Source organism: Chlorocebus sabaeus, chromosome 7, assembly GCF_047675955.1.
Source record: "Chlorocebus sabaeus isolate Y175 chromosome 7, mChlSab1.0.hap1, whole genome shotgun sequence".
NCBI classification, from domain to species: Eukaryota; Metazoa; Chordata; class Mammalia; order Primates; family Cercopithecidae; genus Chlorocebus; species Chlorocebus sabaeus.
The window spans coordinates 106,446,100-106,581,034 of NC_132910.1; the positions used below are offsets into that span (position 1 = coordinate 106,446,100).

General features: G+C 37.2%; 1 protein-coding gene across 8 annotated transcripts; it reads left to right on the top strand.

Annotated features, from left to right (window-relative positions):
* Positions 1–52,432: 52,432 nt before the first annotated feature.
* On the top strand, positions 52,433–121,133 carry GUCY1A1 (guanylate cyclase 1 soluble subunit alpha 1). 8 transcript variants are annotated; one of them, XM_008000075.3, is made up of 10 exons: positions 52,433–52,893; positions 53,019–53,092; positions 83,857–84,223; positions 91,023–91,084; positions 95,353–95,411; positions 97,648–98,357; positions 100,393–100,878; positions 104,455–104,598; positions 109,380–109,534; positions 117,654–121,133. In XM_008000075.3, the coding sequence occupies exons 3-10, from the start codon at positions 83,969–83,971 to the stop codon at positions 117,853–117,855; spliced, it is 2,073 nt and encodes a 690-aa protein (XP_007998266.3). In that variant the 5' UTR covers positions 52,433–52,893; positions 53,019–53,092; positions 83,857–83,968; the 3' UTR covers positions 117,856–121,133. The 8 variants fall into 8 exon arrangements, with proteins under 8 accessions (XP_007998266.3, XP_037849091.2, XP_007998265.3 ...); XM_037993163.2 differs by having other exon boundaries at positions 83,907–84,223; XM_008000074.3 differs by having other exon boundaries at positions 52,433–52,872.
* The last annotated feature ends 13,802 nt before the right edge of the window (positions 121,134–134,935 follow it).

Below are 134,935 nucleotides of genomic sequence, written 5' to 3' on the forward strand. Positions count from 1 at the left end.
CATTTTAATTTGAATATAAATTTCATATTTAGAAACTTAGTAACTACAAGAATGTACAAGCACAAGTTTTTGGTTAACAGTCTATCTGAATTTTTAATAAATTCATGCACAATTTAAAGACCTAATCCAAAATCATGGAGCAATTGTGGCTCTTAGAAGTTTAAGTTACTATGGCCGAGCGCGGTGGTTCACGCCTGTAATCCCAGCACTTTGGGAGGCCGAGGTGGGTGGATCACAAGGTCAGGAGATCCAGACCATCCTGGTGAACACGGTGAAACCCCGTTTCTACTAAAAATACAAAAAATTAGCCAGGCGTGGTGGCGGACTACAGGGTCGCAGCTATTAGAGAGGCTGAGGCAGGAGAATGGTGTGAACCCGGGAGGCGGAGGTTGCAGTGAGCTGAGATCGCGCCACTGCGCTCCAGCCTGGGCAACAGAGCCAGACTTTGTCTCAAAAAAAAAAAAAAAAAAAAGAAGTTTAAGTATTGTATCTTTTTAATTATCAGTTTTCTCATCTATAAAATGAGGAATGAGAACCCATATTATTTAAGATGAGTCTATGATCAGTCTGAACTTAAGAAAAGTTTATCAGAATCTGTATTTTGTACCTGGACTTGGATAACACTACAAGAGAAATGTGAGGTGGTCATTTATTTATTTGTCATATGCTCAAAATTAATAGTAAAGGTTGAAGGTTGAAAGTGCTGACATCATCAGTAGCAAAGCATAGGGATGTTTTCTCTCCTTTATCTATGCCTGAAAATTTATGCAGGGAAGGGTATTAATGCTAAAAGTAGATTTTATACAAGTGGGATTTGCTTGGAAGGACAGGGATACAAATCAAAACTTGTCAGTAAAATGATTTGAAGGGACATGACTTGTGAGATTTATAGAGCTGGATAAGTATTATTTAGTTTTGGAGACACAAGCAAAATTCATTCTAATATGAGTTGTCCGTGGAATCTACACAGCTATGCTTAGGGTGGTTAGTCTTCACTACCTCTCTGAAGTTTGAACACTAGCACAAACCTGTTTCAACAGCCATTATACTATATCAGCAGCTGGTTTTTATTCTTTTTAAATACATATGTTATTTAATTTTTTAAAAAATTGTTAGCTTAAGATTTATTAATTTAAAAATCCTGTGCAATTGAAATTTAATGTCATTATTTCTTTTTCCCTAATAAGAACTAATTAGTGTGAGAAAGCTTTGTTAATGCTTCTCCGTAAATTAGACTGGAAGAAGATGTCCTTTTTTGCCAATACTGAAGTTGTTGGTCATAGATAAAAGACAACTGGTATGTTCTTATGCCAAAGTTAAAAAAATTCTGTTTATTTTTTGGCCTGATCAAGATCAAATCTTTCATACAAGTGTAAATCAAAAAGTGTCTGAGACAGGTCTCAATTAATTTAGGATTTATTTTGCCAATGTAGAGGACATACCCAGGAAAAAGAGACACATGTCACAGTAGGATCTTTGGCCTGTGCTTTCTCCAAAGATGGTTTTGAGGATTTCACTGTTGAAAGAGGAAAGAGAGGGCAGGAAGGAAAGAGGAACAGTCAATTACACACTCAGTCGATCTGCATTTAACATAAGATAAAATAAACGTAGATTAGGGAAACAAATCAAATATACATTTGTTTCAGGGTGGGCAGAGGGATGATCTAGTCTTATCTTTGTCCTGTACCTGTGAAGATAAGCTGTTTACATTGTCAGTCTCACCTGTAGTGGGAAAGGAGTGCAGTTTCAATCTTCAGCACTAGCCTCAGCAACAAAACATCTGCTAACAACAAACTACCCTCTCTTCTAATTTCTACCTCTTTTCTTTATCCTTTTTTCTATTTTTATTTTCCTTTTTTCTCTCTTCTCTTTTCCCTCCTTATCATTTCCTTCCTTCCACCAGATGTTCACTTTCTCCTGTTCTCGTCTCTCTCCCTCTCGCACCGCATCTTCTTAGGTCTACTTTTCTTTTTTTTTTTTTAAACTTATTCTGCACCCCATAACTTCTTTCTTTTTCACTTCTACCTTCCCTTTTACTTTCCTTCTTTTTTTCACTTTGAGCACTCCTGTAAAACATTTATCATTCAAAAGACAATCTTTCACCGTGCATATACAGAAACACTAAACAAATCGTATTTAGGGAGGAGCATATATTGTCTAAATCCAGTTTTTCAAAGGCAGTTTCTAAAAATAAAATTCACCTCAGAGAATGTAAAGGTTTGGGTGGGAAATGCTGTTTTCAAATTGTCAGTTGTCTTTATAACCTGACATGAAGTGTGTGTTAATGAATAATAAAAAATCAACACAAAAGAAATTGCCTTTCATCTTCTCTTATGGGTTTCAGAGCTATCGGAAGATTCAGCAATCTATAATTAGAATGAAAATTCCAGCTTCTCCAATTTTCTTTTCTATTTCTAACAGAAGAATTGATTCTAGACAGTTAACTATAAAATTCAGTTCTTATTAATTTTTCTACCCAAATAAAATTTTATGTATCTTCCATTTCTTCTAACTTGTTATTAATTTTATCTAAGAAACATCTTTATACCAGAGTCAATGAGTCAATCCTGAAACTGCATTATTTCAACGAGGCTAATACATATTGTAGAAGACAGATAATTTTGCACCTTTTCAGGAGCAATAGCTAAATAAAACATACTGAAAAAAGACATTTTTAGTAAAAAGTATGTATGGTCTGTTTATTCTCATCAAATTGTAGACTTAGTATCTGATCTTAGCTGCACACTCACTGGCATTCCTGTTTGCTTAGCGTCAGAGGACAAGTAACAGCAGTCCTTGGTTAGCAAGGAAAAAAGAAAAACCCCAATCCTCTCTAGAAACATTTTGAACTTTCTAAAGTAGGATTAGTGGGCTATGAGGAAAAATGATTAGCTCTTGGTCAAAATACAATTAATTCAAAACAGACTTAAATCAGGGCAGCCATAGGCACTGGGTTAAGAAGAAGAAAAGGAAAAGAAAGAAATTGTTTTGGATTTCAAGTTTAGGGAATTTATTTCAAGTCTAAAAAGAATAACCAAAGCAACACAAAGCTTAAAATGAAAATAACAGCACTGTGATTCTTGGAAAAGAAACAATATTTTTTCAATACAGTAATCAGTACATATGAGGCATCTACTATACCAACAATGCTATAATATTTATATCGATAAATTAGAGTGACATAGAGCAATGTGTATATTGGACCAGAGTTGTGCTAAAATAAGGCAATGCAGTGCATGGTTGACCTCAGAGAAGTTATTTCACACTGTATGTATCCATTAAAAACATTAAAAATGGCCGGGCGCGGTGGCTCACGCCTGTAATCCCAGCACTTTGGGAGGCCTCGACGGGTGGATCACGAGGTCAGGAGATCGAGACCATCCTGGCTAACACGGAGAAACCCCGTCTCTACTAAAAAAATACAAAAAACTAGCCAGGCGAGGTGGTGGGCGCCTGTAGTCCCAGCTACTCGGGAGGCTGAGGCAGGAGAATGGCGTAAACCTGGGAAGCGGAGCTTGCAGTGAGCTGAGATCCGGCCACTGCACTCCAGCCCGGGGGACAGAGCCAGACTCCATCTCAAAAAAAAAAAAAAAAAAAAAAAAAAAAAACTAAAAAACAAACAAACAAACAAAAAACATGAACAATAATGTCATAAAATTGGCCCTTGATTTGAGCTGGAGCAATTATTCCTACAGTTTAGTTTCAATAATTTACATTATTTAGTAATACTATTTTAAGTCGACTTCCAAATAATGCATAGGAATGCCAAATTAATGTAGCTTTATATTTCAACTAAAGACAATACTATATAAATTTTTATGAAATGTTCTATTCCATTAAGAATCTTCTCTAAAGAGTCAGTGAAGACATGAGATCATACATGTATAAAAATATATTAAGGGCTAATTGTATAATTGATGTGTTATATTCCAACTGAAAAATATGGTGTCTCTAAAGCCATATAAATATCTTTGCAGAAATATATTACAATATTAACTTTTTATTTACTTAGTAAATATCCCAACCATTTATAAGAAAGAATAAACTACTTCCTTTGGGTTTTGATAATAATCTATATCAGAATTCCCAAATTAATGGAACAAAATAGGAAAAAGTACTTGAAACCATAATTTATATTTAGGTATTTGTCAGGAAGCCAGATTCCATGGGTTTTGCATATCTGACCCTTTGGCATCTTCCCACATAATCAACCCTTTAACCCAGGCTTGGAGTAAAGGGAATAACTGTATTTTTTTCCCTTCTCTGTTTAACTTGGCTTAACTTTCTGTAGAAACTCCTCTTTCCCACAGCCTAATTCCAAACAAATTGTGATGCTAACAATGCTCTTACTGTGGTAATTTAGTCATGTTGCCAGTTAACCCGATGAAAGGCCAACAATTAGATGTCATTTTCTATTTAGGTGAGAAAGTAATTAGAAATTTCACCTAAGATTGACTTGTATTCTTATTTGTGAATTTCCTTTTTACCCACTGAACTTCAGCAGAAATTCCAGTCAAGGGAAGAGCCTAACAAAAGACCATGAGGGAGGTAGTAACGAATGATCTAGAAAAACATACCTTTTTCCCTCCTAGGTAACCGATAAGTAATAGGATGCTAAGAAATAGACCACAGATAAGTACTTAAAACTGTAATTTTTTGAGGAGAAATTTGAAAGGGTCAAATAACTTTTTGTAGATCTCTACTATACCGACAACGCTGTATTGATAAATTAGAGCAACATAGAGCAGTGTGTATATGTATATTGGACCAAAGTTGTGCTAAAATAAGGCAATACAGTACATGGTTGATAAGAGAGAAAATACAAAATAATTTTAAGAAATCATTACTTTTCCTAAATTAGGAGAGAATAAAGTAAGAAATTTATCTGTGATGCTTTCAATAGAAAGTGGAAAGTAAGGCCTGACACAGTGGCTCACGCCTATAATCCCAGCACTTTGGAAGGTCAAGTCCCAGGAGTTTGAAATCAGCTTCGGCAACATAGTGAGACCCAATCTCTACAAAAAATAATAAAATAAATTAGTTGGGCATGGTGGCAGACACCTGTAGTTCCAGCTACTTGGGATGCTGGGGTGGGAGGATCACTTGAGCCTGGCAAGTCAAGTCTACAGTGAGTCATGATCACACCACAGCACTCTAGCCTGGGTAATAGAGCAGGCTAAATAAATAAATAAATAAATAAATAAATAAAGCAGGCGATTTTAAAAAACATGTGGAGAATAGCTAGGAAGCAAGACAATCTGATCTGCATGAGGGAAGGAACATGACACTATTGGGGATGAATGATTTCAGTCATGCACCAGGTCTTCTAAGGTCATTTGATGGAATAGCAGCCACCAGGAAATATTTCAAAAGTCTATAATAGGAAACAGGGAGTGCTGGGGCTGCAGATCTGTTGGACACAACACGGGCAAGCAGCAGCCTTTGTGTCAGCATTTGCACATCGAGATTGGGAAACATTAAAGTTTCATAAAATATTTAGATGGTGTCCACAGTGGTGAAGGTGGGAGTGGTGGGTAATAGGGCTATATGATTACACATGCTTTAGAAATGCTATTAATTTATCAAGGATTTAAAAATTCATTGTGCTAAACAAATGCTTTGGCTTTATTCAATACAGCATTTCTCAAATATACTTCAGCTAAAACATGTCCTCCCTACCACATCCCGTACATGCCTACCCCAAATTCTTAACAACTCACAAGACAATGTATTTTGTCCTGCCAAAATTCATTTTGATAAATGATGATCTTTATCACTGCTGATTGTTTGAACCAAGGATCAAGCGGATTGGAGACAAAGATAAGAAATAGTGAGGACTTTGGAAGTCTCAGTATATATTCAGTGGTCTAACACTGCTGATGAATCCTAAGGAAATTATCAAAGGCTAATTCCCTAGGTACTTAAGAATGAATCAAGGCCGGGCGCGGTGGCTCAAGCCTGTAATCCCAGCACTTTGGGAGGCCGAGACGGGCGGATCACGAGGTCAGGAGATCGAGACCATCCTGGCTAACACGGTGAAACCCCGTCTCTACTAAAAATACAAAAAACTAGCCGGGCGAGGTGGCGGGCGCCTGTAGTCCCAGCTACTCGGGAGGCTGAGGCAGGAGAATGGCGTAAGCCCGGGAGGCGGAGCTTGCAGTGAGCTGAGATCCGGCCACTGCAGTCCAGCCCGGGCTACAGAGCAAGACTCCGTCTCAAAAAAAAAAAAAAAAAAAAAAAAAAAAAAAAAGGATGAATCATAAGGACACTTAACATTCAACCATTTTTAGTGTCCTATGCTGACTGGCAGAAAAATTGAATCTTTTCTGTCTTTCTTTGTATCCAAAGCAGATATCTGACGTTCTTACTCAGGGTCGACTGGTATTTAAAGACTTTTCTTTCTCTCTTTGTTTATCTAGTTAATTGACTTTAAGATCTCCTCTAAGGCACTGGAGATTTTCTATTACAGTAGTTCTTCCTGATTTCCCCAATTTTAGATAGGATCCTCGGGGAGGTGGGGGAAGAGAGGGAAAAAGAAAGAGAGGAGAGAGAGAGAGAGAGAGAAGAGACCTTAGACTTATTTGATAAGCTTTGCCTCTTTACACTGTAGGATGGAAAAAATATCTGGAGAGGGCAAAAGCACATCGAAGATATTATAATATAGGAAAAAGTGTAACCCATGAAATCTTTTGAAAGACTCCTCTGACTTTCAGTGGAAGTATTTTATTGCTGAATACTGTAGGTTCCAAAAGAGTTATAAAATAGTCCAATTGTCAGCCACTCTTTTGGGTCATTTTCATTTCTATGCTATCTCTATACTTCGAGGAACCACACTGTGACTGGGACATAAATGGCCAATCCTAACACATGAAACAAAAGTATCTTCTCTTTATTGCTGTTGGAGAAAAACTATATGGAAATAATGTCATTTTACTCTTAATATCATGACCCAAAAATAGCAGTCATTTAATGCTGCTGTTAAAAATCTCATTCATGTAAAAGTTAGGGGAGTCATCACTCCCATTACTGGAAGATACTGAAAGGCCTCATAGTATACATACATATATATAGAAAATGTGATGCATATATTCAGCATATATTTAGTAGACAGGAATCTCTAGTATTAGTCCTTGTTTATTAGTTCTATGACTGCACTATCAAGTTCACTACTCCTTATGATATTCTGATATTTTATTTCTAAACTGAAGACAATAATACTTTCCATCTTAAAATGTAGTTTTGTGGAAATGTTGTTATGATATGATGCATTTTGAAAAAATGCAAGTTGATATATTTCTTTAAGATAGTATTAAATCATAGCTTTTCTACAAGTTTAGAACAATGCCAAATGACATTTTTTCCCTTTTCCGCCTCACTGTACCTTTCTGACTCAGTTTGGTCAAATCATAGCACAATTTTTAAACTATTCAGTTCTTAGAAAAAGCTTTTAAAGGAAGTAAAGAAGGAATTTGTTCACTCTCAAAGGTCTTCAAACTTGTTCCTATATGTGTAGTGTCCTGGATCATTAAATAATTATTGCCATGTACAAAAGTTATTTATTATTATGAAAGTAGTGATTCTTAAGTCACAAAAAGAAAAAAAATCCTGCAAGATTACTTTTAGTTGTATTAACTTATTATACAGAGCAACTTTAAGATCATTAAACAAAGACCGTTAAACAAGTTTCTCTAGCATTAAACATATGTAAAATTGTGTGTGCATCTATATACACACACAAGTATACATGTGTGTGTGTGTATATATACGATATATATATGAGATAATGAAAGAACGAGATATATATATATATAAAATCAAAAACATCAGCCGAGCATGGTGGCTCATGCCTATAATCCCAGCACTTTGGGAGGCCCAGGAGAGCAGATCGTGAGGTCAGGAGATCGAGACCATCCTGGCTAACAAGGGAAACCCCGTCTCTAATAAAAATACAAAAAGAAATTAGCGGGGCGTGGTGGCGGGTGTCTGTAGTCCCAGCTACTGGGGAGACTGAGGCAGGAGAATGTCATGAACCCAGGAAGCGGAGCTTGCAGTGAGCCGATATCGCACCACTGCACTCCAGCCTGGGCGACAGAGCGAGACTCCGTCCCCCCAAAAAAAAGAAAAAAAAAAATCCTACTGAAAGATTAGTATTCCCTGCTAAATGCAGAGATTCTTAATGGTAGTCTATTTGGTAAACTTCAGATTTCACAATTTTGCAAAGATAAAAGAGATTACTACTTATTGCACCCCTGGAATTTATATGTAGTGAGTTGAAATTACAGAAACTAGTTACATAGAAGTCATAGTCATATAATGAAAATAAATTTAGGCACCAATTTATCGATTTATTTATTCATTTTCCTATCAGTATTTATTGATTACTTAGCATGTGTCCAGCACAGTGTCAGGTGCTAACAATAAAATGGTAACCTAAAATAAAGACTAAAGGCATCGTAAAGCCTTGGGCTGTATTCTGCGTGTTGTATGTAGCCTCATGTTGAAGCTGCATGTCAAGTAATTAACTGAAAACATGACGTTTCCTTTTGGTGTTTGTTTTATTTTAGATTTTATAATGTTAAAACATCGTTTTTTCCATCTTCTTTGGACTTCAGCGTTTCTTTACTTCAAAGCAATTCAAAATACATTTAACATAGAAAAGCAAACAAGACTTTTTACAGAACTGCTAAGAGTAATGTTTTATGAATTTATTGACAACTGCGAAATAGCAACATGCTAACCATCCCCCACAAAATATGGCCAATCTATCTGTAGTAATGGCAAAAGAAATTAAAGTTATTCGATGTTTATTCATGTTGCTACTAAAGACTTATGTAACAAAAACGTGATTTCTGATGGAAAAAAAATTAATGAAATCTGCTAAAATATGTCAAGAAAACTAACTAGTACATCAACACTGATTTTCATATTCTTAGAGGAACATATTTCCTTAATCCCAAGTAAGGAGTTTTCAAAGATTAAAAGTATCAATATTTCACAATTTGGGTATCTGTAAAAACTGGGTGGAGGGGAATGTTCTCTCAATAATCCTGGGCTTACTTTCATTGATTTTTTTTTTTTTTTTTAATGTCAACAATACTGACGATCAGCCTGGGCAGTGGTACGCACCTGTATTCCCAGCTACTTGGGAGGCTGATGCAGAAGTATTGCATGCATCCAGGAGTTCGAGACCAGCCTGGGTGACAAAGTGAGACCCCCTCATCTCAATTTTTAAAAACTGATTAGTAATATAATCCCTTCAAATTTGTTAATGGTAGCAATTTCTTTATTTTTTCTGCTGTAATATGATTTATTTCAATTGTAATAGTGTTATGAGTGAATAGATCACAGTAAAAACCCAACACATTGTCATATGTGATATGTTGGAATCAATTCTACCCATTCAGTGGCTATAATGGATTCCTTCTCCACTCGGCCACCCCATCCCCACCAACACACTTTGTTACATTTTTGCTTGACTTGCTCTAAGTGCCATGTTTCATTTTATCACATTTCTCCCCATGACATTTGTACCCTACCTCTCATACATGCACATCCTGTTCCCTGTAACCAAATTTGAAGATCTTTAGTATTTTAGAATTGCTTAAACTTGTCTTTATTTATAGCCTCCTTCAATTCACCAGTTACTCATTTCCTGATCTGCTACAATGGAACATCTTACCATCCTCAGGCTATTGAACTTGACCTCTCTAAGATCACTGAAGACATTTTTATCTTGAAATACAGTTCCTTTTCCATCTCTGCCATCCCCAGTACTGAGTCTACTTACAGAAATCAGTATCTCTCTAAGCTTTCATAAATAAGATGAAGTCACCCTGTGAGTTAAATAAAGTACTTGGAGGCAAGCAACAGAAACTAGTGCTGGCCATCTTAAAAATGAAAGACAAATTTTAGCAGAATGGAGGAACTCATGGTTAATGGGAAGCTGAAGACTGGCCAGGAAAACTGGCAGGAATCAAGGGATCTTGGCAACAGGATCCACAGGCAGCCAAGTGCTGGTGGCTGAAGCAGGCTAATGTTCTCATATCCTAAACACTACACTTACTTCAACCTCTAGGTTTCTTTATGAAGGAGTCAAATCTTACTTCTTCAACTAAGAGTCAAAGTCCTAGAAAGAGCATCTGATTGGATAAGCCATATAGCATTTCCACACTTCCTGCCACTCCCAATCCTGGCTGTTCCTGCAGAATCTCTCTACTTTGGGATTCCAGGAAACCATATCACTGTTATTCAGAGAAGAACATGTCTGGCTGCTCCTCTGCTTCCTTTGCTAGAAGTGCTAATTTTGACCACAGGATCCTCTCTCTTGCCTATCTCCGTATTTTCTCTTTACAGTCACACTCACTGCTTAAAGAGCCTCTCCTTATCTACATCTTTCATCAGTCCTGATTTTTCTTCTTTTTTTGTATCATCACTGTCTATTAGATATTTCCATTTGGGTAAATTACTATCATCTTAAACTCTGTATGTTTATCATCTTTCCTCTCCCCTCTCCCAAAAAAGCCTTAGCACTGTGTTACCTCAGGCGCAAGCACATACACGCTATCTGCTGCCTTCCACCAGGCTGAAAGCCTTGAGCCATTTTTAATCCCCAATTAACCACTGCTCTAGTTCCTATGTTCTCTTCCAATCCATTCATCTAGAAAATCAGCTTATGAAATTTACTATTCATTGGTGACCTCATGTGCAACATGCCTGGTACTGTACAAGAGGTCCACTGATGGGCTTCATTTAAAGTGTGAACTGCAGTAAGACCAATGAAGTTCAGAAACTATATGAGAAATAGGTACTGTGATAATGGAATGGAACGGAATGGAAAGTAAGAAAGAGAGAAAGAAAGAGAGAGAGAGAGAAAGAAAGAAATGAAAGAAAGAAAGAAAGAAAGAAAGAAAGAAAGAAAGAAAGAAAGAAAGAAAGAAAGAAAGAGAAAGAAAGAGAAAAGAAGAGAAAGAAAAATAAAACTACCAGTTGGGTACTATCCTAACTACCTGGGTGCAATGTATCTATGTAACAAACATTCACATGTAACCCCCTGTATCTAAAATAAAAGTTGATTTAAAAAAAAGAGAGAGAGACAGAGAACAAAAGATAGAAAAGTCTAAATAAAAGAACACTCAAAAGTTTAGAAGACTTAGCTTCTACTTCCGCACTTTCTACTCATTAGCTCTAGGTCAAGTAAACCATTAAACAGTCTCTGGCTTTAAATGTCTTCATCTAAGAGATGAGACAATAGTCTAGGTGTCATAAGATCTTTTCAGGCCTAACACTTTATGACTTTGGTTTAGTTCTGTTTTCCAGGTTGTGACATGAAAACTAAATGCTCAGAGTCCCTCAGATCAAGTAGAATTCTCAACAAGGCCCAAGAGGTGCTCCAGGGTGCGAGGGGAACAAAAGAACATATAACCTCAATTTTTTCCTTCCTAAGTAATCAGGAATAGAAATACTGGGCCAGAGTTGGGGTGCAGTATCTAGGGGCCTGAGTCAATTATAGTTTAAGGCATCTCTTGCTGATGGACTAAAATGTATGGCACAGAGGGGTAGTCCAACATGTCATTTGAGAAAGAATCAGAGTCAAAAGCCTAGATGACCACCCAAACGAACAATCTAAAGGGGTTTGGCAAAAAGAAGGAAAATATATGAGGCTGCTCTGAGCTCTTTTTTGTGATGTTCAGTAAAGTGCAGCCACGAGACAAGACACAGGAGAGGTACAAGAAATTAATGTTTGGCTGGGCCAGGCATGATGGCTCAAGCCTGTAATCCCAGCACTTTAGGAGGCTGAGGCAGGTGGGTCACTTGAGTCCAGGAGTTTGAGACCACCCTGAGCAACATGGTGAAACCCTGTCCCTACAAAAAGCACAAAAAATAGCCGGGTGTGGTGGTACCTTCTTGTAGTCCCAGCTACTGGGGAGGCTGAGACAGGAGGATTGCTTGATCAGAAGATTAAGGCTGCAATGAGCTGTTATCACACCACTGCACTCCAATCTGAGCAAGAAAGTAAGACCTTGTCTTAAAAAAAAAAAGGAAAAGAAAAGAAAGTTTATTTTACTTGCATATTCTAGAGAGGGGGTCATTGCATACCATACAGTATCACTGGGGAAGCACCAGATTTAGGTCAGATGGCAGAGGGCAGCAGTCAGGGAAAACTGTAAGCATTAGGCCAGAGCCTTTACTAGAGTTTCCACAGGGAGGGGGGCGGCGTGGGGGAAGGCAAGAAAGAGAAAATAGTTTAGACCTGGCTAATAATAATTTCAGTGGGCTCTGAACTATAGGGGTGGTCCCTAGTTGCCTGGTACCTGGCCCTGGAATGATCAAGGCAGAGAAATATCGCCCCCGTGGGATGCACAAGCCAGATAGAGGAGGCGTGGCTCTGGATTTCTGAGTTTGGATGTGAAAGGCACACTCCTGCTTCAGATCTCTGAGAACTGACTAGCTCCAGGAGGAGCAGTCTTTTCTCCAACCAGAAATGTTTTTAAGATTTTCTGTGTATCATAATATACAGAAAATTTAAAATGTACGCAATATAGAAACAGATTTTAGAAAGTTTAGTAGACCTTTGTCACTGGATTTCATGGCCTCAAGCTAAAATATTTGACCTGGCCTCTGTGTGTGTGTGTATGTGTAAGGGGGTGTGTGTGTGTGAGAGAGAGAGAGAGAGAGAGAGTTTGGGCAGAGCATTAAAAGTGAAAAGTAAGAGATGTTAGAAAATGCAGGTGAAAATATATAAATTATTATTTTAATGTTTCAAAGAGACTTGATAGTGAAAGAAAAAATATAAGCAGCAGTAAGAGGAAGGTGTAGATTGGAAACAAAATTTTATTGCAAACCTATTGCATACATAACATAATTCTAGGAAGTCAGTTACATGTAACATAAAAACGGAACTAAAACTGTCCTGTGATTTCATGTAAAATGAAAATTGTCACAATTCTATATTAAAATCACACTGCCTGACATCTTTGATAAAAACACACATAATAAAGAAGAGAGAATGTAAATAATCCAGATTAAGGAATATTGTTACCCAGCAAGCCTCCTTGAAAAAAAATTCTATAGGTTTGCCTGAAATTGAATGGCCCCATTACTGTCTCACATTTGTGATCCTGAGATAAATTGTTCTTTATGGCTAGTGGAGCTGTTAGTGGACATGACTACCACAATGAAATTGAACACATTCAAGGGACTCAGAACAAAAATGTAATCTAGACTACAATTTATAATTAAAACTTTTCACAGAGCTCTGTAGTTTGCAAATGTGTGATAACAGAAAGTGGCACTGGTATGTGTTAAATGTCAGTGATAAGTTTTCCTTTCAGTGTTCCATCTGTCACCACAGTAAAGAAAATTTCCAATTATGGCTCTTGCTTATGCAATTTTGAAGCTGAAAATCTTTCACAGTATTCGGGGATGTGAGAATTGATTTACTTTTAACTACTTTTCCTACATTTATTTATTTATCATTTTTCCAAACAACTAAGTGATTGCATAACTTTCATTTGCTAGGTACTAAGAGATAGGACTAAAATGATAAACAAGGAAGAGATGCACCATGCCCTTGCGGAGTTGACCATCTTGTAGGGACACAAACAATAACCAAGAAATTACAGTGCAGTGTAATCAACAATATTAGGAGATGTACAGAGTGGCACAGAAACACAAGAGTGCCATTCAGCCAAGGAGTTAGAGATGGATTCCTAAGAGAATGGAATCTCAGCTGAGACAATGGATGGGAGTTAGCTGGTCAAAGAGGGCGAAGACGACTTTCCAAGGCAGAGGTAACAGTAAAAGCAGGCTAAGTAATGCTGAGAAAACAAAAAAGATATCCAAGTTTAGATAGTTTAGAACTAGAAAGGTTTATTTTGTATTCATTCTATGTCTGTATGATTTAATGTAAAACTAAAATTTTCACAATTCTAGAATTATATTGCTCAACATCTTTGACAAAAACACACAAAATAAGAGATCATGCAAATAAGCCAAATTAAGGAAGACTGTTATTCCTCAGTCCTCCTTGTAAAAGCTTCTGTAGGTCTGCCTGACATTGGATGACCCTTACAGTCTCACATTTGTAGCCATCACATGCTGACCACATCTCTGCTCCATATCTTCTCTCCAGGACATAGGCTGATGAATCATCCTCCATGTGGGACATTGCCTGTCTGGTGGCAGAGTGAAATGGCTCTTAAAGCCATCGTCTTTAACATGGCTCTTAAAGCTATCCTCCAAAAATGATAGATGCCACTTTTGTTTACATTTCCTTAGGCAAAACAAATCACCTGGCTATGTCTGCAGGACAAAGAGGTATAATATTCCAATGGCAGAAGGGACACCAGACTGAGAAAAACTGGACATTATGGCAGAAGAGTGATACCGTCTACAAATGGCATAAATAAAGGAAGAATCCCAATATGAAACTCAGTATAGCTTAAGACTTGATTTCTATATAGCTTGAGCTTAGACAGTGAGGCAGAAAGAGATATAGCATGAAGCTGGGTCAATAACCATGAGCCAGATGAGGCAAGCTCTACATGTCACTTTATTTATTTACTTACTTAAGACAGGGTCTTGCTCTGTGACTCAGGCTGGAGGGCAGTGGTACAATCATGTTCATCACAGCGTCTATCTCCTGGGATAGAGAAATCCTCCTGCCTCAGCCTCTCACATAGCTGAGACTATAGGCCACGTTGAAGAGTTAAAACATAATAATAAATCCTTTGGGTAGCCATTGATGGCTGACTGTAGTGTGGAAACTGAATGAGAAACAGGCCAGATTGCAAGAAGAGGGGCCAGTCAGAAAGTATAGGCCTTAATCTAGGTGAAAAGTCATGGGGGCCTGACCTAGATCCATGCAGTAAGAATGGAAAAGGCCCACAGGATTTAAGAAGTGCTAGAAAAACTGAATCGTCAGCAGCTGGAGAGTGCATGGCTCTGAGGGATCACAGGGAGGAAGAAAGGATGCAGTTCAAGTTTTGGTTTGTTTAGTAAAGGATTACACAAATCCCCATACAGAAAACACAGAGGGGAAGCAGGTGTGGAGGGAAGACAGTAAATTCGTTTTGGAACAGTTTGAGTCTGGCTCCTCTGGAAGGCATTCGAGTAGAGGTATCCAGTAGGTGGATACACATTTAGGTTGGAAGCTACAGAAGAAGGGAAATCTGAGCTGCAGATACAATACCATCAAAGTACAGATGGTGAGCAAAGCTGTGGAGTGACTGAAGTCATTCAGGGAGATGGTATGAAAGGAGAAAAGGAGAAAGAATAAAAAGATTATGCCGCACAACACTAAAACTTTTTCTGTGGAGAGATTTTCTGGGGCCTTTTTTAAAAGCATGTATTATGGCTGGGAGCGGTGGCTCACGCCTGTAATCCCAGCACTTTGGGAGGCCGAGGAAGGCAGATCATGTGGTCAAGAGATTGAGACCATCCTGACCAATATGGTGAAACCCCATCTCTACTAAAAACACAGAAAAAAAAAAAAAAAAAAAAATTAGCCGGGTATGGTGGTGTGTGCCTGTCATCCCAGCTACTATAGAGGCTGAGGCAGGAGAATTACTTGAACCCAGGAGGTAGAGGTTGCAGTGGGCTGAGATCTCGCCACTGCACTCCAGCCTGGCAACAGAACGAGACTCCGTCTCAAAACAAAACAAAACAAAACAGCATGTATTCCTATACTTTTATTAATCCGTCGGTAGAGGAAGGGCATTTGTTCTTAAAGAAGAGTCAGAGGTCATATTCCTCAAGACCTCCCATAGTATTCCACATAAAGTGGTCTGGAAAACAATTCAGCAGTGAGTCAGACAGTTTGGGTTTGAGCTCCCTACTTTGCCTCATAGCAACCATGTGTCCTTGGAAAACTCCTTAATCAGCCACGTCTTAATGCTGTCATGTGTACACCTAGGATGCTGGCACCTCCACTCCATCTGAATCAGGATGACAGGATTAACAAAGCTACATCATATAGGTGAAAAGCCCTTTGAGCTGAAAGGTCTTTTAAAATAATTGTCGTTAATATGATGTTCACTCTAGAGCAGGGGTGGGTGGGGGGGGAATTCCTAAATCTATTTTGAGATCTCATAAAATATGGAGAAAATAGAAAGTCCTTTGCCAAACCTCATAAAACCAAAATTGACAACATTTCTGACATGACTCATTCTTCCTTTGAAAACTAACTGTGAAATCAGATAAGGGTCAACTCATTTTAAATAGAAGCTTAAGGAACATAGACTTTTTTTTAAAGTATTTTCAAAATGAGACTGCTATTCTTTTTCACATTGCTCATTTGGGAAGTGTCTATTAGTTATGTCTAAGTTATCCTATACATAAAGCTCGAGTCTCACCCTAGTCCTAATTTTTAAATTTTCCCTTCAGGCAGATACATTCGTATGGTGGCAAAAGTAGTCAAATTTTCCAATTATGTTTCTCAAATCTCCAGTGATCTTTCTTGTGGTGCTCTCAGTAGTAACCAAAAGCTTTGAAAATCCTTGCATTTATTTTTTAAATTCCAGAAGATTTATCTAGAGATGAGAGGCATTTGGAGTTAGAATGTTTATACTGCCAATGACTCAAGGAATGTATTTTCTATAACTTACATTTTCAAGCTGTAATTATAATTTTTTCAACCATTTTTAGCTCTTTGGATTACAGCCAGTCTTCACTGTCACTGTTTATGTGTTTGAGTTCTTGTAAACTCTGATTTAGAAACACTCTAGAATTCACTATCCAAGCAGTTTATAAGAAATTTGACTCTTGGTTCGTATGTATGTTAAGTGGTTTTTTACATACTCTGCCAAAAGTAGGACTTACGCTTTCTGCTATCATCTCTCCACTTTATTTTTCCCACCGAAAAGTGTCCCAAACATGAAAACATTATGCAAGGCTCCATGTACCACAGAAAGTATTAGCTATGTTTTTTGTTTTGTGAGACAGGATTTTGCTCTGTTGTGCAATCATAGCTCACTGCAGCTTCGACTTCCTGGGCTCAAGTGATCCTCCCCGCTTTAGACGCATGAGTAGCTGGAACTACAGGTGAGTGTCACCACATCCAGCTAATTTTTGTAATTTTTGTGGAAAGAGGGTCTCGCTATGTTGCCCAGGCTGGACTTGAATTCCTGGTCTCAAATGATCTTCCCACCTGGGCCTCCCAAAGTGCTGGGATTACAGATATGAGCCACTGGGTCTGGTCATTAGCTATGATTTAAAGGGAAAAGAAGAAATAAAACCTTCACTGAACATTTAATTAAATTTATTTAGGTTTTGTGTGATAGAAGGTTAAATATATATTCAGGGATATATATATATATATATATAAAATATAATTTATAATAAAATATATATATTTAAATATATATATAAAATATATGTAAATAAAATATAATTTGTTTTGACTTTTCAGTTAATTTCTAAGCTATGTTAGTCCTAGGGATAGTAAATGTTAGGTACCTACATGGGCCATCTCTCACCACCCACATCCCAAACATCAGAAACCCATCATTACACATTTTCTCAGTGAGGACTCAGAAGTTTTCTGATCACAGTGACCCAGGCAGCACCTTTTGATCAATTAGAATTTTCACATAATAAGTTGACACCTATTTGCCACCCAGGGGCCAATAGTCAGGATAATAAATACCAATAATCATATACGTATTTCATCTTACTTATCTATAGCAGATACATCTTATATGGAAATTTTATCTTTGAATATTTTAAAAAATCGTACTTGTGACTTAATTTATGCTACGAGTACTTAGACAACTATTTTTCTATAGGTATTAACACTATAGCATAATAAATTATTACCATTATACCAGTACTCTCTATAATCCTTCATTACCATCAAAAAACAGTGGTGTGTCTTCTTTTGAAAGATATTCATGTGTACTATTTGAAAGATGGTTACACTAAAAGCCCAGACTTCACCACTATGTAATAGATCCATGTAACAAAACTGCACTCATACCCCTTAAACCTATAAAAATTTTACAAAGACAATGAAGTGTTTTTGTTTTTGTTTTTTTTCTTGACAGAGTCTCACTCTGTGGGCCAGGCTAGAGTACAGTGGCACAATCTTGGCTCGCTGCAACCTCTGTCTCCCAGGCTCAAGCAATTCTCCTACCTCAGCCTCCCAAGTAGCTGGGATTGCAGGTGTGTGCCATCATACCAGGCTAATTTTTAGTAGATATGGAGTTTCACCATGTTGGCCGGGCTTGTCTCGAACTCCTGGTCTCAGGTAATCTGACCGCCTCAGCCTCCCAAAGTGCTGGGATTACAGGTGTGAGCCACCGTGCCTGGCCCTGAAGTGTCTTTTTAAAATTGCTAAATGAACCACTAAAATAAAATGAATTGCTAAATACTCGTATAGCAACTATCACTATACTTATTTCAAATAAACTGGTAATTTAGCAAGGTAAGAGTATGTTGATTTTAAGTGTCATGTGAAGTTTGTTTTATCACTTCCATGACTACAGTCTATTTTTTCATATTTCTGCTAATCTTTTCATTTCTATCTGTAAAGCAATAACAAAATGGACATTTATGATGCACTGATGTAGAAAGTTATCATTATTCTTCTAGGACACATCCATTTGCCTCTTATTGAAGGCATTTTCTTTTTTAAAAAATACTCTTTGGACCCCTCCAAATGAAATGCTACTAATTGCATTAAGTCACATGATGTAGCCTTTGAGATTATGCAGATGTGTGTTGACAAAATAGCTATTTCAAACATTGTACATGGCCTAGAAAAAAGTATTTTAATGACTAGGGAAAAAGATTCACTAAGGAAAGCGAGTTGACGGTAAGCAGCTGTTTCTTTTTTAAACAATCCTTCTGTTGGACTAAAATCTTATATCTGTCCTCCTTTTCAAGTCAGTTCTTCAACAGGTTAATCTTAGTCATTATTCATTTAATAGTAAATGTCTGGAAGGATACAGTTTTGATATGCTTCATCATCTGGTTGGTAGGTAAAGTATATGCTATAGTACTTCTGGCTGGGAGCCTTGGACAACTTTACTGGAATACACAGTTCTTAGTTGACAGCATGAAATCGAGTTTCAGCCACCATGGAAAAATGTGGTATCTCATTATCTATAGAACTATAATGTGAGATCTTAGAAATTCAGTTCTTGTAAACATACTTATAAAAAATAGTAGCACTAGAGGTGTGTTTTGTACCAGCAAATAATATATCTCTCTGTAGAGAATCTACATTTGAAACTTACCTTAATTAACTTAGGCCTTGTTACAAAAATCTGGAGCTCTTATGTAAATAATAGTTATAATAATAGTCAGCTTATTAGAAACTTATTTTTAACAGGATTCATTCATTTTTTAATTCTTTCTGTTGATAAAATTAATTGAACAAATAAGCTTATCATAGAGAAATTGAGTAGAATCTTATAGATTCTACTACAGAAGATATGCTGCCACACCAAAAAGGTTCACAATTCCTGTCCTGGATCATAGCACTTTTAATCTCTCTTGAATTGCCACATATCTCATTTGAGAATTAAAATGACCTATGCTGTAATTATACGGTATTGATGAACACTAGAGAGTTTAAGAAGTCTAATTCCCATGATTCAAGCATATTGGTTGGGGAAAATGTATGTTTCCTTCTCAGAGCAGAAATCAATGACTCTAATTTCAAAATGAATTACATGACATGTAATTAGGATTTTATTAGATAGTAATAAAACTGGTGAAATGTCAGCACATAGCAATCATTTAAACAAAGAACCAATTAAGTGAAAGGTTTTAATGTGTTCACTGATAGATATAACTGAACCATAGTCAATCATTTGATTTTCTAAGTAACAGTCTCATCAATAGAACAAGCTCTCTTGTGTCTGATATTGGTAAATCAATGACCAGCAACTTGGTATTGATGCATCACAAAGTATCTCAGTCTTCAGAGCATACAACTGTAAGGTTAAACAGCACAACAAGTAAACAGCACATGTGACTAATACTCCTGGAGCTGTGTAGTTTGCAACCTTCACAACGCTTGGCAGCTCTGAGAGCCCATAAATAACATCATATTAATGTTTTAATCAACAGTTTTGATGAAAGAAATGAAATAGTCTGACCATGATATGATTCTCACTTTTATGTCAAGATTAGCTCTAAAATAAATTTTTTTTTGTTTTCATTTTTTATTTATTTATTTATTTTGAGATGGAGTTTCATTCTTGTTGCCCAGGCTGGAGTGCAATGGCATGAGCTCAGCTCACCACAACCTCTGCCTCCTGGGTTCAAGCAATCCTCCTGCCCCAGCCTCCTGAGTATCTGGGATTACAGGGGCCTGCCACCACACCCAGCTAATTTTTTTGTTTTGTTTTGTTTTGTTTGTAGCAATGGGGTTTTGCTGTGTTGGCCAGCTCCCGATCTCTGGTGATCGGCCCACCTTGGCCCCCCAAAGTGCTGGGATTACAGGCATGAGCCACCACGCCCAGCCAAAACAATGTCTTTTACAGTTTGGTAAGAGAAGATTTCCTCAGCCCATGTCTTCCCCATTCAAAGTGACTATATTAAATGAGATAGAAGTTAAACATTTTTGTTTGTCAAGATCATTTGTGAGTTGTGTTCAAAATGTTACTAATTTTAGTAAAACACTCCATTGTGTGTGAGATTTGCTTGAAAAATAAATCAGTGTATTCAAGGTCATCCCTCAACAGTGTCACTCTCATGTGCATTTCGAAGTGTTTTCTTCAGTGGAAGCAGAAGAATGACATCATAGTGATTACCTATGGACTCCATCCAAGCTGGAGTATCATAGGACTCCATCCAAGCTGGGCTCTCTGGTCCGTACCACAGCCCATAACAGAGGTGGACCCATGGGAATATGAGGCGTGGTGCACATCATTTTCTATGTGCTAGGGCTGATAAAGGAAGAGCAGCTTTACTCTGAAGAATAGATTGAACTCTCAAATATAGACTAGCCCAAAGAAGTTCATACATTTTTGTGAAAATGAGAAAGTGAAACGCACACGCGCACACACACACACACACACACAACACCCTTGAGGCCTGGAGTCACAGGCAGCAGATGTGGCATACCACATTTCTGATCTGATGACGTTCCCCCCTAACCACCTGTCAATGATTATTGCAAGGTGAGACCACCTGCTCTCTGGGCCACTCATCTCAGATAAAACTTAAAACGAATGAATTCAGCATTAAAGTTCTAATTCGTGAGTAATGACATGAGCTTTATTTTAATTATCTGTTCAATAAGTATTTATTAATTCCTAATAAATAAGAGATGGTCCTTCCCTAAAGAGCTCATAGTGATGTAGTACAAACAGATGCAAAGAAAATACTGCAATATCACATCCTAAGTCCTACAATACATTTATGAGCAAGCAGATGAGAAGCGTGATCTGCTTTTGTTCAGGGTTTGGGCATAGGAGGAAAGGCCTCATACCCGAGAGTACTCTAAAGGAGGCAGCAGAAGTGGGGCTGGGACCCAGGAGAAGGTCAGTACCAGTTTGGCCTCTCTGATCTTTGTAATATGAAAATAGTAAGTCTCCATGGAAGAGTGTACAAAGAGCTGGGGCTGGAGTTTCCTTAGGATAGAGCCAGCTTCATTTACAACGAAGTGGCACTATGCCTTCTAGAAAGAGGTACAGACGTGTAAGGTTGTAGAACACAACAGGGGTCCAGGGAGGATAGGGAAATAGTGGAACATGACCTCCTTTTCCTCCCTAGACCAATGTATTTCTAAATGCAGCCTAGAGTAAGAAAAAGGTGTTTTGATCCACTGTCAAAAGCATGGTTTCTTTCTCCCTGTGCTCTCCACTCCAACTATGCTCATCTCTTTTCAGTTCTTGCAACATACTACGTTCCCAGTCCTCAGCACTCTCGCACATGCTGTTCCTCCTGTCAAGACCATCTTCCCTGCCCCGAAACTCCCCTCAATTCTCATACACACTTCACATCTCAGCCTCAACTTCACTCCCTCTGGGACATGCCCTGACCACATTTCTACCTCCCATCTGCAGAGATCAGATTCACCTTTGAGAAGGTCTATACTTCTCTGTACTTTCGTTTCATAGCACTTACGGCTGTTCTGAATCCCATATTTAGCTATTGTTTCCCCTCTCATGGGCTATGGAGCAGTGGCCAAAATATTAAACTATTTTGCTCACGACTGTATATCTATTGACCTGGCAAAGAACCTAGTCCACAACTTGTGTTCAAAATACACCTGTTGAGTAAACAAATGAATGGATGCTCATTCTCAGCGCAGCAGAAATAAAGCAAAAGTAAGGGACTGTTTAAGTTAATTGACATTTTGTCTTAGTCCTCCTCCAGCTAATTCTGTACACTGCTGGAAAATTTATGTTGATTAATTTTTAATGAGCTTTTTAAAATTTTAGAGTAGTCTTAAGTTTACAGAAAAACTCCCACTCCCAGTTTGTCCTGTTATTTACATCTTACTTTAGTATGGTCTAATCGTCACAACTAACAAACCAGTACTGCTGTATTCCTAATAACCAAAGTCCATTCTTTATTGGAATTTCCTTAGTTTTTACATCATGTCCTTTTTAGGTTACAGGACCCCATCCAGAATGCCACAATCTATTTAGCTGCCTTGTCTTCTCTGGTTCTTCTTTTCCTTCTTTTTTTTTTTTTCTTTTTGAGACAGGGTCTCACCTTGCCACCTAGGCTGGATTGCAATGGTAGGACCATAGCTCACTGCAGCCTCGAATTCCTGAGCTCAAGTGATCCTCCCACCTTTGCCCCTGAGTAGCTAGGACTATAGGCATGAACCACTATGCAGGCTAATTTTTAAATTATTTGTAGAAATGGGGACTCACCATGTTGCCCAGGCTGGTCACAAATCCCTGGCTTCAACTGATCCTCCCATCTCGACTTCCTAAAGTGCTGAGATTACACATGTGAGCCACTGTGCCCAGCTCAGGTTCTCCTTAACTGTGACAGACTACCCTTGTTTTTGCTAACCTTAACAGCCTTGCAGAGTATTGGTGTTTTTGTTTGTTTGGTTGGTTTTGTTGTTGTTGTTGTTTTGAGATGGAACTTCACTCTGTTGCCAGGCTGGAGTGCAGTGGCATGATCTTGGCTCGCTACAGTCTCTGCCTCCTGGGTTCCAACGATTCCCCTGCCTCAGCCCCCTGAGTAACTGGGACTACAGGTGCACACCACCATGCCAGGCTAATTTTCTGTATTTTAATAGAGATGGGGTTTCACCATGTTGGCCAGGATGGTCTTGATCTCCTGGCCTCGTGATCTACTGGCCTCAGCCTCCCAAAGTACTGGGATTACAGGTGTGAGCCATCATGCTCAGTCATTGGTCACATATTTTAAGGACTGTCTCTCTACTTGCCTTTTATCATGGTTAGACAGACGCTGCCAGTTTTGGGGAGGAAGGTCACAGAGGGCAGTGCCATCCTCATGGTACCGAGGATATATATTGCCAACACGACTTATCATGGCTGATGTTGTCCTTGACCATCTGGCTGAAGTACTGTTTGTCAGGTCTCTCCACTGTATAGTTACTAACTTCCCCCTCTCTCCAGATGGAATTCTTTGAAAGGGAGTATTATGCAGTCCACACTTAAGGAGTAGAGAGTTACATTCCAGCTCCTTCAGGGTATGGTATCTACGTCAATTATTTGGAATTCTTCAATATTGGACATTCATCTATTCTCACCCACTTATTTATTTTTCCATAAATTATTTATATTAGTATAGACTCATGAATATTTATTTTATGCTTTGGGTTATAATACAATACTACATTTTTAATCTTATTGCTCAAATAAAGCCCATTCAGATGACTCCTTTGTCCCATGAACATAGGTCGGTCAAGTGTTTGTTTGCTTGTCTTTAAAGCATCTTCTTACTTTCTGGTAGAACAAGATGCTCCAGTCTCATCTTGTATGTTCCTTGCCCCGGCCCTGGAATAGCCATTTTTGCATGGAGCTCTGCTTAATTTTATTAGAGAGTAGAATTAGAAACTCAGATTTGGGAACTAGATGATGATTGCTTTTTAAAACTAGTTCAAATTTCAGATTTGTTAAATTTATTTTTATGGTAGAGTCAACAACATTGTGTAGCTGTTTCCCTAACATTGATACAATATTATGCTTTCTTAATGAGCATTTAGTCTTGATTTTTATGTAATAAATAATAATATGTAGTACAGTAATTTGATTTTTGTGCATGTTTTGTTTGTAGAGACAGGATCTAGCTCTGTAGCCCAGGTTGAAGCACAGTGGCACAATCATAGCTTGCTGCAGCCATGAGCTCCTAGAATCAAGCGATTCCCCCACCTCAGCCTTCTGAGTAACTGGTATTACAGGTGCAAGACCGTGCCTGGCTGGTAAATTTATCTGTGAAGTTATTGTTGACACTCTCCTTTATTTTGCCTACTTCATTGATATCCTTCATTTCTGAATCTCAAATAAAGGACTCACAATAGATGTGTTAGTTCTTTTCCAATGCACCCTCTAGTCTATAGTTTCAAATACCCAAAGGAAAAATTTCTGAAGCAAAATTTCTTGCTTTTTAAGAATGACTTAAGTGTTAAACACTTTTTTTCAAGTGTTTAACATCTACTTTTTCATTCTTGCTCTTCTTTTGATATATCTAACTTGGCAGATATAGAAAATTTCATCTGAGAAAGAAAAGACCTCTGAACCATTGGCCCCTCTGATGTAGAGCAAAGGAAATTTCTGTTATAAACAGAGGAAGTCAGATGTTTCCTTTTCTCTAACTTCTAAGAAAATTATTATTGCTAACATCTACTCCCACCTAGGAATAAAAGTAATTTAATTCAAATTAAAAAAAATTCCTCATCACAGAAATGTATTTAGTTTATCTAGACACAGATGTTAAACAATGTTCTCATCAACTTGATGGGGATAACTGCTGTTTGTACATAACGTAGGTAAGTATACTTTAATCATTGCACAATCTATATTATTTACTTCTAATACAAGGACACGGCTGAATTTTGGAACATATTTGAATCTTGTAATAACTAGAGAGTCAGTCTTTATAAATGGACCATTAGGTACTAAAGGAAAACACTTGCATGTGGCTTTATAACTATAGGTGCGCTTCAGTTTTTTCAGTTTATTGTCCATATCCAACACTTTTGAGAAATATTTTCAAATGATACCTATTTTCAAAAACATTTTTAAAAATTAAAAGTAGTCTGGGTGTGGTGGCTCACACCTGTAATCCCAACACTTTGGGAGGCCAAGGTGGGCAGATCGCATGAGGTCAGGAGTTTGAGATCAGCCTGGCTAACACATTGAAAGCCCATCTCTACTAAAAACAATACAAAAATTAGCTGGGTGTAGTGGCAGGCACCTGTAATCTCAGCTACTCAGGAGGCTGAGGCAGGAGAATCACTTGAACCCGGGAGGCAGAGGTTGCAGTGTGCCGAGATCGCACCACTGCACTCCAGCCTGGGTGACAAAGCGAGACTGCATCTCAAAAAAAAAAAAAAAAAAATTAAAAGTAGCAAAGCTATATACATTAAAGGCAAACTCTATTTTAATCTTTTGTTATTAACTGTTTTGAATATAACAAATAGGACTTCCACTTTCAGATTTGGTGTGTAAAAAGCTTGGAAGCTGTCACTTCTGCCTTTACAAGAAGAAAAAGCTGACAAAGTGAAAAACAACTACTTTTTTTAGACCCAACAGAAAGCTGAAGTGGTGTGGCAAACCACAACAACAAAATCTGAGTATCTAGAGGACCACAGATAAGCAGCAGCCACTGGAAACACAAACTTGTAGAAATATTTAAGTGGCAATTTTGATGAACTTCTAGACACTATGTGTGGCCTAGGGTGACAGTGAGGAACTTTTGGGAGCCACAACCTTGGAAGAGTTTTCACACTTTTATGTGAAACTAACCAGGAAACTAACTAGGCTCTCACTGTGAATATTTAAGAAAAATCCCCTCCTGGCTCTGGTAGGAAAAGGGACAGAGAAGTTACTGTGAAATAGTCACAGTGCTTTCTCCATAAAAATGGTCTAGTGTATAGAGAAAAGGAGTCACCTTTTTAAGTGAAGGCTTTCTCCAACTCTAGCCTTCCTGGTTCACATTGGGCAGGGGAAAAAAAAAAAAAAAAAAAACTATGCCACTGAAGAAACATTTGTGAAAGTCATAGCCCTGAGTCACAGACCCACTCAAAGACTGAGATTTAATTGCAAGAGTATAGAACTCATTCCATCTCCCACACCCCACCTCCACACCAATAGGGTTTCTGTATAATATCAATGGATTATTGCTGAAATTCCTGCAAGAAACAGGCACTCTCTGAGGAGGAGTGGTTAGGAAGCCCAGAGTCAAGAGGGGAGATAAATACAAGAACACTAAAGGATTTGAAGCCTCTGACACCTAAAGTCAAAGCACTTATCAAACACAGTTCAATACCAACCCTAACACAAATTCACAAACTAAATGACCATTTTCCTCAGTTCCTACTACCAAATACAACATGTCTAGCTTTCACCAAAAATTACAAGGCATACCCAAAAAAAGGAAATAACCAAGCAAACAATGAAAAACACAATCTGAAGAAACAAAGCAAGCATCAGAAGCAGACTCAGATGTCAAACAAATGCTGGACTCATCAGGTCAGGAATTTAAAATAACCACAGTTAATATGTAAAGATCTCTAATGAAAGAAAATTGACAACATGCAATAATAGATGAGTAATGTAAGCAGAGAAATAGAAGATCTAAGAATCAAAAGAAAATGGTAAAAGTCTAAAAAGATGTTAACAGAATAAAGAATGCCTTTGATTGACTCATCAGTAGAATGGGGCATGGCCAAGGAAAGACTTACGCAGATTGAAGACAGAACAGTAGAATCTGTCCAAACTGATATTTAAAGAGAAAAAAGAATGAAAAAAAGAAAACAGTTTAGAACATTCAAAAACCATGAGTCAATTTCAAACTATCTAAAACACATGTAAGAATAAAAGAAGGAGAAGAAATAGAATGGAGCGGAAGAAATATCTGAAGTAATAATGATCAAGAACTTTCCAAGATTAATGACATACTTCAAACCACAGATCCAGAAAGGTTAGAGAACACCAAGAAAATAAGTATCAAGGCTGGGTGTGGTGGCTTACGCCTGTAATTCCAGCACTGTGGGAGATGGAGGCAGGCGGATCACGAGGTCAGGAGATGGAGACCATCCTGGCTAACACGGTGAAACCCTGTCTCTACTGAAAATACAAAAAACTAGCAGGGCGTGGTGGCGGGAGCCTGTAGTCCTAGCTACTTGTGAGGCTGAGGCAAGAGAATGGCATGAACCCGGGAGACAGAGCTTGCAGTGAGCTGACATCGCGCCACTGCACTCCAGCCTGGGCGACAGAGCGAGACTCCATCTCAAAAAAAATAAAAAATGAAATAAAATTAAATTTACACCTAAGTATATATTTAAGCTGCAAAAATATAAAGACAGAAAAATCTTGAAAGAATCTAAGGGGAGTGAACAGTATCTATAGAAGAATAAAGATAAAAATTACAGTGGACTTCAGATCAGAAACTATGCAAGAAGGCTAGGCAATGGTGTCTCATGCTCATAATCCCAGCATTTTTGGAGGCCGAGGCAGGCGGATCACTTGAGGTCAGGAGTTCAAGACCAGCCTGGCCAACATGGTGAAACCCTGTCTCTACTAAAAATACAAAAAAAATTAGCTGAGCGTGGTGGCAAGTGCATGCAATCCTAGCTACTCAGAAGGCTGAGGCAGGTGACTTACCTGAACCTGGGAGTGGGAGGCTGCAGTGGGCCGAGATCTTGCCAGTGTACTACAGCCTGGGCAACAGAGTGAGACTTCAACTCAAAAAAAGAAAAGAAAAAAAAAAGAAAGAAAGAAACTATGCAAGAAGAGAGTGTCATGAAATATTTAAAGTGTTGAAAGAAAAAAATCTTCCAGCCTGGAATTTTATATTTAAAAAATTTAACCTTCACAAATGAAGGAGAAATGAAGACTTTCTTAGACAAACAAAAACTGAAAGGATTCATTGCCATCAGAGCTGTCCTGTAAAACATGTAAGAAGTTCTTCAGGGAGAGAGAAAATGATGCAAGTCAGAAGTTGAATCTGCATAAATAAAGGACATGTTGGAGAAAAAATTAAAAAGGTTTTTTTCTCTTTTTCTTATAGCAATTGAGCTAAAAGATACCTATTTAAAGTAACATTACTATCAATGCAATGATTAATTGTAGAATATGCATCAATGACAAGAATGACATTGATGTCATAGGGATAGGAGGAAGGAATTGGGAATATTCTGTTATATGGCACTTACACTAACATGAAGGGGTAAAGTGTTACTTAAACGTAAACCCAAATTAATTAAAAATGTATGTTAGAAATTCAAGAGCAACTACTAAGAAATTTTAAAAATATATATGATATACCAAGATAGGAGAAAAAATGGAATCATATAAAATGCTCATTAAAACCAGAAAAGGCAGTAAAAAGTAGGAAAAGACACAATAAAAAAATGTAATGAACAGAAAACAATGAAAACATGATGGATATTAATTCCAACTACAGTCATACCTTGTTTTATTGTGCTTCACTTTATTGCTCTTCACAGATAATAATTTTTTAAGAATTGAAGGTTGGTGGCAATTCTGTGTCTAGCAAGTCTGTTGGCAGCATTTTTCCAACAGCACATGCTCACTTTGAATCTGTGTGTCACATTTTGGGAATTACCACAATTTTTTAAATCTTTTCATTTTTGTTGTATCTGTTACCATGATCTATGATCAGTCATCTTTGATGTTACTGTTGTAACTGTTCTGGAGCATTACGAACTGTGCCCATGTGAAACAATGAACTTAACTGCATAACTGTTGCGTGTGTTCTGATTGCTCCATTGACTGACTGTCCCCCCAACCCCACATCTCTCTCCTTCTCCTCAGGCCTCTCTATTTCCTGAAACTCAACAATATTGCAATTAGGCCAATTCATAACCCTACAAGTTTTGAAGTTAAAGGAAGAGTCACACGTCTCTCACAAATAATTAGAAATTATGCTTAGTCAGGAAAGGACATCAAAAGCTGAGAGAAGCCATAGCTAGGTCTCTTGATTCAAACAGCCAAGCTGTGTACACAAGAAAGTGTTCTTGAAGGAAATTAAAAGTGCTACTCCAATGAACACCTGAATGACAAGAAAGTGAGACAGTCCTACTGCTGATATGAAGAAAGTGTGAATGGTCTAGATAGAAGATAAAAGCAGTGAAAACATTCCCTTAAGCCAAAGGCTACTCCAGAGCAAGACCCTAACAATTCTTCAATTCCCTGAAGGCTGAGAGAGGTGAGGAAGCTGCAGAAGGAAAGTAGTAAGCTAGAATAGGTTGGTTCATAAGGTTTAAGGAAAGAAGCTGTCTCCATAACATAAAAATGCAAGTTGAAGCAGAAAGTGCTGCAACGAATGTGCAGATGTAGCAAAAATAATTGATGAAGATGGCTACACTAAACAGATTTTCAGTGGGGACAAAATAGCCCTATTTTGGGAGAACATGCCATCTAGGACTTTCAGATCTGGAGAGGATAAGTCATTGCCTGGCTTCAAAGCTTCAAAGAACAGGCTGACTCTCTTGTTAGGGGTTAATGCAGCTGCTGACTTTAGATTGAATCCAAAGCTCATTTACTAATCTGAAAATCCAGGTTCCTTTAATAATTATGCTAAGTCTACTCTGGCTGTGCTCTATAAATAGAACAACAAAGTCTGAATGACAAGACATCTGTGTATAGCATGGTTTGTTGAATATTTTAAGCCCACCGTTGAGAACTGCTCAGAAACAAAGATTCTTTCCAAAATATTACTGCTCATTGACAATGCACCTGATGACCCAAGAGCTGTGATAAAGATGTACAAGGAGATTAATATTGTTTTCATGGCTGCTAATATAACATCCATTCTGCAGCCCATGGATCAAAGAGTAATTTTGACTTTCAGTTCTTATTATTTAACAAATACATTTTATAATGCTATAGCTGCCATAGTGATTTCTCTAATGAACCTGGGCATAGTAAATCGAAAACCTTCTGGAAAGGATTTACCATTCTAGATGCCATGAAGAACATCTGTGATTCATGGGAGGCAGTGAAACATACTAACTTTAACAAAGAGTTTGGCACAAGTTGATTTCAGCCCTTATGCATGATGTTGAGGGGTTCAAGACTTCAGTGAAGGAAGTAACTGCAGCTGTGGTGAAAATAACAAGAGATCTAGAAGTGGAGCTTGAAGATGTGATTGAATTGCTGCAATCTCATGATAAAACTTGAACAGATGAAGAATTGCTTCTTAGGAGGGAGCAAAGGAAGTGGTTTGTTAAGATAGAATCATCTTCTAGTGATACTGCTGTGAACATTGTTGAAATGACAACAAAGGATTTAGAGTATTACATAAATGTAGTTGATTGATAAAGTGATGGCAGGGTTTGAGTGGATTGAGTTCAGTTTTGGAAGAAATTTTACTATGGATAAAATGCTATCAAATAGCATTGCATGCTATAGAGAAATCTTTCTTAAAAGGAAGGTCGACCAATGAGGAAAACTTCATTGTTATCTTATTTTAAGAAATTGCTGGTTGGGCAAGGTGGCTCATGCCTATAATCCCAGCACTTTGGGAGGCCTAGTCAGGCAGATCACAAGGTCAAGTGATCGAGAACATCCTGGTCAACATGGTGAAACCACGTCTCTACTAAAAATACAAAAATCAGCCAGACGTGGTGGCACGCGACTGTAATCCCAGCTACTCAGGAGGCTGAGGCAGGAGAATCACTTAAACCCGGGACGCAGAGATTGCAGTGTGCTGAGATCGCACCACTGCACTCCAGCCTGGTGAGAGCATGACTCTGTCTCAAAGAAAAAAAAAAAAAAGGAGAAATTGCCATTGGCCACCCAAACTTTCAGCAATCACCACCCTTATCAGTCAGCAGCCGTCAACCTTGAGGCAAGTCCCTCCACTAGCAAAAAGATGACTCCAGAAGGCTCAGATGATTGTTAGTATTTTGTAACAAATTATTTTTAATTAAGGTATATAAATTTTTTAGACATAATGCTATTGCAAACTTAATGGACTACTGTATAATATAAACATTTATATGCACTAGGAAATAAAAAATTTGTGTGACTCCCTTTATTGCAATGTTTAGATTTTATGATGGTCTGGAACTAAACCTGCAATATCACCAGGGTATCTGTATATCAAGAAACACCTTAAATGTGAATTATATAAATATACTAATTAAATACAGTGATTGTCAGAGTAAATGTTTTTAAAAACCCAACTATGTTGTCTATAAGAAACCCACTTTAAATATAAACACAAATACAGGTTAAACATTAAGTGATAGAGGAAGATATACCATGTTAACACTAATCAAAGAACGCTGTGACTGCTATATTAATTTCATATAAAGCAGACATCAGTATGGGGTAATTATCAGAGATAGAGAGTGGCTTTAGATAATGTTAGAAGGGTCAATTCTTCATGAAGGTGGAACAATCCTAAAGTTGAATGTATAGAAGACAGCATCAAAATATACAAGGCAAAATATGACAGAACTGAAAGGAAAAATAGACAACAGATTGTTGAAGCCTTCAACATCTTTATTTTGGTAATTAAAAGATTAAGGAAGCATAACATCAATAAGGATATGGTTAACCTAAATAGATTAACCCCATTAATTAGATTAATTTAATCGTATTGACATTTATAAAAGAATCTATTCAAAAATAACAAGTACACATTCTTTGTAAGGCTCTGTAGACCATACATCAAAATAAAACACATTGTTGGCCACGAAACACACACTAACAGGTTTAAAAGAATATAAATAATAGAGCAGATGCTCTTAGACAAAAATAAAATTAAACTGGAAACTAATAACAGAAAGGTTGCTGGAAATTTCCCCAAATATTTGGAAATTAAACAATATACTTCCAAATATGATGAGTCAAATAAGCCTCAAATGAAATTTTAAAATAGTTTTAATTAAATGAAAATTAAAGTTAACTCACCAAAATTTATTTAGTCTGTGGAATACTATTCAGTCATAAAATGAAATTAAATAATGGCTGTTGCGGCAACCTGGATGGAGTTGGAGGCCATTATTCTAAGTGAAATAACTCAGGAATGGAAAACCAAATATTGTATGTTCTCACTTGTAAGTGGGAGCTAAGCTATGAGGACGCAAAGGCATAAGAATATTATAAGGGATTTGGGAGAGAAGTAGGGGATAAAAAAACTACATACTGGATAGAGTGTGTACTCCTTGGGTAATGAGTGCACCAAAATCACAGAAATCACCATGAAATAACTTGTCCATATAACCAAAAACCACATGTTCTCCAAAAACTATTGAAAAATTTTAAAAAATGTGTAGTAAGGTAAAAGCATGCTTAGACAGAAATTTATACCACTAGATTCATATGTTTAGATAAGAAAAATGATTTAAAATAATTAATCTAAGTTTCTATATTAGGAAGCTGAGGAAAGAAGGGAAACTTAAGCCCAGATCAAGCAGAAGAAATGAAATAATAAGAATTAGTGGTGATATCAATAAACTTTGACGAAACATTGGAGATAGTCAATAAAAACAAAAGCTGATCTTTTAAAAAGATAAAGTTGAAAATCTCCCTAACCAGTCTAATGAAGACAAAAACATTGGAGACACAAACTACTAATATGAGAAATAAAAGGAGGTTTATAATTACTGATCTTGTGGACATTAGAAGTAATAACGAAATATTATGAACAACTCTATGCCCAGACTAGGGATATACTTAAATGAAACGGGCCAGTTTCATCTAACATGTAACTTGGATGAGGTGAATAGATCCCTGGAAGGACAAATTAAGAAAATTTCACACAAGGAAGGATAAATAGATAATATGATGGGCCTTTATCTGTTAAATAAGTTGAATAAATAATTGATAATCTTCACAAAAGAAATTACCATGCCTAAATGGCTAATTCCATCAAACATTTAAGAAATAAATGATAACAATTCTCTACAATGTCTTTCAGATAATAGAAGCAGAAGAGGTACCTCCTAACTCATTCTATGAGGCCAGTACCACCCTAATACCAAAACCAGATAAAGACATTTTGAGGCAGGCGTGGTGGCTCACACCCGTAACCCGGGCATTTTGGGAGGCCAAAGTGAGTGGATCACCTGAGGTCAGTAGTTCGAGACCAGCCTCGCCAACATGATGAAACTCCATCTGTACTAAAAATACAAAAAATTAGCTGGGCATGGTGGCACCTGTTATTCCAGCTAGTCGGGAGGCTGAGGCAGGAGAATCGTTTGAACCCAAGAGGTGGAGGTTGCAGTGAGCCAAGGTCATGCCATTGCACTCCAGCCAGGGCAACAAGAGTAAAACTCTATCTCAAAATAAGACACTTCAAGAAGGGAAAACTATAGACCAAAATGTATAGGATACAATCAGGATATTCTGTATAGGATTTTAGAAAAGAAACAAACATTACATTAAAACAAAGAATATGAATAAACTACAGAATTTTGTTAACATAATTTATCAATAGCAATTCACTGATTTGTACCAAATATACTACATGTAAAATGTTAATAGGGAAAACTGAGTGTGTGGTATATAAGAACTCTTTATACTAATTTCTGAATTTTTCTGTAATGATATAACTGTTTTTTAAAATAAAATATTTTAAAAAATAATCTGGACACTGGAAAAAATGAATGAAAAAAGAAAATGAAAAGATGAGTCTCAGACTGGGAGAAAATACTTACAAATGATATATCTGACAGTACTACTTGCTGGTGAGGATGCAGAGCAACAGAAACTCTTACTTATTGCTGATTGCAATTCAAAATGTTACATCCACTTTGGAAAACAGTTGGCAGTTTCTTACAAAAATAAACATAATCTTTCTATGCCATCCTGTAATTGCATTCCTACGTACTCAACCAATTGAACTGAAAATTTAGGTTCACATAAAAACTGCATGTGAACATTTATAGCTACTTTACTCATAATCACCAAAAACTGGAAGCAAGCAAAATGTTCTTTTAGAAGTTAATGGATAAACAAACTGTGGTCCATCCTGAACACTATGGAACATTATTCAGCAATAACGAGACATGAGCTATCAAACAAACAAAGAAATATAAAACACATAGCTGAATCTTAAATACAAATTTCTAAATGAAACAAATCAGTCTGTATCAAGCTACATACTGCATGGGTTCAATTAGACGGCATTGTGGGAAAGGCAAAACTATAGAAACAGTAAAAACATCAATTGCTTCCCGGAAAAGGTTGCATAGGTGAAACACGGGACTTTTAGGGCTGGTCTACATGGTAGTGTAATAGCGTAACATGGCAACATGCATTTTCACTAAGAATTTTACAGCACAGAGAGGGAAACTTAATGTATGCAAATTAACATAAAATTATTTATGAGGGTGAGGGATCCCAGGATGGAATGCACAGAATCACACAATAATCTAACTGTATTACAAATGTATGAAAAGGCTTCACTGAATGAGGTGGGGAAAATAGGTGTTGACATAAGTAACTCTGGAAATGAGTCGACCGTAAGACTAGGCAAAAGAAACTCCATAAACACTGTACTTTAGCTGATAAAGCTTTTTCTTATGGGGATACAGATTACTAATACTTCAATTGCGCAATAAAGCAAATGATTAGCGGTTTTTTCCTGCCATTTCTCCATGTTAGTGGTTAAAATAAGCAAAGGAAAGGGGCTAGAATAATCCATGTGGTAACGGATTAGAGTCAGAGACATTAAGAACTCAGGTTTAACTAAATATAGATACAGACAGCTAAATATGGAAATATTAATAGATACAAGTATATCCAGTGGTAGGAGGCACACATATATTTCCTTGTGTCAGCTGAGGGGCCTAAAAGCAACAAACCAACCTAGTAGCAACAAACAAAACAAGTGCCCAGATTTTGGATCCTAATATCATTCCTCAATAAAGAGCAACCAAAGGTCCTTGGAGATGCTTGAATCTAGGACTGCAGCAGGAAATATACAACATTATAACATTAGTTTGTAGCAGCTTTTACTGTCAATAAGTAAGGAAGTACTCACAAAACATTACAATGAATGTATGGCCAAGGGACAAAGCTGGAAAATTTTGAGCAACAGAATAAATATAGTATCAGATAATATTCAAAGTATAAAATACACATGGCTGAGCCCATGCTGATATAAAGAATAGATTGAATAAGTGAATAAATGGAGGAGGAAGAAACAAATTTTCCTACAGTATTTCAAATAATTGATATAAATACTCCAGCCTCAAAGAAGTGCAGCTTAGTCCCTCAGTCTTTAAGTGTGGCTGCACATAGTGACAGCCTCGCAAACTAGAAAGTATGGAAAGGGCGAGAAGAGTAAATTTTCAGTGGAGAAACCGGACAAACACTACCTCAATCAGGTGATCAAGGTTAAGATCAAAAGGATGTACCCTTGATATGATGTCACGACAATGGCACTTTACCTCTGAGATTCTTTCCAAAAACACATAACCCTCAATCTAATCATGAGTAATGTATCAGACAAATAAAAATGATGACCATTCTACAAAATACCTACCCAGTAATTTTTGAAGCTGTCAAAGTCATTAAAAAAGGGCAAGTCTGAAAAACTGTCATACCCAAAACAAACTTAAGGAGACATGACTAAATGTAATGTAGTATCTTGGAACGGGGGGGGAAAAAAAAAAAAAGCAGTTAAAAGCTAAGGAAATGGCCCGGTGTGGTCGCTCATGCCTATTAATCCCAGCACTTTGGGAGGCCCAGGCAGGCAGATCACGAGGTCAGGAGATCAAGATCATCCTGGCCAACATGGTGAAATGCTGTCTCTACTGAAAATACAGAAATTAGCTGGGTGTGGTGGTGCGTGCCTGTAATCCCAGCTACTCGGGAGGCTGAGGCAGGAGAATCCCTTGAACCTGGGAGGTGGAGGTTGCAGCGAGCCGAGATGGCGCCACTGTGCTCCAGCCTGGTGACAGAACGAGATTGTAATTTAAAAAAATAAAATAAAATAAGACCTAAGAAAATCCTAATATATAAACTTTAATGTATCTACATTGGTACATTCATTATATCAAATGTACAATATTGATGTCAGATGTAAATAATAGGGGACATTTGGTGTGGAGTACATCAGAACTCTGTACTATGTTTGCTAGTTTTCTATGAAACCTAAACCTGTTCTAAAATAAAAAGTTGATTTAAAAATGGCATAAGCAACATGTAATATAAATGCAAATGGTATAGTTTCACCAGCTTCAGTCAACTTCTTATCTATTTTGGCTTCTATTATGTAACCGGATACTTTTTAAAGAATTTGCCTTTACTATACATTATTCTTACATTTAATTCTTTATAAAATTACCTACAAACTACTTCAAAATATCAATTTATAGTCTGGGTACGTGTCTTTACCAGCTAGGGCTTCATGGTTTCCTTGAAAGAAAGATATCAGTTGTTTTGCATCTGAAAAGAGATAAATAATTGTGTTTCAGATTTATCTATATGTTAAAATAAAAAGTCTTTTTTTTTTTTTTTTTTTTTTTTTTTTTGGCAATAGGACACATGTATTAGTCTGTTCTCACACTGCTAATAAAGACATACCCAAGGCTGGTTAATTTATAAAGGAAAGAGGTTTAATTGACTCACAGTTCCACATGGCTGAGGAGGCCTCACAATCATTGTGGAAGAGCAAGGGATGTCTTATATGTTGGCAGGCAAGACAGAACTTGTGCAGGGGAACTCCCCTTTATAAAACCATCAGATCTCGTGAGACTTATTCATTATCACAAGAGCAGCATGGGAAAGACCTGCCTACATGATTCAATTACCATTCACCAGGTCCCTCCCATGACACATGGGAATTGTGGGAGCTACAATTCAAGATGAGGTTTGGGTGGGGACACGGGCAACTCATATCAATACACATCACTGTCATGAAGAATGCCAGAAGCTGTAAACACAAAGTGGAGGTCTGACACATTATAATGATCTGTGATCATTACGATGCAACTACTACTAAAAACACTGTATTTCAAAATATTAAAAAATCTCAACAAAGGCTAATTGGTGACAACTGAACAACAGGCATAAATAAAAATGATCACATGTAAAATGTGACATTCCTAGGTAAACTAGAACAGTTATGCATCATTTAACAATAGGGATATGTTCTGAGAAATGCATTCTTAGTCAATTTTATGATCATGCAAACATCATAGAATGTACTTAGACAAATCTAGATGGTATAGCTTACCATCTAGGCTAGATGGGATAACCTATTTTTCCCAGGCTATAAACCTGTACAGCCTGTTACTCTACTGAATACTATGGGCAATTGTAACACAACAGTAAGGATTTGTATACTTAAACATACAGAAACACATCTAAACATAGAAAAAGTACAGTAAAAATATGATATAAAAGATAAAAACTGGTACCATGAATGGAGGTACCTTGCAGGCCAGGAAGGTGCTCTGGGAGAGTCGAAGAGTGAGTGGTGAGTGAATGTGAAGGCCTAGGACATGACTATGCTACTGTAGACTTTACAAACACTGTATGCTTAGGCTACACTAAATTTACTTAATTTTTTTATTTCTTCAATAACACATTAATCTTAGCTTACTGTAACTTTTTAGTTTATAAACTTCTTTTTAAACCTTTTTGACTTCAAGTTTGAAGGTCTGAGAATGAGGGGTTGGATTGGGGTGGTGGGTAGGTTATGGCATAAGTCCCAGTCTAAGTGTAAAAGCCCCAAAACCTGGAATTCTGCTATCTCAGGGCAGAAGATGGATGTCCCAGCCCAAGGAGAGAGAGAGGATTCGCCCCTCCATTAGAGTGTGCCACTCTCACACTGACAAGAGCAACCTTCTTTACTCAGTCTGCTAATCTCTTCCAGAAACACCCTCACAGCCACACCTAGAAATAATATTTTACCAGCGATATGGGCATCCTTTTGCCAAGTCAAGTTGACACAAAAAATTAACCATCACTTCTTTGTTTATTTGCAGATGATGAATGTCTTTAAAATCATGATTTTCTAACCATTCGATTAGATTTCCGGAGAAGAGATTGACCTTTTTAATAAAATGGCAAACTCAGAGAAAAGGAAAAGATAAAGAATAGGTTTAATTTCCATGTTCTGTATATAGCACAAAATGAAAGGATAATATTATGAGACCATAAATGTTGCAAATGACATAATGGTTAACGTGTCTGCGACAAAACAGCCTGGGGAACATTCACCAAAACCTCATGCAACATGGAGTTTACATAAAAACTGTTCAATTGTTGACAAATATAGTGTAGTGTGTTGAATTGTGGCTCCCCAAAAATATTTCCACCAGGAACATCAGAATGTGACTTTATTTGGAATAAGGGTCTTTGCACATATCATTAAGGTAAGGATCTGGAGATGAAATCATCCTGGATTAAGGTGGCCCCTAAATTTAACAATGAGAGTTTATAAGAAACTTAAACTGAGAAGCTACGGAGACACAGAGGGAAGGTCGTGTGAAGATGGAGGCAGAGACTAGAGTGGGGCACCTATAAACCAGTGAACACCAAGCATTGCCAGCAGCAGCAGCATTGGAAGCTTGGAGGGAGGCTAAGAAAGGATTCTCCCTCAGAGTCTCCAGCAGGAATCAAACCTGGAGATACCTTGATTTCAGAATACTGGGCTCCTGAACTGTGAGAGAAAAAATTTCTATTTTTTTAAGCCACTGAGTGCACCTTAATTTGTTACAGTGGCGCTAGAAACTAATACATGTAACGATTTTCGTGGAATGGTTTATAGATTTAAGATTCTCTAGCAGCTATCCTAAGGTGGAATGGAATACGAGTGAAGTCGCATAGTCATTACGAAAAGACCTACAGACATTTATCTTGCTCTCTTTAAATATCCAAACCAAGAGGCTGTTCTAATGGAGATTTTCAATTATCTTAAGGCTAATGCTCATTTGATTAAATTAAGTTGACTAAGATGAATGCTGGGGATCTGAATAACTTAGTTTTGCTATCTGTACAGCCTAAGCATTTGTATAATTGTGATATCTCCCTTTTCGTGTTGTGATGAGTAAACTTGGCCTCCTCCAATGGTGAGATTCATGCCCTATGACTTAAACAAGTTACAGCTTTCTGATAATTGCCTTATTACCACTAAAATAAGCATTTATGCAAACTTTCCATAATAGTGATAGGCATTTATATAGGTACTTTTGTATTTTCACTCTCAGTTTCTGACTACAGAAGTGGGAAATGTGCAGAAAACCTGAAATTAGATAGAGTACACTTGAAAATGAGTTAGAGCTTTTCCTAAAATTAAGAGAAAGCATTCTTTCTTTCCCTACAGCAATTAAAAAGTAAGTAGATGAGTTCCAGACGTTTATATGACTAGTCAATCTACTAGGAAATTTAAATCATCCTTAAGAGACTTCAACTGTAAGAAGGTACAATGATTTAGAATAATTTCTTTCACTTAGTTATGAAATAAAATCAAGGTTAAAGTTAGCAGGATCTAAAAATAAAGTTTATACTGAAAGATTCAAAATTTAGATAAAGTTTGAATCCTATTTTAATTAATATTTTCAACTCAAGTTATAGTTGTCCTTGTTCTTTTACCAAAGTGTAATATTTTTAAAGAAATGCAAAAGTAAATTTAAAATATGCTTCTTCTTGAATTAATGTTTGTAATAGTCACTGTTGCTTGAACTGTCGTTCCCGTCTGAAAAAGATGTGTTAAAAAATGTATGAAGTCTGTGTATTTATTCTGTATAGTTGAAAGAATGTCTGTTGGAAGAATTGCCTACCTGTGAAAAGACTGAATTATAAGACAAGTTTTACGCCATAAATCCTTTCTTCCTTTTTTATTTACTCATCTTAACTCCAAAAATAAAACAAACATTATTTGCAGAAGGAAAACAGATAGCCAATGAGATAAAACTGTTCTCTCTGCTTCAGTACGGTTAAAATAGGTAATATCATCAGATAGGTCATTAAAAGTGCCTGGACATTGGCCATTTACTTTCCATGGCCTGTAGGCTAAAATTATTGTTCTGTAAAGGGAATACAAGTAAGATTGGAAGTCTCAGTCTGTTCTTACATGTTTAATCTCTGAGTTAGATGACAAACTTCGAGAAAAGCAGATATGACATATTTGGGGCTTCTTAATAGTATTTGTTGAATTATCAAAGATGCACAAAACCACAATTAAACTTTATGCATATAGTCATGTTTTCTTATAAGTTTTTTTCCTTGTCTTCTTGGTTCCCTTTATTCTAATCACCCAACTTAATTATGTGTGGATTTTAAGAAGTTCTTAATTTTTATTTGTTCATGTTCATTGTTGGTATTGTTTGACAGGTTACTATTACAGTAAGAATTTTACTCTTTTCCTCCTAAAATACATCATGAGACTTTAAAAAGAATCTGAATCAAGCAAAAAACATCTGATTTTCTGAAATTTGAAGATATCAATCTTAGAAAACTTTAGTAAATACAATCATACCCTCATACTCTATTCTCTGGTCACCAAATCACCCCTCACCCTTCCCTTCCACACATTCAACAAATCTTAACATTAGGAACTCCTACTCTGTGTCAGTCACTATGCTGGCACACTGTATGACTTCACACATTTAGCCTCTCTGAGCTTCAATTTCCTAATCTGTAAAATTGGACTATTTATACTTCTATTTGGAAAATTACTAGACAGCACTGAATTCTCAGTTGAAACATCAACTCTTCAAAATTATTCACGGCCCTTTATGAGTTCCCAAAACACCCTCTGAGCATTTCTATGATATCATTTGTATCATTGTGCTGCAATTATTTTTCAAATTTCCTGTCCACCTCTAGACTGTGAACTCCTGGGGAACCATGATTAGATCACAGTTTTAAAAAATCCCCAGTGGGCCAGGCTCGGTGGCTCACACCTATAATCCCAGCACTTTGGGAGGCTGAGGTGGGTGGATCATGAGGTTAGGAGATCAAGACCATCCTGGCTAATGTGGTGAAACCCCATCTCTACTAAAAATACAAAAAATTAGGTGGGCATAGTAGCGGGCCCCTGTAGTCCCAGGTACTCAGGAGGCTGAGGCAGGAGAATTGCTTGAACCTGGGAGGCGGCGGTTGCAGTGAGAGGAGATCACACCACTGAACTCCAGCCTGGGTGACAGAGCAAGACTCTGTCTCAAAAAAAATAAATAAATAAAATAAATTAAAAATAAATAAATCCCCAGCGGTTAAGTTAACAAAGAATAAAATATAATTGAATCAAGTAAAGACTGAATAGATAAATTAATATCCATTCATGATATCCATATCATTAATGACATTAATTCATCTCACGGAAAGATAGAATAAATATCTAAGTGTGTGAAGTTAATGAATAATTATGCAATATATCTGATTGAATTAATATTCATAGCACTCAAATTAAACTTACCTAATCGAATCATAAAGAAATTGCAATAGAACTGTCTTTCCTCTCAGTGCCAACTCTACCTCTCTACATTATTAATTATTTAGCCTGCTTTTTTTCTAATATCTCTCTATGCCTCAAACTTCTGGTTAATTATCTCAAAGCTGGGGAATTCATTTACAACATAGATGGGAAAATTTAATACTCTGTAATAAATATATTGTGTGGACTAATCGGACAAAAACAAACTTTTGCATTATTTGTGATAATAAATGTATTTTCAAGTTTTGCTGTTGTATCAGATTGCTGTTAGCAACTCTGCATCATTATTGCCCCTTTCTATACTTGCTTTTTTTCTATATTTTCTTTCGCAATGCAAGTAGGGAGCATAGAATGGACAGTTCCCAGAATCCTCCACCAGCAGGGTTTAATTTGGATTCAGAATTTGTGTCAGATTTAGATGAAAGAGAACAGGAGAAGCACTGTTCTCCTCTGGCAGCAGAAGACACCTGCAGGGGCAGAGGACTTTGTTGAGATCTGTATCAACCTCATGACTGCTGCAGGCAGCTGGCATCCTCAAGGGTATGTTCCTCCTGGGATCCCTACATTCCTTCCCGAGGTCTTTCAGTAGTTCTATGAGCATCCCTTTCTGTTTGAAATGTGTGAAGTGATTTCTGTTTTCCTAATGAAAATGAAATCGGATACCGTGGTTGTAACAAAACTGAAATAGTTCATACTTTAGATATTTAAGAAATAACAATCTATTGGCTGCACAACTGACATTCTCTTTGTACCTTAACTGTCTCCTACCAACCATCCTTCTCTGCTCTATTTTTCTCCATAGCACATATTGCCACCTGACATCCTGATATTTTATTTGTTAATCTTTTTAATGGTCTGTTATGTCATTGTGGAATGCCACAACAATAGGCATCCTTGCTTGTTCCCCAGTTTACAGAATAGTGCCTGGTATATGATTGCTATTCAGTAAAAGTATCTGAATGAATGAATGAATGAATGAATCTGACAAGAGTGTATTTTCCCTCTTTTTGAATGTCAGTATACAGTTGTTGCATGGAAAATCAGAGTGTGCGTACTTTAATTTTAAATAAGTCCTTACCTTATCTGCCTAGCCCTCCAACTGCATTCTTTCATTGTCCTATTATGATCACCATAATGCAAATAGTCTTTAGCTAGTTTGAAAAGGATAATAATCAGCCCAGCACTGAGTACTTTTTGTCTATGGTTTCTCATTAAATTCTATTGTAATCTGTAGTTTCTTGGAATTTAATCAAGATGAATTCAAAGTTGAGGTTCATAATTTTGATATTTCAGGTGCATAAAATCACTATATGAGGAATTTCTTGAAATGAATTAGAAAAACACTAATACCTCAACCAAGGGCAAAGGACATCAACTGACAGTCCAAAAAATATGAGGTTGTGGTAATAATAATGACTAGATAAACATGTAAGATATTTGAAATGACTTATGAAAGAAATACACTTTGAGATTCACTTTTAATGAAAAATATCAAACATAAATCTTTAGTAAAAATAATAGCAAGCATGTAGTTCGTTCTTTACACAAAACAGATAAGATTATAAATTGATTAAAATATTAAATGATCTGGCAAGTGGTATTAGTCACAATTAAATAACTCATTCTCTGAAACCCAAACTCTTGGGAACATATCAAAGAAAAATGTAGGACATGTGGACTATTTACAAAGTTGTTCATCTGTTTTTAATTATGTGTTGCAAATAACTTCAGTTTGTAACTTTTTGCTTTATTCTTTTTGAGGAAAGGAAGTACTTAAAATTTATCACTCTTATTTCTTTGTATTTGACCTAAACATATTACATATTTGTTGTTTTTTTCCTCACTATTGTTTCTTGGCAGTTAGATCTTCTGATTGGAAATTGTTCTTTCTGTACTACATCTTTAGAAATTATTTTATAGGAGGTATATTGGTTTTAAAATTTCAAAGATTAACTTCTTTTCATCCCCACCTACCATTTCTTCAAAGTCAATTTTGCTGAATATCAAATCCTAAAGACAGTAATTTTTCTCTCAGCATTTCTCACACTATGAAGATTGTCTGTTTTCTTCCATCTTTAATTATTTCTGTTACGCAATTTGCAAAGCTGATAGTCAATCTAATTGTCATTACACTGTTCACAGATCCAGGTGATCTGATTTTCTCTCTGGTTGCTTTTAAGATTTATTTATCTTTGTTTGGTCCTTTTACCAAATGTATTTGTAAGTGGATTTTTAGATATTTTAAAATGTATTTATCTTTCTTGGAAATTGTCGGACTAAGCAGAGATGGGTGACTGAACTAAATTCTGGAAACTCTTAACCACTATCACTTTGAATACTGCCTTGCCACTAAATTGCTATGCTCTTCTTATAGCATCTTACAAACATCTTAACCTATCCTTCATATTTTCATCCATCTTTTTGTCTAAATTCAGTATTATTTCTTTATATATATTTTCCAGTTCATTAATTTTATCTTCAGTTTTATCTCATCTATTTAATACATTCATGAAACTTTATTCCTAATTATTGTGTTTTTAATTTCTAGGAGTTATTTCTGGTTTTAGTTTCAAACTGGTCAAGTTATTTGGTTTCTTTGTTATACTATAAATACATTTTATTTAAATATATATATACACACACACATATTTAAAAAAACATATATTCTGTTTTGAATAATTTCTGCTTTTATAGTCCTTGTTGGTCTGACTTAATTTCTTTAGTTCTCCTTTCTATGATTTATGGCAGCTTTTTCCCTCATGTATTTGATAACTTCCTTATTACAGACTCGTTTTCCCTGATACTTTATTTGTAGTGATTATTTGAAGCTTATCTTTAAAGTGTATTTTCCTAGTGAGGATTACTGTTTGCTTCTGCCTGGCCCCTGGGGCATTCTCAACACATGACCATTTCAAATATAGTTTCTGCCTGGGGATTTTCAACCTACAGAGTTACTATACATTTCTAATCAAAAACTGTGTAAGTAGAGGCTTGTGATCAGAAATTTACTGTAGAGATGTGTTTCTTCCCCTGCTCCATTATGAGCCAATACTTAAAGAGACAAGGTACTTCGTGTGAAAACACTCTCCTTCCTCACCCAAGGTTACTATTAGTGTGCTGTCATTTTTGATTTGCACAGCTAGTTTTGTCTTCTGTCTCCCCTGCACATGTCACCTGATAACCTAGGCTCTAAGCCCACCAGTTATAAGTAGATGACCTCAGGGCAATTGCCAGATATCATGCTTGCTTACCAATGGCACCGTATCTCCTCGTTTCTGGTCTCAGCACATTACCTTTTCTGAACAGGCAGCCTGGTTAAGCCTTAAAAGCATATTTAAATTTTTATTCAGCCTGTCAGCTTTTCAGCACTAGGAAGGGTTTCTCTGCACATCTTCCATAGTGTTGGAAAGGGAAAGCTCCTTGCATTAATTTTACAATGAGACCAAAATAGAATACTCTAAAAAGTAATAAGAAAGAGATTTGCTAAGACGTTATTTCTCTTAGGTAATATTGTCAACTGTTTAAACAAAGTATTTTATAAATATGAGAGCGGCAGCCATAGCTGTCATTTTCATAAAATGAGATTTCAACAAGCCTGCCTCTGCATAATTTGCCTTTTCCCTATGTCAAAACAGTTCTCTTTACTTTCAGACTTGAATCAGTTTCTTTTTTTCTTTTTTTAAACCATGGCTCAGGATATGCCTTTTGGCCCTGTCTGCTGAGACTGTCATTTAAGAGTATCTCAGTGTTTTTGGCTGCCTTTTACAGTTTTGAGATCTATGTGCTTCCCTTTTTCCAGGAGAAGCAGCAGCCATGAAACTCACTTAGGAGCTAGGTTCAAAGAAAACAGTTTGACTTCTAAGGCAGGGTGAGAATCAAAAGCAAAACTCATACCCATTCATTAAATGTTTCTGATACAGTTACGTTAGCTCATTAATACAAAACATCCCCAGTTAGTGAGCGTCCTGTGTAAGAATAATGAAAATTTCCTGGGCTTATTTTTACAGGACAGCTTAATTTGGCATATTATTTTTCTCATACCACATTTTGCAACTTTAAGTTATGAAAGTATAATCTAAGAAGTAGAAAATGTTTTATCTCTTATAATATTTTTAAAGAGATGGCACTTTAGCAAATAAAGGCTACTTGGAAAAAATTATTTGAAAGTTTACAAACTGTCTTTTTATACAGATGACTCTCTCTTTCCTATAGATCAGAAGCTCATATTACTTTGGAATATTTCTTAAAATATAAGGGCTCATGCTCATAATCTCCACAATAAAAAAAAAAACCCTCTTCTATAATAATTTTGAGTAAATGTGATGTTCTTTTAAGGCTGTTATGTTTTTAACTCTATTTCAACTCAGCTATGCAAGACCTCCTGAACTAGCAGACAGTCATTTGGTTGAGGAAGATGTTTGGAGCTTCAACTTCAGGAGCTTTCGGGTGTTTATGTGTCCAGTGTTTAAAAATAGAAGATGTTAAAAATTTTCAACTCTCTGTAAAAGGCTTTCATTTAATCAAGGATTACTGTTGAACAGGTTGTGCCATGAAAGGAAGCACGAATAAGACAACTTTTGTGACATTTGAAGAATCGGGGCAAAATTACCTGAGTATATTTTCCTTAATACTTTCTTTTGTAAGTAACTTTATTGGATATATTTCCAGTGCTTTGCTGACCTGCTTCAGTAAAGTTTCTCTCTCCTTCCCTTCCTCTCTCCATCCCTCCCTTTTTTCCCTCCTTTTCTACAAATGCAAAATTAAATGAAAACACAAGACACCTATGTAGTTAGCCATTCTATTAGGAAATCAAGCTATTGAAACTCATTCTCCACTAGTCACTTGGTAGCTGAAATTAATGTTAAGCAAAGACATCAAGAGATCAGTTTGATGTGCTAATGTTGAAAACTCAAGCCTATTATATAATGGCATCACCAGAGTGCAAACACCCAAAGGCTTCTTCAATAAGATTACAATCTTGACATTTTTAGTGATTGTGTGATTCTCAACTCTCAGAATGATCTACAGACGCTTGTTAAAATACAGGTTTCTGGAGCCTACTCAAAGAATATGACTTAATACATCTGAACTGGTGATCGTTATTTTGATAATTCGCAAGCTCCTTTCAGAGTAACCAGAATTATTAATACCCCAGGCTTATGAGCCAGATTGCCTGAGTTTGAGTCCTAATTTTGCCACTTCCTAGCTGTGTGATTTTGGGAAAGATGCTTAATCTCCCTATACCCCAATTTTCTCATCTGTAAAGCTGACATGATAATGATGCTCACCTTCAAAGGGATTTTAGGGGAAACAGATAATGTAATGCATACAAAGTGCTTAGAATAATGCCTGGTGGATAATTATCATCCTATTATGTTAACTATTATGATTAACGATGATTATCTCTTGACAATTAAAATGTTAGAACAACAGCAAAGAGATCATTCGTCCTTGTTTTGATAATTTTTTTCTTTGATTGGCACCTGGCATTAGTTTTCTATGTAAAAAAAAAAAATAGTAAAGTCAAAGACTTATAAAACATAGACTCTGTCTTCAAATGGCCAACTATTTTGCAAAGTCTAGAAATTTCATAAGAAGCAAGATAGGGAATGGGTAGTAAGCTAGAGGAAAACAAAAACAATATTGAAAACAGAGTGTTGTTGAACCAACTTAGAATGAGAGCTTAACTACAGCTATCTTTCCATGGAATTTTTTTTTTAACAGATATAATTTATTCGTTTGGCTGAAGCTTTCTTTTGAAACTGATCAACTTGTTTGAGATATTTTGTGCTGAAATATCTTGAGTTACACTCAAAAACACCTTTGAACAAGTTTCGAAAACATTTACTTTGCAGTAGCCATTAAACTCATTCATCTCACTTTTTTATATGACACTGTAACCACTCTACTACATTTTTTCAATATTCCAAAATCATTGAAATTGTAAGTTACCTCTATGATGGAGTATTTTTGAAACAGCATTAAATATGTCAGGGCCTACAGGATGCCATTTTGTTTTAATTCAAAGTACATACAATTTATGGAACACTAGTGCCTATGAAATGATATCAGGGCTAACTATTGGCAACTAAAAGAGTCGGTATAACTATTATTCTAACATAAGTTAAACATATAGAGGTCTTTTGTATCTAGACATACAGTAGGCTTTTCAAATATGAGAAATGATAAAATATCTCAGACTTGCAAAGTAAAAAGACATGTTTACCATGACAAAAGATGGCATAGCATAATTTGCAGTGTGGATAGGTTGAGGATTTCCCACATAAATTTCCCAGTTCCGTTCTTTTTTGGCTTAACAGTTCTTCCTTCAATCTTTCTCTTTTTTCTCACATTTTACAATAAATAGCAAGAAGAAAGTAGGCTGTGCCTTCACCATTTTGCTTAAAAATCTTCTCAGTTAAATATCCAAGATCAATATTTCCACATATCTGTGAGACATAATTTGGCTAAGTTTTCTGCCACCATATACTGACATATTAGTCTGTTCTCACCCTGCTAATAAAGACATACTTGAGGCTGGGTCATTTTTAAAGAAAAAGAGGTTTTATGGACTCACAGTTCTACATGGCTGGGGAGGCCTCACAATCATGGTGGAAGGTAAAGGAGGAGCAAAACCACGTCTTACATGGCAACAAGCAAGACAACTTGTGCAGGGGAACTCCCATTTATAAAACCATTACATCTCGTGAGACTTATTCACTACCAGGAGAACAGTATGGAGGAAATTGCCCCTGTGATTCAATTATCTCCACCTGGCCCTGCCCTTGACATGTGGGGATTGTTAAAATTCAAAGTGAGATTTGAATGGGGACACAGCCAAACCATATCAACTGAGGATCTCCTTTCCTACAATTTCCAGTACCACTTTCCTCATTTCCACCTGTATCCTGTTCAATGCACTTTTAATGTCCATATTTGTACCAGCAGTCTGTTCATGATGATTTATGATGATTTATTTATTCCCTAAGATGATACAGATTTTCTCTACCATGCCTCTTACTTTCTTCTGAGGCCTCACTAGCAGAGTTAACATCCACATTTCTACTAACAATGTGTTCAGGGCAATTTAGGTTTTTAAAATGCTGGCTCCACACAATTCTTCCGGCCTTTGTCATTGCCCAACACCAAAGACACTTTGACATTTAGTTTCCTATTACTATTGTAACGAATTACCCCCAAACTTAGGGCTTAAAATAACACACATTTATTATCATACATTTGTGGAAGTCTGAAGTTTGAAATGAGTCTCAAAAGACTAAAACCTACATGATGGCAGGGCTATTTTCTGTTCCAGAGACTCTAAGAGAGGATACTTTTCTAGCCTTATTCATCTTCTAGAGGCCGCACACATTCCCTGGCTAAGCCCTTTTCTGTTTTCTTTCTTTTTGCTTCCTTTTTTTTTTTTTTTGAGACAGCCTCACTCTTGTCACCCAGGCTGTAGTACAATGGTGTGATCTCAGCTCACTGCAACCTCCGCCTCCCAGGTTCAAGTGATTCTCCTGCTCCAGCCTCCCGACTAGCTAGGATTATAGGCACCTGCCTCCATGCCCAGCTAATTTTTTGTATTTTTAGTAGAGATGGGGTTTCACCATGTTGGTCAGGCTGGTCTTGAACTCCTGATCTCAGGTGATCCACCTGCATCGGCCTCCCAAAGTGCTGGGATTATAGGCATGAGCCACTGCACCTGGCCCCCTTTCCATTTTCAAAGCCAGAAATTGCTGATCAAGTCTTTCTAACATAGCATCACGCTGACTCTGACTCTATTGTTTTAATCTTTCTTTTACAAGGACCCCTTTGATTGCAATGGGTTCACCCACCTAATCTGGAATAATATTCCCATCCCAAGACTAGCTGATTAGTAATCCTAATTCTATCTACATCCTTACTTCTCTCTTGCCATGTAAAACTGCATATTCACAGGTTCTAAGAATTAGCAGGTAGACATCTTTGGAGTGCCATTATTCTACCTACCACTGTATTTACTGCGCACAAACACCAATTCCTTGGCAAAAATATAGTGGACAACATTTCTGTTACCATCAGAATCTCTTCTAGTCCAGGCTGCTTCGTGAATGTCTGTACCAGGACTAGAAATGTGTGAACGCCAACCTAATAAGATCTAGTTTTTCTAACTGAAGCTTTACGTTCATACAAAAGAGACATTTTGGAGTCTTTGTGTCATCTTACTGCAAGTTACCAGTGTAAACTTTATCTCACCAGGTACGTTAAAACAAATTTAAAATGAATAATACTAAGGAAAGGAGGAAATAAGGAGCCAGAAGTTTATCTTATATTTCTTATACTTGAGAGGTTATACTAATTTGGCAAACAATACAATCCATAGTTTGTTTGCTAAAAATAAAACAAAGCTCTGCCCCTGATATACACGTAGCACTTCTCTCATTTCTACCCTTTTTCTGTTCTCTATCTCTTTCTTAATTCCCCTTGGTTTATGAATTTATTATGGTCCACAAAGTCAGTAGAGATGAAACCATTAGTCCCAATACTTTATTTGAACTGACATGGCAATAGTAACCCAGAAAAATAAAGATGCGGGTTCTAAAAAATCCCTGAATTTAGAAAGATTCATACAATGTGTTTTGAGGCTTATCATACTTAATGCCTCGATAGTAGATCAGTGCTTTTCAAACTTTAATGTGCATAGGAATCACTTGAGGATTCTTTAAATGGATATTCTGATTCAGTTGGTTTGGAGAGAGGCCTGAACTTCTGTACTTCCAACAAGATTGTAGGTTATGGGATACTGCTAACATAAAAACCATAATCTGAGTAGCAAGGATTTAGATACTATCTCTAGTTGCTATTGTCATTTCATTTGCAAGTGTGAAAGTAACCTACATTTAAATGCTCTCGTACTGTTGTCAATTGTGGGTTGTAGGTACAAGAAAAACAAAGCATCTTGAGAGGAAATAAAAATATCTGAGCTTTTCTGCCAGCACCAACATGGCTAGGGAGATTGCTTTACACTGAATAATTTTCCTTGTTAACATTTTTATTAAGTTGTCATGACAACTTTCTTATTCTCAATAAAGTGGAGGAAAGTTTTAACCCATAAGTCAACTATAAGAAAGAAGACTAGACCTGGAAGATGATGACATATTCAGGTATTCATTTATCCACTCAGGAGGCACTTTAGTGAATCTCGTTATGAACCAAGTTCATTGCTAGGAAATTAGGCTGTGAAGATTAGTACTTCCCTAACATCAAGGAACTCTTGTTACTTTTTTAGAGCATATCAAACATACAGATTACAGAATGTCTTTTGCCGTCACCTTTTGGTGGTTCTAGCTACCCTTATGCTTAGATTGGTTGCTTCCTCTTCTTACCCACTGTCTGACTGTCAGAAAGGACAGAGGAGGAAGAAGACAAGATATTCTCCAGTTGAGGGTTTACCCTTGGTAAAACTCAGTAGCTCCTGGCAGATGTACTGGGGTTAAATGCAATACTAACCAAGGACTTTGGTGTGCTATAAAACTTGAGAATGGTAAAAGTAGAAATTAATGGGTTAAACAAGTCATGTTCCAGAATGAAAGGAATATTGGTAATGGTATCAGTAGGGGAAGACAACAGCAACAACAAAGTCTTTATACAAGCCTGCAACACATGGCAACTGTGGATCAGGCATCTGAACCCGGCCTATCTTTCTACCATATCTTCCTACACTTTTCTTTATGTACTTTTTATTTCTACCAGATGGTATTACTCCTTGTTTCTTGAATAACAGTGCCATGCCTTTCCAATATCTACATGTTTGCTCACAAGTTTCCCTCTGTCAGAAAAAAGCAAAAACAACAAAGAAGTCCTCTATTGTATCTTTTTTCAAATATGACCAATCCTTCAAGTCCTATCTTTAATACTGTTCCTTTATGAACACTGTCAGACAATATCTCATTTTCTTCTGAATGTTCATAGCATTTAATTTACTTAAAAATAGTATGACTTCCCTCTTCCTTTTACTAATGAATTACTGTGTGTTTTTTTAAGGTTTCCTTCTATATCTGAAGTTCTAAATATTCTTAGTACAAATGTCCTGCTGATCTAAGAGAGTATCATGGGTTAAACGTAGAGGAAGAGAAGTTTCTGAGATGGCAGGAAGGCAAAAGTTTCTGTGGCTACCTGTGCTGATATTGCTGACTTTTTTTTTTTTTTAACTGTTCTTGACTTATTTAAATGTATTTTTTTCCTGATTCTGATTAATGTTCACTATGAGGCAAGCACAGTATGCAAGACTGGGAGAAAGTCTGCAAATGTGATGAGCTTAAAATGGGATCAGATTAGATGGTGTATTTGGGGAAGATATAAAAGAGGAAGATAACCATGAATTGAACTGAATTGAAAAGGGATCACATAAAGATCATAATTAATTGTTAATTCACAATGGAACAGCATGAAGGGATTTTTTTAAGTCAGAAAGGTGACTAAAAGCATAGTATCACAACAAACACATCGGTAACAAATAGAACTAAATGCATTGAACCAGGCAGAAGCCAGACCTTACTGAAAATATGTAAAATCTCTGTAACCATAAAATTACATCTGCAAATGAGTAGATTGGCTTCAAATCTGAAAACCAGGACGAGAATGTCATCAGCACAGATGTCAACTTCCCAGCAGAAATGTTGGAGTTTTTAACTGTGGAAAACTACAGTTTCTCTGGACCAGTGCATAGTGGAGAAGACATGTTTTTGTTTTTCTTTTTAAGTGGGCCAAATTTTCCCTGAGTCCCCTCCAATTTTTGCCTTTCTCTCTCTTTTTTTTTTTTTTTTTTTTTTTTTTTTTTTTGTCCCCTGCCCCAGGTCTCTGTCTCCACACAGTAATTGCTGGTATGGCGATTGGGAGGCTGCAGAGACCAGGACTCAGTTCCCCTGCCCTAGTCTGAGCCTGGTGGGTGGGACTCAGCGCAGAGTCAGTTTTCCAGAAGCAGGTTTCAGTGCAGAGTTTTCCTACACTTTTCCTGCGCTACAGCAGCGAGCAGTTTGGAACAAACCCAGGCGGAGGACACCTGTGGGGGAGGGAGCGCCTGGAGGAGCCTAGGGACCCCAGCCCTGCGTGATCTCACCATGGTGCGTTTTCGCTGCTACTTTCTTTTTCAGTCTTTCGGTGCAGAGAAGGGGAGGAGGCGGGGAGAGGTTTGAAAAAATCGAATGGCTTATGGAAAGGAACTGCAAGGGTTCCTTTGGGGTGATCAAAGAGGGAGACACAGACAGACACAGAGAGACAAAGGCAAGGAGGGCTGTCTGGGAGCGACGCGGGCGATACAGTTTCCGAGGCACGCAGCGTCCCGCCCAGCCTGTTGAGCAGGTAGACACCAGTGACCCAAGCGTAAGTGCCGCTGCCGCGAGTGCCCAGGGTGCATTCGCGCGGGGACCCACAGGTGCCACTGCAGGGTCCCCTCTCCCGCTCACCGCTTGCCACCCCTGACGCCCGCTCTCTTTCTCCCTTCGCAGTGCGGATTTGCGAGGGGCACCCTGGAGCTGCTAGAGATCCGCAAGCACAGCCCCGAGGTGTGCGAAGCCACCGAGTAAGTGGTCTCTGCATCCCCACGCGGTCGGGGCTCTTCAGACAGGCGGTCCCTCTTCCGGGACCGCGGCTTGGGCTGGGTCTCCTTCCTCTCCTGAGAAACCTTCCATACGCTCCCAGCTGCCCAGCCCTGGGGAGCCAGGGCCGGGTTCCCACGCTGGGGAGGAGCGAGAGGAAAGGAGACGACGCCCGGGGGGCCGGCCCAGGGCCTGGGGCCCTTCGGGACCCGCGGCGCCCGAAGCAGGAGCACTGACGGGGGTGGGCGCCGGGCAGCGCCGCGCCGGCTGCTGCGCTCGCGGGGCCGGGCCGTGAGAACGCGCGGGGCGCGCTGGGGCCGCTGCTCTCCCACGGCCAGGGCGCCGGGGCCGCAGAGCCCGCCAGCCCCATGTAGCGCTGCGGCCTCCAGCGTGCCGGCAGGCAAGCGAGCGGGCGCAGCAGGGGGATGCCTGGATCCCGGAGGCAGCAGGGCTGGAGGCGGCGGCAGGCTTCAGGGCAACTTCACCCGGCCGGCTGCGGCGTGGGTAAGAGGCGCGTCCTCCTCCACAGCAAACGCTGCGATCGCCGGGCTGCCCAGAGAAGACAGCCGGCTAACTTCCAGCGGCTGCCCAGCAGCTCCCCGAGGTGTGCGCGTGTGTGCGAAAGAGACACAATGATTTACTGCTTGGCAGTCCCATTTCTGTTTTCGTTAGGACTGCAGCTCTTGGAGAAACCGTGAGCAGGGGGCCATCGCGGTCTCCGCGCCTATCTGCACCCTGTCGCCCCAGCTGCCTGACAGTGACAGTGGTGTGAGGGGCTGCGTTGCAATGTGGTCATGTGATTTCAGGCTATGGATTTCGTGCGTCTTTCTTTGCTCACTGATTTTCACATGGTTATTCTTTCATTTTGCCCTCCATAAACAGTTTACATCTTCTGAAGTAAGCCAGAAGATTGTACAGCTCACTTAACGATGACTGGTTGAAGGCATCTTGATTTCCAACCTATGGAAGCAGTGCTGAGTTCTAAATAGGATAGATTTTTTTTTTTTTAATGTCATTTGAACTTCATTTATAACGTATCAATAGTGATGTTTTAGGATCAGTCCTCCTATGGTGATTTCACTAAATGCCTATTTAATGAATTATTGATTTGATTTCATTACATCTCTGCCACTTACTAGGACTGTCTTTGTAGGAACATCAAACTTTTCTGTTACATATAGGTAAGCGTTGAAGCACTTGATGTAATTTTTTTTGGTCTTGGTTCGTAGCGTAGAAGTGGTCTGTTGCTTTTCCTAAAATGGCTATACATATTTTTTTCTTTAAGAGTGATAATTTCAAGTATCCTATTATGTACAGTGCTAAAAAATCAACACGTTATGATAGCAACGATGTAACCAAAATAAGCAGCACTTGATTTGTCTGAAAGTTATATATATAAGCTTTATTATTCCTTCAGTGTAAGTTGTCTATGCAGTCTATGCTTTGTTCAGCCATTAAACAACTGGGTCTGTGGATCTTCTTCAAGGGGCCGTGAAGTCCCTAAAATTGTATTTAAACATTAGAGTGGCTGCATTTTAAGGGAGATAGTACAGAGTCAAATATCCAAAAGGGATTTGTGCCCTAATAGAAAATTAAGGACCACGGGGTAAAAACACGTTAAGCCACACTTTTTCTTCTTAAAACAACAGGCTTTCTACGTACAGCCTGCAGATATAGGCTAGAAGGAAAATTCTAGAACAATGAAATGGTGTTACAGTAGTTAAATATTTCACATAAAATAGACCAGATGTATGTATTTTATGTATTAGGAAACAGGTCTGTGAAGTTTATTTAGTAGAAATTTGTAATTAATAGATGACCTTATATTTATATCTATAAGGTATATTTATACTTTATATTGTAAGATCGCTTTCTATTACATGGCAGAAAATAAAAATCATATTTTGTCTTTGAAATCCAATCAAAATATAAAGTATTTATACTTGGTATGATGTCTCATAATTTATTAAATATAAATAGCCCCTTAAAGGTCTTGCTTCTAGATATTCAGGTATTAAATAACATGATTAAAATAGTTTTCTGTCATTCGGAGAATGAGGAAGGAAATGTAAAAATATTTTATTTATTTATGGCAATACCAAAAACTAAAAAAGTATGGAAAACTTCACAACGCTTAGTACTTATAACTCTTACAACTGTGACTCATTAAGGGATCTTTCTTAAGACATTTTGAAAAGCTATTTTAATATTTCACTACAAACAAGTGATAATATTAAAATTAAAGTATATCTATTACAAATAAATCAATAAAATATTTTGTGACCGAATTTTAAGAATTTTGTCATAGATATTTTTCAAATGAAATTGAAAACAATTAAATCTGTATCTAACATCACTTTTATTGACAAATTGAGATATTGTGTAACTTCGAATTTTTTCAGAAACTATACAAGGGAAATTAAATCCTGCATTTACATTTGCTAACAATTAATTAGTGTGGACTGAGGAGAATATTTATTTCTTTACAGGTTAGTTTAAAATAACATGATCTGTACTCCCATAATTTCTAATTAACCTTTTTACAGAACTAAATAAACATCAAATTAGCCATCAGAACGAATCTCTACAAGTAAGGGGAAAGGGAAAGGTAAAGCAATATTTCAATAATACAAGTCAAAAAGTATGTCCACTAATGGGAAAAAATTTTGGAGGAAGTTGTTATTCAGAATACTTGTTCTGTGTCAGATTCACTAAGAAGTTGCTTGGCTTTTATCTGTGAGAAGATTCCATTTTGATGGCACTGATTTCTACACTGGTTAATTAAACATATTTACCCAAGCCACTTTTCTTAAACATTTCTATTTATTACTTTTCTGCACATTTGTAAAAACAAATATTTTTTTCTAAAGGATCAATAATTTAAAATATTTTTATCTCTTGGCCATGTACATTCATTCTACAATAGTTTGTTTTGGGTGTCTACATCTTCACTTGATACAAGAAGAGCTTTTGTCAATGTTTAGTTACTAGTTGATTTACTTGGGGTGAAGTAATGTCCTGGCTATCCTGAATCATATCTGCTTCTCTTATTTTCTTTCAGAACTTTGAAATGTCTTACCTATTATATATGTATTTTTTCTTCTTTTCTGGATTCATGCCAATAGGCTTCATCTTCCTATAGCCTCGAAGGCTTACAGAGGATGAACAGAGTTATTTGGGAAGAATGAAGGAAGAGCTGTAGAGCGGACTTCCCCCTCAGCCCACAGTAGGAGAGAATGGCTACATCTTAAAACTTGAGAGACTCTGGAGCAGGCTCTTCCTTGCCACAAGAATGTGCCTCACAGCCTGTAGTTTCTAACTTCTCTTGGCATGCTTTCTGGCCATTAATAATGTTTCATTAAAACAAATCCTCCCTTTTATAAAATTGAGGCCAACTCAAATTAATTAATTCACATACCGAGTCCTCTATCTCACCATACTGAGAATTAGCAGGAAGTCGACAGGAGACAGTGGCTTTGAGAGTGAACACCTTCTTGGGGGAAGCTAATGGGGCAGACTCATTTCTTAATCCTGACCTTTTTATTCTAGGTTCAGCCTATCTATCTATCCTCTTTTGCTATGTCACATGTCATTGAAAGTACCTGTTTAAATGTCTGCATCTCCCACTAAACTCAAATCTCCTTAACGATATCCGATGTTGGATCCATAGTGCTTGGTGCATAGTAGGCGTCTAAAGAGCTTAACATTGTTGTCATTGTCATTCTTGAATTAAAGCTTGTTTATGCCTTGATGCTACCACATGGAGCTATGGTCTTGGTGACAGAGACCCTTATGTGCTCGTCTGTCATATAGTTTGTAGCCTCTTCAGAATTGCTTGTAAACTGTTATTTATGTCACCAACAATTTTAACTCTGCTTCAACCCTTAAATCTCTTGCCATTAGACCTACAAGAACCTGCCTTCCCAATGTCAGCTTCACTTGTAATGTTTGCTTTACCTTCCTTGCTGTTGATTTAGCTGGACAAAGAGACATAGCTGTATCTTGTGGTCAACTACCAATTGGTTCACTCCAATGTCAGCTTAGAGGATACTAAGCAGTGCTATGCAGTTATTTATTCTTTCTTAATTTCATATCAAATTCTCCATGGTACATATTCTGGATTTTTTCCAGGTTTTCTAGTCTACCCAGATTATCTCCACTCTTCATTCTTAGCAGAGGACCATACTTTTTAATTCACAGAGGATATTAAGGTCAGTTTTGTCAAATTATTTGTCAACACTCATCTTGAATACAGTAGGAATTTCCTTGACTAGCTCTGAGCATAGGAACTCTTTTCTTATATTCAACTATCATATTTGTCTCTATAATATTTATATCTTGAATTTTACCGCTTAGAGTATTATACAAAATGCTTTTACATGTAACAACTCTTAATAGTGTCTAAGGTAATAATCAGTTTCTTCAACCCATGCTTATTTACCATGGGTTGAGAGTCTCGTTGTTACCAGGGCTTTTCTCTTTTGGATGCACTTCTGTTTTTATTAAAGTATGATCCCCAGAGTCGAACACAAAGGATTGTCCTCTGATATATTTATCTTCTCTGGATATCATATAGTAAATCAACCTGAAATCTGTTCTACTCTTTCCCTCCCTTTTTTATTCACTCATTCAACACCGTTTAATTGTGTATCTTTTTTGCACATTCTTCTGCAAATACACTTCTTTTCCCCACCAAATTTTTTGTTTGACCACTTGATTTGGGACTTTTTACAAATACTTACTGCAATTAAATTTGTTACCTTTAGTTAGCCTGTTGTTCCAGAAAGTCAAGGTCTTCTTGGATTCTGAGTCCTTGACACAGATTAGCCATTTTCACCAATTTAGGGGAATTAGCAGGATATAATTAACGTCTTCATCCAAGTAACTATCTACGATGCTGAACTGGAACTACCTTTGGCATGTTCCTAGACACCTTCCTTTACGTTAGACTCTCGCTTTACATTAGTCCATAAATTATTCCTCTTTATCAGGCTGTTCAACCAGTTATATAGTCGAATAATTCTCTTTGAAGTTTACATTCCTTTGTGTGGCTTAAGAGAGTATACTGAGACAGACTTGGTCAAATTCCTCCCTGAAATGAGTCTCTACTTTCTGCAGAATAGATGTCGAGTAACTGCTATTAAAAACAAAAGGAGATAACTAGGTTAGTTGATAAGGATAGGTTCCTGTGACCTCTCTTTAGCTTGTAGATAATAGCACTTCACATTTAGAATGCTTGCATGCCATGTTTTTAATCATCTCTTTGGAATAGTTCCTGTAATTAATGTCCAGCTCTCTAAATTGTAGCTGATGGAATCCACCTTCCCAATTTTGAAAATTGAGGTAATGGTTGGACTCTGTCAACACTTCTCTTCACTGTAATATTTTTACACATTGCTTTAACAATTCCTTTATCTTATCAACATATGCTTTCAATATTTTGTAGGGTAATTTCTCCAAATTAATGGATTTAAACTCATTTAGAATATGTGATGTCATTCTATATTCTGGGCCTTAAATTTGTTATTTTTAGTTTTGTCCTACTTTTATAAGTATGGATATTATTTTCTTAAGGAATGGATGTGAAACAAAACAAGAGCAGAGTGGTTCTGCCTGTTTGTTCATGTACTGTGATTTGAATATCTTTATCCAGTGCACTCTTCCTACATCTAATAAAAATGCCATCTCCACCACTTTATCTGGCAGTCATAGCAAGAATTAAAAGGACGTGTTTTCTTGTTTTTGTAAGCTTCAGCTTATTTTATGTCTTACATTTTATAACACTCTTCTTAGAGACTCAGCTGCTATTTTGTACTTCTCTCAATAAAGTTTATTTTGGATTATGCTTGTCACTGAGGAAGATACAAAGCAAAGTTTATGACACACACTCCTTGACTTGAAGGAATTTAAAGTCTGCATGAACAAAATCAAGAAATAGTCTCAGAATTATACATGTCAGCACTTAACAATGAGCATAATATTTGTAGAATAGTTTTAATAAGTTTTAAAGAAGTTAGGAGAAGGAAGAGAGTTTGGTAAGATGGAAATATTGAGTAAGGCTTTCCAGAGGAGATCTAAGACTTAGCTGAGGTTTTAAAACAAGATCAGGATGTTGGACATCATAGGACCTGTAGGATTTAAATGTGGCAAATAGTAGGAAGAGTATTCTAGACAGAGGAAAGGAAAGGATTCACTGCAGGGATCAGATATGTTGGGGCTATGTGTGTGTGTATTTGGTATGTGTATGTTTGCCCTGTATATGGCAGAACGGGCAATGCTGAGCCTTCCCAAGTCATAGCTTTGAAGTATTTGTTTGTGGAGAACACCACTTTTCCATTTCTAGCTTTTCGTTTCCCCTTGTTCAATCTTTGTGAGGTCCGCACCTACTCATCTTGTAGATCTCAAACTAAGCTCTGCTTCTTAAAACCTTTCCTCGACCTTCCAAGCCTAAATTGCATGCCTTATTATGTTTTCCTGTAACACACTGTGCTTCCTCTGTAGAATTATTATGATATGAATAATTACTTGCTGAATTTTTACTATTATACTGATACTTGTGGAAAGACGTACCATTTCTGTTTAGTTCTCCATTTTATACACAGTCATCGAATACAAGTGCTCAATGGCTCATAAGCACTCAGTGAAAATGTGTGCTATGGCCGGGCATGGTGGCTCACGCCTGTAATCCCAGCACTTTGGGAAGCCGAGGCAGGTGGATCACCTGAGGTCAGGAGTTCAAGACCAGCCTGGCCAAGATGGTGAAACCCCATCTCTACTAAAAATACAAAAAATTAGCCAGGCATGGTGGTGGGTGCCTGTAATTCCAGCTACTCAGGAGGCCGAGGCAGAGAATTGCTTGAACCCGGGAGGCGGAGGTTGCAATGAGCCAAGATTGCACCATTGTACTCCAGCCTGGGCGACAGAGGGAGACTCCATCTCATCTCAGAAAGAAAGAAAGAAAGAAAGAAGAAAGGGAAAGGGAGGGAGGGAGGGAGGAAGGGAGGGAAGGAAGGAAGGAAGGAAGGAAGGAAGGAAGGAAGGAAGGAAGGAAGGAAGGAAGGAAGGAAGGGAGGGAGGGAGGGAGGGAGGGAGGGAGGGAGGGAGGGAGGGAGGGAGGGAGGGAAGGAGGGAGGGAGGGAGGGAGGGAGGGAGGGAGGGAGAAAGGAAGGAAAGGAGGAAGGAAGGGTGTGCTATGATGAGCCTACTTGGAACAGTGAAGTTATATGGAGAATACTTGTAAAAAAATGTTTAAAATAAAGAAGGGTTGGATTACAAGTCCAGGATTTTCGTTCTTTATATGCTTATTCTAACAGATTTTTTCTATTTTTAAAATTTATTTATTTTTATGTCTTAAGCTTTTTTATTAAAAATAAAGACAAAAACACACACCTTAACCTGGACCTACACAAGGTCAGGATCTTCAGTTTCACTGTCTTCCACTGCCACATCTTTTCTCACTGCAAGACCTTCAGGGACAATAACATGCATGGAGCAGTCCTCGCCTATGATTACAATGCCTTCTTCTGGAATACCTTCTGAAGAAACTGCCTGAGGCTGTTTTATACTTAAATTATTTTTTTAAGTAAAACTAGTACCCTCTGACAATAAAAGGTATAGTATAGTAAATACATAAACCACTAAAATAGTACTTTATTATCACTATCGAGTTTTATATACTGTACATAATTGTATGTACTATGCTTTTATATGGCTGGCAGCACAGTAGGTTTGCCTGCACGAACATCTCCACAAGCATTTCAGTTATGTGCTATGACATTACAATGGCTGCCAGTCACTAAGGAATGGGAGTTTTTCAGCCCCATTATAATCATATGGGAACATGATTGTGTGTGTGGTCCATAGCTGACAGAAACATTGCTATTTGGTGTGTGACAGTATATGCACTGGAATTTTTAGCTGCTTATTGTTTTCAATTTGCAATCACTTTGCAGCTTTAAATATGCTCATTATAAGCAGTTAAGTGATATGTGGTTTTTATTACAATATTAAGTTAATAAAATATGTGACAAGGAATTTCAGTATTCCATAGTATAACATGAACTTTTAAATTATGTATTTGTGAGCATAAAGTCATATCAAGATCTTTAGCACTATATGTGAAGTATTTAGAGAATTACAAATGTAGCATTGAAGGAAATGTGGGTAAATGCAATAAAATTGTCAGTACACGAGTTGTAAAGCAAGATATTCATATATTAGATTAGCACTACACATTTATAAATATGATTAGCAAAAGGCAGGCTTCCCAGTGAAAACAAACATCTTTGGGTAAAATTCTATTTCTTTTAATGTTTTAAAATATTTGCAGTCACTAATTGTAAGTCATATTCCTCTTTGTCCAGCTCTATCCCAAATAACAATTTAATACACCACAGCATCTATTTCTGCTTCTTTTCTGTGTGACCGGCTCGGAATAATTCATAAGCCCTTGTTGTTTGATCTTATGCTAACAAAAATCCAGCAGTGGTATGAAGGAGAGCTGTGATATGCCTATAAGAGTTTATACTTTGGAGAGCAAATTATCCTAATTAAAGTCACTGCTTTTCTTCTCTTCTCTTTCTCCTCCTCTTTGAAGCTATAAGAGTTTACCTTAACCTAGACTGGTTACCACCTATGGCTTTATGACTTGCCTGCTGAGAGCAAGAAAGCTGTATATGAGGGATATTGCAAGGCCACCTTCCACAAAAATTGCTCTCCTACTTGGTCCTGCCCTATGGCCTAAATCTCCTTTGGGTTGATGTAATCTTTTGGAGTATCTCCCGGAGTCAACAAGATACCTGTTTTACCATGAAGAGCAGCACAACCTGGTTGCCCAATAGCAGTGGTTACTTTTATTATGTTGTCTTCTGCCTTCCATCAAGAGCATGACACTTGGACATAGCTTTTTAAAGTAAAGAGAAAAAGGAAACTGAAAGGCTCAGTATGTGGGGCATAGATAAGAAAACAAGACCTAAATAGAGTGTATTGGGCAACCATACAGGGCTTAAATAGAAAGAGGAAGACCAAAAGAAAGCAAAGAATGTCCTAAGAAGAGCTGTTTTTTTACACTTTTGTTGCCTATTAGTTTTCTTCATTCCTAGGGATGGTTAGGACATTTTTCCACATTGGCATGTTATGGCCTTGATTATCTACCTAAATCAAACCAGAGGAACATCAGTTTAGTTATTTTTATCTTAACATTGGATCTGTTTAGCATGTCCTGGAAATTAGTAGTTGCATGTTGTCACCATCTATTTTGTACACAGTGAAAAGGCATTTGGTATGTTTCTATTTACATTCACTGTCCTTGATAAATACTAATTGGCCAGTGACTGTAAGTCTCAAGAATTTTTGCTGCAGAGCATGTGTTAAAACTCATTTTCAGTGGTGTAGGAGTCATGCAGTGTTTATCACTTACATGGGTAATCTGACAGCTGTATTTTCCTGCCTGACTGCAGCTTTATTCTTCATCATTCTCTTCCTTGAATAGTGTGTTATGGTCACGTTGTCTTAGCTGCAATTTACTCCCAACCTTTTTTTTGTTTTCAAGTCTGTGACTTTGCATTTGTTTTTCTGCTCCTGCAATGACTTATTTTGTTTTGTCTGCCTTGCTATTTTCTGTTTATTCTACAAAGTTCACCTTAAGTGTCACTTTTTCAAGGACATGTTTACCAATGTACTGTACAGGGGCACATGCAGATTCTTCATGTCCCCATCACAGCCTATCATGACATCACACTGAACTGAGTTTGTGTGGTCTAAGTCTGTCCACCCCAATCTTTACTCAAAACATTCCTTAAGGAACTAGGATTGGCTTGTTTTTATTTATTTGCTTTTGTTTTTAATACCTGAGATCTCATCCTTTAGAATGCAGTAATAGGTGCCTAATAAATATTTTTGGCATATGTGAATGAATGAATAAGTGAATAAATAATCAGATGAGTTGATGAAAGATTCTAAGGGAAGACTAGGTAATGTGATTATAAGAGAAAGGTCCTGAAGAATACTTGGGACTGGATTCTTTATTCATACGTGATTTTGTTCATCAGCTTATGTGTAGTATCACGGTCATTTGGAAAACATTGGTCCATTGAAATTTACACGTTTTCCAAATGGTGACACACTTTATTATACAGTGTCAGAAGTTAGCCTTCATGACTATCACCACTGATCTCATCAGGAAGTTTTTAGTATTGGATAGCTATAAGCTCACAATGGCAGTTCTAGATAGTACAGCTGTGGATTGAAAATGTTGTCTGGTTTCCTCTTTTTAAACCAAGAATCCATCCTAATATAAGAAAAACATCAGGCCAGGCAGGCACCATGGCTCACACCTGAAACCCAGCATTTGGGAGGCCAAGGTGGGCGGATCACCTGAGGTCAGGAGTTCGAGACCATCCTGGTCCAACATGGTGAAACCCCATCTCTACAAAAAATACAAAAATTAGCCAGGCATGGTGGTGGGTGCCTGTAATCCCAGCTACTTTGGAGACTGAGGCAGGAGAATCGTTTGAACCTGGGAGGCGAAGGTTGCAGTGAACCAAGTTTGTGCCACTGCACTCCAGCCTGACTGACAGAGCAAGATTCCATTTAAAAAAAAAATGTGTGTGTGTGTGTGTATATATATATGTATAAAATATATATATGAAAAAATCAATAGTCTTGGTCTTAGAATAAATATTAAAATCTAAAATATTAACTGTTTATCTAAAAAATTTAGCAAAGTGGAATTACTTCTTGTATTTATATCTAAGACTAAGAAAAACTTCAAGATTTCAAAATAATAAATTATTAGACAATAATGAAATTACAAACATTATAGCAAGTACACTGATAGTTAGGAAAAATCAAAATAGAAGTTCTGAGAACAAAGTGCGTTAATCTCCAAAAATGTACACTTATACTTTAAACCTACTAATTTAAAAAATTCTACACAAATATAAATTCCATTAGAATGATTACATCATCACATGTCATGTAGTCTCTGGAGACCTCTACTGCAATCTGTGAGAGAATGAGAATGAAAAAGGTGCATAATATTAGAGCATTGTTATGAAAATCATTTTGACATTGCAGATCCTCTGAAAAGGTCTCAGGACATCCCCAAGAGTTTGCAAACCACATTTCAAGAAATGCTGCTTTAACTCAAATGTGTCTTGAACAAGGTAAACACAAAAGTTTTTACAATAATTTTATATCAAGTCCAGTTCATAATAGTGAACATTTCTTAAGTACATATTACATTCCAAGCATTAATACAACTGCATTACTTTAATCAAATCCCTTGAGAAATGTTATATTCTCATCACTGTTCTACAGATGAAAAAATTGATGATACACAGAATAGATAAGTCACTTGTCTAAATGTCATACATTTAATTAATAATAGAATCAGTATTTGTAGCAAGGCAGGGTTCACACTTTTACCTACTGTGGTAATTACTATGGTAACCTTTCTGCCTACATTGTAAGTTTTCCTGATGATTTGTGAATTACCCAGGTTTTGCTCATGAACAATATCATTTGTTGAATGTCTAGCATTTTAAGAAACTGCCAAACTGTTTTCCATTCCCACCAGTATTCTATGAGAATTCCAGTTATTCCACATTGCCAAAAACTCTTGACATTGCCAAACTCTAGAATTTTAGACATTCTGATGAGTTTTTGTTTAATAACTAATAATATTGAGCATATGAAGAAATATTTATTGACTGTTTATATATCTTCTTTAATGAATTGTCTATTCAGACTTTTTGCCCATTTTAAAATGGAATTGTTTCCTTTTATTATTATTATTATACTTTAAGTTCTAGGGTACATGTGCACAACTTGCAGGTTTGTTACATATGTATACATGTACCATGTTGGTGTGCTGCACCCATTAACTCATCATTTACATTAGGTATATCTCCTAATGCTATCCCTCCCACCTTCCCCCTCCCCACAATAGGCCCTGGTGTGTGATGTTCCCCTTCCTGTGTCCAAGTGATCTCATTGTTCAATTCCCACCTATGAGTGAGAACATGCAGTTTTTGGTTTTCTGTTCTTGTGATAGTTTGCTGAGAATGATGGTTTCCAGCTGCATCCATGTCCCTACAAAGAACACGAACTCATCCTTTTTTATGGCTACATAGTATTCCATGATGTATATGTGCCACATTTTCTTAATCCAGTCTGTCACTGATAGACATTTGGGTTGATTCCAAGTCTTTGCTATTGTGAATAGTGCTGCAATAAATACACATGTGCATGTGTCTTTATAGCAGCATGATTTATAATCCTTTGGGTATATACCCAGTAATAGGATAGCTGGGTCATATGGTACTTCTAGTTCTAGATCCTTGAGGAATCGCCATACTGTTTTCCATAATGGTTGAACTAGTTTACAACCCCACCAACAGTGTAAACGTGTTCCTATTTCTCCACATCCTCACCAGCACCTGTTGTTTCCTGACTTTTTAATGATTGCCATTCTAACTGGTGTGAGATGGTATCTCATTGTGGTTTTGATTTGCATTTCTCTGATGGCCAGTGATGATGAGCATTTTTTCATGTGTCTGTTGGCTGTATGAATGTCTTCTTTTGAGAAGTGTCTGTTCATATCCTTTGCCCACTTTTTGATGGGGTTGTTTGCTTTTTTCTTGTAAATTTGTTTGAGCTCTTTGTAGGTTCTGGATATTAGCCTTTTGTCAGATGAGCAGATTGCAAAAATTTTCTCCCATTGTGTAGGTTTCCTGTTCACTTTGATGGTAGTTTCTTTTGCTGTGCAGAAGCTTTTTAGTTTAATTAGATCCCATTTGTCAATTTTGGCTTTTGTTGCCATTGCTTTTGGTGTTTTAGACATGAAGTCCTTGCCCATGCCTATGTCCTGAATGGTATTACCTAGATTTTCTTCTAGGGTTTTTATGGTTTTAGGTCTAACATTTAAGTCTCTAATCCATCTTTATTTTCTTACTAAGTTGGAAAACTGTATATTCTGTATTAAACTCCTTTGATGTTGTGTGTTACAAATATTTTCTTCTAGTATGTGACTTGTGTTTTTGCTTATGTAATAATGTCTTTCAAAGAGCCAAAGTATTTTTTTACTTTGATGAAGTCCACTTTATCATGCTCTTTTTAAATATTTCATGTTTTTTTTAAATTTAAACATCTTTGCTTCAAACCTAATCACAAAGAATTTCTTTTTTTTTTTGCTCTGTAAGTTTATAGTTGTAACTTTTGTATTTAGGTTTACAATCTGTCTTAGTCTGTTTATTTTGCTATAAAAGAATACCCGAGGTTGGTTAATTTATTTACAAAAGAGGTTTAAATTGGCTCAATGTTCTGCAGGCTGTGCAGGAAGCATGGCACCAGCATTTGCTTCTAGTGAGAGCATGAGGCTGCTTCCACTCATGGCAGAGATGAAGGGGAGCCTGCGTGTGCAGAGATTACTCAGAGAGAAAGGAAGCAAGGGAGAGAGAGAGGAGATGCCAGGCTCTTGTGTAACAGCCAGCTCTTGAAGAAACTAGTAGAGCAAGAACTCACTGGCTATCATGAGAACGGTGCCAAGTCATTCATGAGGGATCTGCCCAGTGACCCAAACATCTCCCAAATCCACTCCACACTCAGCACTGAAGGTTAGATTTCAACATAAGGTTTGGAAGATTTGAATATCCAAACCATGGCATGGTTCATTAAGATTTAATTTTTGTATGAGTATGATGTGTGTATAAAAGTTTATTTCTTTTTCTATATGGATTTCCAGTCGTTCCCATGGCATTTTTATTAAAAAACAAACAAACATATTTTCTTTCCTTATTTTATTGCCTTGACACCTTTTTTGAAAATGCAGTTGTGGATCTCTATCGATCTCTGTGTCACTCCTTTGAAACTGATACCTCACTCTCTTGATTACTTTAACTTTTTAAGTTTCGAAGCAAGTATATAAGTCCTTCAGCACTATTTTTCTTCTTTAATATTAATTTGGCTATCATATGTCATCAATGAAATCTTAGACTCATTTTGTCAATTTTTACTAAAATCATGGCTGGGATGTTGATTGGAATTGCACTGAATCTATAAACCAGTTCAGAGAAAAGTTGTAGGCTAACAATATTATTCATGGTATATATCTCTCCATATATTTAGACCTTCCTTAACTTATCTCATAAGTGTTTGTAGTTTTCAGTGTAAGAGTCTTGTAAGCCTTTGGTTAGATTTATTGCTAAGTATTTTATATTTATTGACAGTATCATGAGTTTTTAATTATTTTCCAGTATTTGTGACCAGGACAGAAGTTACAGGGGAATTTTGTATATCAGTCTTGTATCCTGAAACACTGCTTGATTTACTTCTTAGTTCTAGTTATTTTGTAGATCCATTGGGAATTCCTACATGAAAAATTTTAAATATATGTGTGTGTGTGTGTGTGTGCACATACACGTGTATAATCTTTGAACAACACAGGGATTAGGGCCATTGACACTCCTGCACAGTCAAAAATCTATATAAAAGTTTCGACTCCTCAAAAACTTAACTACTAATAGCCTACTGGTGACTGAAAGCTTTACCAATAACATAAACAGTTGATTGACATGTATTATATATTATATACTGTATTCTTAAAGTAAGCTGGAGAAAAGAAAATGTTACGAAGAAAATCATAAAGGAAGAGAAAATATATTTACCATTTATTAAGTGCAAGTGGGTCATTATAAAAAATCTTCATCCTTATTGTCTTCATTTTGAGTAGGAGGAGGAAGACGACGATAAGGGATTGGTTTTGCTACATCTGGGATGGCAGAGGCAGAAGAAAATCTGCATATAAGTGGACCCATGGAGTTTGAATCTGTGTTGTTCAAGGGTTGTTTGGATACACACACACACACACACACACACATGCACACACACGTGTGCATAAACTTGCAACCTTTTGGCCGTTGTTTAACTGATTGCAATGGCTAGGACCTAACTTCTGTACAATATCGATTAGAAGTGATGAGAGCAGGCATCTTTGCTTTGTTCCTGAATAATAGTGGAAACGTGTTCGGTCTTTCATCATTGAGTATGACTCAATAATTAGAGTTTTCATAGATGCTTTCTGATGGATTAAAAAAATTATGATTGCATAGCTTGCTCACTTGTTCTCATTATTAGGGTTGGAATGGAAGTCTCTTGTGACTTTCTGCAATTTAATCAGAAGTCAAAGACCCTGTACTTTGAGCTAATATTTGTGCTCTATATAGTATTTCTGTTTACAGAAAGCTACATATATAGGTAACAAAAGAAAAGGATTTCATATCCTCACAATCCTTCTTTCAAATTTGCTGTTTCCCAATCCATGGATCTTAATGTAATCTGTACTCAGTTACAGTATAGTACTTTATCACTATAACTCCTTATTTTCTTCCACTTTCAGTCTACTATTCTTATTCAAAATTTTGTCTTAAAAGCCATAAACATCTTTTAATTTAAAAATCAAACGATATTTTCTCAGTCCTCCTTACCCTCTTCAGACTTGTGACATACACTTCTTCTTGAACACGTGTCCTCTTTCATATTCATTCTCATTATACTTTCCTAATTGCTGCTTCTCTGTCATAGTCATAATACTTTCTCCGGTCCTTAAACATGATTCCTTGGAGTTCTAAATTTGGTTATCTTCTCTCTATGTATGTAGCCTCTTGATCTTAAACAGTTTTAATTAAACTCCTGACTATAATTGTTTCTGCTATGAGGAGGAGCAAAAATTCATCTCTAATCTGTTACACACTTCTGAAGTAAATACTCCAATTTTCAAAAGCACTTCTACCCTAGATTCCCTGCTAACAGTTCAAGATCCATGTATCTAAAACAAATTTCAACATCCTTTCTCTCAGGCAAGTAGCTCTGCTTCTGTTACCTGTTTCCGTGAATGGCACTATATCATTCTACACAAAACTTCAGAGTCATTCTATTCCTCTGATCTAGTGAGTTGCCGCATCATGCCAACTTTAATTTTATAATATATCTAGTAGCCATCTTTTCCTGCCTCTTTCCCACAATTTCCTTCATTTCTTGTTTTCACTTACATTGCTCTTTCTCCATGGCATGCCCCTTGCCAAAATCTTAATTTTCAAAACTTAATCATTAAAAAAAAAAAGCTCAAATTCTGTACATTCCAAGAAGGCTTCCCTGATCATTCCTTTGCCACCATTGCCTAAATCTGATATTTCTTATAAACAGTATTAACTCGCTATCTTTACTTATTCTCATTTTTTACTATAGCCATTAACTATCTAATAAAATTTCTTTTATATATATATAAGAAAATTCAGCCAGGCGCGGTGGCTCACGCCTGTAATCCCAGAATTTTGGGAGGATGAGGGGGATGGATCACGAGGTTAGGAGTTCGAGCCTGACCAATGTGGTGAAACCCTATCTCTACTAAAAATATGAAAACATTAGCTGGGCGTGGTGTCATGTGCCTGTAATCCCAGCTACTCAGGAGGCTTAGGCCAGAGAATCGCTTGAACCCAGGAAATGGAGGTTGCAGTGAGCTGAGATCACGCCCCTGCCCTCCAGCCTGGGCAACAGAGTGACATCTCTAAAAAAAAGAAAAAGAGAAAAGAGAAAAGAGAAGAGAAGAGAAAAGAAGAGAAGAGAGGAGAAGAGAAGAGAAGAGAAAAAAGAAAATTCAGTGTGTGTGTGTATATATACCCCACTCATATCAGGTTTTGAAAGAAAATTAAAGAAAGGAATATTTTTATCCTTTTATGAAGCTGAGTAAATTTTGATTGAATTATAAATGGATTTACTGAAAACTCATATAAAATTTATTTCCAATAAGCAAGACGTTTTAGAAGCTCTGATTTAGCTTTCTTTTATTTGTATTTTATGTTTTTTTTTTTTGGTTCATGTTTTGCCCCATATATTGATTATAGCTAATAGCCTAATATTAATACATTTTATTGAGATTAGTTAATATTAATTGAATGGCCAAATGATGGTTGATTCTGTGCTAGGTGCTTCTGATAAGGCAGTGAAGGAAACACGGATGGTTTTTCATTTAGCTGATTTCACAGCAAAGTGAAAAAGGAGGATAGGAAATTATATGAACATTGCTGACTTCTTTATCAAGCACAGACCTTGGAAATGCATAAACTCTAGGTATAGTAAGATTTCAATTTTTCTGAAAAAAGTTGAAAAACAACACTAATAATAAGTAAGCTAGAAAAAGAGAATATATAGGATAACAAAAAAAATCTATTGTCAAACCGTATGTCATTTACATAGGTGTGTTTGTGTCTTCACAAAGAATCCAGGGAAAATAAATAGAAAAAAAGTGAGTAAATTTGATAATAACAATTTAGTTTACCTATCTATATCACTTCCGTGTTTATATAGATGACTCAGAGCCAGTAGTTCTTTCAATTTCAGCAGAAAATAATTATTGTCAGTCCCAAAGTTGGATAAACTGTGACCTGCATTGGCTGGTTTGATTAAGGCTGGAAAATAGCAAACTTGATTAAGTGTCAAAGACAAGATAATGAGGAAGGTTATTTAGAAAATGTGTTTAGAGATTTGAAAAGGGACTAAACGATAGTTTCTCAAGAAAGTGCAAAAGATGATGAGAAAATTATGAAAAAGAGTCTGGGGCAACATTTTAGGAACTGTAGACTGTCAAAGCGATTTTATAATGTATGTTAACATTAGCATGATGTATAGACGTAAGGTCATCTTCTGATTGGTCTGAGATGAAGTAGTTATTTTAACCCTCAAAAGATGGCGAAGTGTGAAATTTGAATTGAAACAACTAAGTTTTCAAGTTTTCTCAAAGTATTCCCTGCAGTGGCTGGTGGTCCACAAAGAGAGGAGGGCTTCTCAACATTTTCAGTAAAGGGGGTGATCAAGATGTATTGGGTGAACTCCAGGGTCATGGTCAAACTGCCTGTGTTCCTGTCTCACCTATACACCTCCTGAGCTTTGGGGTTTGAACCACATCACTGAAGTGTGCACTCTGTCATCTGCAAGCGGAAGGGATTGCAATAAATAATCTCTAACTCCTCTTCCAGTTCTAAACTTCTGTTATGCAAATGACTCTGTCTTTATATTGACTTTTATGTAAGAGGAACTGAAATGAATAGGAAAAATTGTTTGGTATTTATTTAAGCTTTCTCTATTTTGAATCAATTAGATGGCAGAAGGCATTTAAAGAATATAGTTGTGGATTTGGATTTAATGGGAAAAGACTTAGCCTTTCTCAACATGGACTTTGCAAGCATCCAAATAGATACCTCAAGAGTACATGTTCAGAAGTCAAAATTCATTTCTGGTAATGATTCCTTCTAAACTAATCATTATGTAAAAACTTGGCAGAATTGAATTTGTGTTGGAATTTGCCACATGTCTTTTGCTAACCTGGTTCCAGCATAAGCATCAAGGATCTGTGTCCCATTGTTGTGACAAAAGTTCGTTTCCCGTCTTAAGAATCAGAAAGAGCTTTACTGCTGGTCTAAAAACTAGAAAAGGCACCTGCCTGCCCATCAATTACCAATACCTTAGTAGCCTGGTCCCCTGGGCCACCTCCAAAGAAACATCTGCTGAGTCTCCAGGCCTCCAATCTCACACTTAACTTCACTTTGATGAGCCTTTTCTCTGCGGTCATAAGAGAAAATTTCTCTGAGAAACGTACTTTGCCAAAGTTTATTCCTCGACTTTGTTGTAAAGATCTTTTAAATGTGGCAGAGACACCAACAGCCTTTTTAGCTGCCTTTCAAGTCTTCTCTGATCCCTAAAACTAGAGAGGCTCAAAGTGAAGTTTTCAAAGGGAGTCTCCTTAGAGTTCACTGGGACCCTGAAAGCATCTCTCCTGCCTTCATTTTGGAAATATCTAAGCTTCATTACCTTAACTGACATGCCCAGCAACCTGATCTTTCATTTTATTCCATAATCTAATTTAACAGACACAATTGAGTCTTTGTTTTCCCAGATTATATTTATTAGTAGGGGAACTTGAATAGCAATCACGATGATATGTCAAAAGCTCCTGGTTTCTCAAGGCAGCTCCACAGCATGAGCTCTGTAGTTAGATAGGGTTGGGTTCATTTCCTGTTTCTGCCACTCACCAGCTATGGTCAAAGACAAGTTACCTGATCGACGTTTCAGATTCTTCTTGTGTAAAAAATACTAAAATACACAAACACACGCTCACACACCCTTCCCATAAGGTTGTTGTGAAGATTAAATGAGAAAATGTATGCAATGTCCCCAACAGCTCTTTAAAGCAGGAGTCAGTCAACAGACCCCATCAAGGACAAGATAGTAGCTATTTAAGGCTTTGCCAGTCATGTGACCTCCATAGCAGTTACTCAACTGCACGGTTTGAACACAGTAGCCATAGACAGTGCGTAAGTGAGTGGGTGTGGCCGTGCTCCAATAAAAGTTTATTTGTGGACACAGAAATTTAGGTCTCATATAATGCTTATGTATCACTGAGCTCCTCATGTTCTCCTGCATGGCAGCTTAGCTTTGTCTGACTCTCTCAGCCCTGCTCCGGCTTCCGCAGCTCCTCCACTGCCTGAACCTCCACCATTGATACATCTGTTTTTGTTCTCCTTGTGCTTGGAGTGCAGTGGCCGGATCTCAGCTCACTGCAAGCTCCGCCTCCGGGGTTCACGCCATTCTCCTGCCTCAGCCTCCCGAGTAGCTGGGACTACAGGCGCCCACCACCTCGCCCGGCTAGTTTTTTGCATTTTTTTAGTAGAGACGGAGTTTCTCCGGGTTAGCCAGGATGGTCTCGATCTCCTGACTTCATGATCCGCCCGTCTCGGCCTCCCAAAGTGCTGGGATTACAGGCTTGAGCCACCGCGCCCGGCCTCTCCTTGTGTTTTTGTTTTTGTTTTTTTATCTTTGCTGTTCTTTCTGTAGCCAGGCCTACACTTCTCAGTTAATGTGTTCTTGGTTAGGTTTGGTAAGATTCTATCTCCAGCGTTGCATAGACATATTAAGTTTTCACAGCTGTATAAATTTCTGGTCCTTTCTCTCAAAGAGCTTGGGAAAATTTCCAAAGGCTGGATTAGAAGAACTGTGAGAGTCAGTAGTGTCTCTTATTCCAGAATCTTCTTAACAAATATGACAAGTTAGAGTCCAGCCAGTTTGTCTTTCCCTTACCATTGGGTGAGTTCTGTACTCACAAGGTCACTCTTTCCTTCCCATCAAGGATGAGTTGACCTTGATATCTCCTCATTGCTCACAAAGGTAATTCAAGCGTTCCACAAGTCAATCCCAGAGTCACTTCACTTTTGTCAGGAATACCTGTGTCTCTTACTTTAACTGGACTCTGGGTGACCTATATTGGTTCCACAAATATCTTAAAGTGAATATGCCAATTAGTGTCTCACCTCTACCTGCTCACAACCTAAACCTTTCTACCAAATTAACATTGAGAAAGTAAGTAGATAAAAGAATTATTTGCTGGGCATGGTGGCCCACACCTGTAATACCAGCACTTTGGGAGGTGAAGGCAGGTGGATTGCCTGAGTTCAGGAGTTCACGAGCAGCCTGGGCAATACGGTGAAACCTGGTCTCTACTAAAATACAAAAAAATAAAAAATAAAAAATTAACTGGGCATGGCAGCATGGGCCTGTAGTCCCAGCTACTCTGGAGGCTGAGGCAGGAGAATCGCTTGAACCCCGGAGGCAGAAGTGGCAGTGAGCCAAGAACACGCCACTGCACTACAGCCTGGGCTACAGAGGGTGACTCTGTCTCAAAAAAAAAAAAAAAAAAAAAAAAAAAGAATTATCACTGAATCAATATTTAGAAGAACAACTAGCTTATAAAAGCAATAATTGGAGACAAGATTCCTTGTATAACAAATACTAATCATATCCCAATATGGCATTCTAAGAAAAGAAAATCAGATACCACAGAATTTCTATTTAAGCCTGATGGTTACAAGATTTTGTTTTGTTTTCAAATTTCCACATTGGGAATAATATGAACTGATAAAAAATAGTGAGTAGTGGCAATGGCATAAGGCTTGCTTGATTTATAAAATAGTTTTGGCTTAACAAGTAGAAAATGAGGTTTAAAATTCAACATAGTCACCCAATTTTTATATTCTAATGTTTCGTTAAAGGAATTAGACATGCAACTTATTATGTAATAGAATTAGATAAGATAAAACCAAAATAGAATGTTTCTGCTCTTTCTGCTGCAAATTCTATTATTTTATAATTCAATAAAAATAACTCTAACTATTGACTTACATATAACTTTCTTGGTATGTTCTCTAATGCTCATCAAGTAAAGATTGTTTTCTATAGTTGTAGGATAATGAGCATTTGATATATTATCAGAGTTCCCTTAAACAAGCTTTGATGTATGAAAAAAATGATTTCATAGGTATAAAATGTTACAGAATCTTTCTGAGAAGATAGAATAAAATTGTCAATCATTTATTTAATAACTTAGGTCAGCACGATTCTCTTGTAGCATGCAATGAGCATTTACTTTTGGTTGTATGTACCAAAAAATATTTTAGGGCTGCTCTGAAGTTATCGAGCAGACACTGATCATTTTGTTCCTGTTGTAAGAAGTTGCCTAGAGTTCTAGTAGAAGAGGCATCACAGCTTTTGTAAGGCAAGTGACTGAAGACTTGATCCAAGACTGGACTTTTACCTTTTATTTTAATTATGGACCTATGGATGCTAGGCAAGACCAGGCACTTTATATATATTATTCCAAATTCTTAATTCGAATCTGTTACATCATGACTTTACCATTTTATGTGTGAAATAGCAGAATTCATGAAGTTATGAAACTTGTCCAATGTCACACTACCACTGAGTAGCCGTTGCGATAGTCAACATGTATTCCTCCCATACTAGCTGGCAGTGCTCTTCTAAGTGCTTTCTATTTATTGCTTTGTTTAATCTCACAACACATTTGAGAGAGTTGCTATTATTATCCTTATTTTTCAGATGGAGAAAATCGAGTTGAAGTTCACTTAAGAACTTCACTAACGTCACAGAGCTAGCAGCACATGGTAGACGCAGGTAGCAAACACAGGCCATCTGTTCATGTAGCCTAAGCTTTTAACTGCTATGCCAACTCCACTGCCTCGGAGCATAACTGGGCATGGCACCTACATTTATGTGAACCCAACCCTCCAAATTATGAAGTCTCTGTCATGCTAATTATCTGCATGAGACACACACACTCACACACACACACACTTGCCTGTATTTCTCAGACACTTAAAAACTCACCATTACAGAAGAGGGAAAATAAGTGTGTGTATGGTAAGTATGTATGTGTGCCTGTGTGTTTACGTATGTCTATGACATCAAGGATGTAGAGTTTACTTCCAGCCCTTCCTGCCTGACCAAAATTTAAAAGAAGAGAAAATGGAGAAAGTATGATGTCATGTAATCATCAAGTTCATTATGTCACCGAAATGAAATCTATCAATTAGCCCAATTATTTAATCATCAAGGATTTGTTTTAACTTTAAAATTTCATCAGATTATTTTACCTAAACCATAGTGTACTCTGTGGAGTCTCAGAGAATGTGATCTTGTTGAGTGTTTCTTCCAGGTTGGTAGGTTGGCTTTTCACCTTATTTGCAAATTTAAACCAAACATCGATTAGAGTAGAGATTTTTCTGATATAATACAATATAGATGTTCTTGGAAAACTTCATATGCTTCAAAACTGTGCACTTTTTTTGCCTTCGAAAAATAAAAGGACTTAGGGAAAAAAAAAATGTGTTTGGGTGAAATCACTCAATGCTTAGGAGCACTAAGTCAAAAAAAAAAAAAAATCTCCCAAATATAAAAATTTAGTTAAAAGATGTATTGAATTCTAACGAATACTGCACCTTGGCAATTGTAGTCCTTGACTTGGGGGAAAAAAGTGAAAGTAGTTGGTGGGAAAGAACTATAAAAAGGCCTTGAGTCTGCTGAGTTACGGAGACAAGAGAAAAATAAAGGGAAATTGTGCAACAGTACTTCCATGACAGAGGATATGGTCAGACTGGGCTAAGAGGAAGAATGGGGAGCAAAGGGAATCTAGCATGTCTGCCATTTTATCCTGACATTGTTTCCCTAGTGATAGATGTCCCTAAGCCGACTGGCATTCCTGAAATGCACAGTACTTGTTTGAAAACAGATAAAAACAAAATGGCTTTTTAGAGTAGAAAGGAATCACATTTCTTCTTTAACTCATTTCATAATCATTAGTACCTTTTCAGTAAGTGTATTTTAAAGTGACTAAGCCTCTGCAAGGAGCTACTTTAGCCATGTAACTATGATGAGAATCATAGAAAAAGATGCAAGAAATTATTTTATATATTTTAGGGAAAAACTGTTGAAAAGTTTATCTGATTTCATCATGATTAGCATGATGAACCGTAAGGAGTGATGATACTTAATTTGAAGATGTTTAACTACATGTACTCAAATTGTAGTCGTCATCACACTGGAGTTTTTAAAATATATTTCAGGATTTATAATCCCAAAGTTTTGCTCTTAAGTTGGTTATAAAACATTCTGAAAATACTTTGATAAAAACTGAGAAACAAAATGTTAATTCAAATAGTTAAAATCTCCCTATTATAGAGTGTACTGAATTTTGATATTACTTCAAAGATGCCACAGAATTGCCTCTTAAATCTAATTTTAAAAGATTGTGGACTGTGCTCATCTTATTTTAAATAAAGATCTAATGCAGCTTATTAAACACAATTTGTGTCCAGTACTGCAGTTTTACCAAGGCGGTCGCCACCCGGCAAGTCGGAGGGCAGGGGGACTCCAATATGATTATTGAAAGTGAGGTTGCTGTTGTCTTTAGAGTTGATCTCTTTGTTTTGGGAGAATCATCAGTACAGGTTCTTGAGTTACAAAAATTTAAGTTAAGCATCCTCCTCCTTAAAAATAGCTTGAGACAGCTCACACTTACATGTAGATGCAGTCCGTTAGGAAGGTGAATGCCCTACTCAGTAATAGAAATTGGAATTAACAATTTCTGGGCTTTTGAACAAGAAGGAGAAATTGCTTCCCAAAATGAGATTTTAACAGGAGAATTTGAGTAACCTAACTCCCACAAGGTGTTATATAATATTTGAAATCCAAGCTCTGGGCTTGGTTAAGATTAAACAACCGAAGTCATGGGAAATGTATTATGGACTATTTTGATTGTGCTCTGTGGTCCCTAGAGTGTTTCCTTGGCTGGGATATTGAGAAGTAAAGTCAGAGGAATGTTTCTTCCCTCTGCTCCAGCCCCCACACCCAGTCAGTAGCCCAGGCCTGCAGATTCTCTCTCAGAATTACTTCTGCAATTGGTTCATTTTTTTTTTTTTTCCCCAGGGTCCTGTTTTTGCCCAACCCAGATCTACCATCTGTCCCACTCTGACCCATTTTTCATTCTACATTCCAAATAATCTTTTAAAAATGCAATCTAATTCACTTACTCTCTTGCTTCTTAGTTATTTAGTTGATTGCCCTTACAATAGAGTATTATCTTGTTTAATGTGGTTTGTAGAACTCTGCAAACTCCTGACCTCTGCCTATTTTGTCTCTTACCATCATTACCTTGCTCTCTCTTACCTCATTCATGCCTTTGCTACACTGGATTTATTTCCTTTCCTAGAACGTTGGCTCCCAAGCATGCTGTTCTTTCTGGAACTCTCTTGGCCTGGCCCAGCTCAGATGTTTCTGAGAGGATTAGGTTCAGATCTCTGATTTACATTCCCAGAGCACTGTATCTCTCTCCTTTTTGCAGCACAGGCCATGCTTGGAACTGATACATCAGAAATAGTTTTCCTCCTGGATTGTAAGTTCCTTGAGAGCAAGGGGTGTTCTTTGCACATCGCTCTGCCCTTGTGTCTAGAAGAATGCCTGGCACAGAGCAGGACATCCATAAATATTTGTTGAATAAGAAGAAAAATGAGCAAGTGCATGAATGCATGAATATGATGTAGAAGACAATCCAGTGATACCAAAGAATCTATTGGAATCGAAATTATTAAAAAGAAAATGCAGATGAATGGAGACTTTATGTTAAAAGCCAAAAAAAGTCTTGAGCTTTGACTTTTAGGCATCATCAAATTTAATAAGGAGAGATCAGTAACATACTAAAGCAAAAGTCAGATAGTTTTAAACAAGAATAAATATGATGTAAGGAAATGAACACAGCCCATAAAGCCAGCCTTTCAAGAAGAGTAACAATAAAGAGAATGGTAGTGCTAGAGAGGAATGATGGGATGAAGGAGTCTGAGATTTGTTTGCCTGTTTTTAACTTTGTGGTGGAGAGAATTGGACATGCTCACCAATTTTTCTACTACTTTGTCCTGCTTTCCTGATACATCACAGGGAAAGTTCTATAAACATTTTCTACTACAAAGTGAAAATAAATCTATTTTAAAAGACAGATTTATGGGATTTTATGTAATATTTTTCAATTTTTGAGAAAAGAAAACTTTATAAGTTTTTAGTCTACCTGAAAATTAAGCCTTTTTCCTTATTTATGAAAATAGTTGCTATAATTTGTACTGAAGTATACAAACTTTATCCTTACTAAGGCAATTTTCTTTTTAAGTTTTCTCCTCCTCTTGGCAACTCTTAAAAATCTGGACTTAAAAATTTAAACTTAAAAAGCTCATATCTTTTTTATCACAGATATTGGCATGTCCAGGTGCCAGGTCTGATGGTAGACATTTGATACAGCTAATTGCTTTTGTGATGGATACATAATTTTTAGGCTTGCCTCTTCCCTCTAACTTTTTTCGATACTTTATTTATTTTATTATTTATTTATTTTAACTTTTAAGTTTAGGGGTACAAGTGCAGTTTGTTACATAAGTAAACTTGTGTCATGGGAGTTTGTTGCACAGATTATTTCATCAGCCAGATTTTAAGCCTAGTACCCATTAGTTATTATTCTTGATCCTCTCCCTCCTTTCACCCTTTATGCTCCAAAAGGCCCCAGTGAGTGTTGTTCCCCTCTATGTGTCCATGTGTTCTCATTGTTTAGCTCCCACTTACAAGTGAGAACATGTGGTGTTTGGTTTTCTGTTCTTGTGTTAGTTTGCTCAGGATAATGGCCTCCAGCTCCATCCATCGCCCTGCAAAGGACATGATCTCATTCTTTCTTATGACTGCATGGAGTTCCATGGTGTGTATGTACCACACTTTCTTTATCATCAGTTTATCAGTTTATCATTGATGGGCAATTAGGTTGATTCCATGTTTTACTCTTGTGAATAGTGTTCCAACAAACATACGTGTGCCTGTGTCTTTATAATAGAATGATTTATATTCTTTTGTGTATATACCCAGTAGTAGGATTGCTGGGTCAAATGGTATTTCTGTCTTTAGGTCTTTGAGGAATTGCCACACTCTCTTCCACAACGCTGAAGTAATTTACACTCCCATGAAGAGTGTAAATTAACAAGCATTCCTTTGTTCTCCACAACCTTCTCAGCATGTGTTATTTTTTGAGTTTGTAAGAATAGCCATTCTGACTGGTGTGAGGTGGTATCTCATTGTGGTTTTGATTTGCATTTCTCTAATGAGCAGTTGCGCTTCTTTTCATGTGATTGTTGGTCACATGTATGCCTTCTTTTGAAAAGTGTCTTTTTCTAACTTTTCATCTGCTCCTTAAGACCTGCTTTTGGAGAAAAGTATATCAGTATCAGAGAGTATGGAAGGGGGTGTTTTCCTTAGGTCTACATGACCTTGTTTCATGTAGTAAACAAGATGTTCATGCTTAATTAAATTCTAGGATGGACGTGGTGGCTCACGTCTGTAATCCCAGTGCTTTGGGAGGCTGAGGCAGGTGGATCACCTGAAGTCAAGAGTTCGAGACCAGCCTGGCCAATATGGCAAAAACCCATCTCTACTAAAAATACAAAAATTAGCCAGGTATGGTGGCTGCCACCTGTAATCCCAGCTACTTGAGAGGCTGAGACAGGAGACTTGCTTGAACCCGGAAGGCGGAGGTTTCAGTGATCCAAGATCGTGCCACTGCACTCCAGGCAGGGCGACAGAGTGAGAATCTGTCTCAAAAAAAAAAAAAAAAAAGAAAAGAAAAAAAAGTTCAGGCTTAATTAAATTTTAAATTCTAGAATTTAAATGATTGAGGATTGCCTTACTTGAACAATAATCTGTCCCTGTTATTAATACTAGGCCAATAGCTGGGTCATTATTCTCACCACGGCAAAGTTAATCACTCACTAGTAAAAAGAGAGAGAGCATTCAGTTTATTCGGAGGCTGTTTAATTATCAACTTTCGGAATGAGAAGTGCCTCTTCAAGTTTCTGAGAACATATTATTCCACTTCTTGCCAAGGCCTGTTGCCAAATGTATTATTTTAATTTATTTTTTTTTCCCTTACCATGTTGTTACCATTTCTACAACCAACTGGATACTGAATTCAACTGTCCAAACCATTTCTGAAGTTACTGCTAATGTTACCCATAAAAATCATCACTAGTTTAGTTGAGGAACAATCTTTTGTCTGCCAGAAATATTCTGTATTCCTGGCAGGCAAAAGCAAGACAAACAGGTTTCCAAGGTATCAACACTGTGTGCATCTGCTTCATAGTGTAATTTCATTAGCTGAGCAGATGAAGAATGCTAATTAGTTTGTTTATACATATGTAATTTAACGAGACTAAATACTTAACTATCTTAAAGTAAGCACAACTTGTTTCCTGTTGGCTGTTTTTGCTTTAATAAAAAACACTGTTCGGCACATTTCCTGGAAATTATAGTACTGTGCAGTACAGGAAAAGAAATTATTTCCAGGAAAGTTGACTGGTCAAATGTATTCTGCTGCAGCTGGATTCAGTAGGAAGATAAGAATTAAAATATTGGGCTTGAGTACCAACATTGAAATCCAGTGTGAATGAGAGAGTGAAGTTTAATGGAAAGATCTATTATAAACTATATTATGGCAAACTTCTAAGTCCAATACTAAAATTCTAATGTATACCAAAATAACTTATTTTAGTAATAATTCTATGCCATCCTCATACCTAACCTATACTCTTCCATTTCTTATTGTCTTCCTTTTGTTTTTGTGTACCCTTTTCTGCTAGTTATTGTAGTTAGATATTGATATAACTGAAATAGTGACATTCACATAATACAGCTCTTTTCCCTGAAAATTAATATAAAATAATGCTACTGTTATTTGTATAAATAGATGTTTAGTATTATCTATTACACTCTCCTTGATTACTTTGAGGTTGTTTAAAAACTGGATCCCAGTCAGGCATAGTGGCTCATGCCCGTAATTCCAGCACTTTGTGAAGCCAGGGCAGGAGGATTGCTTGAGCCCAGGAGTTAAGAGACCAGCCTGGGCAACATAGTGAGACTTTTTCTCTACAAATAATAATGAAAAAAATTCTTCAAGTTCCCCCACCCCAATCAAAACTGGACCTGCATAGGCTGTTATTTTTGGAGAGGAGTGACTAGAGATGAGGAAATAACTTTGCTCCTATAGTCAAAATTATATTTTAAATAAAATGCTTAAGTTAATATACTCAGCTTTCTACAACCAGGGGTCAGCAAACTACTGGCTATGTTCACAGTCTGCTTTTACAAACAAGGTTGTATTGAAACACATCTGTGCCCATTCATTTGTATATCATCTCTGGCTGACTTCACACTGCAATGGTAGGGTTGAATAGTTGCAATAAAGACCATGTAACCTGCAAAACTGACAGTATCTATTCTCAGGACCTTTACAGAAAAGGTTAAAGCACTTTTGAAGATTAAAGCTGATCACTGATTTGAAGCTTAAATCAGAAGAGAAGTTATTAAACAATAATAGAATTATGTTGAGATGTAGTAAAGACTAAGAAACAAATATTTATTACATTAAGTCCCAAAACAAATGTGGGTAAAATTATTAGATTTTTAGGTTTTGTAGAATCTAAGTAATCATTCCCCCTATAGCCATATTGCCTTTGGACCACTTCAGTAGTCTACTGAGATAGACCACTTCCATTCTATTCTGGCAGAATACATTTTCTACTCATAAATGCATAGGATTTTCTTTTGTCCCCTCTTGAAGATTCATAAATTATATATGAGCATAGAGTTTGGTCATAACTTTAGGTAACAGAGCCCTGGCAGCTTCTTCTGGCCTGCCAGCATCCATAATCTTCCTCTATACCTAATGTCCCATGACATCCCATGGGGATCAGATACTGAATTTAGCTTCCTTGTTTGTCCCAGTTCAGAAAATGAGTTGTTCATTGTTCTAAACTTATTAGATGACTTACATGTGACAATTTACAGGCTGTTGCTTATACATACTGGAAACATACTAAGGGCATTGAGGAGCATAGAAAATTAAAAAAAAAAAAAATTGAACTCCAACTCTAAAGATTCAAATATAAGGCTGTATCTTGGATATTTCAGATACCACCAGCCAATGAGCAGAAGAATTATGTTCCTCAGTGAATTTTAATATAAATTTGTAAACCATATTTTCAAGATAAAAATCTATTCTTAGTTGATAAACTAAGCCTGATTATGATAGAAACTGCTCTAACTTAGTAATATTAGTTTGGAGTTATAGAAAACACAGGCTCCGGAGTCAGCTGAATCTGCATTTGAATCCTAGTTCCGTCATTCTCTAGCATTTCAAATGAGAGAAAAGTACCTGAAATTTTGAGCTTCTCACCCACTGGGGATTATAATACCTGTGTTACATGGTTGCTGTGAGGATTAATTATAAATATAGAGTTCCCAGCACTGTGTGAGGCACACAGTACTTAGTACATGTGGGGATTACCAAATATGGGTTCCTTTCCACTCTTTGTTTTTCTTCCCCAAGAGTAGGAAATAGCTGGTAGACCCAGTTAATCAAGATAATTAGTACTGTTGATGAACTGAATTCACACCTTGACAGTTCCAGTAACAAATAGCTAATGATAAATGGGTTGTGAATGGTGAGATAATTTACAACCACAACATCAACAAAAACAAAAGTACAGGGGAAAATATGCTGGAATGACGATGCTTATGATTTCAGTGGGAAGTGGGGTAGTCTTTGACTCACTGCAGTGCTGACTAGATTTGGATCCAGAGACCCCTGCAAATCCCATGGTGTGTTCTTGGGGATCAGGAGTTCTGATGTTTTTTCATTTTGATAATATTTTTAAATTGCTTTACTATTTAAAGTGATAAAAATTTTCTTTCGCCGTAATCATCTTCATTGAACTTTTTTTTTCATTGAACTTTTTTTTTCTAAGTTGGTGTTTCAAATCTGAAAACATATACTTGGGGATCATTATGCACATTATTTTCCCTTAGGTATTTTTGGAAGCCATTGGTTTTTACTGTTCTGACTTCTCAGAAAGGAGAGCATAATGAGAATGTAGTAGTACAATCATTAATAAAACATAGACTTAGATGTGGTTTTTGTCATAAAACCGTGGTGTTCCACTCTTGTGAAATCAAACTGGATCAGATGAGTCCAGATGAGTATAAAAAATGGAAATCAGTAGTTGATGCTAAGAACATTTTGGAAAAATATATTTTATTTTAACAGTTAAAAGAGTAAGAGCAAGTATTTTGCTAATATAGTGAAATTCACACACATTAAGTAAAGTTCTTTGCCAAATGTCCTGCTCATTTTATAACTGGCATTTCCAGCAGAATTTTTTTTTAACTTGAAATGATGTGACTGTTGCTTTTTCTCACCTGTCTTTTTCTGTTTTCGTCAGTGCATAAAGTCACTCCTCTTTCTGTTCTGACCTTTTGCTGCCCGTAGACATCCCAGTTACCAGTGTCCTTGAATTGATAGTGGCTTCTGTTTGTCAGTCTCATATAAGAACTACAGCTCATCAGGAGGAGATCACAGCAGGGTAAGAGACACCAACACCATGTTCTGCACGAAGCTCAAGGATCTCAAGATCACAGGAGAGTGTCCTTTCTCCCTACTGGCACCAGGTCAAGTTCCTAATGAGTCTGCAGAGGAGGCAGCAGGAAGCTCAGAGAGCTGCAAAGCAACTGTGCCCATCTGTCAAGACATTCCTGAGAAGAACATACAAAAAAGTCTTCCTCAAAGAAAAACGAGTCGGAGCCGAGTCTATCTTCACACTTTGGCAGAGAGTATTTGCAAACTGATTTTCCCAGAGGTGAGTGCTTGCTCTTTAGATTTTGAAATTGTAGAATGTTTTTCTAAGGAAAATTTAAACACTTCCTTTCTCACTTTCAAGGCTACAATAAATGTAGAATATTTTCTTGAAACACATAAAAATATTCTTTTAAAGCAATTATGTTCTTAAGTTGTGTTTTATCTTAAAATGTTTATGATCTTGAATTCTTTTCAAAAGAACATTGCACTCTGACAAACTTTATGATTTTGGGCAACAGGCTTAATGCCTCTTTACCTCAGCATCCTTGTCCGTAAAGTGGAAATAGTAATAGTACTCATCTTCTAGAGTTTTAATGAGTTTTAAGTGAAACCATCCATAGCTCTTGCCATACCATAAGCAGTCAGTAGTTGTTAGCTATTATCTTAAAATTAAATTCTTCAAAGAATAGCGTATTTTCTGCTGGGGTTTTCTCTCCTAGTTTTAAAGAGCATCATACGTCCCCTGCCAATTTTCAGAGTTGTGAAAATCTCCCTTGACTGTTTGCTCTGATTCTGAAGTTTCTGCTCAACCAGTCTTGACCTTCTCCCTTGGGTCAGAGTCATGAGCCTGTGATTGCCTTACCTGTGTGTTATTAGCTCTGACACCTCTTCATATAGCCCTGCAAGCTGCATAGCATAGTGTCATGTTGAGATCTAGAGCACCTTCTGTCAATACACCTTTAAGGAAACTTCTGGGAACAGGACACAGACCTAAACAGGTCAAATATCTTAGGAATAGAGGGGACATGTAGAAAGCTCCTCTCCCTCTGTAGGATAAATAGAAGAGCAGTTGAAGGTCTTCATGATGTCTTCCTCCCTCTGTCAGTCTTCATAGTTTTACATAGATTTGCTTAACCTATGAATTTGGCTGGACATGGACTCAATCAGACACTGGCTAACATAATACATTGATAATTTTTAATTGACTCAATACCAACCCTCTATTGTGTGCAAAGCACCAAAGAAACACAGACTGGCTAATTTTCAGAACTGAAAGGAATTTCACAGATAATCTTGTTTTACTCCCAGGAAGTGCTAGGGAAGTTCAGTGACTTGACCAAAATTAGACAGCTTTCAAAAGGTAGAGCAATTAATTACTGCTGTAAACAATCCAGGCTGGAATGACTAAGAAAGAAGAAATTGAAGTTTGAAGGATGGATAAATTGGACTTAGCAGAAAGTTGAGGGAGTTTATTTCAGATATGATATTAACACAATAGTACTTTGGCAGATAACCTTTGAAATGAAAATGTTTAATTATTCTTACCCCACTCTAGTTGCTAGACAGCCAGCATTGGCTAGGAAAAGGGATACAGTCCTCCTCAGGGAGTTGGTTTGTGGCACACTCTGGGAAACAATTGGTGCTCTCATTTCCAAGGACAGAGTGAAATGAATAGACATGAACAGATGGTGATGATGAGGAAGCTAGATAGCTTCTATGTTTTCCCTGAATCCTGTCCTTACTATGTTGGCTTTATTATTTTGTTTAGTAAATTTTGAATTTCTACAGTAGAAGTCATACACATATTGGACTCTTTTTTGAAAAACATTCTGATTCACTTGATGGTGCCCCCAAAAGTTCCACAGGCTTCCTTCAGTCTTTTTCATTCATTTTTATTTTCGCCCTTCTAACTGAATAACTTCAGATGACCTCTCTTGAATTTGCTGATTCTTCTGCTTAAGTCTGATGTTGATGGTTTCCATTGAGTTTTTTACAGTTAGTTATTCTTTCATTCCAGAATTTTTGCTTGGTTCTATATTTGTGGTTATCTCTTTGTTGATATTTACATTTTGCTCACGTGTAGTTTTCTTATTTTATTTAGTTGTCGGTCTGTGTTTTCTTAGAACTCACTAAATTTCATTATGTTGAATTTTGTGTCAGGTAATTCATTGTTCTTCATTTATTTAGGGCCGGTTACTGTAGATTTATTTATTTATTTATTTGGTTGTGTCATATTTCCCCATTTTTTCCTGTTCCTTGTAGCTTTGCATTGGTGCCTGCACACTTGAGTATGCAGTCACCTCTTTGCTTCTTTTCAGACTGGTTTTGACAGGAAAAGACATTCACCAGTTGGCTCAGCTAGAGATTTTGAGAGCCTCTCAAACATTTTCCATGGATGTGCATGTTCCATTCCTCTCTTTTCCTGCTGAGGGAGAAGTTTCTGGGTGGTGTGCCTTCTCCTGATCCTGAAGAGCCATACAGGCTGCTGTAAACTTCCCTTCTCTTTTCCCTAGGAAAATGTACTGAAAGACTAGGATGCAATACCAAATTAAATTGTATATATATATAAGCATATATATATATTTAAAATTTAGTAGTCTATGTTGTTTGTTCATTAGTTTATAAGAATAAAGCATTAAGATTTGACTGTAGCATAGGAAATGGAAGAGGTATGTTTGGCATTAGTGACTAAAACTCCTCTCCAACTGAGACATTATCCTTATGGCAGTAAATGTTCCAGTGTTGAATACATTTGAGCTGTATAGTACTCAATCTAGATGACTTTAAACATCTACTTATCTTTGATAAATTCTTGTTATGGTTTTTTTTCTACTGATTATCTGTTAAGTTTATAGATTTAATGCTTGGACTACTATTTAGTTTCAGTTATATTAATAATCCAAAAGAAGATACTTAAAATAGCATTTGACATAACAATTTTTGTTTTAGATAATCAGAATCAGCTTCCTGGTTATATTTTTATTAGTGAACGGGCAAGTATAAAAATGTATTATCCTTAGCAAATGTGACATGTGAGAGGTCGTTCCCAAGTAATGCAATACTAGAGCTTTAAAAAGTCTTCTTGATCATCTAATACAAACTTATCATTTCTATTTTAAGAAATGGAAGCACATAAATTTAGATCTCTTGCTTAAAGCAAAAGATAACTGGAGAAATGGAAAACTCTCTGCATTTCATTCATGATCCATTGCTCTTCCTAATATAATATAACATAATATTGTTTGTTCTTTTTTCTTGGGTATTGTTTCCCAATAATTCTGTAAGCTCCTTCAGGCATACTGTCTTGAAGGAGCTTTTAATGGAGCCACAGTCACAGCAAATCAGAAACCACTTACTGAACTGAATCAATTGAATTGGATATGCTTACATAAATGATAAGATCCCAAATCAAGTACCTAGCAAAAGTAGGAGCATTTGAAGAGAATCATGAGGTCTGTAGATGTGTTCTAGAATATTAGGTTGAAAGAAGAAAAAAAGAAACACTGTTACAACTTATCTTATGAATTAAAATATCCTTGGTCTAGAAAAACATTAAAAACTGTAGAAAAATTTAAAAGCCAATGAAAATAGTGACTTATTCATAAACCACACCAATGAGATTTTATTAAAATTCACATCATTGACAGCAGTGTTGCATCAAATAGCAGTTATTCCTGAAGTATTCATATATGGTATATTTGTGGCAAAAGCACTTGTTTTAACACTTTAATCAGATCTATTCTTTATGAAGCCAAAAGATAATTGTTTAGTCCAGAGAAGCAAACTTGAGAGCACTACAAACTATTTGCATTGGGGGACAAGTGTCCCCTCTGTAAATCAGAAGGTCCACAATCTACAATACTTCAGGTTCTGGTGATTGTACAAATAAGATAACTTGTTCCTCCAAATTCAAAATGAAGGCTTTCCCAAATAGTAGGGCATTTTAGTGATAGGCAACTAAAAGATCTACAAAAGACTGCTACACAATATTTACATATATTGAACTGTAAGGAATTAATTTGGAAGGAAATATTGGATTTAGTTCGAAAATCTGAAACCAAAAATTAATATATAGAATTGTTGGGGTTTGGAGCAGTCCTGACATGGTTGATTTTATGTCATGAGGCCCTGAGGCTGGCTGTGTTTGACAGATCTCACTTTTGGTTGAATCCTGCTTATAATTTTATTGTGGACTCATATCATCTCAGGGTCAGGATATATCACAGGAAGTACAGCACCAAGGTAGGAAACTCGATGCAACAGCAGCCTCTACCAATAAATATTCTGCCTGGAAAACATGTGAGTTCTGTCTCTTACGAGTTTTGCTTTGAATTTACAAAACTTTTCCAGAGGAGTAATGGTATAAGATGAATGTAGATTTCCATAAAAGCCTATTCACTCATAATTTCAGTCAAGTATGCTAGTAATGCTTTGCACAGACTTTATTCCTTTTCTCTTTAGGAAAATAAGTTTTGATTCAAAATGGGAAGCCAAAAATACATTTGCTCCACCAACCCTAGCAATTGGAAGGGGACCATTTCTCCTCCCCTGTTACGATGATAGTGTATACGTTAGGAGGAAAAGACCAGAAAAAGACATTTCTAGTGGCAGTAGGAAGGAAATGAAAGACAAATAAGGATTTTGACTAAAAGGGTAAAAGAGTATCCCCCTTGGCTTAATCAGAGACATAAAGAGGAGTAGAGTATCTCCAGTAGCATTGAAGAGGAAGAAGAAAGCATTCTTCAGTGGCAGAATTGGTTGGGTTTTCTTTCTCCCTGGCCCATAAAATGTTCCTGGTCAGGGTGAGCATGGTGGCTCATACCTGTAGTCCCAGCTACTTGGGAGGCTGAGGCAAGAGGATCACTGGAGCTCAGGAGTCCTTGGCTGTAGTGAACTGTGATCACTACTGCACTCCAGCCTGGATGACAGAGCAAAACTCTATATCCAAAAAAAAAGTTCCTGGTCCAAGAAGCAATATATATATATATACACACACATATATATACACACACACACACACAAATATAATTGAAATAGTTTAAATTGCAAACAACCTAAATTTGTTCGTAAACTAGCTAAGAGAGTAACACTCTATATTTGGCTTTATCACTTCACAGATAAAATTTTACAGATTAAGCCTTCAAGACTTTGAGTAGCTGGCAGGTGGACATCATTCATTCATTCATTCAATAAATAAATATGTATTGAGCATCTCCTATGGATAGGTACTATTGTAGGTTTTGGACATAGAAGGGTAAGCAAAACAGACACTGTCTGCCCTTTTGGAGCTTCTATTGTAATGGAAGAGACAGATTATGAAAAATTTACAAAGATGGAGAGCAAATGCTATGAAGGAAAACTGAGAGCTCAAGCACAAAGGCAGCAACCCTTATTTTATTAAAGACTTCTTTTTTCATATGAATACATTTTGCAGGAAGAAAGAATTCATAGCCACTCATGCTTTCATGGATTTGTATCCACATTAATACTCTGTTACTGGAGTAACTTTCTACTCTACCAAGTAGATGGTTCTTGAGATATTTAAACATTTCAAGCACCCTGGCTGATTTACTTCACATACAGCATCACTAATTTAATGTTACCTTCCTTTTTCCTTGATGAGAAAGATGTCTGGGAAATATGCCCATAGTTTCTTTCTTGAACATGTTTCTCAACTGCTCTTTGCCTTTACATAGATCACCAGGCCCTGCTCAGAATGTGCCCTCTGGGTGCGTCTTCCACCAGCTTTTCTTTCATCCTGTGGCAGATGTTATACTTTCTCTCTGTATCTGAACAGTCTGAACAATTGTTCCACATTGTAAATTTAAATTCTCTTTAATTTTTTTTCAACAATTGTGCTTTCTTTCAATACATTTTAAAATTTTCTTTCTAAGCTTTGTATGTGTATGTTTAAAACTAAAAGCCCTTTTCGTAACTCATTTCATTAAAACAGAACCTTGCTCTATTTTGGTTTACTCCAGTACCCCACTTGACTGGTGGAAACTCTACAAGAGATATAAATAGTTCTTAAGGAAAAAGGAATTTCTCAACTTGGAACAGCAAAAAATGTTTCACTTTCCTCTGGGGAAACTATAGAAAGAATCAATGGTTCTATATATATAATATATGGTTTTATATATATCTATACATATACACATATATAGAGAGAGGAAGGTACATACATAAACATATGATTTTTACATGGAATGCATAAAAATGGACACCACTGCTTATCAACGCTCTGCTTTCCAGTTATTTATTAGAGACAATCAGCTGTTAAGAGAAATTAATAGCTACTCAACATGTATTTATTAAATATAAAAGCTTACATACAAATGTCTTGCAAAATAGGAAAACTCATGAAGTTCTCAGAAATCAATAAAAGAAAATAAAACCGTAAGTATTTGATGAGGATTATTGGTTCAAAGAAAGGAAATCAGTATAAGCCAAGGTAAACCCAAAGCTCATTTCAAATAAATGATCAACTAACTTTGGTGACAGATTAGATTTAAGAGATCAAAAAAAGAAGAGACAGAGATAACTCCAGAGTTCGCTAGACAAGAAGATGATATGAATGTGTAGTTAAGGGCAGAGAGTCACTGGGGCAGCTGAGTGTGGAGTTTGTAAAGGGAACAGAAATTTGCTTGGCTTGGTCCATGCTGACTGAAGTATTGGTTGCCCATCCAGAGGGATTTCCTGACTCAGAGGAAGTGATACCTATGGAATCCTATATCGCAGAAGACCTAACACTGCCAAACTGAAATCTTCTGTTTGGATTCACAATCAGCTCAACTATTCCGTGGCTGTCAGTGAGACCACCACCAAAAGCTAAACCTGTGGATCACAACACATATCCAGTCTCAGATTAGTCTCAGCACATTGCTGCTTCTCCAGTTTGAAAAACACATAGAAAATCAGTTCCCGTTTCCAAAGTGAAAATTCACAACATTTATCATTCAAGCAATTGTATAATGTTTTTGCTTCTCTAAAATAAATCTTCAGGATGCATTTGTAAATATATAATTTCAAACAAATTATTATTTAAGGGAATGTTTAAAATATTTCTTTTGAACTTTCAGTTTGAACGGCTGAACCTTGCACTTCAGAGAACATTGGCAAAGCACAAAATAAAAGAAAGCAGGTAAGTCAAACCACTTTAGTTGTGTGAACCTCTTGTTTCAATGACTAATACTGCTGCTAACGGTCAGCACTTACTGAATATGTCAACCCTTTATTGAATCATTATGATATGTCGGAAACTGGACTTAGCGCTTTTGCTGATACTAATTTGAAATTAAGTGCATCTATTTTTCACATTTGATAAATGATTAAACTGAGGTTTATATGAAGTGTTTAGAATTTTATAGCTGGTTAAGGAAAAGACAGAGCTGGGGTTCAAGCCCAGGTTTTTCAGAGCCCATTATTTTAAGCATGTGGTTATATACTGCTGCTTTAACAAGCTCCTGCAAGGCTAATTCTTTCGTACTAATCGGTAACTTCTAAAATATTTAACAACAGGTAAGTCGTGGATCCCAAACAATCTTCTTGCTTGAAGGATGCTGCCAAAGTTTTGAGCAGGGTCCCAGCAGGTACCCCATCCCCAATACACACCTCAACAACATGTTAACACTTTAGTATCTGCATCAGGAGGAGGTAGAAGGATCAAGGGCTTAAGAGGAAGGAGACTCAGGGTTCTGGGGGTAGCAGCTGCTGTTTATTAATCCTTAGGGAAATGTTTCTGTATTCTCCTAACTAGTTTGGTTGCACTGCAGAACATCAGTTTTGTTTATACTTTTTTTCTAGTATTCTTTTAAAGGGTTTCTGAAGAGGTTTAATATAAAGTTACTTTTTTTTTTTTTTTTTTTTTTAGAAACGGGGTCTCACTCTGTCATCCAGGCTGAATGCAGTGGTGTGATCATAGCTCACTGCTGCCCAGAAATCCTGGGCTCAAGCCATCCTTCTACCTCAGCCTCCCAAAAAGCTGAGATTACGGGCATGGGCCTAAAGTTACTTTTCTAAATTTTATTTTTGTTTTTTTGAGACAGGGTCTTGCTCTGTCACCCAGGCTGGAGTGCAGTGGTGCGATCTTGGCTCACTACAACCTCTGCCTCCCTGGCTCAAGCCATTTTCCCACATCAACCTCTCAAGTAGCTGGGACTACAGGCATGTGCCACCATGCCCAGCCAATGTTTTTTTTTTTTTTTGTAGAGACGAGATTTCACCATGTTGCTCAGATTGGTCTCAAACTCATGAGCTCCAGCATTCACCCGCGTTGGCCTCCAAAACTGCTAGGATTACAGGCATGCGCTTCTGCACCTCATCACTAAAGTTACATTTTTAAAATCTGATTTATTTAGTGAATCAAATACAATTTAGCACATTTACTGCTGACAGAAAATGTAATAGGCGCCAGGCACAGTGGCTCACACCTGTAATCCCGGCCCTTTGGGAGGTCAAGGTGGACAGATCACCTGCGGTCGGGAGTTTGAGACCAGATTGGCCAACATGGCAAAACCCCATCTCTACTAAAAACACAAAAATTAGCCAGGCATGGTGGCAGATGCCTGTAATCCCAGCTATTTGGGACACTGAGGCTGGAGAATCTCCAGAACCCGGGAGACAGAGGTTGCAGTGAGCCGAGACTGCGCCACTGCACTCCAGCCTGGGCGATAGAGCGAGACTCCGTCTCAAAAAAACAAACAAACAACAACAACAAAAAGTAATAGGCCCTGTTTTTGATTCCCTGAAATTTCAAGGATGATTTAGTTTATAAATAATCGAATAAATACTGGTGTTCAAATTTGCAGAACTGAACATTGAAGTTTTACAAAACAGTACTATTGTCAGGAATGTTTCAACAATTCATTCATCTGTCTCCTACTCATGAGTGATCATCTGCTCTGTGGATCATATGTGCCTGATTCTCCTTGCTGACTAGCTGGTCCCAGACTGCAGGCAGCAGGACCAAGCCAAGAAGGGGTCATGGACAGGTCCAGAAGGAGAGAGTGTGAATCTATGTGTCTGACAGAAGCTTTGTTTACACGAGTAATATGAAAAGCATTCCAGAATGCCTCTGACCTTAATTCCCAGTCGAGCTGATAAGATAGCCTCAAGTCTCTCGCTGTGCTACTGTGTCTGTCTGCTTAAGTCCTTGGCAGCCAGTTTACTCAAAATCTATTCTCAGGGCTTTGTGTTCTGAATTGTTCCTACAGCTTCTTGCAATACTCAGTTGTGATGTGTTTCCAGCAGTATATCTCTTAAAATAATCTCAAAACTTAAGTAAACAATAATTTTTTTTGAAATTTTGAAATTTTTGTTTACCACTTCTCTGATTTCCTTAAAAAAAAAAAAAGAAATCTGATTATACTTTTAAAGTGTCTTGATGAGAACTATTCAGTTGCTGAAAGAAGATTTTTGCTCATAAGCCTGCCTGCTGATATGTTAAGTGGCTCCTCTGTGCTTTTTTTAGTTTTGGGGTATCCTCTTGTTTATGCTTTTTTACTTCACTTTCTTGTTGGTAAGTCACTGCCGTTTTTATTGCGGTCAGTTTGCCAGCTGCTAAACACCCCTTAACTCTTTTTTGTGCTGCTTATTCTCTTCTATGAATTGACAAACAATAAGTCCAATGTATCAACCAATCAACTGCCCTTGAATGAAGTACGAGAGCTACCCCCTCCTCTTTTTTTTTTTTTTTTTTTTTTTTCAGTGAATGAGTTTTAGTACAGCCATCACGTCCCTCATGATTGGTTGCCAAGAGAGTTCTTGCTTAGTTTCTTTTTCTGGGCTCTTTTGATTACATCGTTATATGTATGAACTCATTCTGGTGTGTGTGTGTGTGTGTGTGTATTTGTATGAGGCACACAAGTGTTTGCTGGTGCATGTGCAATACTTATACCCACTTGTATTTTTTGAAGGTGAGGGTAGGAATCGTAGTTTGAATTGCACAATGTGCTGTTTGAACTAACTAAGCTTCGCTCACAAATTTTATCATAATCACTCATCACTATCAGAAATCATCACAAACAATTAGGCAAACATGAATCAACAAGTTGTGCAGTTAAAACTGCAAAAAACTCTTATCAATAAAAAAGTATGCTATTATAGTCTCAATTTCTATGCTGTACAACAAGTGCAATAATTGAATGAAGAATAGGTTTCTTTCATTACTAATTTTTTACACAAAATCAAGGATAAAAGTTTAATATAATGATATCAGAGAGATAAGTAGAGCCTTAAACTAAGAAGCAAAAGATTCTATATATTTGCTTTAGGAAAATATATAATGTTACTTAAAAGTGAATTCTATCTGTATGTAGGTTTTTCTTGGTTATCAGAATTACCATCCTCTTCTTGGCCACTTCACATTTGAGGTTGCTAGCCAGGGAAGGTTCTCTTTAGTATAGAGGCTTCTTGACTTACAGTGGAGTTACATCCAGATAAACCCATCATAACTTGAAAACGCCCTAAGTCGAAAATGCATTTAACATGCTTAACCTACTGAATAGCTTAGCCTTGCCTACCTTACACATGCTCAGCAGCTTAAAGTAGCATACAGTTGAGCAAAATCATCTGGTAACACAGTGCACTGTAGAGTACCGGTTGTTTACCCTCAAAATTTCATGGCCACATGAGAGCTGGATTCACTGCCACTGCCCAGCATCACACGAGAGTATTGTACTCCATACCTGTAGCATAGGAGAAAATCAAAATTCAAACTTTGAAGTACAGTTTCCACTGAATACTTACAGCTTTTGCACCTATATAAAGGTAAAAAAAAAAAAAAAAAAAAAAAAAAGCTAAGTCTGAGACTGTATTAGTGTATGTAAAGTTCACTTAAAAGATAAATATTCCTTATGATGAAGAATAACAAAACATTCTATCATGTATATTTTGGGGTTTTCCAACATTGTTCTGGATGGTACATGTCGTTGCTGCTTTTCTGTAAAATTGGTAGTCAAGATTTGCTTCTACAGACAAGGGAATTTAAACTATTTTCTTTCTTTCTTTTTTTTTTTTTTTTTGGAGACAGTCTCTCTGTGTTACCTAGGCTGGAGTGCAGTGGCTGGCTGATCTCGGCTCACTGCTACCTCTCCCTCCTGGGTCCCAGTTCAAGCAATTCTCCTGCCTCAGCCTCCCGAGTAACTGGGATTACAGGCACACGCCACCATGCCCAGCTAATTTTTGTATTTTTAGCCGAGACGGGGTTTCACCATGTTGGCCAGGCTGGTCTTGAACTTCTGACCTTGTGATCCACCCAACTCGGCCTCCCAAAGTGCTGGGATTACAGGCATGAGCCACCGTGCCCGGCCTAATTTAAACTATTTTCTAATCATTATTTCTGTATATTATACTCTGAACTTTTAGCATGTATTTATGAGTTTATAACTTAAAATGTTGAAATATTTCCAGGAAATCTTTGGAAAGAGAAGACTTTGAAAAAATAATTGCAGAGCAAGCAGTTGCAGCAGGTAATAGAATTGTTTATGTAATTAGAAAGTATGCCGTATACCTGTAGAACTCACATTTTCTCTAGAAATATTCATATTTATTTGTTGGTGACTCCCTGTATGAAGTGTTCAATATTATGTATTCTGTTAATGTAAAGAGTACCAATTTTTGATACTATATGTTTTTGTTTGACCTAAAACATTTTCTCTGCTTATGTTTACTTGCTGAAGAGTAGATAAGGCTAGATGGGAAGCTGACTCGCAGACATTCACAGGCTTTGATCTTGAATCTAACTAAATGTTCTTCATTTATGCATGAAAAATTCTACTCAACAAAGTAAAATAAAGAATGCTTTTAAAGGTTAGGAGCAGTCATGGGAAAAAAGTTAACAGTGTTCTCACACTAATCATTAGTTTGAGAGAAAAATTTGATGTGTGACTTTGTCTTGCTGTCCTTTACAAAGTTTCAGTACATGAACCATGAGGTTGCATCTTTCTAAAAGTATGATATTGATAATAATAATAATAATGACTAACTTATATCGAGCCCCTCCTATTCTGAACATAAGCCCCACACTTCACAACAGTGCTATGAAGAGGGCACTATTCTTTTTCCCACATTACAGATAAGAAAAAATGTGGTACTCAGAGTGTAAAGATTAAAGGAGATTATAGAAAGGGAAGATCGTACAGAGCACCCTTGACATAACTAACTCCATCTTTAAAAAGGACTCCATTTTGTATTTCCTAAGGCATTTTGCCACAAAAATAACATGTTTTATTTAATAAACAAATTTTAAATAATGAAAACTGCATACAACCAGATAAAAACACACTTTTTCACTATCAGTTCTCACCAGAGGACTCTCCAATTATAAAAAATTAAACCTTCAACAACTCAAAACGGTCATCCTAACTGACACCTTCTTACATTCACTCATGATAAAAACTTGACATCTGCCACCAAAGGCTCTGCCACCTCAGAATCTTTCTTATAAGCCCAACAGACGGCCTGACTGAAACCAAGACTCCTTTTGTCTTCTTCACCATACCCACCCTCGTTTGTTAATTCTTTCTCCTATCTCTTTTTCCTTTCCATGTTAAATGTTACTTTGTTACAAAATATTTAACCTATAACATTTCTATTTTCTATATTAATTAAGCATACTATTATGTATCACTTAAAATACTAACTGACTTGTGGAGTGACTTGAGCCTGTGTGCCTGTAGCTCTAAGAAATGAGTAAACAAAAAGTCCCAAAAAAATTGCCACTTGGCAAGGCGTGGTGGTTGACGCCTGTAATCCCCACAATTTAGGAGGCTGAGGTGGGCAGATCACCCGAGGTCAGGAGTTCGAGACCAATCTGGCCAACACGGCAAAAACCCATCTCTACTAAAAATACAAAAATTAGCCAGGCATGGTCGTGTGCATCTGTAGTCTCAGCTACTCTGGAAGCTGAGGCATGAGAATCACCTAAACCTGGGAGTCGGAGGTTGCAGTGAGCTGAGATTGCACCACTGCACTCCACCCTGGGCAACACAGCAAGACTCTGTCTCAAAAAAAAAAAAAATTACCTCCTTAATTGCCAGGAAATCTTTGGAAAGAGAAGACTTCATATATCTCATGGCTTTTATGATAAAAAGTAATGTTAATAAAAGCCTAACATTATAAAAAGACACAGACATACAGAGGCTTATTTCTAACCTCATAGCACTCATGAAAATGCTATAGAAAGTAAATTACGTATTCCAAGCAGATACTCTTTCTGCTAACACTAAAAAACAAGAATGCTATTTTACTCAAGAAAAAAAAAATGCTTTGTAATCATTTCTAGACAAAATTGAGTTTCATGACCAGTGATTTTAAATTAACTTCAGTGTCTGACCCTTTCGCTGCTGGAAACCCTCAGAGAGGAAGACCCTCTTCATGAGGATGAATTGCTTTTGTTTTTAACAGAAAGATTGGAGGAATTTTGCCAAAATGTACTTAATACTGGAATTCAAATTGATCTTTTATAGTTAGGTTTCAGAGAGATAAAAAGTTGTGTATTATATTCAAGTGGTCATTCTTTTTTAATGAATTAATTTGGGATATTTCTTCAGTTACTAGAATTTTAGAAGCTAACCTAGGTAGATAATTTGGATATAGGGGTTTCATTTTAATCAGCAAACAGCACAAGTTGAAAATAGGAATAATGGCACAGCTTTACCAAGGTGGCGTATTTGATATGGCAGAACATGTATTATGTGATTTCAGGAGTTCCAGTGGAAGTTATCAAAGAATCTCTTGGTGAAGAGCTTTTTAAAATATGTTACGAGGAAGATGAAAACATCCTTGGGGTGGTTGGAGGCACGCTTAAAGATTTTTTAAACAGCTTCAGTACCCTTCTGAAACAGAGCAGCCATTGCCATGAAGCAGGAAAAAGGGGCAGACTTGAGGACGCCTCCATTCTATGCCTGGATAAGGAGGAGGATTTTCTACATGTTTACTACTTCTTCCCTAAGAGAACCACCTCCCTGATTCTTCCTGGCATCATAAAGGCAGCTGCTCACGTATTATATGAAACCGAAGTGGAAGTGTCGTTAATGCCTCCCTGCTTCCATAACGATTGCAGCGAGTTTGTGAATCAGCCCTATTTGTTGTACTCCGTTCACGTGAAAAGCACCAGGCCATCCCTGTCCCCCAGCAAACCCCAGTCCTCGCTGGTGATTCCCACATCGCTCTTCTGCAAGACATTTCCATTCCATTTCATGTTTGACAAAGATATGACAATTCTGCAATTTGGCAATGGCATCAGAAGGCTGATGAACAGGAGAGACTTTCAAGGAAAGCCTAATTTTGAAGAATACTTTGAAATTCTGACTCCAAAAATCAACCAGACATTTAGCGGGATCATGACCATGTTGAATATGCAGTTTGTTGTACGGGTGAGGAGATGGGACAACTCTGTGAAGAAATCTTCAAGGGTAAGGAAAACGTAATATTATCTTGAATATGAAAGCTATTTCATATTTAAGAGCAAGAAACGAAAGCGTAAAAATATATGCATCACTTCGAATGTTTTGATAAAACATATTTAAAACAATGGTAAAAGAATTGCAAAGCTGTAATAAACTCAAACAAAATTCTTTCTGCATTTGTTTGCTTACTCGATTCATTGCTCCGAAAATATTTATTGAATGCAGGCTGCCTTTTAATATCTTTATGGAATGTTTTATAATGAAATTTGATAAATGTTTATATAAAAATATGTTTTCAATTATCTAGCTGACTTAGGTTGAATAATAAGAGGTATTGTTTTACAACAAACAAAAGTCACTTGTTTCTTGTAGGAGGCAACTAAATGGATTTTTAATCAACATTTAATAGACATAAAAAATTTATTTGATTAATTATTACCAAATGTGGAGGTTAAAATCTGTCATCTCATGGTAGAGAACTTTGGTAATTATTTAGTCTCAGGAAAGAAAGTTTGCTAACTCATCGTTGATAATACAAGCAAAGCTAAGAGAGAGATTTCACACATGTATAACTTTAGCAGAAGCACTATTTTTTCCCCAAAAGGAAAATAGCTTTACTACTGTTTTCTATCATAAAGTAATATATTGAGATGTTTAAAAATGAGTAATATTGAAAGGTGTTTATTGTAGCAAAAAAAAAGAAAAACTAATTATACACATTTTTGTTTAAAACAAAAAAAATGCTATTTCACAACTTCTTTTATCACGAAACAATATATTTTGTGCATCCTCCCATGTCATTAGATGTAGGTCTACTTGGCTTTCTTGGAGTCTTAGTGGTATCCCATTATATGGTTGTGTTCTACTTTATTTATTTATTCATTTATTTAGACAGAGTCTTGCTCTGTCGCCCAGGCTGGAGTGCAGTGGCGTGTTCTCAGCTCACTGCCACCTCCAACTCCAGGGTTCAAGCAATTCTCCCTGCCTCAGCCTCCGGAGTAGCTGGGATTACAGGCATGCGCCACCACACCCAGCTAATTTTTGTATTTTTTAGTACAGATGGAGTTTTGCCATGTTGGTCAGGCTGGTCTTGAACTCCTGACCTCAGGTGATCCGTTCACCTTGGTCTCCCAAGCTCTACTGTATTTAACTAGTATCCTATTGAAGGATATTTGGGTTGCTTTTGGCTTTTTGCTGCAAGAATACACATGCACATCTTTGTCCACATGTATGCAAGTAAACCTTCTTGTGGTCCAGGATGATCACTTGAAGCCCCCTGTCTCTCACATCCTCCTTGGTACAGTCCTTTCTACTGTATGGTTTGCTCTTTTATTTGTGTGGTGGAGGGCAGGGTGCTTTATGTGCTGGAGGCAAAGTTGAAACGGGGAAGTAGCCTCTCCTATAAGATTCAGATACCTCATGCTGATGTCTCTGGAAAAATAATGACTTCCAAAAGGTAGTTCTGGGGAGTTACTCATGACAGAAAAAAAAAATTCGGATAACAATCTTACCTTTGGAGGCTTTTTAACTTCCATACCTGCCTGATGGAGCAAGTACTACGGGAGAAGTGGGGAAGAGAAGAGAAACATGCTAAACGAGAAGGAAACAACAAAAAAAATAGAACAAAGAAAAAAGTAAAAGGGAGGGAGGGAAGAAGGAAGAAAGGAAGGAAGAATACATTTTCATAAGTACCATATTATACAAAAAACTAGAATTTCAGATTAACCAAGTGAGACTATTAACAAGAATATCGTGGCAAAAGCCTCAGCACGCTGCTTAGTGAGAAAGCGTTGAAGCAACAGCGTTTTGCATTGTTCACTGTAAACCTTGATTTCTGTGTAGAGTATACTCCAATATACTCTTCAAATGTCTGCATGCATTTTAGAACTCACAGCAAATTGGAACTATAAGAAAGCAAACTGTTCCTCTTCAGCAGGTTTGAACACAAAGGGATTATTACTGTATCTACTTCCCCTTCTTTTGTCTCAGAAAGATTTTGGAAACTTGAATAAACCACAGTTGGTTCTCCTTTCCTTCATAGGTTATGGACCTCAAAGGCCAAATGATCTACATTGTTGAATCCAGTGCAATCTTGTTTTTGGGGTCACCCTGTGTGGACAGATTAGAAGATTTTACAGGACGAGGGCTCTACCTCTCAGACATCCCAATTCACAATGCACTGAGGGATGTGGTCTTGATAGGGGAGCAAGCCCGAGCTCAAGATGGCCTGAAGAAGAGGCTAGGGAAGCTGAAGGCCACTCTTGAGCAAGCCCACCAAGCCCTGGAGGAGGAGAAGAAAAAGACAGTAGATCTTCTGTGCTCCATATTTCCCTGTGAGGTTGCTCAGCAGCTGTGGCAAGGGCAAGTTGTGCAAGCCAAGAAGTTCAGTAATGTCACCATGCTCTTTTCAGACATCGTTGGGTTCACTGCCATCTGCTCCCAGTGCTCACCGCTGCAGGTCATCACCATGCTCAACGCACTCTACACTCGCTTCGACCAGCAGTGTGGAGAGCTGGATGTCTACAAGGTAGGGGTGGAACAGGGCAATGATCATTTCACCAGCAAACTCACTGGGGTACAAGCACTGTGCCTAGGACCTGAATTATAATGCAACTGAAAGGCCACCTCTGCACGGTCTTGCAAGCCCAGTCCTGGGAACAGGTATGGTGCATTCATTATGTGGGTGTTTTCCAACCAGAAATAGCTCCGGATCTGCCCAGAAACAGAGGTAACTGTTCTGTGAGAGGACTGCCACATTCTCTTCTCAAAGAATGAGCAGAGAATGGAGGGAGGATAAGGTGCTCAAAGAATGGAGGATGGGGTGTAGGACCTGTGAATAGGAGAAGTTTAATAGTCAGTGAACCTGCCGCTTCACTGTGAAAACCGAGTTGAATTATTAAGTGTGAGATAATTCGAAGTATGGCTTATACAAGGAAACATTATCCTTTGTATCTGTAAGAGTAAAGACACATGAGGATTATAAAAATTGCCTTTAAATAGATTACTTCAGTACAGAGTTAACATGATACTTTTCATAGACAGTTAACAGAAATCAAAATCACCTACTTAAGGCATTTTTGCAGTTTGGCCAAGGGCGGAGACATTTGAAAAACAAAGACTTGTCTTCAAATCTTGTTCTCTGCCTACTCGCTTTGTAAACTAAGTTAAAAAAAAACCTTTATCATCACTTCTAAGAGAAAATAATGCTCACTCACAGAGTCTATACGTATGAATAACACACATTATGTCCCATAATCTTCATGAACAGGACTGTTATAAAGATTATGTTAGATAATACATGATATTCATCAGGCATACAGGATGAGCCAGGCATCATTGTAGGCACTGGAGATATAGCAGTGACCATCCCTGATACCAATTTTTGTTAAAATGTAACTACTATTAGTAAGAGAGCTAATGAAGAGATTTCAAGTTCTGTCTACTTCCTTAGAATTAAAAGTTTTTACTGATTTAAATTACTTTGCTTTCTTTTAGACATTGGCACTAGGAATAAAGCATACTTCTCATTTGTATGGCTTGAAACATCTTCTTAACTTGCCACATAACATTATGACATTTCAGAGCTGAACCCAACAGGAAATAAATAAATTATTGAGGAAGAAACAAATATTATTCATGATAATACATAAGCTCTTGTCTTGTTTTGTTCTAGATGCTAGAAGTAAAACCTTACTTTAAAAAATTCCTAACAGGAAATTCCAAACAGAGCCATGATTCCCTTGGGGAAAAAAAGGCCCATGTATAATTACAGAAAAAATAATTGGCTTCAGTTAGGTTAAGTTTGATGGCCTCTTGTGGAGTTTACTGTATTTATTTGTAGAGATTTTCTATCTTGAGACTGTCTCCTCTCTTAGAATTGTGAGAAGGAAGTCTTTCTTCCTTGCAAACTGCTGTAATTGCTAACAGAAGTAGCCCTCTTCTACTTTTGGTTATTTCTATCAAGGATATAGGGTATAGTTTTTAAATATCCTAACAAGCATTTTGAAACTATGCTCCTCACTGTAAGGTATAAGGACAACAGCCACAGAGCACCCTGATGAATCTAACTAGAGCCATAGCTAGATAGTAAATTACCTTCTATGCCAGTCCTCATCTCTACTTTTTCTTCACTTCTGATTTTGCTTGAGATTAGTTGGAGACAACTGAAAATAAATACAGAAGGGTTTCAGATATATACAATGTATAATCATAGGCCTACCCTATGAGTGCCAATGGCTTCAAAAGAATAGTCAACCTTATTTATTCCAGGACTTGATTATACTATGGCTTTATTTAATTTCATTTTGTCTCTTCTGTCTTTCTGGGGGTTTTGGCCATTTTTCTGTTTCTCTCTGTGTTCATTTACCAATTGTTTCAGCATATATATACTGGTTATCCAGCATTTGCCAGCATGGGTGGGCAATGGCTACAGAGCTAGAGGGTACAATCCCTGTGAGGAAAGTTCACATATGGAGAAGGAGAAGAGGGCAGAATAGACCAATGTCGGATTTCCATATGACATGACGAAGGGATGCAGTATGTACAAGGGGCTGCAAAAGCAGATATGGTAGGCCCCTAACATCAGGTAGGGGTGGGGGTAGAACTTCTTCTGATTAGCATATTTATTGAGCACCTGTGATAGCCATCATGATGAGCATTTCTTATGTGCTCATTGCTGAGAAAAAGCTCATGGGTGACACTGACACCTGGTTCATTATTACCAGGCACAGGTAATATAGGAGTGAATAAACTAGACAAACTCAGAGAGCTTACATATGATTAGGGGAAAGAAAGACAGTAAACAAATGAGTAAATTTGTAGTCTCTCAGTTAGTATAATAATATGAAAGAAAAATAAAGTAGGTTAAGGGGAAAAAGAAGGGCAGTGGGTAAGGGGCGATTGCTGTTTCTTAGAGGGTAGTAGCAATCGGCTTTTCTAATAAGGTGAGGTTTTAGCAGGGACTGAAGGAAAGGAGGGACAACCAAGTGGTTATCTGCAGAGAGATTGCTCCAGGAGAAAGGAATAGCAAGTGGGAGCAGGTTTGATATGCTTAAGGGATAATGGAAGGCAGTGACATTGGAACTAAATGAGAAATATGGAGAATAAGAAGATAAAGTCAGAGACTAGGAGAAAGACAGGTCAAGAAGAAATCTGGAGCCATAATAAGGGTATCAGCATTCACTCTGAGTGGGGAATTTCTGAAGATTTGTGCCTTCTTTCTTTTTTCCTTTCTCACCCTCATCCTTTCACAATTGAGGCTTTGGATCAGAATAGGGTCTTATAAGGTACAATAAATATTTGGAGGAGAAGAAAAATGCAGCTCTTAGAATTAGGGAGTTATTTGTGGATTTAAATTAACTATTTGCTTTCTGCAGCCAGTATCACAGACAGATAAAAATTGCCTGTAACATCAACAACAATGATGATGATAATGACAAGGTTAATACTTAGATTTTAGATAATTGCTTGATTTCCACTGGTCCTTCAAGCACCACTATTGTTTTTACCTACTGGTTCAACATCTTGGTTTCTATAACTGTGATTAGTATCCATTAGACATGTAACTTCTATGAGGACCCCAAGGGTCCTTTAGAAAAACCATTTCTTTTTACTTTTATGACTATTAATATCTTGGTTTTACATTGCACAATTTTACTACGTTCACATGACATTTATTGGATAGCGACTTGAGGCAAAATACTATTTTATGATGAGGAGGATATAAAACGAGTAAATGATCCCAACATCTTTAAACAATGTATTATAATTCAAAAATGTATTGTTTCTACAAAAACTATCTTATATGGTGAAAAAAAAGATGAAATGATATGATGAGTCAGTGACAAATCTGGGAGTAGAAGCCAACTGTTATTGTGTTCACAGGACTGTGCTGCCTCTCAGTGCAGTGACTGAATGTAATGGGTCTAAACCTTGTGCATTTCCTGAAAGAGAAAGTCATTTCTGGGAGTATCTGATTAACCCTGAACCTCCAGAAGGCCTGAGCAATGAGATTTCTGCTGTATGACTTAATTTCTTCTATATGATGTAGCCTGTGATTCTTCCTGAGCATTTATTTATAGTATGGAAAATATATTATGTCTAGGTGGAGACCATTGGCGATGCCTATTGTGTAGCTGGGGGATTACACAAAGAGAGTGATACTCATGCTGTTCAGATAGCGCTGATGGCCCTGAAGATGATGGAGCTCTCTGATGAAGTTATGTCTCCCCATGGAGAACCTATCAAGGTAAGGCAGATGATATATTGTCTAGGAGATGTCACAAGAGCAAATGCATATTAGTTGATTATCAAAACCATAGTGTATCAGTTGGGGTTTAGTTGAGAGAGAGAAAGCAAAATCTATAGAGAACACAATCTTCTCTAACTTGTTTACATTGGAAGAAATTTATTATAGGGTATAGGCTTACAGAATCATTGAGAGGACAGAAGAACACATCTATAAGTTGGACTTTCAAAAAAATATCTCCCATAGTATGGGGATTTTCCATTGTCAAAATAAAATAGCTCCTAAAGGCAAACTTCAGAACAACTGCATTTTCAAAAATCTGGAAACTGATTCCAAAACTATCCCACCAAAGCCACAGTCAGGAAACTGCCATGTTCAGAAAGCTGCTGCCTCTCCAAAACCATATCTACTGTAATAATCAGCAAGATGGCAATCCTGCATTATGACTGTTACAAAGTGAGTGACGGGAAAATGGACTCTCTACTAAGCATGCTAAAGAAAACACGAAGGCTTCCACAATTGTGCTTGGGTTATAGTGGAGATGGTGCCCGCCAAATCCCATGCAACTGTGCATCTGATTTACCAAGCCTAACTGCATTTAGAAGCTGCAAGTTAGTTTAGAAAATGTAGTTTTGGTTTTCCAACCCCTGGAGGAGAGGATATTACATTTGAATGGATGTTGACTGCTAATCCACCAATATTTTCCAAGGCACATGACATTTCAAAATTTCTAGATGAGCCAGATTCCAGACTAATATCTCACCACACATGAGGAAATAAAGTTAGCATGGTAGGCATTGGTTTAATAGATAGAATGTAGGCAGATTACCTTTATTTGTCTTACAGTGAATCTGTCCCTTAATTTTTATAGGACAGTCCCCATTTGACTACCTTTAGAAATAAGCCTTTGAGGTATTGTAAAATCCTATCCAGTATGCTATAAAACATATAGAGAAGAAAGAAGAAATTTAAAAACAAAACTATGTATTTAGAGGTTTATCCTTAACTCTCTTTAACCTTAATAGGAGCCATATGTTTAAGCCTTCATAACTATTTTCTAAGTCTGTTGTCATCCCATTTATATGTTTCTGTGCAACACACTTTTCTAAATGTAACGGTATAAAATCACAACCTTTTATTATGCATGGATTCTATGCATCAAAAATTTGGATAAGGCATACCAGGAATACCTCGTCTGTGCTCTACAATCTATGGGACCTCAGCTGGGAATACTGAAATGGGTGAGGGTGCCTGGAATAGCTGGAATTGCAACAATTGGAGCTGGAAGATTCATTCCAAGACTGCTGCTTCACTTACATGTCAGATTCCTTGGTGGAGATGGCTGAAAGGCTGGGTTCAGCTGGGATTGTTAGTGTTACATGTGGTGCGCTAATATGTATTTCTTATGAGGTGATTCATTTCCCACTGAACAAGACTGGTGAAAGCTCCGTGACTTAGTCTTGGAAAACACACAGCGACACTTCCGCTGTATTCTATGGGTCAGAGCAATCATAAGTCTGCCCAGAAGAGAGAGGGCTTAGAGCCCATGAATCAATAGAAGGAGTGTAAAATAATTTGCAAGTATGTTTTAGAAGCATCACAATACCTGACTTTTTCAGATTTAGTTTCCATAATTGCATTTTTTTTAGAGGAGGACTATATATTTCTTTCTCTTTCTAATCTGTTTGAGGGGGCTTGTAGCATCAAAGTAAATGTTAAAAATATAGAGACTATTAACAACATTTTCAGTGATTTTCACACAAATGCATTTTATAATTAAGATGTGTATGTTTGGTGTGGAGGAATTTTATGGCATTTTTGTTATTTGTATAAATGTATTTTTAGATTTCTGTAAGTTGGAAGAATTATTTATAGTTACTTTCAAAGATAGTTACCTGGGTAATGGTAGGCTAGTTTAAAAGACCTAAAAAGGGAGTCATTAATCATACCTTTTTATGTGTACTAACCTGCAGTCCTGGGAAATATCTGATGTCCTTAAGAGATACCTGTGAAACATCACAGAGGCAGAGTGGAGAGTATTTTTAGCAGGGAAACTTTAACATATATCAGAAAGGAGCATATTGTGACTTAAACATCGTCTCATTTAATCCTTATAATAACACTTTAAAGAGGAATCTACAATTCACCAGCAGACACGAGCAGTCCAGTCTCCTATGTGTCAGTATTTGGAGTCATGTCCATGTGGCTTCAAAGCCCAGGCTTTTTCTGCTTTTTGCCCTGCTACCTCTTGGTATAGAATTGAAGTGAAAGAATAGAAAATATTTTCTTTTTTTGTTTTTCAAACTCTGTACTTTCCTCTAGCACATCACTTGTGCAAATCATTCATCTATTCACTTATTCCTATTGTTTTCCTCACTAACATCCATCCAGTCAGGCTTAGAAAGCAGCAGGTGGGTTGGTGACAGAGACCAGTGGGCTGAGTGTAACCATGAAAGTCGGTAGGTGACAAGTGAACATGGAGGCAAACTTCTAGTACCCCTCCTTTCCTAAGCCTAGAAGCCTATGATGAGAAATGGGCTATGCCACAAGTGGTCCCAAATAAAAGATGCCCCTAGTAGGTTCCCATTCAAACTTTTTCCGGGAGTCAGACTTCTGCCTTTGCCTTTCGTTATTTCACACGGAAGTCTGTTACCAGTGAAAAGAGATATGCTCGGGGCACAATGTGTGTCTTAAACACATTGTGTTTTAAATCTTGCTGATTAATTTGAAAAGCTCTCTAAGAAAATGTTGGGGTTGATTCAAAACTGGAGAAGGGGAAGAAGGCAGCATGGCGTGGAAGGAGTAGGAGGGACACTTGCCTTGTCTGCATGACTTTGGTTTTTACGAACAGAATATATTTACATTTTAATTATGAAATAAGATAAAAATGCTATGGTAAATTTAACATATAATAAGCTGGAGTAACTATAGGAAGAAAAACTGGTTTAACCAGAAGAATGCTCACAGAAAGCAATAATTCCTCAGTCTAAATATGCTAAAGTTGTGGTTGATATTTATGGGCAAAAGAGTCTTTATTCTATCTATCTGTCTCTCTATCTATCTATCTATCTATCTATCTATCTATCTATCTATCACTTGTTATATGTGTAAATTCATATTTTGCTAAAAGAGACAAAGCCGGATATATAACAGACATCTAAGTTTTGCTTGTTAATGTAAAACTTTGATGAAGGAAGTTCTTTAAAAATAATCAAACCCTGCATTTTATAGGTGAAAACATGATCAGAGGGAAGTAAAGAGACTTAAGGAAGCCAGACTACCAGTTACTAGTAGAGTTTGTTAGAATACAAAGTTCCTAATTCACAATCTAGTGCTTTTGTTTGAGAATTCTTTAGAGTTCATATGACATCTTAAAAGTAAATGAGTCTGGGAAGTTTCCAGCAGATATCTCAAATTACTTATTGAAACTAGACAGAACTAAATTCTTCTGGTTTCTAAATTATATCTAAGTTACTGAGTTCTTGGTCTTCATTCAAAATGCATGTATCTAATACAACTTTTTAAAATGTTTGAGTAAAACAAAAAAAAAACAATAAAATATTTGAGTAAACATAGAGTTTGAAAATAATGAACATGGTATCATCATTGTCATTTAAAATATCCCCACTTTAGCTTGCTTTGTAGTAGCAGTAATTTCAGTATTTGTGAATTCTTTAAGATCATCAAGTAATCAGACCTTTGAAGATTCCATTGTTGAATATCCTGCTTTGGCTAGGCAAGGTGACTTATATTTGTAATCTTAGCACTTTGGGAGGTTGAGGCAGGAGGATCACTTGAGCCCAAGAGTTTGAGAATCAACTGGGCAACATAACAAGACCCTGTCTCTACAAACAATTTAAAACTTAACCAGGTGTGGTGGTGCATGCCTTAGTTCCAGCTACTCAGGAGGCTGAGATGGGAGGATCATTTGAGCCCAGGGTTTCGAGGTTACAGTGAACTATGATGGTGCTACTGCACTACAGCCTGAGTGACAGAGCAAGACTCTATCTCTGAAAAATAAATAAAACAAAACATTCTGTCTCAGTGGTTTTCCAAATCATTGGAGACCTCCAGAATTCCTAAAATTTTGCCACAACATATCCCAGACTGCCCCTTATATCTAGGCGTGGCACAAATCTGATCTTTCATCAGTCTAGATTTTTAGTTTCATGTATATACACATCGTCATCGAACTCAAGTAACTTCTACTTTCTGCTTCCTCTGTCATTTTCTGCTTAAATATTACAATTTCATTTCCTCAGTTGTAAGTCATTAGAACAGTGGGATAGTGTTTGGTATAAAGCTATTTTAAGGTAAAATGTCTAAAAAATATATTTAATATCCTTGGAGCTAGCTTCATTTGCCCTTCTTTGTCAGTGTTTGGGAAAACAACTCCAGGAGTCCAGAAATTATGTCTGTCTCACTTGATGGAGAGGTGGCAGGTTCACATAAACAGCTCATATCCCCCTTGCTCTGCTGCTGTGGTAACTATGATCCCTGTGCATGGAAACTTGTTTCAGATGTTGAAGACAGACACAATTAAGATGGTTTGTGTAATAAACCTAAATGGAAAAGAGTTAAGAAATGTGACTGTTGATTCTGCACTAGTCACTTTTAATTGCATATGCGGAGTAGAGGGAAGTTGGCTGGAGGTTTTGAGGAAAGGAGTGGTGTGCTGAGGGTGAATGGTAAAATAATTTAGACAGGGTATTCAAACGACGCTGACAAGTAGGAAGTGTTTTACCAGTGACTGGGAACATCATGTTATTTTTTGCTTGCAGATGCGAATTGGACTGCATTCTGGATCAGTTTTTGCTGGTGTTGTTGGAGTCAAAATGCCCCGTTACTGTCTTTTTGGAAACAATGTCACTCTGGCTAACAAATTTGAGTCCTGCAGTGTACCACGAAAAATCAATGTCAGCCCAACAACTTACAGGTAGTAATTATGTTAAACACCTAAAATCTCTTGTTTTTGTTTATATACAATTGTCATTTTCCCCATTGATTTGATTCATTGTTCATAACTTTTTTCTTCTTTAATCATAAAGAAAAAAGAAACGTGATAACTTTTATCATCCTCACTTTAACTTTTTTACACTGCTTATTAGCCTAAGAATGACTCGCCTGAGGTGTTTGTGGCTCAGCCATAAATCCATGACAGATATGACCTATTCTTCCATCATTCCTCTTTTAGAAGCCTATATTAACACTCTCAGTACGTTGATAGGTGTTCTGACATCACCTAGTACACTGCAGTGAAGTTCTGGCAGTAACCACCCAGACCGAGCACAGTCATAACCACAAGTTAGAGGGCACAGAACCCAACAAGCCTGCCCTTAATTCAGATGCTAGCCACCCTTCGGTACCTAAGTGTGCATTTAGACTGACTGAGCTACAATTTTGGGGGTTCCCATGAACCTCTCAAGTTAGATGATTAGCTAAAACGACTCAAAAATGCTTAGGGAATTGCTATACTTACTATTACAGTTTTATTTTGGAGGATACAAATCAGAACCAACCAAATGAGGAAACAGATTGGGTAAGGTTTGGGAGGGTCCCAGATGCAGAGCTTCCATAGAATCAGAACTTATCTCCCTCCGACCACATCAATGGGTTTACAAACCAGGAAGTTCCACCGCACTGAGCTTTGAGTTTGATGTATGGAATCATTGTTTTCATTATGTAAGCATGATTGGTTGAATCACTGCCATGTGACTGAACTCAGACACCACCCCCACTCTCCTCCCCAGAGGTTAGGCTAGCCCAAAACCCCAACCTTCTATCCACAAGACAAATTTTTCTGGGGCCCTGCCCCCATTCCGAGTCATCTCATTAATATAAACTCAAATGTGATCCAAGGGCCTCATGGAAAACAGATACTCCTATAACTCAAAAAATTCCAAGAGTTTTAGAAGCTCCCTCCCTGCAATCAAGGACAAAAGCCAGTCAAATGCCCTATCATACAGGGAAGAATTTACCAGAGGAAAACTAGCTGGTCATCAAGGATTTTTCAAAGATGGCAATTTTATGGACTGGCAGCAAGTGTTAACACAGTCAGAGGAGCCATGTGTCATCTAGCGTCAGAAGAACCTCTATCTTCACTGTCTCCTTGACAACATGTAGTGTACAGCCTGCGTCAATAAAATCTGCCATTTTGGTATCACTTATCCCTTTAACCAGAAATTAAACCAATCTGTGGTAAGTAGAAATATATCTATCATGTACATTTTGTCTCACTATATTGGAAACTCTTAAGTAACAAAGAAGTTTTTCAGATCTATACAGTAGCTAAATTACACCAAGCAAGTTAACTTTCCTATTCTCAGAGATAACTCTTTAATAGCGTCTTCTCCCTTCTTCTTCTGCATTTATTTATTTAGTTAGTTTTTAAGACCAAGTCTTGCTCTATGGCCCAGTTTGGATTACAATGGCACAGTCTCGCCTCACTGCAACCTCTGCTTCCCAGTTTCAAGTGATTCTCCTGCCTCATCCTCCCAAGTAACTGTGATTATAGGCGCCCACCTCCACGTCTGGCTAATTTTTGTATTTTTAGTAGATACTGGGTTTTGCTGTGCTGGCCAGGCTGGTCTCGAACTCCTGACCTCAAGTGATCTGCCCGTCTTGGCCTCCCAAAGTGCTGGGATTACAGGAGTGAACCACTGCACCTGGCCTTCTCCCTTCTTAAAGCACCAGCATCCTTTCCTTTCCATCCCAGACTCTCAGTTGATAATCTTGCCTCATATTTCACTGCCAGAATAGAAGTCAGATAGGAACTTTGCCATCTTCGTACTGTAGTTTCTCTCAGCAGATCTACCCCAGTACCCATCTCCTCCTCCTTTGTTCCCGTTACATTGGGCCAGCTCTCCTCCTGCCCCTAATTGATACAGCTTCACTGTGATTGCTATTTCCTCTCACCTTCTCATTAACTTTTCTGCGGAAATTAACTCTTTCTCTCTATGATCAATTTCTCTCTGATGAAATGATTATTCCCAACAGAATGCAACCATATCTATTAAAACTCTTGAAAAATAAAAACTTCCTTGTTTCTAAGTCCAGCTTCTGCTACAATTTTAAATTTCTGCTCTCTTTTATAGCAAAACTGAAAAAAAGTATAGCAAAAGTTGTCTATACTTACTATCTGTATTTTTTCCACCTCTTATTTTCTCTTCAACTCACTCCAATCAGTGTTGACTCCACTCAAACGGTTCTTAGCAAGGTCATCAGTGTGCCCTGCTAAAATCATTGTCAGTTGGCTGGGCGCGGTGGCTCACACCTGTAATCCCAGCACTTTGGGAGGCCAAGGGAGATGGATCACGAGGTCAGGAGATCAAGACCATCCTAGCTAACATGGTGAAACCCCGTCTCTACTAAAAATACAAAAAATTAGCCGGGTGTGGTGGCAGGCTCCTGTAGTCCCAGTTACTCGGGAGGCTGAGGCAGGAGAATGGCGGGAACCCAGGAGGCAGAGCTTGCAGTGAGGAGAGATTGCGCCATGACACTCCAGCCTGGGCAACAGAGCAAGACTCCATCTCAAAAAACTCTGTCAGTTTTCTCTCCTTATCATCTCAGAAGCATTTGAATAGGCTAAGAACTGCCTCATTTAAACACGTTCTTCTTTAAATTTTTGGCACCCCACTCACCTAGTTTTCTCACTACCCCATGTCTACACCTTCTCAGTGTCTCCTGTTGGAACTCCTTCCCTACCAAACCTTTATTGCATTGCCCAGAGCCTCTGTTCCTGTTCTCTTCTGTGTCTGAACTTTTATGACTCTAACCATTTTTTTAAAAATCTTTAGCCCATCCTATGATTCTCCGCGGAGCTACAGACACATATATCCTATTATGTATTTCCACTTGGATGACTAATTGACATATTAAAATGAACTGGACCGAATTAGAATGAGTGATTTCCCACACAGACTGATGAAATCCACTTCCTTCCCACCCAGGCAAGCTTACCAATCAACTTAAAATGATATCACCATCCACCTAGTTACTCAGACCATCGACCTTACAGTGATCATTTCTTCTCCTCTCTTTAAAGAGATACTCCTTAACTATCATAAGTATAGCAACAACTTTCTCCTCACATACACTCTCATTATCCTATTTCATCTTCTCAGTTCACACCTGTATCTGAAATTGTCTTATGCAGTATTTATTTATGTGTTGAGTGCCTGCCTCCCTTTGCAGAATGTTAGCTTCCTGTGGTACACATTCTATATCCCCAGCTCCTAGATAAGTGCCTGGAACACAGAAGGAAAGCAAGAAGTATTTACTGGTTGACTGTTGACTCCTGGATATGAAAACAACTCAGTATAACCTGAGAATTGGAAAAATCCCTGGGTTTCATTGTAATGGTAATTGGCCTATGGTCCTACTGGGTATAATAGGTAGGGATAAGATTCCATACCCTGAGATAATATGATTCTACTCTCTCTGTAAGCGTTAAGAGGAATCATCCTATTAAGTAGGAGTCAGTTGCCTGTCCTTTCACTGATATCTGTGTTTCTCTTTCAATGTGCAATGATGTGTTATGCGTGTATGTGCATGCTGAAGAATCCTACCTTACAACAAAACTTCTACACATAAAAAGCATATTTTCCTTTTTCTTCTATATTGATTGTTTTTAACAGTATAAAACTAAACTCTTTAAAAATCTGGCATTTTGTATCTCAAAGTCTAGTGGTCTTGAGTCATGTTAGGAGGCACTGATGTTAACTACTCATTTTTCTTCAAAATATAATTCAGGATTTCATGTATTTCAGCAGAGGACCACAACATGTTGACATATATTTTTGGCAACAGGACAATCCTCATGACTTAAATCTTAGATTCACTATATTGGCAATGTTACTAGAAATGCACGTACAGGTTTTTATAGCATAGATAGTGTTATTTTTTAAATAAATTTTTTATTACTGTAGTAACACATGCCCGTTTCAGAAAATTTACAAAATTAGTAAATTATAAAGTAAATAATAGGAATAAGTCATAATCTCACTACCCAGAGATAGTAACTATTAACATTTCTCTTTCTTTGTTTCAGTTATGTTTATATGCACATACATGGATGACATTGAAATTTTAATTTAATTTATATTGAACTTCAGCTCATTTGCTGAAGTCATTTCTACTTTTTATAGACAAATATGATATATCTTTTTTCCTTTTGTATTGATTTCAATAATAATTTACTTTCCTTTTATTCTCATATATGAGGTGTTTATGTCTTGCCTAAGGGAAAGCAGTAGTTAATACTGTCTTATTTAGGCAAAATATAAATACTTAATGTGAAATACTTTTAACAGCTTTTTAAATTCCTTTCTTTGAGAGATACTTCACTTTTCTTCCATATACTAGGAAAACTTAAAATAATATAAATAATTTAAATTTCAGTTAAACATCCAATGCTTTGGGAAATTTAGTCAACAGTAGGGGCATAATTTTAGTTTTACTCAAAGTATAGTACAAGAAGCGGATGCTAAAGAAGGTGTACAAATACAAAACGCAATTTTCTTTGGAGAGCTTTATTGATGATACATTAAATTCTGGAATGATATTTCTTTAATAATACAATAACCTGTTTAATATTGAATGTAGCTTCCATGATATATTTCTGAAATACAGGTAAATTTAGGACACAGAATACATACCTATACCAAAAAAAACCCTGTATCTTCAAATTTCCACTTCCAAATTCTAACCAGTGATTCAGAATGTAGCAGGGTAGTGACAATTATACATTACTCTCTTTTAAACATTGTCAGGAGTTTTACTTTAATTTTAGGGGATAATATTCTGCATTTTGTTTGCTTTTTTGAAGTAAGGAAAACTATTACAGACTAATAGAGACTACATCAGATCAGTGGGTCAGTGGATCCATGTCTACTACATTAGATCCAGGTCAGTGGGTCAATGTTAGAGGTTTATGTGGTGATCCAGGGATCATTAGAAACAAAAATGGCAAGTGGGGAGGATGCATGGACGCTGTCCAGTGTGTGGAGTAAACAGGCCTAGGATCGCTTATTTGTAGGACAAGTCTGAGCACATTGTGCCAGAGAAGCAAGAATTGAATTCTGTAAGAAGAAAGAACGAAGTGAATAAAGGAATATAGGAAAGATAACAGAGAATTGGAGCGTTGATGCAGTAATTTGGGGAAAATCGTGTCTGGTGAAGAAGGTGTAGAGAAAAATGTCCGCCCTATGAGGACATTTGGGCTGTTGCTGCCTTTTTTGGGTGTTGCTATCCTCAAGCTTTCATCGAACTGGTTTGTTTTTCTAAATGGTTTTTCTTGTCTATTCTGATTTTTAAAAAGACAATATAATGAATATTTCTAACTCCATAACATTTTAATTATGTTTGTCTGCTACGTGTCTTTAAAAAGCATAGAAGTTGTATTCAGAAGACATGCCTTAGAGTCCCACACACAGCACTTACCAGATGTGCAATCCAGAGCAATGCCCTTAATAAATTCAAACGATGCACTTTAAAGCCACTTGTAAAGGCTGAATATTTTTATATAATACATTTAAATATAAGATTATAATTGTCATTACCATATTTAGTAGGGAATGTTGGGTTGCTGTAGATAGAAAAAATAATAGATTTTTATCAATCACCTATAGTTTTATACATTTTTATGTATTAGACTCATAGTTTTATACATTTTTATATTTAATTTTTAAACATACAGAAAAAAGCAAAGAAGATGACACTCATGTAGCCAATACTAATATTTAAGCATCAACATTTTGCCATATTTATTTCAGGTTTCTGTTTTATAAAAACAATAAAATGTAAATAGATATTAATATAATGAAATATAAATATCAACTATTACATGGTCCCTGTCACACGCTCTGACACAGTGGATCCTATATGCTTTATAGCTTGTAGGAGCTGAGAATACGTACTCTGTGCAGACAGTCTCTCAAATACAGACGCATGTTCAGCAGCTTCTCCACAACTCATTAATAAGATGTCACTTCTGCTTTCCAGGAAGGAAAATGGGTAGAGAGAGGAGGAATATCACTTTCATTTAGGTCCTGTCTGGTAGAAAAATAAAGCCAGAGGAAAACAGATTCCCAATCAACATGTCCATATCCTTTTATGGCTTGCCTTGAATCCACTCAGTATTATGTTTCTGAGATAGTTTCCTTGATAGAATGTATACCTAGTCATAAATCTAGATCATTCATTTTAACTATTGCTAATGGAGTGGTTTGCTGGTAAACCAGCTTTACAGGATGAAGTAGAGAATCCATGATTCTAGCATTTGCCAATCTCCTTGATGTTACTATGTCCACTCTGGCAGGTGTCAGGCTATGGATAGCTTAACTGTCTTACAAAGTTCCTGAATGTTTAACAACTGGTTCTCACAAGCCAGTATGAACCAGATCTAGCATGTTACTCTATGTGCATGTGATATAATATGTATTCTAGAGTATGAATGAGCCAGACTCTATCTTCTACCCATGTTTAATTAGAGTGTATCCAATTTTTCATTATTACAAAAAGTGATTCAACAGATATCTTAATATGTATGTCTTTAGATAATATAACTAAAAATGGTATTCCTAGACCATAGACTATACCCAGTTTCAACCTTACTAACCATTACTTAGCTGTTCAGACTGATTTTACCAATCTACACTCTACCGGCAGTGTAGGAAAGGTGCTATTCCCCAAGGCCTGATATTGTCAGACTTACTGTTACCAATATGATAGGTGTGGCGTGATTTCTAATTGATGCTTAGTCAGTTTTTAAAAATTAATTTATTTAATTTTCACAACTGTCCTAAGGAATATGTACTATTATTATCCCCGTTTTAAAGCCTGGACAATGGACATCTTTGCTGCTAGAGCTATCAGACTTTGAAGCTTTTACTTTTAATACTGCATAATTCTGTAACTTTTCATTATATATTTTCAAATAATAGTCTCTCAAAAATATTTATAAATTCATGACTAAGACATCATTTTCATTAGTTTTATTGTTTAGCAGATTACATATTTATTGATGTACTGATGAAAATTAAACTTTCTTGAGATAGATTTCTATTCAGTTGGTTTCTTCAGTACATAGATGTTGTCACAGTGCCAAAATCTAATTCAGCATCATCACTCTATTTAATTTAGACATGACATTACAGACTGGTGAGTAGAAGACCATGGTCTGTTTGGGTAAATATAATAAATGCTTTCCTGTAGAAGTTGGTTGAGAGCCCACAACTATGCAACATTTTTTCATCCATGGTCTGAATATTAGGTTAGAGAGAAGTTTTATTAAGTTCTCATTTGATGGAAAGCTAGGGAAGCACATGGGACGAGGTACCAATAGCTTAATCAGTAAGATTAGAATTTAAAGTGGGTTTAGCATAATGAACAAGTAGTAAAGTAGCAAACAATATAATTTGGTAAACAGATGAATTTCCGGAGAAAAAATATTGCTAATAATCATTAGTAAGTAGAGTGGTGATATGTACAATTAAATCTCACTTGAGTCCTGCTAATCTAGAATTCATAAAAATTCTATTGAAAGATTCAAAAGTTGCTGTCGCATCATTTTTGTCATTGTAATTTTGATTCACAATTTCTTGCCCATGATTACTTTCTTTGCCCGTGATTATGGTAATATTTACAAAATTAATGAATTAATAAATGGACATCTTACCTCTTTCAACTCAGGAAATCTTAATACTGTCATGGTTATATGTGGATACTTTGCTATTATTAAATCTTTGGATTATTTTTTCACTACTGCAAATTGCACTGTTGTGTGGATATTATTTTTGCAAAAATGTTTTATAATTGTTTCCAATGTAAGTGAAATACGTTAGTTGACACAATTTTCTTATTGTGAATTGATTCTTCACTGTACTTCTGTGAAGATGTCTGTTAACTTCATTAGACTTTTTCTGTCAGTCACACCTAAAATCACTGGTTTATTAATATTCTCATTAGCATTCAGTTAGTTATATTGCCTTCTTTTTATGAGCGGTTAACATTTATGTCAGTATTATATTTTAATATTTTTATTTTAATATTTTCAGATTACTCAAAGACTGTCCTGGTTTCGTGTTTACCCCTCGATCAAGGGAAGAACTTCCACCGAACTTCCCTAGTGAAATCCCCGGAATCTGCCATTTTCTGGATGCTTACCAACAAGGAACAAACTCAAAACCATGCTTCCAAAAGAAAGATGTGGAAGATGGCAATGCCAATTTTTTAGGCAAAGCATCAGGAATAGATTAGCAACCTATAAACCTATTTATAAGTCTTTGGGGTTTGACTCATTGAAGATGTGTAGAGTCTCTGAAAGCACTTTAGGTTTGTAGACGGCTAATGAGCAGTATTAAAATTTCAGGAGCCAAGTCACAGTCCACTCTTTCTCCCATTTAACATGACAAAGTGTACTTACTTCAGTACTTCAGCTCTTCTGGAGAAAAAAAAAAAAACAAAAAAACAAAAAAAAAACTTTAAAAGTTACTTTTGGGGGAGTATTTCTGTTATATAACCATCACTTACTACCTGTACTCAAAATTCAGCACCTTGTACATATATCAGATAACTGTAGTCAGCTGTACAAACTGGCAGAATCACCTGCAATCTCCTATCCTGGTGGAACACCATGGTTATGAAAGTTGTGTTTGCGGTAGTGTTGTCTTAAAAAAGGTTTCTAAATAGAAATTACATTCTTTGACGCCCTCAGTTCTTTCAAACTTTCAACTCTGCATTGTATTGCATTTTCTCATTTAACTGGTAGTATATGTTTGAATATAGGCTGACATTTTTTTCTCTATTGCACTTTCCCCTTTTTTTCTTTTTAGAAAATAAGCAATTAGGGATTAGATGCAATACAATTATAAAATAGTTCTGTAAATATCAAATATTATTTTTAGTTCTTGAAGTTAAAAATACTCTCCATAGTAATGTGTGTTATAACAATAAGTATTTCTTTCGTTTGACATGTTTAAAAATTCTACAATGGCAAAAGCTATTTTAATCCATGTTAGCAATTTAATTCCTATTAATTCATTTTACTATCATAATAGCAAAGTATTCCAAATAAAAGAGGTTTCTATCTTCTATTAAAATGCAGTAATACCATTCAAATCTAATTGAGCTGGAAGCAACATGGGAGTAAAGTAATCATACAGAGGACTCACCATAAAGGACATTGGTAAAACATTTACACATGTACACACACATGCAGGCACACTTGGAACAATATGGACCTACTTCAGCAGACATCTTCTATTGCCATGCTGAGCCATTTAAAGTTTTAAGAAGAAAATCTAAGTACAGAAGTAGAAAATAAGACTTGTTCGTTTGGTGGATATCTCATTTTTCTTGAGTATTTGTGCTGAACATTTTGGTGCATGTCTATGAACTAAGAATCAAGTTTTTGTCTCATTAAGTATACATATATGAAGTGTTCTTATTCTACTTGAAATATCCTGATTTAAAAAAAAAAAAAGATTGTTAGTATTGATGAAGCAAATGAGGCAGTGACTACATTATGGAAATGTCTAAGTATTTTTTCTGGAGCTTCAACTTTTTTCTTTTCTTTTTTTTTTTTTTTTTTTTTTTACATAAACCTTTAAGTAGTTAGGAACTTTTATTTTTAATTAGGCCAGTTGAAGTTCTCTGGTGAACTAAAAAAATATACATTTTGGCTGGGGATAAGGATTTGATTTTAAAAAGAGCTCGAATTTAAAGCAAGAAAAAAATGAACGTTGTAGTTTTAAAATCAATATTAGCAGAGCCATAGATAGGCGGAACTCTTATTTGGGGTTCTGATAAATAACTCAGTTTAAAAGTTCTTTAACTGCCTCCGTTAGTACCCAGGCTAGCCCATGGTGACATCAGGAATATTCATTACTGATTGGCCTCTAGTATTCCAAGGGTACTACTATAGATATTACAATGATGCTGTTTACTAAGTGATAACCCAATGTCATACAGGACTGACTCTGACTCAATAAACACTCACCCTATTATTGGAAAGTACCAGAGGCCTTGAGGAAGTATAGTTACATCTTCACAAATATATGAAGTTAAGTCACTACTTACAAGGAAAACAAAAATGTAAATACATGTTTCTTTCTGGAACAGAACTCTTTTTGTGGGGAAATAATAGAAATAAAGAGAATATAAAAGCATGAAATGGAATGTAGTCTTGATCAAACATTTCAGCAGACCTCAATTTGCACTCAAAAAGTTTATAATTCAATCCGAATTCAAAAAGTATTTTGTGTGTTTGTGATGTATTAGCATATACACAAAACAAATGAGGGGAATGTATATACTCTTGGTGAAAAGTTGTATGGGAGTTTCTTGTACTATTCCTGCAACTTTTCTATGAATTTGGCATTTTTATCTACATAAAAAATTACCAAAAAATATATTTTCACAGAGAACTTAAATCATCTGTGATAGGTTCCCCCAGACCAGCCTACAAAGACCCATTAAACACAGAATAATTTGTGGATCTTAAAGAGGATGAATATACATTTCCATGACAGAGTCCATATGAAATTCACAATTCAGATGCTAAAAAATTTAAGGAATTTCTTTTTTTCTCTATCTTATCTGCTTTGAAGCATAGCAATTAGGGAGAAACTTTTCAGATCCAGACCACTGATGGTAGCCAGAGTAGAGACCCTGGAGAATAGATTCTTAAAATAAATAAGGGGTCCAAGTCAGAGCTTTGATGTATTGGGGATAGAAAAGTAGTGGACAAACAGCCTGTAATCAGGTTGGGGACTACTGGTACTGAATTATGTTGCCATTTAACTATCCTAAAAAATAAGACTGGGTCTCAAGACTGCTTCCGTAACAGTTTCTCCTGAAAATCCAGGGGCTGAAAGTCCTTCTGTTCTGGTTATATAGTTTCCATTCATGGCTTCTTGTCCTGTTATTTTTTGTGTTAAGTACACTATATAAATTTTTTCCTTACACATTTTTCTCAGGCAAGCACGGAGTTATACTCAAGTTTCCTAAAGATGCTTTGCATCAGGAAGCAAAGGGAAATACAGAATTAAAATGTTTCTTCCCATTTTGCTTTGTCTTTCTATGTCTATCTAGACTTTGTAAGAAAATGCAAAGTGTATTTTTAAGAAAACATAAATAAGAATAGATTCATTTACTCATTTTCATTTATTCATTCATCAATAATTTATTGAATGCCTACTATGTGCCAGAAATATTACTGTATTTTTGAAACTTAAAGATAAAGCATGGCCCAATCTATCAAGAACGGAAAGTGAGAGACAAATGTAAGACATAATTACAACATTCTGTGGGAGCACAAAGTAGGGGACTTAGTTCTTAGAAAAGTCCTTTGGTCTTAGAGTTCATCAAGCAGAGAAGGGGAAGGACATCATCCAGGAAAATAAATTAGCAGACACGAAGAGATGGAGTATTGGGGGTGCACAGTACATTCTGGAGAGCCAGTTGCCTGGGATGAGTTGTGAGGGAGGAGAATAAAGACAAAAGACCATCTGCGCAAAAATCACCAAGGAGTATGTGTGTCATGTAAAGGTGTGCCATGATAGTTATTAGTATTGCTATTGTAATATTAATATATAGTAATTAATAACTACATATGACACAGCTTTACATGACCCTAGTTATCAACATTACCATAATAGTAATATTAATAACTATAATAAGAGTTATTATTATTCACTTGAGGCACTTGTTCAAAATAGATCTTACAAAAGAAAAAATAAAAGAAACAGCAACACGAGTAAAATTAAATCCATTGGCTTCTGTCTCCCTCTCCAACAGTTTTAAAGCTACTAGATAAGAGAGACATCAAGTCTTAAAGGAAGAGAATGGTATGATCAGATGTGTGTTTTCCAAAGACTATCAGAAACAGCATAGATAAGGATAGATAGGGTGGATACTTACTTGCACAGGTGACTGAATGAACATCTGTTTTTACCTCAAGGGAAATGATTCATTTTATATCCTGGATGTTTTACCATAAGTATAAGCATAAAGCTGGGATGTCTGGCTTTGGAATTTTATATCACTCTCAAGGCTATTAGTCTTTCAAATCCTTTGGTAGGGAGGAAAGAAGAGTTGCTTCAGCATTTTAACCTTTCTTCCAAATTTCTTCCCTGATATTTCCAGCCACACCAAGGCAAAGACTTCCCAACCCTGTCCCAGGTTAGGTTAAAAGAAGGCATAGGATGGAAAAGGGTGGTCTGTGGTAGATCCAGCAAATCAAAGAGATGAATAAACCAGAGTGTCTGGTCTAAGTAGTGCCTGAGGAATAGACATCAGTCCTCTGAGATTACCAGCTGGAAAACTGCCCAGATGGAGCTTTAATGCAAAAATCCAGTGAAGTCTAGTGCTATATAATGCTTTAAATCCACCATCAAGCCCTTGTTGATGCAAATGTTAGTAGCCCAAAACAGAATGGGTTAATGAATTAGTGCAGTGGTTTTAGGTGCATGGGTTACACCCACATAAATCATTTTAATAAGTAAAATTGAATCTTTGATACATATTTGTTGAGGAGCTTGTTAGATCACTACTTTTCACTGAACACTAAAACATGGATCATTTATTTCACCTCATTTTGCACTTCGATGCAATTTCACTCTTTAGATGGTTGTACTTGGACAGTTAAATTAAGGCTGACTTTAAGGGTGAAGGGATGGAGAACACAGCATATGTGAGAGGCAGGAGGGCAAGATGCCTTGCAATTCCTGTGAGGAGGGACTTAACCATCTCCTCCAAAACAGAAATTCAGTGCTACTGAGACGGTAGCAAAGTGCAGTTCTCTTGTTAAAACATAGGCTAAAAGGAGGGACTGCTTAACTTACTAAGCAGAGAAAACCAAAATGTCATTTTCAACCAAAATTGAGTGTTGGAGTTTACGGTCTTTGTTATGATACTTTTCAAGACCTGGGAAATATTTGTATCCTTTAGTGAAAAGGGGAGGAATCAATTACTGAAAGCCATAAGTTTACAGCAACGGAGACAATTAGTCCTTTGTCATCTTTGTTGAGTTGTTTTCTTCTGTTCTTAGCACGTCAGCTACTAGATCTTGAATGAACTGTTGCTCCTCTTTAAATGTTTCTTTTATTATATTGATGATGTGCACTCATTCAGTATTCTCATTTTCAGTTGCATTAATCACTGTACATTTTATTGCTATCTATATTTCCCTCAAAATGGCTTTGCCGATAACAGCCATACCTGCATCTGTTTTGACTAGCCCACAGAGTCCACTTTTTTCAGCCAAAACTATCCCATTACCTTCTTATTTATATTCATTTGTTTTCATATATAGTGTCTGCCAAAATAGTAGCAAAAGTTTTATCAATGTATAGATTTCAGTCAGAAAAACCTAAGCAAAAGGAAAAAAAAAAAAGTGATATTCTAAAAGCCACACTTCTTTTATCACCAGTGCAGTTTTTTCCATCATCATAAACTTAGTTTTATGAAAATGTTAATATCTTGGATTTCAACATTGGAGTAGAAATCTGGACAAAATTTAAATGGCATATCCAGGACTTAATCTCAGATGTTCTGGTAGGAGATATTTAGATAAGGTTGTGGCTGCCTGTCAAGTTTTTTCATTTTTTTAATTACATAATATCAGAAAATTAAATCACAGATGAGTCTTCCAGATTGTGAGGAAAATTACTTGGCCAAAAATGACTTCGCATAATGCCCAAATCTTAAAGTATCTGCTCAGATGTTTGTTCCATCTGAAATGCTGCCAACTCCATCTGTACTGAGGAAAGAACTATGAGTTAGTTTCAGAGAAAGTGAAAACAAAACAAAGCAAAACAAAAAGGCTATTATAGAAGTTGGACAGCCCAATGTGTTAAGTATTATACACCTGGAATAAGAGCAGCAAAACTGAAGCTCTTTGGAAAGTTATGGCAACAGTGGTCTAGGTATTCTGGGCCTTTAGAAATAGTGATTCCCAGTGATACAGGGATATGCAGCATCCAGACACTGCTTAATCACAATGAGCTGCCATCTTCCCTGAATAAATTGTATCTTATAACATTGAAGTGAATGAAAATGTATTAGTATTTGAGAATTTACTATTCCTTCACCTCCTTGCACATGTAAATTAAAGATGTTTTGGAAAATACGAGAACTTGATATTCACTTCCCTAGAGCACTATTCTCCAACCTTTTAGATTCCTGCGATCTATTGATAAAATATTGTAGCAGAGCAATTCTATAGACTGATACATGCTGCTCTCAATCCATATACTACATATTAGTGCAGCTTTTCTTTTCTAAATGAGCATGAATATAAATAGAAATTCTCATATTTTCTTCACCTAACTCAGTGAATCATCTTTATATTTTACTTGGGAAACTGCTACAGTTGGCCAGTGGGTCTTTACTTTTATCACTTTGAGAACTGGATAAAAGACATAGACTATTACCCCTCCAAAAATGTGCATATGGACCCATACAAGACATATATACTGCCAGAGCTTGGAGAGCTCCCTAGAATCTACTCTTAGACCACCCTAGTGAAGTACCACAGGCCATATTGTCTAGATGGGACAAAATAGTAAATTTGGACTAAGAACTTACTGTTTAGAGAGAGAAAATAGTAAATAATGTTCAAAATGAGAAGACAATAAATAACTGACAAGTCTGTGACTTTTGGTTTAGATGAGACCACTTATGATTTTTGAGAAACAAAAGAAGTCAATTTTTTGGTCCTGATACATAAAATGATTCATGGGGTTTCACATACAGACAAGTAGTTTTCTTTTCGGCAAATATTTAACATATCTCAACATACGTTCACCAGTTTTTGGTAAATATACATTGCTGTAGGTATACCAAGTTTTTGCTATGTTTGGTAACTAATTTCATGTTTTCTGTATATATAAGTATAGCTATTGGACCCTGCATTGAAAACCTTCTTAGTACTGACAACACTCCTTTTATTATTACCTTCACAGTTGCTTTAAATGACACATTTATTTTGAGTTCTACTTCTGGCAGAGTTGCAAAGTCTATGAGAACGTTACCTCCTGTCTCAGAAGCTTGTTAGATATTGCTGCCACCTAAATATTGTAATAAAAGTGTTTAAATAAAAATCTTCTTAAAATTTAAAATGAGTTATGTTTAAAAAGAAAAATGAACTGTGTATCAAGAAAAAAATACCATTGTCCCAAGTTATACAGATATATTTGCTTTGATGCAGGTCTTGCTCCTGAAGAGAGAGAAAACTTCCAACATTTAACAGTGTGGAAAACCAGATTAACAACTATTATGTCAGGCATTTGCTCTCTACAGATCCATGTATTTAAATCCCTTTTCAAAAAGTTATTGTTAAATAGTGTACCAACATAATCAAAATACATTTATTTCTAAAGCTCCTATTTCCAACAAAACTCATATCATACATAAAATCACAACTGTTTTAAAACCTAAATTTAAAAATAAAAATGTTTTTCTATTTATAAAAAACAAAATTAAAAAATCTCGGTTTTTCAAATCATATATAAAGGTAAAACTTTTTTTAAAAACACCAACTTTAGAAATAAAACCGTGCTTGGCTTATCCAAGTGTAGTGGTTTGTAGCAGAAACTGGGGGATAAATTTGTCTCCATTGCACCCTGTTGGGAGAGAGTTTTCTATGTCTCTTGACTTTTATAGAAGGCAGGGTTACCTACTACGTTTGTTTTATATTATCTTCTCAAAGATGTTCGTATAGCAAGCAGCCTTAGAAGACAGAGATAATGTCTCTCCCAAGAACAAAGAGCCGGCAGGCTTACTGCCGTTATAAAAGATTTGTGTTCCTAAACTCAGGATTTATCTTCTGCCGTGCAACTCACTGTGTGCAAGTGTAGTTTATTTATTTTCACGTTGCTGTGTGTGACCCAGTGAACTAGTGCAAGATAAGGCTGATACCCTTGGTCAGGTGTTATAGTTGTGTGAGTCAGTGAAGTTCTCTTTCTCTGACCCAGGAGTCTCACGTCTTCTGCCAGCATCCCTGAAATTGTGGCAGCCTAGCTGGTTAACTTGCAGGTAGAGTACAATCTCAGGCCCTTCACAATTATTCACAGTTTGGAAATGAGGATGGGATGCTGACAGAAACTTGGCTTCCTGGAAGAGAAAGAGTAAGGGTATTGTGAGCTGATTAATGGGATTGGAGGGAAAAGTTCATGGGAATCGATGGCAAATATGGTAACCAAATTACAAATCAGCAGAGTGAGAAATGGTCCCCAATTTTATCACCTGCTATTGAGAGTGAATTCAGAAAACATTGCATATCAAGCATCAGAAAGTAGGTTCGAAAGCAGTGGCCTAAACAGTGGTTTGGTCCCCAATTTTATCACCTGCTATTGAGAGTGAATTCAGAAAACATTGCATGTCAACATCAGAAAGTAGGGTCAAAAGCAGTGGCCTAAACAGTTGACCGAACCCATCAGAAAGTAGGTTCAAAAGCAGTGGCCTAAACAGTGGCCTAAACTGGGTGAGCAGATTCTCTCTCCACTGGGCTGTCAGCCTCAAGTCTACTCCTCAAGCCTCAAGTCAACAAGATAAGTTGGTGAGGTTAGACCTGTAGCCCTGGAAAACTCTCATAGGTCTTAACATATAACCATCCTGGTTTATGTCAGGCCTCTGAGCCCAAGCCAAGTCATCGCATCCCCGTGACTTGTGACTTGCACGTATATGCCCAGATGGCCTGAAGTAACTGAAGAATCACAAAAGAAGTGAAAATGCCCTGCCTCGCCTTGACTGATGACATTCCACCAAAAAAGATGTGAAAATGGCCGGTCCTTGCCTTAAGTGATGATATTACTTTGTGAAAGTCCTTTTCCTGGCTCATCCTGGCTCAAAAACCTCCCCCACTGAGCACCTTCTGACCCCCACTCCTGCCCGCCAGAGAACAAACCCCCTTTGACTATAATTTTCCTTTACCTACCCAAATCCTATAAAATGGCCCCACCCTTATCTCCCTTTGCTGACTCTCTTTTCTGACTCAGCCTGCCTGCACCCAGGTGATTAAAAAGCTTTATTGCTCACACAAAGCCTGTTTGGTGGTCTCTTCACACGGACACGTATGACAGGTTAGATGAAGGTTCTGACCTTCTTCAGACAAGAGTTACAGATATATTCATTTTATAAACAAAAATTAGCCAAGTAATTATTTTAAATAGACAAAAATTGTACGTATTTTTGATGTACAACATGATCTGTTGATATATGTATACATTGTGGAAAGCCTAAGTCAAGCTAATTTACATCTCCATTACCTCACACACTTTTTTTTTTGGAAACGACATTTAAAATCTGCTCTTGTAGCAATTTTCCAATAAGCAGTACATTTTTATTAAGTATAGTCACCATATTACACAATACATCTCCCAAATTTATTTCTCCTAAGTGAAATTTTTGTATCCTTTGAGCAACACAGTGTACATTTACACTGACCACAAAGTAGAAAATATATGGCCCCTGTGAGCAGAAACCGAGTAAGTTATTAGAACTTGGCTAGTTCATTTGAGAGATGAGGGCAGTAGATGCATAATGCTTGTTGAGGAAGAACGGCAACAGCTGGGAAGTCTTAAGGCTGAGTCCTTCCTGCAGTCTTTCATACCAACCTTGGATTCTTTCAGAGATGACAATCAAAAGTCTCAGAATGTTTTTCAGCAGGTCCTGGCTCCAATGGGAGCTTTGTTCCTTTTGGAGAGATTTCTCTGGAGCTGACAAACTTCCACAGGAAAGCATACATAAGGCATTGTTATGTGTTAAACTGTGTCCCCACAGAAGTGATAGCCTCAAGTACCCCAGAGTGCGTCTTTATTTGGAATAGGGTCATGACAAATATGATGAGGTAAGTTAAGATGAGGTCATACTAGAGCAGGGTGGGCCACTAATGCAATATGCCTGGTGTTCTTATACAAAGGAGAAATGTGAACATAGAGACGCACAGGAAAAACATCATGTGAAGATGAAGGCAGTCAGTGTCACATGGATATACCAAGAAACACTAAAGATGTTCAGCAAACCTTTAGATGTTAAGTGGGAGGCATGGAACACATTCTTTCTCAACAGCTCCCAGAAGCAATCAGTGATGCGGACACCTTGATCTTGGACTTCCAGCCTCCAGAACTAACAAACAATAATTTCTGTTGTTTAAGTCACCCAGGCATTATGGTTCTTTATCAAGGAAACCCTAAGAAACCAATACAGGTATTGACTAATCTTTGGGCTTTTAATGCCCCTGAATTGGGTTTGCAATGCTGATGAAAGTGACTCACTGGAGAATGAGACACTGACATTGTAGATAAATTGTTGAGGTCAGACCTGTAGCCTTGGAAAACTCCTATAACACTTCCATTTAAATTGGGCAAGAACTTAAGTATATTTGCTTGATAATGGGACACCAAATGTCTCAGATTAAGGTGCATCCCTTTTTAAAAAATTGTCCCTGTCCCAGTCAGTCCCACGTCAGGTGATGGGTACAAATCCACGCCCACAGTCGGAATACAATGCTGCTATGGCTGCTTGGTCAAGGAACCCCCAAAGCTGAAACAGGTAGTGTCAGTTATGAGGACTCTGCCACCTATTAGAGTGTTGGGCAGGTCGAATACACTGCAAGTTCATTTGGTTGAGCTGCCTCTGTATGCTCATAACTAAAAGTAAGTGTTCCTCCCTTACTGGTGGAAAGCTACAAGCTACTCTCTATATCTTACACCTAACCCATCCCTCTCTCTCTACTCTGATCTCAGCTATTTTAAGGAGATAAATGAATAGAGGTGAAGTCAAGCTCTCCCTGCCTACAAGTGGAATCAAAGGCCACAAGCAACTGCCCAAGTATAGCCGCAGGCAGAGACTTTGGGGAGGGGAGGGAAGCATAATTTCATGCCTCTGTTGTATACTGACACGCAGGGCCCTTGTCAGAATGGGACATGCAAACCTTCCATTAATAGAGTTTGGGCAGGAATTAGAGTAGGGAAAGGAGGCAAGTGTGACCTTGTGTTTGTGGTCTTTTTGGCCAATACAGTGTATTATTTTTTGTCATATCTATGTCTGAATATACATTAGAAATTGATGTGCTCATACTACCTTGTCTAGGAAGTGGTGAAAAATCCTCCTGATCAGTAACAGCAGTAAGTAGATAAATGCAAGTACCGAAGGGGCCCCACAACCCTCATGGCCTCTGTGAGCCACAAGTCTCCATGTCTGATAGTCTTGGTGATTAGAGCCTCTTATGATAAAGGGGGCCAGCCTTTACCCAGAAGTCTTTGTTGAGGTCTGGAGCCATCATCTCCTTGACACAGCTGTTAAATCACTTTGATTTAAAGCCTTTTTGGCTTGCTACTATGCTCCTTCAAAACTAAATACCTGACCCATGAAAGTCTTGTGGCTCTCCAGCCTGATATTTTCATTTTGGGTGGGTTGACTCAGACTCAATGATTAATAAGATGGAGAGGGCCTGACAGTCCCTACTTGGTAAGTGGAAATGGTATATTCAAGAAAGCAGCTATCCCACTGCCAGCAGCACCTTGTCTTAACATAACAAGTAGCAGCTATCACTCTGGGGAATTTATTTGTCACTTTGCCATTTACAGCAAAGCTGCTGGCTCAATGGGACCTTCAAGTCACAGATTTTTCCTGTGTGTCTGTGCCTCTTTCCCTGATGGTTCAGCTAACCTGAAACCCAATTGTGTCCTATTTTTACCTATTCTTAGTTTGTTGCTAATGTCCTAGCTGTTTGGTCTGCTATTTGCAATACTACATATTGGCAGATTGAAGGCACCCATTTTGGGGATCCTGAACGCTGGAAACAAATTGCAATCGATTATGTCTGTATTATTCATGTAAATTAACAACGGCAAGGACCTGTTCTGTAAGGACACTGGCTGGATCATGCTGCCCAAGTGGTAGTACAGCTTGAACAGCAGCCCGGTCCTGTTTCAGTGTCTTTTCTTGTTCTAAGCCCCACTCAAAACTAGAAGCTTTTTGGGTTGTTGGATAAATGGGTTAGAGCAACATACCCAAATATGTTGTCTCCAGAATCCAAATAGACCCACTAGGCCTTGTGCCTCTTTCTTGGTTGTAGAAGGGGCCAAATGCAATAATTTATCCTTCACCTTCGAAGGAATATATTGACATGCTCCACTCTACTGGACCCCTAGAAAGCTTACTGAGATAGAAGCTTTCTGAATTTTAGTCCAATTTATTTCCCACACACTGATACACAAATGTCTTACCAATAAGTTGAGAGTAGTTGCTACTTTTTGCTCATTATGTTCAATCAATATAATGTTATCAATGTAATGGACCAGTGTGACATTTTGTGGAAGGGAAAGGTGATCAAGATTTCTGGAAACTAAATTATGACACACAGCTGGAGAGCTGATATACCCCTGAGGTAGGACAGTGAAAGAGTACTGCTGTCCTTGCCAGCTGAAAACAAACTGCTTCTGGTGGGCCTTATAGGCAGGTATGGAGAAAAAGGCATTTGTCAGATTGATAACTGCATACCAGTTACCAGGAGATGTGTTAATTTTCTCAGGAAACCAAACCACATTTGGTACAGCAGTGGAATTGAAGTAACCACCTAATTAAGCTTAAGATAATCCACCGTCATTCTCCAAGAGCCATCTGTCTTCTGCACAGGTCAAATAGGAGAGTTGAATGGGTATGTGGTGAGAATCACCATCCACTGTATCTTTCTTCTTTATATTGGCACTAATTTTTCTACTCCCTCCAGGTATGCGGTATTACTTTTGGTTTAGTATTTTTCTAGGTAGAGGAAGTTCCAATGGCCTTTCTCACCAGGTCCTCATTCCACAGGTCAGGGAACCAATGTGGAGCTTCTTCCAGCTGTTCATTATGTACATGCCAATTATGCATTCTGGAACTGGGGAAATAACCACAGGATGGGTTCAGTGACAAAATGGACCCACTGTGATTTAAGCCTGAGCTAAAACTCCATTGAACACTTGACCTCCATTAGGACATACTCTAAATAAAGGACCACGGTGACCTTTCAAGGCTCTCAAATCAATATCAATAACTCCTTCCCCAAAAGGTCTGATTATTTCCTTTCCCCCATTGCACAATTACCCTGGTAAAGGGCTGGAGGTTCCTTTGGGGAAGAATGAGAGAAACATTAACAGTATATGTTTTTGGTGGTATACTGAGTGCATCCTCAAAGGGGCCAAGTGTTCCCTTCATTCAAGGGGCTCTGCCTTTGTAAACTGACTCAAATCTGGGAATTGACTAAGGGCCATGATTCTCTGTTTTTAAGATTCAAGTTAAACTTTTGTTTGCTTAACCTGAAAATTTTTGCTTACATATGTCAGGTAAGAATTTAGTAGGAAGTCTATCTATTTCATTTATAAGAACATCATGATTAGCCAATGTTATATATATCTACAGGAGTCACACTATTCTGATGGATGCTTTGACTCTGCTCCCTATCAAGGTTACCACATCCACTTTGCTCTTGATGGTTGAGTACTGCCACTTGGCCCCTGCCATCCCAGATTTTATTACCCTTATTGTTTGTAGGTTTCTTAATTCAGTGACTGCAGATTCCAAAGTAAGGTCTAGCCTACAGAAAAGAAATTATAGAGCCTTCAATGATGCCAGTGCTCCTTTCGCAAATTTATTTCTCACAGTATTGGCAAAGGTATGTCTTCTGGACACTGCCAGTGTGAGCGAGTAAGTCTTACATGACAAATCCATTCTAACATTTCAGTCTCCCTAAGTTTTTGAATCCCTTCTTCTACATTAATCCAAGGACTGTCTGACATTTCCAGTTCACTCTCTGTGGGCCATCTTGTGGTCCATGATTCAGTCAACCAACCAAAGTAACTTTTAGAGCCCTTTCTAACTCCCTAAGCTGTGACACTAAATGCAGAATCTCTGCACGGTGAGCCCATGTCAATAAATTCGGCCTGATCCAACTGTATACTGCTTCCACCATCATCCCACATGCTTTGTATCCATTCTCACCATATTCCCTGGATTTTTGTCTGCATAAATTAGAAAACAAAAGTGCTTCTTTTAGAGTGTGATGCACCTCCTCTGGGTCATACACTGTACCTCACTTTCAGGGGCCTACTAAAACTACAGTCTAGTTATAGGTCTAAAAGGAAAGAGGGATGGTCAGGGTGGGCCCTGAGAAGAAACAGCATTGTCTTGCATAGCAATACCTCGGAGAGACTATTACCATTTTGTCAGGCAATGCAGGGTTAACCCCTCAGATGAGGATGGAAAGCCTAATACAACTGGGGATGGGGATGCCACTGTCATGAAGGGTTGGGAGGCCCCTTTGCAGGGGTTGGGGAATTAGTTCCACTGGGGCTGGGGAGGCCACTTTCAGTGGGGGTTGGGAGACTTCTTCCACTGGCAAAGAAGACTCATCAGAATTTAGGGACTCAATGTCTCCAGCTTCATCAGGATCTTTGCACATGTCTTTATCTTTAATTTAAAGAAACCCATTCTTTCTAATTGATGTCCTCACTTTAGCGTAGAAATCCTGCAAAGGTGGAAAGTCAACTTCGTTGTAATTTAGCCAGTTGCAGAATGAGGTTTTGTGTTTAATTTTTAGCAGTTTTAATCCCGTGGCTACAGGAGATAAGGGTCTTTTTCAGGGTACACATAGAAGCTCTTTGATTATTTATATGGCTGGAATTTGAACTTTTGCACTCATTCTTTTCTTGTGCAACTTTTCCAATGACATTAGGACCAACCAGTCTATGTTGTTATATGCATTAGTTTTCCAGAAATGTTCAAAAACATCATATACAAAGTCTCCCAACTCCTTACTTCTTATTAGTGGCTCACTGGAAGTATACAGTGCAGGTATTTTGCATATCCCTATTGCCAGATCATGCCAGTGATTATCTGTGCACTCTTTACTACTGGAAATAGAGTCCTTTGTATATTTAAATCTAATCAGATTAGAGAGCCAATTCCATAAACTTTGGAATGAATTCAGAAAACTCATCCTTAATATGTTCTTTTAGAGCCAGTCTCAGTACTAAAATCTGTATTAGAGTTCTCCAAAAATACATATTATTATGAGAAACTGGCTCAGGTAATTATGGAAACTGAAAAGTCCCACAATCTGCTGTCTGCCGGCAAGCCAGAGACCCAAAATAGCTGGCGGTATAATTCAATCAAAAACTGAAGAACTGAGAATGAGGGGAGTTTGTCTAAATCCCAGTTCAAGGGCAAGAAACAATGAGATGAGATGGTGACATGGTTTGGCTCTGTGTCCCTACCAAAATCTCACCTTGAATTTTAATAATTCCCACACGTCAAGGGTAGGATCAGGAGGAGATAATTAAATCATGGGGGCTGATTACCTCATGCTGTTCTCATGATAGTGAGTGAGTTCTCACGAGACCTGATGGTTTTATAAGGGGCTCTTCCCTCTTTACTGGGCATTCATTCTCTCTACTGCTGCCCTGTGAAGAGGTGCCTTCCACTACAATTGTGAGTTTCCCAAGGCCTCTCCGGTCCTGTGGAACTGTGAGTCAATTAAACCTCTTTTCTTCATAAATTACTCAGTCTCAGATATTTCTCCATAGCAATGTGAGAACAGACTAGTACAGATGGTCGAGCTCAGCAACGAGGGAGAAAATAAAAGACTGAATTCTTCTTTCCTCTACCTTTTGTTCTATTCAGGCTTTCAAATGGATCAGGTGATGCCTACCAACACTGTGGAGGGCAATCACTCCACTGAGTCCATCAATTTGATACTAATCTCATTCAGAAACACACCCAGAAATAATGTTTAATCTGGGCCCCCTGATGCCATTCGACACGTAAAATTAACCACCATAGGAAGGACAAGAGATCTTCAAGTGTCTTCAAGGAAATCCCAGGAGTATATCATGATACCTGCATGAGACTATGAGATGTTTCCAAAGGGAAGCCATCCTTAATTTGTAGGAAAGCTTTCTTGAGGAATAACTAATTCATTATTTATGCATACAATGCATGCAGTTATCCCTGTGATGGGAATCACACAGTTAAAATTTTCCCTTTTAGCTTAAGGGATTAAATATACCACCTTGTCCGCCAAAGGCATTCAGTCAATACACAACTTTCTCGCCAGGGTCCTTATGAATGATAATAAAACCATCCTAGACTTTCCCCTTGCAGGCCAAGGTAGAGTCTGTGTAATTGCAAATATATCCTGCAGTATCTGGAATAATGCTTTTGGCTAAGGGGAAAGATCACTAGAGAAACTTGGGGAAAAACATACCTGTTTTTCTAAGGTAGACTTGGTGGTTTAGGGATTTGTTCAGCTGGTTGAGTCCAGGACTGGATAAGGTGGTGAGGCAGGGCATGACAGGTCAATTTTGCAGGTTGGCTTCATTCTACTGCTAGGAGTCCTGTTGATAGTAACTACAGTTAAATGCTACATAAGCCAAATTGAACAGATTTAGGCCCAGCTCTTTCTATCAGATTAATCAGAGTGCTGAGGGAATGATGTATCCATGGGAAAATTCTCCAGAAGACAAGATGGTGTAGAAACTAGGGGAGAATATTGTTGGGAGGTGGTCTCTCATATTTATGCATGTCTTATGAGCAAAGGTTCTGCATGTCTTTGTTCTACACTAGCTTTGTACAGCAAATTGTTTGTACAGCAAAGTGTTTGTACAGCAAATTGTCTTGGAAGATAGAAATAGTATTTCTCTCTGGAGCAAGGGGCAAGCATGCTTACCATTCAATATAAAAGATTCATGTTCCCTACGTTCAGGGTTCCTCTCTTGTAATGTAGCCTACTGCATGGACAGGTATTACCTGGACCTCTTTCCATCACCCTGTAGAACTGGGACTCAAGAAACTGGTTACTCTGGCTATCACTATTGCTGTAATACATTCTTTACTCACTGACCCAGAAATCTTATGGTTTTTGCCAGCATTTACAAAATGCAGCAGGCTAACTTATTAACTTCCAAGTAGGATCAGGTTAGGGTATCATGCTAGCATTTTTAAATCAAATGATTTCGCAAAGAAATCACGATCACTCATTGTATTTGGCATCACTGGACCTACAACGTCTCACCAACGAATCGTGGTCCTGAGTGAGAGCTGCCTCATTTGGGTGGGGTAAATATTCATGATTTACCGCATTCCCCAATGCTCACTTTTACCTCAAACCAACCCAACCTGCCTCGTCACTTTATATTACCTGCTGAACCCCATGGTCTTTGCATGCCTAGCTAGTACAGCAAACCTGCCCTATGAAAATTAATGATAAAACTAAGTGTGAATGTTCACTGTGTAAAGTCTTTCCTGTATAGAATCCGATACTCTACAATACAGTTCTATTAAATTACTTGCGTTG

Excerpts from the sequence above, each read along its gene's own strand:
- GUCY1A1 (XM_008000075.3), top strand. The coding sequence starts at position 83,969 with ATGTTCTGCACGAAGCTCAAGGATCTCAAGATCACAGGAGAGTGTCCT. Across the intron at positions 84,224-91,022 it reads GCAAACTGATTTTCCCAGAG|TTTGAACGGCTGAACCTTGC; the intron begins GTGAGTGCTTGC and ends TTGAACTTTCAG. Across the intron at positions 91,085-95,352 it reads CACAAAATAAAAGAAAGCAG|GAAATCTTTGGAAAGAGAAG; the intron begins GTAAGTCAAACC and ends AAATATTTCCAG.